Source organism: Entelurus aequoreus, linkage group LG02 (genome assembly GCF_033978785.1).
Source record: "Entelurus aequoreus isolate RoL-2023_Sb linkage group LG02, RoL_Eaeq_v1.1, whole genome shotgun sequence".
NCBI classification, from domain to species: domain Eukaryota; kingdom Metazoa; phylum Chordata; class Actinopteri; order Syngnathiformes; family Syngnathidae; genus Entelurus; species Entelurus aequoreus.
This window is the reverse complement of record NC_084732.1, coordinates 79,248,803-79,392,981: the sequence shown is the minus strand read 5'-3', so window position 1 is coordinate 79,392,981 and position 144,179 is coordinate 79,248,803. Positions and strand designations below refer to the sequence as shown.

General features: G+C 37.7%; 1 protein-coding gene across 1 annotated transcript; it reads right to left on the bottom strand.

The window, feature by feature from the left end:
- Positions 1-68,170: 68,170 nt before the first annotated feature.
- On the bottom strand, positions 68,171-122,479 carry hsd17b12b (hydroxysteroid (17-beta) dehydrogenase 12b). The gene is made up of 11 exons (XM_062069313.1): positions 122,154-122,479; positions 94,794-94,840; positions 94,640-94,715; positions 92,984-93,091; positions 92,753-92,817; positions 87,189-87,233; positions 82,986-83,020; positions 82,775-82,856; positions 76,014-76,079; positions 73,496-73,645; positions 68,171-68,933 (listed from the first exon to the last, which is right to left on the bottom strand). Exons 1-11 carry the CDS (start codon positions 122,329-122,331, stop codon positions 68,826-68,828), a joined length of 960 nt encoding a protein of 319 aa, XP_061925297.1. The 5' UTR covers positions 122,332-122,479; the 3' UTR covers positions 68,171-68,825.
- Positions 122,480-144,179: the final 21,700 nt, after the last annotated feature.

The following is a 144,179-nucleotide window of genomic DNA, read 5'->3' as shown; positions in this document are numbered from 1 at the left end:
CCTTAAATGTTCTCAGAAATCGACGGCGCGCCTAATGTACAGAATAACAAGGTCCACAGTTTCCAAAAACAATTTGGAAATGTGTACTGGTCGGACCACAGAACACTTTTACACTTTGCATCAGTCCATCTTAGATGAGCTCGGGCCCAGCGAAGACGGCAGCGTTTCTGGGTGTTGTTGATAAATGGCTTTCGCTTTGCATAGTAAAGTTTTAACTTGCACTTACAGATGTAGCAAACAACTGTAGTTACTGACAGTGGTTTTCTGAAGTGTTCCTGAGCCCATGTGGTGATATCCTTTACACACTGATGTCACTTTTTGATGCGAGTACCGCCTGAGGGATCGAAGGTCCGTAACACCATTGCTTACGTGCAGTGATTTCTCCAGATTCTCTGAACCTTTTGATGATATTACGGACCGCAGATGGTGAAATCCCTAAATTCCTTGCAGTAGCTCGTTGAGAAATGTTGTTCTTAAACTGTTCGAAAATTTGCTCACGCATTTGTTCACAAAGTAGTGACCCTCGCCCTCCTTTGTGTTTATACCCAGTCATGGCACCCACCTGTTCCCAATTAACCTGTTCACATGTGGGATGTTCCAAATAAGTGTTTGATGAGCATTCCTCAACTTTCTCAGTCTTTTTTTCCACTTGTGCCAGCTTTTTTGAAACATGTTGCAGGCATCAAATTCCAAATGAGCTAATATTTGCAAAAAATAACAAAGTTTTCCAGTTCGAACGTTAAATATCTTGTCTTTGCAGTCTATTTAATTGAATATAAGTTATATATAAGGATTTGCAAATCATTGTAATCTGTTTTTATTTACCATTCACACAATGTGCCAACTTCACCGGTTTTGGGTGTTGTAAATACTACATCAACAATATGATTTACCGGAGTGGCTGAACAGGACAGTTTAAGAATGTTTTATTTGTATTTCTTTAATCCATAAAGAACCGTTACTATTAAGAATCGCGATTCATGCGATAATCTAAGATGGACTGATGCAAAGTGGAAAAGTGTTCTGTGGTCAGACGAGTCCACATTTCATATTGTTTTTGGAAACTGTGGATGTCGTGTCTTCCGGAACAAAGAGAAAAAGAACCATCTGGATTGTTATAGGCGCAAAGATCAAAAGCCAGCATCTGTGATGGTATGGGGGTGTATTAGTGCCCAAGGCATGGATAACTTACACTGAAAGGTACATACAGGTTTTGGAGCAACATATGTTGCCATCCAAGCAACGTTGTAATGGACGCCCCTGCTTATTTCAGCAATACAATGCCAAGCCACGTGTTGCAACAGCGTGGCTTCATAGTAAAAGAGTGTGGGTACTAGACTGGCCTGCCTTTAGTCCATACCTGTCTCCCATTGAAAATGTGTGGCGCATTATGAAGTCTAAAATACCACAATGGAGACCCCCGGACTGTTGAACAACTTAAGCTGTACATCAAGCAAGAATGGGAAAGAATTCCACTTCAAAATTTGGTCTCCTCCGTTCCCAAACGTTCACTGAGTGTTGTTAAAAGGAAAGGCCATGTAACACAGTGGTAAATATGCCCCTGTGCCAACTTTTTTGCAATGTGTTGCTGCCATTAAATTTTAAGTTAATGATTATTATCAAAAAAAAATTAGTTTCTCAGTTCGAACATTAAATATCTTGTCTTTGCAGTCTAGTCAATTAAATATAGGTTGAAAAGGATTTGCAAATCATTGTATTCTGTTTTTATTTACCATTTACACAACGTGCCAACTTCACCGGTTTCAGGTATTGTAAATATGTACGGCAGATATTGGCATCTACATCAAAAATATGATTTATCTGAGTGGCCGAACAGGACCGTTTAAGAATGAGATTTTTTTTAAATATTCTAAAAATAGCAACAATTAAAAAATCCTTTATAAATATATTTATTGAATAATACTTCAACAAAATATGTATGTAAGTTCATAAACTGAACATCAAATCAAGTAGGCTATTCCATTCATTACAATGCAACAATGCAATATTCAGTGTTGACAGCTAGATTTTTTTGTGGACGTGTTCCATAAATATTGATGTTAAAGATTTCTTTTTTTGTGAAGAAATGTTTAGAATTAAGTTCATGAATCCAGATGGATCTCTATTACAATCCCCAAAGAGGGCACTTTAAGTTAGGTAGACCAGGTGTCCGGATTTAGGCCGGACAGTCCGGATTTTTAATGCCCTGTCCGGCGTCCGGCGCAGCATCAAGCCGGACACGTATTTGTCCTCCTTTTTGAGGCACTAGGCTTGAAGAGCGGAGTTTTTTCATCTTTGCTGGGCTGCAGCGCAATAGCCAATCATAGACCGTAAAAAAATGCCCCCAACGCAGTAACATATCAAATGATTGGTTAAAAAGGTAAACAAGGGTCCAACGTTCCCTCTAAGGTGCGCGCCTGCGCAATGGCGCACCGCTCACGCGTCATCTGCGCACAGCAAATTAATGCCGCGCAGGAAATCAAAAATCCCATCTGAACTTTAAACAAAATAAACACATTACAATTTATTCTGTATGATTTTGCAATGCAACTCTGTGAGTGACAGGTGACAACAAGAGTGGCCCCAATGAATAAAACAATCTTTGTCAACACAGTTCAATTATCGTCTGTCGAGACACTTTACGGACAGGAATTCCATCAATCACTTTATTGAGCAAAACTGTTTGTAACCACACCAAAAACATGTGTAAAAAAACTTTTATCTATAAAAACAGGTAATTTTCTGCCATACAAACCAGGCTTAAACCAACGTTGTGATCCGTCGTTTCAACATAAGCCGCTCGCTCTGTCTCACCTGCACCAACACACGCACTCATGGCACTTAGCCAGTGCTGTGTTTATGGCCACACAAAAAGTCGGACAACCCCAACGCCACACAATGTGTAAATGCCAGGTTGTAACACTGACTCCTCAATCAGATGTGTGCTTATTTTACTGCCATTTATTAAGAAATATAAGGATATTATTCATGAAATATTGTCACTAGATTTCATAAATGCTGATAAAAAAGATGTATTTTACAGACAGAAAGTTACAGGAACTAAATGTAATCTCTGAAAGGGGTAACATTTCTTTTGAAGGCAGGACCCGCAGCCAGACATACACTACCGTTCAAAAGTTTGGGGTCACATTGAAATGTCCTTATTTTTGAAGGAAAAGCACTGTACTTTTCAATGAAGATAACTTTAAGCTAGCCTTAATTTTAAAGAAATACACTCTATACATTGCTAATGTGGTAAATGACTATTCTAGCTGCAAATGTCTGGTTTTTGGTGCAATATCTACATAGGTGTATAGAGGCCCATTTCCAGCAACTATCACTCCAGTGTTCTAATGGTACAATGTGTTTGCTCATTGGCTCAGAAGGCTAATTGATGATTAGAAAACACTTGTGCAATCATGTTCACACATCTGAAAACAGTTTAGCTCGTTACAGAAGCTACAAAACCGACCTTCCTTTGAGCAGGTTGAGTTTCTGGAGCATCACATTTGTGGGGTCAATTAAACGCTCAAAATGGCCAGAAAAAGAGAACTTTCATCTGAAACTCGACAGTCTATTCTTGTTCTTAGAAATGAAGGCTATTCCACAAAATTGTTTGGGTGACCCCAAACTTTTGAATGGTAGTGTACAATACTAGCACATAGGTCATGAAAAACATGTTTTTTTGTTATTGTCATTGTAAGAGGGCAAAATCACTTATATCAGAAAATTATTTCAATAAAACATTTAAATTGTTATGATGTCAGGTTTGGGACAGGTGTGACGCTGGTGTGGCCACAGTGTGCACGCCTGATGTCGCTCACATTTTTTTTTAATTATATATGTTACCTGTTAATTGTTGTTTACATTTAAGTCCACACATGTTATGGTTTGTGGCACTCTGCACTTGAAAAGATTCATCTCAGTGGTCACTTTTTGAACACCACAATGTATTGAATAAATACAAATACTGTTAACAAACACTTGACTTTAATATTTTTTCCTATCCAGCCACACAAACATCATCTTTAAACCATTTAAAATTGTACTATAAATAAGAGTATACCAGGGTCCTATGTACACCATAGTAATTTATTGATATGCCGCATATTGTCCTCCTTTTTGGTGTCATATGCCGCAAATTGTCCTCCTTTTTGGTGTAATGGAAATGGTCACCCTACTTTAAGTTGATGATTACTTCTATGTGTAGAAATCTTTATTTATGATTGAATCACTTGTTTATTTTTCAACACGTTTTTAGTTATTCTCATATCTTTTTTTCCAAATAGTTCAAGAAAGACCACTACAAATGAGCAATATTTTGCACTGTTATACAATTTAATACATCAGAAACTGATGACATAGTGCTGTATTTTACTTCTTTATCTCCTTTTTTCAACCAAAAAGGCTCTGCTCTGATTAGGGGGTACTTGAATTAAAAACATTTTCACAGTGGGTACATCACTGAAAAAAGGTTGAGAACCACTGCCTTAGGAAAACATGGAGAGGGAGTTTATTGCGCCCTTTCAGATCTCATTGTGTCAGGGACGCTAACAAACCAAACAAAGCTAACAAAACAAATCATGATTGCCAGGCACACACTGTAACTGTCAGTTAGGGAGCTAATATAAATGGTATCACAGTTTGCGCACTGCATTGATTGATGCTTTTTGTAGGTATTATTATAATCTCTTTGAAACACAAATGTACCCGGCACACAATCCCAGATGAATAGACGACTGTCGTGTAGATACTGTACAAAGAGCTCTGTAGGCTGGAGCTCGTGTAGTGTCGAGCAGCCGCAGCCGCAGCCTTTGCTCATATTTACGCTGTTCAATTTTAAATGAAGGCTAGACAGTTTATACGGCACGGGGCGTGCAAAGAGCTGCGCTGGCTGATAAGGATGAAAAAAGGAAGGAATATGTTGCACAAACACTGGCTTACATAATCGTGCAACTGCCAAATAAAAATAGCAGCTCAGGTTCGGGATCAATCTTACCGGAAATATTGCACGTAACGATGCGAGCCAGCGGAATACACACGTTGGATTAAAAATAGAAACATTTAAAAGCAAGACTAAATCGTAGTTGCTTTCCTAACTGTTACAAATGTGTGCTTTTCACACAGAAAACGAGCTCAATGCATGCGGCTTAGCGCCGACGCCAAACACACAAAGTGGAAAATAGCACATGCAATGTTCTTGCCAAGTGTAGCGCTTGTGAATGTTGTGCGATTCCTATCACGCGGGCTTGAATAGAGTAGCGGGTTTTTATATAATCACCGCACCATGCAGAAGGGGTGAATAAATGTACAGATGACTGCATAATGCTCCACGCATTCACATTACCAGACGGCGTATTCTGCCCCGTCTTGTTCGTTAGGAAGCTGCACGGCTCGATACGGTGATAATAACGCATTCAGATGACGCAACATCTGATACACCTTCGGGAATGAAGCCCTACAATACAATCTCTGTGTTGGATGGGAAGGACCGCGTATGAGAAATGGTTCTCAGCATGGTGCACTTGGGCGTGTTAGGATGTTATTGCAGAAAATGCCTCGACAGTGAAGATGGGAGATGGTCTGTGTGAGGGAATAAAGGAGGTACTAACGCTTCTGCTAATGTCATCGAATTAATATTTAGAACGTTGCAACTAGGGGTGTTCCGATCCGATATTGATATCAGTCCGATATCAGCAAAAAACAAGTACCGTATTTTCCGGACCATAGGGCGCACCGGACTATAAGGCGCACTGCCGATGAGTCAGGTCTATTTTCATACAAAAGGCGCTTATAGGGCGCATTAAAGAAGTCATATTATTTTACTTTTTTTTGTAAATTTTAACCCCTGTCTTGTGGGCTACATCAGTGGTCCCCAACCACCGGTACCGGTCTGTGGATCGATTGGTACCGGGCCACACAAGAAATTTAAAAAAAAAAAATATATATATATATATATATATATATATATATATATATATATATATATATATATATATATATATATATATATATATATATATATATATATATATATATATATATATTTTAATATTTCTGGTTCCTACATTATATATCAATATAGATCAGGGGTCACCAACCTTTTGGAAAACCAAGAGCTACTTCTTGGGTACTGATTAATGCGAAGGGCTACCAGTTTGATACACACTTAAATAAATTGCCAGAAATAGCCAATTTGCTCAATTTACCTTTAACTCTATGTTATTATTAATAATTAATGATATTTACACGTAATTGAATGGTTTAAAAGAGGAGAAAACACGAAATTTTGAAACATAGTTTATCTTCAAATTTGACTCTTTAAAATTCAAAATTCAACCGAAAAAAGGAAGAGAAAAACTAGCTAATTCGAAAATGTTTGAAAAAATTAAAAAAATAATTCATGGAACATCATTAGTAATATTTCCTGATTAAGATTAATTTTAGAATGTTGATGACATGTTTTAAATAGGTTAAAATCCAATCTGCACTTTGTTAGAATATATAACAAATTGGACCAAGCTATATTTCTAACAAAAACAAATCTTTATTTCTTCTAGATTTTCCAGAACAAAAATTTTAAAAGAAATTCAAACGACTTTGAAATAAGATTTAAATTTGATTCTACAGATTTTCTAGAATGGCCAGAATATTTTTTTTGAATTTTAATCATAATAAGTTTGAAGAAATATTTCACAAATATTCTTCGTCGAAAAAACAGAAGCTAAAATGAAGAATTAAATTGAAATGTATCTATTATTCTTTACAATAAAAAAATAAATTTACTTGAACATTGATTTAAATTGTCAGGAAAGAAGAGGAAGGAATTTAAAAGGTAAAAAGGTATATGTGTTTAAAAATGCTAAAATCATTTTTAAGGTTGTATTTTTTCTCTAAAATTGTCTTTCTGAAAGTTATAAGAAGCAAAGTAAAAAAAAATAATGAATGTATTTAAACAAGTGAAGACCAAGTCTTTAAGTGAAGTGAAGTGAAGTGAAGTGAATTACATTTATATAGCGCTTTTTCTCAAGTGACTCAAAGCGCTTTACATAGTGAAACCCAATATCTAAGTTACATTCAAACCAGTGTGGGTGGCACTGGGAGCAGGTGGGTAAAGTGTCTTGCCCAAGGACACAACGGCAGTGACTAGGATGGCGGAAGCGGGGATCGAACCTGCAACCCTCAAGTTGCTGGCACGGCATTTTTAAATAAAAAATATTTTCTTGGATTTTCAAATTCTATTTGAGTTTTGTCTCTCTTAGAATTAAAAATGTCAGGCAAAGCGAGACCAGCTTGCTAGTAAATAAATAACATTTAAAAAATAGAGGCAGCTCACTGGTAAGTGCTGCTATTTGAGCTATTTTTAGAACAGGCCAGCGGGTTGACCCCTGATATAGATCAACACAGTCCGAAGGAATACAGTCCGTAAGCACACATTATTGTATTTTTTATGACAGAAAAAATATATATATATAAATAAATAAAAAATACCAAATCTTTGTGCTACAACGACGTCGGAAATGTGTATCGTGAAAATCCGTCCGACCGGAACTCTCTAATAACTAAAGTTGTTTGGGTGAATAATGTAAACTCACTATACCGGTATGTTTTAGTGCTTTCATGGCGAGTTTATTGACAGATATAAGTAAGAACTTTACACTACTTTGTATTAGAAATGGCAACAGCGGAGGATGAATGTCCCGTTACAAGAAAATAGAGCAAAAAGAAGAAGCTTATCGACTACAAAGGCGGACGCGTGCAATTTTTCAGGACTTATGCAGATCCCAAATACAGATCAGCAGGTACCAGAAGGTAAGAAAAGTTGCTTTTGTATAATATTGCGAAACAAAACGCCAGATAATATGTCTTACCTTATACACACACCATAATAATACTCGTATGTTGAAGCACAGTACAATCCATCAAGTGGTGCGGCTTTATAGCTTACCAAAGTTGTACTGAAACATATTGATAGATTTTTGAGCGCTGTGTGTAATGTTCTATATTTTCAATGGAACATATAACATTTTGGTGTTGTTTACTTGAGTCACATTGGAGTCTACACGTATCTCTTATGTGTGACTGCCATCTACTGGTCACACTTATCATTTCACCATGTATCAAACAAAATAACTTCGAGGTCAGTAAGCACAATTAATATGATTCCGTACATTAGGCGCACCGGGGTTTAAGGCGCACTGTCGAGTTCTGAGAACATTAAAGGATTTTAAGTGCGCCTTATAGTCTGAAAAATCGGTCTCTGATGATATCGGCTTGCGTCTGAAATTTGACCAGCAGATGGTGATAGAGCTACACCTTTGGTTTAATTGTGTTAAACCACATGTGTGAAACTGCGGCCCTCTTCATTGTGTAGTTGAATAGCCCTGCACTAGGTTATGCAGCTAAACAACCAAATGATTATCATTTGTGTTCAATTATTACATGGGGAAAAATCTGTAGTATTAAAAATGTAAGAAAAAAGAGTGAAAACATTACTATGTAATGAGAAAAAGCTTAAATGTTGTAATTAATATTTAATAATAATATACTTAGTCACCTATCATACATAGCTGAAACAATATCTGTTTAAATACTTGTTTCAATAAAAAATACCAATATGGCCCCCACATACTTTGACTTTTCAGTATGCGTCCCTTGGTGGAAAAAGTTTGGACACCCCTGAACTAAAGCATCAAAAGTATCGATATTTTAATTTGAGGATTCATTTTAGAGCACAAAGATCCGGCATCGGCGGTATCGATATTTCAGTATCGATCCGCACATTCCTAATGATAAGAGCTTGGGAGCCAGAGATGTGGACAAGTACGTGGGCGATTATAAGTGGGTGGTAGAAAAAAATAGTCTATGCGCTCCGACTTTACAAGTTGAATGCAGAGTGGCGTACTACAGCCACCAAGGACTTGTTTCTCGTGCTTTTGTGACATATGGTACAGCGTGCATCATCATGCATCGCTAACACGGCTGAAAGTAGAAGGACTCAGACTGACTTACTGTACATGAATTATGTGTGCACGAACAACACGGTGTGTTAAAGTGATGAATAGATTTCCACTCCCAGGCAATTGTCTGGATAACAGCTTACATTTTGGGGACATTCTTCAAAATAAGACGGCACCATTAATACTGGCCACTGTATTTTAAACACACACAGCAGTGTTTGTACGCCCCAATTCACGTATGGTTCTATTTTTCTGCAAACATGTTCACAAAAATATTGCCCTGGTTTTAGGGCTGCAACAACTAATCAATTAAATCGATTATAAAAAAAACAGTTGGCAATTAATTTAGTCAACGATTCGTTGGATATATGCTATTCGCATGCGCAGAGGCTACTTTTTTTTTCTTTTTTTTTTTTTTTAAATAAACCTTTATTTATAAACTGCAACATTTACAAACAGCTGAGAAACAATAATCAAAATAAGTATGGTGCCAGTATGCTGTTTTCTTTCAATAAAATACTGGAAAGGATAGAAATGTAGTTTGTCTCTTTTATCCGATTATTAATCGATTAATGGAAGTAATAATCGACAGATTAATCGATTATCAAATTAGTTGTTAGTTTCAGCCCTACCTGGTTTTTGCATGCGGTCCTGGGTAACACACAGCCGAACATTACACCGAACAAACGAACCCGTAAGTAATTCTCCCTCAGCTCCACCGTGCCTCTATAAAATCATCACTAGTGGACTCGGTAGTTTTTTGCTAGCTAACAGTTAAACCATAAGTCTATGCGCTTTTTGTGATTGAGTACAGACACAAAAAAAGACAGTTGCATGTGACAGCCCTTTGATAAAGAAGGTGAGAAACACTATCGAATTCAAGAAATACCTTGTAGCAATGCTCAAAGGTGCTGTCTGCGAGACTCTGTCCTCCTCCTGCTCTGCTCATCGCCGTCTTCGCCAACAATAGTCTTCAATAAAGGTAAAATTATTTTTTTAGTTTATTTTGCATTATTTTCAACATGCAAACCTACAATTATTTGATATGAATAGAATAGAATAGAATAGAATAGAATAGAATAGAATAGAAAGTAATTGATTGATCATTGGGGGAAATTCAGCACCACAGTTCGCTCACAATAGACAATAAACACTTGGGTATTTTTTACATGTGAATAATATAAATACAGTCTATTATACAGCATTATTCACATGTGAAATAAATAAATACAGTCTATTATACAGCATTATTCACATGTGAATAATATAAATACAGTCTATTTATACAGCATTATTCACATGTGAATAATATAAATACAGTCTATTATACAGCATTATTCACATGTGAATAATATAAATACAGTCTATTATACAGCATTATTCACATGTGAATAATATAAATACAGTCTATTATACAGCATTATTCACATGTGAATAACATAAATACAGTCAATTATACAGTATTATTCACATGTGAATAACATAAATACAGTCTATTATACAGTATTAATTACATGTGAATAATATAAATACAGTCTATTATACAGCATTATTCATACGTGAATAATATAAATACAGTCTATTATACAGCATTATTCACATGTGAATAATATAAATACAGTCTATTATACAGCATTATTCACATGTGAATAACATAAATACAGTCAATTATACAGTATTATTCACATGTGAATAACATAAATACAGTCTATTATACAGTATTAATTACATGTGAATAATATAAATACAGTCTATTATACAGCATTATTCATATGTGAATAATATAAATACAGTCTATTATACAGCATTATTCACATGTAAATATAATAAATACATTATACATTTAAGTACAGTCAAAAAGGAACATATGCATTATACAGTCTGATGGCTGTCGGTATGAAGGACTTCCTGTGTCGTTCCGTGTTGCATTTTGGGAGTCTGAGCCTTCCACTGAACGTGCTCATTCTCTCCGCCAGGTCCGAACACTTATATAGAATACACAATATAGAACACTTTCTGTCATTGTTTTGGGTGTTTGTGTGTGACTTAAGGGTTGTCTAAATATTCCATACTTCCATACCAAGTCGATACTAACACAAAAGAAAAACTGCTTTTTTTTCAGTCTCGCCAGTGTTGAATACTGTACAACACTTTTTTGACAGTGTTGTACAGTATTGCTGTCTTTAAAAAAAATGCGCCAATGTTTCCCATATATTTGGTAATTCCAGTTTGCCTTTGTTCATAAACTGTGGCAGTGTAGCATAACTGTCAATGTAGCATAACATCTCATATGGACCTGGTTTGACAGTAGCAAAAATGATCTATGACACACGTTGTTGCTATATTTAGAGAGTACACGTACATACCGTATTTTCCGGACTATAAGGCGCACTTAAAATCTTTTTTTTTTTTCTCAAAACTCGACAGTGCGCCTTATAACCCGGTGCGCCTAATGTAAGGGATAAGTTTGGTTGAGCTTACCCACCTCAAAGCTATTTTATTTGGTACATAGTGTATTGATAAGTGTGACCAGTAGGTGGCAGTCACACATAAGCGATAAGTGTAGGCAGGCCTGGCCCTAACCAATCTGGCGCCCTAGGCAAGATTTTAGGTGGCGCCCCCCCACATCGGCAGTGAAGTGTATATACTCACAAGAAACCAAATAGCTTTGTCTTTGACCTTTTTTTTTTACTTAAAGAAAGCAAATTAACATATTATATGAGAATGTTGTTCTGATTATCTTTAACCGAATCACAGCAGTGCTCAAATTAAAAAACAGCATTCCCTCTCATGTGATATTGCTTAATTAACATTAATGATGTGCACTTTAACAACTAGGCTTACAACTATACCTAATATATAAAGAGGTGGAAAAGTGACTATTAACTGCAGGGCAAACATTAGCTAACCAGAAGGCAATAACAATGTCAACAAAAAACACCTGCTTAAAAGATCTAATACAAATGTCCCTGAGGAATGTAAGGTGGGAGTACTGTAATTACCTAACGTTACATTATTATTTTCCATAACAATATAGCCCCCTCCACAATATTAACCCGACGTTAAAACAGAACTAGCTATTTATTGATTAGCAATTGCCGAATCATGTAGAATTAGCTTAATGCTAAAAAGCCAGGTTACTATCACATTCTGTAACAGACAAATAATTTCTACCTCTGTCTTTTTCTCGTTTCTCCTCCTCTTCTTTTCTCCCCTGGGCACCTGACAGTTTTGTCCGTTTTGACATCTTGTGTTGATTTTTTGACGTGGTGAGTCCAAAAAGAGTCATGATACGGGAAGAGAGGGGGCGAACCGTGTGGGGCGAGGGGGTGCGGGGGGGCGTAATGTTGTAACAAATAATATTTCTATTAAATAGGCTTTACTTTGCATTTTAATTAAAGTGGGATTATTTTTTGTATTTAGAAATAATAGTACCAACTTTTATTTATTTTATTTTTTTCTCTCCAACATTTGTGGCACTGGCGTGGTGCCCCCTGATGGACAGCGCCCTTAGCATTTGCCTATATGGCCTATCCACGGGCCGGCCCTGAGTGTAGGCTGCATTAGGATGGCAATATGACTCAAGTAAACAACACCCAACATTTTATATGTTCCAATGAAAATATAGAACATTACACACGGCGCTCATAAATCTATCAAAATGTTTTAGTACTACTTTGGTAAGCTATGAAGCCGCACCGCTCGATGCGCTTCAACATACGAGTATTATTATGGTGTGTGTATAAGGTAAGACATATTATCTGGCGTTTTGTTTCGTAATATTGTGCAAAAGCAACTTTTCTTACCTCTTGGTACCTGCTGATCTGTATTTGCGATCTGCATAAATCCTGAAAAATTGCGCGCGTCCGCCGAAGGTGAGCCACGTAAATAAGACCGCCCATAAAACGGTGCATCCTGTCAGAAAGCGGCTTGAAGATGATCTGTAATACATAACCCATGCAACATTTTGACCAAAGAACCACCATTACATGTTATGTAGACCACAAGGAAGTGTTTTCCATTTAGACAAAAATAATAATAATATGACTCCTTAAATGCGCCTTGAATAGGAAAAAAGATCAAAAATAGACTATTAATCGGCAGTGCGCCTTATAATCCGGTGCGCCCTATGATGCGGAAAATACGGTATTAAAAATGAAAGAAAGGCATATCTATGACGTCATGCATTCGGTCATCAAATACAAATGCTCACGCAAGAATTCGTAGCGCAAATGAGAGTGTACATCCGCCACCACAAGCCCAGGGAGTGTGCATTACAACGTGGGATCTTAACTTGTTTTGACTCGGGTGCCCAAGTTTTCCATTCTTAATCGTATTCAATAATTATATGTAACCTACAGTACTGTACTTACAGTTTGCAACTATGCCAAATGATATGATATCACAAATAATAAACACCAGGATCATTATTTATTTAACACATAAACTTTAGACTTAGGTCAGGCAGATTGGAAAAATAAGTACTAACTAAAAAAAGAGTCTCATAAATAACTGATACAAATTAATTCACATCCAGTTATGTGGTGTTAAAAAAATTAACTAAATTAAAAATGAATGTTTCCTAAATAAACTGTCAATAAAATTTAAGAGCAAACTTTAGTCATATATTTTGCGCTTAAGAAACTTCTCTATGACCTTAGCTCCAGACTTATTCTGTTTGTTTGCCACAAGTGGTGGAAAAGTGTATAACAACTGAGTACTGCAGCTGAAAAACTGATAATTTTTGGCAACCCTCTAAGGCGCGCTTTATGGTTAACACTGCATTACAACAATGTTCAGATACTGATAATGCAATTTGAATTCTGTGCAAAAAGATGAAGAACAGCGATGTTTAAATGCTGGATAGTTTGAAACAGTTTTCATTAAAAGTGAAGTACTATAGTATCGAATAAGTATTGAAAATTGTGAAAATGTATAAGTATCGGTATCGACTACTGAAATTCTGGTATTGTGACAACCCGAGTCTGACCTTTTGGAACTGATTACTAATGAAAACAGAGGTGCAACTGTAGTCTTACATTTTGCATGAATACATGCAGGCGATAAACAGTAAATAGAAGTTGCAATATCCTGTTTTCTTGTCTCATGAGTCATAACATATTCAATGAGCATCATTTTCTTTGAGGGCTTGACAGCGTTGATCATCATCTGTGATGTTGCTCTGAAAGATAAGAAGCTAATAAATCTCAATGTCCTATCTCTCACTCTGCAAACACAAATAAGTGGGAAGTAAATATAAAGTGGGCAAACTAGCTAGTTACCATTGCTACCTTTCCAGAAAAACAAATGTTTGCAATTGACAGAAAAACAAGGAGATGTCTCTTATCTCGGCACAAAGCAGCAGAAATGTCTGAATAGGTTTTTTTTGTGGGTATTTGTTCATTAAGGCAGTATGCAAAATGAGTTCTGGGCCAAGTTAATGTGAATATTTGCAATCTAGTGCTCGAATTCCTTTTGGGAAAACAGTCATCACGCTCAAGCCTTACCAATTCTATTAATTCCTCGCTTGTAACTGTTCTCAATTGCAGTAAATTACCTGTCATTTGCTTTAAGATCTCTCAGGAAAGTGGAAATGAGACTGGAATCGAGTAATTTACGTTTCATAGGATGCCATAAACAATTATTGAAATCTGGATGGGTTGTCGGTAGATTTAAAACGGTGTGAAAGGGATGAATAATATGAATTTTACCCAAGTGGGGAGAAGATGGTTGCCATCAAAGACCAAGACTGTTTGTTTCTGAATCCATCCAAAAAATGAAGCACAGGACAACAAAGACGTTACGAAATAATAAGATTTATCACAAGGAATGCAATGTCATTTTATTGTTATTGAAATATTGGGGTAAATATTGTACCATCTATTTGTAAAGGAAGGTTTAAACGGTAGTCTTGCAGATTTCAAGAATAGTTTATGCAGTTTATTCATATAAATGGACAAGAGATCCCGGACAAGCTCCCACATTTTTTCACGCGTCTCCCAGTAAACAAAAAGGTTATCGTGTTTGCCTCCATCCACTGGAAAACACAAGTAATGGCTTAAAAGAGTAAAGACACTAACCACCTACGTTGCTTCGCATGTTTCCAAGTTCTCACACCTGAGAGTGGACCTATACGAGCAACCACATCTACCGTATTTGCCGGATCATAGGGTGCACCGGATTATAAGGCGCACTGCCGATGAATGGTTTATTTTTGATCATTTTTCATATATAAGGCGCACCGGATTATAGGGCGCATTAAATGAGTCATATTATTTTATTTTTTTCTAAATTAAAAACACTTCCCTGTGGTCTACATAACGTGTAATGGTGGTTCTTTGGTCAAAATGTTGCATGGATTATGTTTTACAGATCATCTTCAAGCCGCTTTCTGACAGTCGCTTCCGGATGCGCCGTTTTGGGGGCGGTCTTATTTACGTGGCTCACCTTCGGCAGCATCTTCTCCCTGTCATCTTTGCGGTGTAGCGTGCAAGGACGAGAGTGGAAGAAGTGTCAAAAGATGGAGCTAACTGTTTTAATGACATTCAGACTTTACTTAAATCAATAACTGAGCAGCATCTCCTCATCCAGAAACAACAACAAGTGTTCCATGTTCCAAATGTGTCCCGTGAAAAACCATCCGACCGGAACTCTAATAACTAAAGTTCCTTGGGTGATTAATGTAAACTCATTACACCGGTATGTTTTAGCGCTTTCGTGGCGAGTTTACTGACAGATATAAGTAAGAACTTTACACTACTTTATATTAGAAATGGCAACAGCGGAGGATGAATGTCCCATAACAAGAAGATAGAGAAAAAGAAGAAGCTTATCGACTACGGTGTAGTCACGGACTACAAAGGCTGACGCACGCAATTTTTCAGAATCTATGCAGATCACAAATACAGATCAGCAGGTACCAGAAGGTAAGAAAAGTTGCTTTTGCATAATATTGCAAAACAAAACGCCAATATGTCTTACCTTATACGCACACCATAATAATACTCGTATGTTGAAGCACATCAAACGGTGCAGCTTACACTTATCTCTTATGTTTGACTGCCATCTACTGGTCACATTTATCATTACACCATGTACCAAATAAAATAGCTTCGAGGTGGGTAAGCTCAACCAAACTTATTCCTTACATAGGCACACCGGGTTATAAGACGCGCTGTCGAGTTTTGAGAAGAAAAAAAAGATTTTAGGTGCGCCTTATAGTTCGGAAAATACTGTACTATTAAAAAATGTTCAATATTGGTCCATTTAGGGAAAAAAAAAAACCTTCTGAGTGATATTTCATATTAAACTAAATGATTGCCATCATATCCCGTAACCTTACAGTAGCAAATGACCTCAAATCAAGACTAGACAGACCATCATAGCAGCTTTCTTTTTGTTTCCCCACTTGCAAGTCTAATGTTCTTATTAGATTGCGTGCATCACTCATCTTATCCCAAAAAAAAAAAAAAAAAAAAAAAAGAACGTCTGATTGCTTTGGGGCCAACAAAGTCCCACAAAGTAGCTCAATTATTGACTTTGCCAAATCAACCTTTAAAAACCTTTGACAAATCCCGCTCAGACTCTTGTCCTTGGGGCTGGCACGGGCCCGACTGATGACATGTATTCAGCTCACAGTCCAGCAGACATTAATTCCTCTCAATCTTCACACTCAATTTAATCTTGAATGTTCCTGCCAATATGGCTGAGTCTCGATAATTAGAAGTGGTAAATTATACAAATAACCTCTTAATAGCAAGGCATGTCCGGGTAAAGGGAACCCGCCAACGTTGTAGCGATTTGCGGCGTGGGAAGTGAGATGGAAGTGCAGGTTCAATCTTGCACTCGGTGGTGCTTGATGAGCAGAGTGGGGACGACTAATGAGCACGAGTGCACGCACCTACTGTATGCGTTCACCGCTTTCGTTTCGTTTTAAAGGCCTACTGAAATGAATTTTTTTTATTTAAACGGGGATAGCAGATCCATTCTATGTGTCATACTTGATCATTTTGCGATATTGCCATATTTTTGCTGAGAGGATTTAGTAGAGAACATCGACGATAAAATTTTGGTCGCTAATAAAAAAGCCTTGTCTGTACCGGAAGTAGCGTGACGTCGCAGGTTGAAGGGCTCCTCACATTTCCCCATTTTTTACACCAGCAGCGAGAGCAATTCGGACCGAGAAAGCGACGATTACCCCATTAATTTGAGCGAGGATGAAAGATTTGTGAATGAGGAACGTGAGAGTGAAGGACTAGAGTGCAGTGCAGGACGTATCTTTTTTCGCTCTGACCGTAACTTAGGTACAAGGGCTCATTGGATTCCACACTTTCTCCTTTTTCGATTGTGGATCACCGATTTGTATTTTAAACCACCTCGGATACTATATCCTCTTGAAAATGAGAGTCGAGAACGCGAAATGGACATTCACAGTGACTTTTATCTCCACGGCAATACATCGGCGAAGCACTTGAGCTACGGAGCTAACATGATAGCATCGGGCTTAACTGCAGATAAAAACAAAAGAAACAAGCCCCTGACTGGAAGGATAGACAGAAAATCAACAATACTATTAAACCATGGACCTGTAACTATGCGGTTAATGCTTTCCAGCCTGGCGAAGCTTAACAATGCTGTTGCTAACGACGCCATTGAAGCTAACTTAGCTTTGGGACCTCACAGAGCTATGCTAAACACATTAGCTAGCCACCTACGCCAGCCAGCCCTCATCTGCTCATCAACACCCGTGCTCACCTGCGTTCCAGCGATCGACGGAGCAACGAAGGACTTCATCCGATCATCGATGCGGTCGGCGGCTAGCGTCGGATAGCGCGTCTGCTATCCAAGTCAAAGTCCTCCTGGTTGTGTTGCTGCAGCCAGCCGCTAATACACCGATCCCACCTACAGCTCTCTTCTTTGCAGTCTTCATTGTTCATTAAACAAATTGCAAAAGATTCACCAACACAGATGTCCAGAATACTGTGGAATTTTGCGATGAAAACAGAGCTTTTTGTATTGGATTCAATGGTGTCCGAATACTTCCGTTTCGACCAACGTCATCATACATAGACGTTTTCAACCGGAAGTTTCGCGGGAAATTTAAAATTGCACTTTATAAATTAACCCGGCCTTATTGGCATGTGTTGCAATGTTAAGATTTCATCATTGATATATAAACTATCAGACTGCGTGGTCGGTAGTAGTGGGTTTCAGTAGGCCTTTAAAGCAACAATCAACAAGAACGAGTGATAGTCCCCCGCAACGTTTGTGACCTTTGACGACACCCAAATCGTGGCAGATACCAAACTAAAAATGTTTAATCCTCTCGGAAAAATAAATTGCATATGAATGGTGAGAGATGCTGAGTCCTAATCATTTCCCCTCTGCACACAATATTGCCTTTCATCTTCTTGCAGCAAAACTCCACTACAGTATTTCAAAAGCGTAGAGTGTTTGGGCTGGGAAACGTAATAGCTCTCCCGTCTCAAGTAAGCCGCACATTCTGTTGTCTGATTGATTGGTTTCAAATCTGAGTGCTGCTCTTACATGTGATTAAAAAGTAAAAATCCAAAGAAGAAATAAGTTGATTTCTGATGCACAACATTTGTGTGGATGCTTTCATTCCAAAATGGACCGGACTGTATCTTGTTGCACAACAGGTCTCATGTACACTGTTGTATAGAGTGCCTGTAAGCTCTATTTCAAAAATATCAATATACCAACTGCGATCCCACGTATATTTCAAGATCATGGAGTTATGAGAAACTAAGCTAAAAGCTTTCTGGCTCAGTACAGCAAACTCTGAATTGTTGCACCACACTACAGAATGAATACAAAACCCAAAACCAGTGAAGTTGGCACATTGTGTAAATGGTAAATAAAAACAGAATACAATGATTTGCAAATCCTTTTCAACTTATATCCAATTGAATAGACTGCAAAGACGTTCGAACTGGAGAACTTGCATATATTAGCTCATTTGGAATTTGAAGCCTGCAACATGTTTCAAAAAAGCTGGCACAAGTGGCAATGAAGACTGAGAAAGTTGAGGAATGCTCATCAAACACTTATTTGGAACATCCCACAGGTGAACAGGCTAATTAGGAACAGGTGGGTGCCATGATTGGGTATAAAAGCAGCTTCCGTGTTCACAAACAAGGATGGGGCGAGGGTCACCGCTTTGTGAACAAATGCGTGAGCAAATTGTTTTTAAGAACAACATTTCTCAACCAGCTATTGCAAGGAATTTAAGTATTTCACCATCTACGGTCCGTAATATCATCAAAAGGTTCAGAGAATCTGGAGAAATCACTGCATGTAAGCAGCAAGGCTGAAAACCAACATTGAATGCCCGTGACCTTCGATCCCTCAGGCGGCACTGCATCAAAAAGCGACATCAGTGTGTAAAGGATATCACTATTAGGGCTCAGGAACACTTCAGAAAACCACTGTCAGTAACTACAGTTGGTCACTACTTCCGTAAGTGCAAGTTAAAACTCTACTATGCAAAGTGAAAGCCATTTATCAACAACACCCAGAAACGCTGCCGGCTTCGCTGGGCCCGAGCTCATCTAAGATGGACTGATACAAAGTGGAAAAGTGTTCTGTGGTCTGACGAGTCCACATTTCAAATTGTTTTTGGAAACTGTGGATGTCGTGTCCTACGGAACAAAGAGGAAAAGAACCATCCGGATTGTTAAAGACGCAAAGTTCAAAAGACAGCATCTGTGATGGTATGGGGGTGTATTAGTGCCCAAGGCATGGGTAACTTACACATCTGTGAAGGCGCCATTAATGCTGAAAGGTACATACAGGTTTTGGAGCAACATATGTTGCCATCCAAGCAACGTTATCATGGACGCCCCTGCTTATTTCAGCAAGACCATGCCAAGCCACATGTTACAACAGCGCAGCTTCATAGTAAAAGAGTGCGGGTACTAGACTGGCCTGCCTGTAGTCCAGACCTGTCTCCTATTGAAAATGTGTGGTGCAATACACACCCCGGACTGTTGAACAACTTAAGCTGTACATCAAGCAAGAATGGGAAATATTTCCACTTCCAAAATTGGTCTCCTCAGTTCCCAAAGGTTTACTGAGTGTTGTTAAAAGGAAAGGCCATGTAACACAGTGGTAAAAATGCCCCTGTGCCAACTTGTTTGCAATGTGTTGCTGCCTTTAAATTCTAAGTTAATAATTATTTGCAAAACAAAATGAAGTTTTCCAGTTTGAACATTAAATATCTTGTCTTTGCAGTGTATTCAATTGAACATACGTTGAAAAGGATTTGCAAATCATTGTATTCTGCTTTTATTTACCATTTACACAACGTGCCAACTTCACTGGTTTTGGGGATTTTACATAATAAAGCCAGTGCTCAAATGGCCATAAAAAAGCCTTAGCGACAGTAAAACCTTCATTTACGAACTTAATTGGTCCTTGAACAGGGTTTGTAGATAGAAAAGTTTGTATATTGAAGCACATTTCTCCAAAAGAAACAATGTGAATATGAATAATGGGTTCCAGCCTGGACAAAAATCCATATTTTAGTAAAAGTTTGTACATTTTGAACATAATATGAAGTGCTATACAGGACTGTGTATCAAACAAACATAAAATGGATGATGGATCAACTTTCTCTTTACGAACAATTTACAACAACAACAAGCTGCTGTCCTCCGTATGTGCCGCTCTGCCAACATGCGCGCACACACAGAAGTCTCTTTGGTGCCCTCACAAATGATCAGAAATTATACAAACTGAACTGTTGTTGGAGTTTCGCTTATCGTTCACAAGCAATATGAAAGACATGACGACGTATGTCTTTTTTCATATGATGCATTCTAATTCGTAAATAAACGTAAATTAAAGGTCCGCTTACAGTTCCTCTATTCCGCCCATCAAACCCAATAAAAAAACAATATCCATTTACATTTCGTGACTTCCATATTAACCAAGCATTAGTGATGTTGTTATCACATGCGCCAACACACACAAACTATTTATAGCGGCGCCGTGATTACAAGATGGCGTGCCAATGTTGACATGAACAACTAGTGAGCTACTTAGACCGGGGCTCTTTAGCGCCGCCATAGTGGCTCCCTGGAGGTTTTTAAAAAATGTATGAAAATGGAAAAAGATGAGGGGAAAAAATATTTGTCTTGTTTTAATGTGGTATTTGTAGGAGGACATACATGACACAAACCGTCTTAACTGTTTAATATAAACATGTGTCACTGATGCGTGTATTTGGCGAGCGCCGTTTTGTCCTAATTTCGGTGGTCCTTGAACCCACCGTAGTTGTGTGTCCTGTGACGCAACAGTTTGTTTACATACAACTTTCTAGAACGCTGCCACAGAAAGACATGTTTTATGCCACTCCTCCTTTGTCTCATTTTGTCCACCAAGTGTTTTAGGATGTGCGAGAATGCACAAAGGTGAGCTTTGTTGATGTCATTGACTTGTTGGAGTGCTATTTAGGCTAGCTGTGTGTACATATTGCATCATTATGCCTCGTTTGTAGGCATATTTGAGCTCATTTAATTTCCGTTACTCAGGTCCTGTGTGTATTTAATTTATATTTGTATGTCTCATGACATATCTGTATGTAATATCGGCTGCATTTCTGAGTTCGTTGTGTGTCGTTATGGGGGGGTTCGGATTTTTCCAATGCCATAATCCATTTTGAGGGGCGAGCTAGAAGTAGAGCTACAAGTAATATTTCCAAACTATTAAAGGCCTACTGAAATGAATGTTTTTTATTTAAACAGGGATAGCAGATCCATTCTATGTGTCATACTTGATCATTTCGCGATATTGCCATATTTTTGCTGAAAGGATTTAGTAGAGAACATCGACGATAAAGTTCGCAACTTTTGATCGCTGATAAAAAAAAGCCTTGCCTGTACCGGAAGTAGCGTGACGTCACAGGCTGGAGGGCTCCTCACATTTCCCCATTGTTTACACCAGCTGCGAGAGCGATTTGGACCGAGAAAGCGACGATTACCCCATTAATTTGAGCAAGGATGAAAGTTTGTGGATGAGGAGGTTGAAGGACTAGAGTGCAGTGCAGGACGTATCTTTTTTCGCTCTGACCATAAAGGTTCATTGGATTCCACACTTTCTCCTTTTTCTATTGTGGATCCCGGATTTGTATTTTAAACCACCTCGGATACTATATCCTCTTGAAAATGAGAGTCGAGAACGCGAAATGGACATTCACAGTGACTTTTATCTCCACGACAATACATCGGTGAAGCTCTTTAGCTACGGAGCTAACGTGATAGCATCGTGCTTAAATGCAGATAGAAACAAAAGAAATAAACCCCTGACTGGAAGGATAGACAGAAAAGCAACAATACTATTAAACCATGGACATGTAACTACACGGTTAATGCTTTCCAGCCTGTCGAGGCTTAACAATGCTGTTGCTAACGACGCCATTGAAGCTAACTTAGCTACGGTACCTCGACAGAGCTATGCTAAAAACATTAGCTATCCACCTACGCCAGCCAGCCCTCATCTGCTCATCAACACCCGTGCTCACCTGTGTTCCAGCGATCGACGGAGCGACGAAGGACTTCACCCGATCATAGATGCGGTCGGCGGCCCGGAGACGGAGGAAGTCAAGGTGAGGTCGGCGGTTAGCGCGTCTGCTATCCATCTCAAAGTCCTCTTGGTTGTGTTGCTGTAGTCCGCGCTAATACACCAATACTATAGCTTTCTTCTTTGCAGTCTTCATTGTTCATTAAACAAATTGCAAAAGATTCACCAACACAGATGTCCAGAATACTGTGGAATTATGTGGTGAAAACAGAGCTTTTTGTATTGGATCCAATGGGGTCCGAATACTTCCGTTCACTCCGTGACGTCACGCGCAAACGTCATCATACCGAGACGTTTTCAACCGGAAGTTTCGCGGGAAATTTAAAATTGCACTTTATAAGTTAACCCGGCCGTATTGGCATGTGTTGCAATGTTAAGATTGCATCATTGATATATAAACTATCAGACTGCGTGGTCGGTAGTAGTGGGTTTCAGTAGGCCTTTAAGTGGAAAATAACATTGCCGTGGTATGTGGCGGTATCAAACGAGAACTCCGAGTACTCCCGTCAAGTTCGTCAACGTACCGTATTTTTCGGATTATAAGTCGCACCTGCCGAAAATGCATAATAAAGAAGGAAAAAAACATATATAAGTCGCACTAGAGTATGAGTCGCATTTTTTGGGGAAATGTATTTGATAAAACCCAACACCAAGAATAGACATTTGAAAGGCAATTTAAAATAAATAAAGAATAGTGAACAACAGGCTGAATAAGTGTACGTTATATGACGATTGCTGTTTTCTGCTGCATATTTCACTACTTCCAGCTTGTAACTTGCAGTATATGATTTCCTTTTCGGTGCTATTTTTGTTCAGCCCTTCTCAGTTTTTATAAGTTACCGCCAATGTTGAAATTATCAATTTTCATAGGTACGGAAGTAGTAGCAGGTAGCATCTTTTTTTTCACAATGCACTTCTGCCATGACCCGCCCCCGCCAAATTGTTATTGGTTGACGTGTGTTTGTGACGATTGCTGATATACGCCTAGTCTCTTACGTGAATGAGATAAATAATATTATTTGATATTTTACGGTAACGTGTTAATAATTTCACACATAAGTCGCTCCCGGGCCAAACTATGAAAAAAACTGCGACTTATAATCCGAAAAATACGGTCGTTTTTTGGGGGGGGGTAGGGCTATTAAACCGACTGGTCAGTAAACCTCACGTGTTCCTTTTGCACAGTGCCTGCGAGCGGAACGGAGAACCCCCTGCAAAGTTTAAATCCGAAGTACGGACACATTTTGGTTTTACGATGAAATCAAAAACGATAGAGAAGGGAAAAAAATGATGTCGGAGTCTCTCGTCAATTTGACGAATGAGCAGACAAGCAGTCATTTCCTCTTGCCATGAATCCTCATGCGGGAGCGGCGACATGCAAAATAAATAAACTGCACGCCGCCACGTCTACAACGTGTACGAGTAATAGGTCGCTTGATGAACCGTCACACGGAAAAATATCCTGGATGTGAAACCACGAAGCCAGTGAGGCCGGATGTTAATTTGGCAGGTATTTACATTATTAAAAGTTACATTTGTCAGTTAACCTCCTAAGAATCAGCATTCTTTTAACTGATATAAAAATGTCCACTGCAGAGGACGATGCTTCGCAGGAAAAAGTGAACATTATTTTTTTACACTTGTAAACTGGATGTTGACATTGTCAGTTTAAAGAAACTTAAAACACTTTATGACTCTGCACTATTTTTTGCACGTAAAAATACTCGTTTGTAGTAATAAATATGATTACAGCATTTTAGTGTTTGTTTTGTGTTCAATTACATTAAGTGTGTTTATCCTAAACATTCATTTACACACTTGTCGTCCATAGCGTTTCAACTCGTATCGAAGAACTCCAAGAAACTTTTGTATGTTTTACAATATAACTAAAACTATTCATACTTACTGAACTGTCCCATATGTGATGTCTGTAGGGGTGTTTTCATGCATATTTGTACGCTCTATTGTAAAGTAATCAAGCTAGTGTCGTTAGCATTAGCCAATTTGCTAATAGGTTTTACAAGTGTCTGTGTTAGAATTATTAACTTTTGTATTGTTTCAGTTAGTATATCTGTGTTTGCCCTGTGATGAGGTGGCGACTTATCCAAGGTGTACACTGCCTTCCGCCCAAAAATATTAAAGAATTAAAATCAATGGTGTCCTGCATTATTGATCTTTTATGGCTCTAATTACTAAATATTACATATTTCAGTTTTACTATAAAAAACAAAGTTGTCTTTGACAGAAAAGGCAGAAAACCTTTTTTTTTTTTTTTTTACTTAATATCAAACTCAAGTTGATATAGAGATTCACTGTAAGCATTAAATAACAAATAATAATAATAATTTGGCTTATTTTTAACAGTTTAATGACTGAGAACCTTTATGGTCCCCGGGAGCCCTAAAGGTTAAAAAAAAAAAAAAATCCATATATTTTGTTAAGGTTTGAAAATGAAAAATATCAAAATGGCTTAAATGTTTCCGTGTGCGGCCCTCAGTGGAAAAAGTTTGGACACCCCTGCACTACATAGAAACAGTAGAAATTGCCTTTTTTACAAACAATTCCAGATAAGTGTCGAGAAATGCTTTTATTGCTAAATGCCGCATTTAGCACTTGCTTTTCGCAAGGGGCGAAATGTTTCATTGACGTGGTTGACAGTGAAATTTGTCGGCAAAATGTATTTGCCGATAATAGTCTGCGACGTCATTGCTTGTGTTTTTCCGGTAAAAAAAACAAACACGAAAATATGCATTTGGCCAGCGACAGGAAGGGAAAAATGGCTGTGGCCCCAGCAGGCAACAACAGGCTGGGGGGAAAACAGTGGAAAAGTACGGAAACATTTCACCCGGCGGGGTAATAATAGTCCCGGGTAAAAATAGCCGTGCAATGCAGACGATCAACAGGCTGAAACGTGTGAGTGTACACAAAATGCCCTTACACCGCCATTGCCACGAGCACCGGGAAACAGAAAGACAGAAAAAAAAAGAAAAAAAACCTGAGATTGCCCTTTTTGAAGACGCCGGAAATAATGGCCAGCCTGTGCTAAAGGCCACCTATTGGCTGCAGGAGATGAGACAATCAATTAGGAGAAGAGAGCATCCAGCCATAACTCTTGACCTGCAGGGAGGGGAGAGGAGGATTGTTGGCGTGGAAGCAATTCACTTCAACATCTGGTCTGCAGTCCCTTTCTTTCCGTTAACTTGTCTCAAATTCAGTTAAAAGCTTTAAGCAGCAAGTCATTAGTCTCAGTTTGAACTTAAAATATCTTGTCTTTGCAGTCTATTCAACTGAAAATAAGTTGAATAGGATTTGCAAATCATTGTATTCTGTTTTTATTTACGATTTACAAAACGAGCCAACTTCACTGGTTTTGTACAATGTAATAATATTTAAGATGATAATCATGGATGTATAAATAATCCTTTTATAATCGAGTCGTAACCCTTGAATTATAATTGAATCGTGAGGTGCTCAAAGACCTCTAATAAGTAATACGCAACTATATTTCTTGGTTATATTAACAAATGTGCTGATTTAGACCATTTAGGCCAGGGGTGTCCAAACTTTTTCCACTGAGGGCCGCACACGGAAACATTTAAGCATGCGGGGGCCATTTTGATATTTTTCATTTTCAAACCTTAACAAAATATATGGATTATTTTTTTTTTTCAACCTTTAGAGCTCCCGGGGACCATAAAGTCATTAAACTGTTAAAAATAAGTGAAATTATTATTTTATTTTTTTATTTAACGCTTACAGTAAATCTGTATATCAACTTGAGGTTGCTATAAAGTTTAAAAAAAAAAAGGTTTTATGCCTTTTCTTTCAAAGACAACTTTGTTTTTTATAGTACAACTGAAATATGCAGTATTTAGTGATTAGAGCTCTAAAAGATCAATAATGCAGGACACCATTGATTTTAATTCTTTCATATTTTTGAGTAACCACAGTGAAAAGTTAAATAAAATCCTACTAAATATATTTGGGATCCAAAAGGTCCCCCACTCATAAAGTGATACATTTTTATTTTTATTTTTTTAACTTTTAACACTTAAATTACGAGATCAACTTCAGATATATCTGTCGATTTTACGTTTGAACTATTATTTTGTTTGTATTACGCTCTTTTGTCAAATAAAACTTTGATGGTTTTTTTTGGCAACCACACAATATATGCAATATTTTTTTCACATAACACATTTTAAAGTGATATTTTTTAAGTAATAATTCATTACATCATAGATTTTTAGTCTTTTTTTTTTTTTTAGCAATGGCAAAAAAAAAGAAAAACAAACAAAGACAAAAGAAAAAAAACAGCCTGCATGGCAGCTTTGTGTCAACATTGCAACTTTTTCTTGTTAGATTTCACCTCATTCCACTTTTTTTAAATGTTTTTTTACATTTTTGCAATATTATCAATTTTGCAATTTTTGCAGAATGTGTGGCGGGCCGGTAAACAATTAGCTGCGGGCCGCAAATGACCCACCGGGCCCTACTTTGGACACCCCTGATTTAGGCCATTTAGAAATGCAGCTGTCTGTGGTTTTTATGTTGACATCGGTCTGTGGTTTCTTACCTTATTTACTACTATTATTTATTTTTATTTTTTTCAGTTGTTGGGGGGAAAAAACAGCATTTGATATATTTTGGACTACGTATGTCATTGTGGTAACACTTTAGTATGGGGAACATATTCACCATTAACTACTTGCTTATTAACATGCAAATTAGTAACATATTGGCTCTTAATTGGTCATTATTAAGTACTTATTAATGCCATATTCTGCATGGCCATATTATACAACAACCCTAACCCTAACCAATTGACTCTAAATTAAGTCTTTGTTACTTACAATATGTTCCCCGAGTGTCCAAATAACACTTAATTAAAGGCCTACAGAAACCCACTACTACCGACCACGCAGTCTGATAGTTTATATATCAATGATGAAATCTTAACATTGCAACACATGCCAATACGGCCGGGTTAACTTATAAAGTGCAATTTTAAATTTCCCGCTAAACTTCCGGTTGAAAACGTCTATGTATGATGACGTATGCGCGTGACGTCAATCGTTGAACCGGAAGTATTGGTAACGCATTGAATCCAATACAAAAAAGCTCTGTTTTCATCTCAAAATTCCCCAGTATTCTGGACATCTGTGTTGGTGAATCTTTTGCAATTTGTTTAATGAACAATGAAGACTGCAAAGAAGAAAGTTGTAGGTGGGATCGGTGTATTAGCGGCTGGCTGCAGCAACACAACCAGGAGGACTTTGACTTGGATAGCAGACGCGCTATCCGACGCTAGCCGCCGACCGCACAGATGATCGGGTGAAGTCCTTCGTCGCACCGTCGATCGCTGGAACGCAGTTGAGCACGGGTGTTGATGAGCAGATGAGGGCTGGCTGGCGTAGGTGGATAGCTAATGTTTTTAGCATAGCTCTGTGAGGTTCGGTTGCTAAGATAGCTTCAATGGTGTGGTTAGCAACAGCATTGTTAACCTTCGCCAAGCTGGAAAGCATTAACCGTGTAGTTACATGTCCATGGTTTAATAGTATTGTTGATTTTCTATCCATCCTTCCAGTCAGGGGTTTATTTCTTTTGTTTCTATATGCAGTTAAGCACGATGCTATCACGTTAGCTCCGTAGCTAAAGTGTTTCGCCGATGTATTGTCGTGGAGATAAAAGTCACTGTGAATGTCCATTTCGCGTTCTCGACTCTCATTTTCAAGAGGATATAGTATCCGAGGTGGTTTAAAATACAAATCCGTGATCCACAATAGAAAAAGGAGAGAGTGTGGAATCCAATGAGCCAGCTTGTACCTAAGTTACGGTCAGAGCGAAAAAAGATATGTCTTGCACTGCATTCTAGTCCTTCACTCTAACGTTCCTCATCCACAAATCTTTCATCCTCGCTCAAATTAATGGTGTAATCGTCGCTTTCTCGGTCCGAATCGCTCTAGCTGCATTGAAAACAATGGGGAAATGTGAGGAGCCTTTCAACCGTTGACGTCACGCTACTTCCGGTACAGGCAAGGCTTTTTTTTATCAGCGACCAAAAGTTGCAACTTTATCGTCGATGTTCTCTACTAAATCCTTTCAGCAAAAATATGGCAATATCGCGAAATGATCAAGTATGACACATAGAATGGATCTGCTATCCCCGTTTAAAAAAAAATAATAATCATTTCAGTAGGCCTTTAAGTCTTTCTTACTTAGAATATGTTCCCCATACTAAAGGGTTACCGTCAGTGTATGTGTTTGAAAATCAATAAACAAATATAAAAATAAAAAATAAAGTACAGTCAGACTCTTTTCAAAATGTGCTAACTCGATGCTAATTACATTGGAATTGCCATAAATATGCTACCAAATAGTATTAGCAAATTTACATGGCGATTTCAACAGCTTCAAATTTACAAATAAATGTTCTACAACTTCGAAGCCATCACATCCGGGTGACTAAAAGTGTGAAAATAGCCAAAGGGCTTTAACCTGCAGTGTGAATACGGTCCATTATCTGCTGCTGGCAAAGAAACGACCAAGTGTCTCTGAGCATCAGTGATTTAAGGTAAGCTGACAGTCGGTTCAAGAACTATGAGATCATTGTGACAGAAAGGCATATGGAAGCATTCTGGTCAAGGCTTAAGCGCAAATGTTTCCGCAGGGATGCACGGTGGGTCAAATCTCTCCACTCTCCCTGCAATAATCGAGCAGCATCTTTAATTAGGCGCTCTGATTGAAGAGCCAGTCACACTTCCATCTTTGGAATCCTGGCACGGTGTGAAGGGAAGGCGTCAAACTCTGCATGTGACCTCTGCTACTCATCCGATCTCTCCAGCTGTCCGTGCTGCAGATGCCCTTACAAAAAGCCACGCTGAAAATGGCTGCCAAGCCGGCACCCAAGTTGCCATCGCTTGATAAATTTGCCAGTGAAACCCACAAGAGACATTAAATGAAATATCAAAGAGGTCGCCTCTGGATCGTGTTAGCCACAAGTAGGAGATGAGACACCATCAAAAGATATGGAAATAGATAGGTCATTAACTCGGATAAAGTTATGTCTAAAAATGCTCCAGAGTCCATAGCCTTCAATATCGTGTCTGTCGAAGCTGATTTAGGGTCAGCTAGTCATCTCCGAGGTGTTTCAACTCAGCTGGTGTCCTCTGATGCTGGTGCAGGACTCACAGCAGGTGACAACACAGACTCAAATCGCATTGAAAGGGATTCTCCGTTCTTCCCGAAGTCAATCAGAAGCTTTTCTCAGTTGCTAAGGAAAAACGGATGGCTGATTGATCATTGAGCTCAGGGTTGGCAGTCAGCCTTGATTTTAGTCACGCCAGCCATGTGTACTGTATGTCACCGGTCCGTGCTGACACGAGGTTAAAAATAGACCCTGCGGCGTTGGCGAAGGACCAGGCGACAACCGCAGTTCTCTCGCCAGTCAGACGGGGGCTTTTATTCTCTCAATTTCTTACGACGTATGACAGCGACTCTCCTTAGCAGTCCTGAAGGCGACTGAAGTCAATTTTACAGAAACTATTCAGGAATGGAGGTCGGGTAAACTACAAGTGGGAATCTTTGGGCACCTCACAATTTGATTACGATTCAAGGGCTACAATTTGATTATAAATCGGTTATTAATGCATCGTTAATAAATATAAGATTATAGTGTATATTGGTAATTTATTATATATAATTTTTATATATTAAAAATCAGGGGTAGTCGCTGAAAGATGACTGTATGTAAAGTAACATATATACATATACATATATACATACATATATATATATATATAAACAAATATATAAATACATATACATATATATACATATATCTATATATATATAAATAAATATACAGTATATATATACATATATACATACATACATATACATGATATATATGTACACATATATGTATGCATACATATATATCTGTATATACACACATATACACTACCGTTCAAAAGTTTGGGGTCACATTGAAATGTCCTTATTTTTGAAGGAAAAGCACTGTACTTTTCAATGAAGATAACTTTAAACTAGTCTTAACTTTAAAGAAATACACTCTATACATTGCTAATGTGCTAAATGACTATTCTAGCTGCAAATGTTTGGTTTTTGGTGCAATATCTACATAAGTGTATATAGGCCCATTTCCAGCAACTATCACTCCAGTGTTCTAATGGTACAATGTGTTTGCTCATTGGCTCAGAAGGCTAATTGATGATTAGAAAACCCTTGTGCAATCATGTTCACACATCTGAAAACAGTTTAGCTCGTTACAGAAGCTACAAAACTGACCTTCCTTTGAGCAGATTGAGTTTCTGGAGCATCACATTTGTGGGGTCAATTAAACGCTCAAAATGGCCAGAAAAAGAGAACTTTCATCTGAAACTCGACAGTCTATTCTTGTTCTTAGAAATGAAGACTATTCCACAAAATTGTGTGGGTGACCCCAAACTTTTGAACGGTAGTGTATATATATATATATATATATATATATATATATATATATATATATATATATATATATATATATATATATATATATATATATATATATATATATATATATATAAACATATATATATATATATATATATATATATATATATATATATATATATATATATATATATATATATATATATACATATATATAAACATATATATATATATATATATATATATATATATATATATATATATATATATATATATATATATATATATATATATATATATATATATATATATATATATATATATAAACATAATTGGATATTAAGTATATATGAAAGTGGGACTTCTGTCTTGTTTACTTTTGTGACAACCAAGATAGTGTTTTGCATTTTTCCCATCATGCTTTGTAATGGATATATTTATTTATTTTTATTGTGCATGGGCTTTTTTTTTAATAATATCTACAAATTGTGTTATATTGTGTTATGTGTGACCATGTCTGTTGGCATTTTTGTGTTGGTTAATTTTTTTATTTTTTTTTTGCACCATGACTAGGGAAGGTTGTTTGCATGGGTCATATAAGTAAATGCTGCGTTTTTTTTTCCATTCAAAAGCATCGTAAGTCGTCATAGACATGACTTACTCATGCCAGCTGCAAAATGGTGGCAAACCATCATATAAACAGGCTTTTAAAATAAAACGTAATCTCCCTGTGGCCATGACGTTTTGAAGATCCTGGTGGGCTGCACATGGCCCGCGTGCCCTAGCAACATTGTCCAATGCCTCAAAACTCATGTTTGTTCCTTGAGTAGACCAAACAGGAACAGCAACAAGTAACAATATATCAACTATTTATTGCTCAAGTGGCACAATTGTCGTCCTTCCGCATTGCTCAAATTTACTTCCTGTATACAGCACTTAGCTTTCTTGATAATGTAGTGTATTAACATTCATCAAAACACCAGCATCCTTACTTCCTAATTTACATGTAATTATATATGTATTTAACCTTTATTTATATAAATAAGAAAATAAAACATGCTTTTACTGCCATCTAGAGTCTACTTGTTGGTCTGTGCAGTATAAAACGAGTAAAACATCAATTCTTAGACACATTTTATTGATCTCCAAGGGAAATTGTTTGACACACAGTGGAAATGATAACTAAAACATTTTGAAGGGCACTGGAAAATAGAAATAAATAATTGTTCCAATGTTGGTTACTGGTAAACAAAGCGTCAAATCTTAAGGTTTGTGAATTTTGACTTTTGGGACGTGACATATGCATCCAAAAAAGACAGCCCCAGGAAATTAACGGTTTCCCAGGCATACTCAGAAAGGGGATCAAAAATGGGACTGTGCAGCGAAACGTATGCAAAACTTACACCAAAGCATATCCATTTTATCTCGACCACAAGGAAGTGTGTTAAATGTAGATTAGAATCATCATAGGTGCCATTTAACTACCGTAACTTTTTTTGATGTCACTTCCTGTGACGAAGGACGGAATGAAAAGAGCTCTGCATTGATTCAAAGTTTTTGAACTACTTTGGCACTTTTGACCAAAACCTCATATCTGTTTGGGAGAAACTGACTCCTGGAAAAAGACAAGTTACAACTGCCGACGATTGCTAACCCCTGTGCTCCAGAGCCTTCCACAACATTGGCGGAAAAAAGGTTTCTAGCGCAACGAATGCAGAGAAAGAGGATGTTGACGAGAGGTAATAACATTGTTAAATAATACAAAACCCAAAACCAGTGAAGTTGACACATGTAAATGGTAAATAAAAACAGAATACAATGATTTGCAAATCCTTTTCAACCTATATTCAATTAAATAGACTGTAAAGACAAGATACTTAACGTTCAAACTGGAAAACGTTATTTTTTGCATATACTATCTCATTTGGAATTTGATGCCTGCAACATGTTACAAAAAAGCTGGCACGAGTGGCAAAGAAGACAGAGAAAGTTGAGGAATGGTCATCAAACACTTATTTGGCACAGGTGAACAGACTAATTGGGAACAGGTGGGTGCCATGATTGGGTATAAAAGCAGCTTCCATGAAATGCTCAGTCATTCACAAACAAGAATGGGGCGAGGGTCACCACTTTGTGAAGAAATGCGTGAGCAAATTGGTTAACATTTAAGAACAACATTTCTCAGCAAGCTACTGCAAGGAATTTAAGGATTTCACCATCTGCGGTCCGTAATATCAAAAGGTTCAGAGAATCTGGAGAAATCACTGGACGTAAACGGCAAGGCTTTGACCTTCGATCCCTCAGGCGGTACTGCATCAAAAAGTGGCATCAGTATGTAAAGGATATCACAACCAAACCTAACCCCCCCTCCACACCCCGGATTGTAAATAATTCAATGTGATTATCTTGTGTGATGACTGTATTATGATGATAGTATATCTGATAGTATATATCTGTATCATGAATCAATTTTAGTGCACCCCGACTTAAAAAAGTTGAAAAACTTATTCGGGTGTTACCATTTAGTGGTCAATTGTACAGAATATGTACTTCACTGTGCAACCTACTAATAAAAGTCTCAATCAATCAATCAATCAACCACATGGGCTCAGGAACACTTCAGAAAACCACTGTCAGTAACTACAGTTCGTCATTATATCTGTAAGTGCAAGTTAAAACTCTACTGTGCAAAGCCAAAGCCATTTATCAACAACACCCAGAAACGCCGCCGGCTTAATTGGGCCCGAGCTCATCTACGATGGACTGTTGCAAAGTGGAAAAGTTTTCTGTGGTCTGATGAGTCCACATTCCAGTTTTTGGGGGGAAACTGTGGACGTCATGTCCTCCGGCACAAAGAGGAAAAGAACCATCCGGATTGTTATAGGCACAAAGTTCAAAAGCCAGCATCTATGATGGTATGGGGGTGTATTGGTGCCCAAGGCATGGGTAACTTACACATCTGTGAAGGCACCATTAATGCTGAAAGGTACATACAGGTTTTGGAGCAACATATGTTGCCATCCAAACAACTTCTTTTTCATGGACGCCCCTGCTTATTTCAGCAAGACAATGCCAAGCCACATTCTGCACGTGTTACTACAGCGTGGCTTTGTAGTAAAAGAGTCCGGGTACCAGACTGGCCTGCCTGTAGTCCAGACCTGAAAATGTTGTTGATGGGGCGAGGGTCACCACTTTGTGAACAAATGCGTGAGCAAATTGTCGAACAGTTTAAGAACAACATTTCCTCAACCAGCTATTGCAAGGAATTTAGGGATTTCACCATCTACGGTCCGTAATGTCCTCAAAAGGTTCAGAGAATCTGGAGAAATCACTTAAATCGCTTAATCAAAGTGATTGGACTCGAAGAGAAAGTGAATGTTTAAAAAGAAGCAGAATGATGAAAGGGATCACATTAAAACTTAAATGTGTCAGATCCTGCTCATGCAAGGGTCTTGTAGGTCCGTATGAACAAGGTGACTTATGACTGGGATTCAGGTCACAGGGCAGCTGATAACGGAGGAAGACAAAATGTGGCTGCAATCAAAGAGGGTGAAAGTGGATGTGAACAACATGGACAATCCAAGGTCTAGCACCACACCTGCAATCTTCATCAAGTTCACCGACCACAAAACAAGGTGGCATGGCTGATGCAGAGTCAAACTGTAAGCACAGAGCATCTGACATATTGCGACGCTGACATCGCCAAGAAGGCACCCGAGTTAAGGAAGCTAGGGGACAATGGGTGCACTTTGAACGACATTTGTAAAGTCTACCGGATTTTCTGCACTATAGAGCGCATCCGTATATACACTACCGTTCAAAAATTTGGGGTCACATTGAAATGTCCTTATTTTTAAAGGAAAAGCACTGTACTTTTCAATGAAGATAACTTTAAACTAGTCTTAACTTTAAAGAAATACACTCTATACATTGCTAATGTGGTAAATGACTATTCTAGCTGCAAATGTCTGGTTTTTGGTGCAATATCTACATAGGTGTATAGAGGCCCATTTCCAGCAACAATCACTCCAGTGTTCTAATGGTACAATGTGTTTGCTCATTGGCTCAGAAGGCTAATTGGTGATTAGAAAACCCTTGTGCAATCATGTTCACACATCTGAAAACAGTTTAGCTCGTTACAGAAGCTACAAAACTGACCTTCCTTTGAGTAGATTGAGTTTCTGGAGCATCACATTTGTGGGGTCAATTAAACGCTCAAAATGGCCAGAAAAAGAGAACTTTCATCTGAAACTCGACAGTCTATTCTTGTTCTTAGAAATGAAGGCTATTCCACAAAATTGTTTGGGTGACCCCAAACTTTTGAACGGTAGAGTAGGCTGCACCACTACATTCTTAGAAGAAAAACATATTTCTTCCATATACTAGCCGCACCATACTATAATCTGCAGATATACAGATATAAACTTGTAAAGAATATAATGTCATGGCTGTCTTGAGTTTCCAATCATTTCTACAACTCTTTTTTTTTTTTGTGATAGAGTGATTGGAGCACATACTTGTTGGTCACAAAAAAACTCATTAAGTTTGGTCATACTTGCCAACCTTGAGACCTCCGATACCGGGAGGTGGGGGGTGGGGGGTAGGGGGTGGGGTTGGGGGGGTGTGGTTAAGAGGGGAATATACTTAAGCTAGAATTTACCAACTCAAGTATTTCATATATATATATATATATATGTATGAAATACTTGACTTTCAGTGAATTCTAGCTATATATATATATATATATATATATATATATATATATATATATATATATATATATATATATATATATATATATATATATATATATATATATATATATATTTCATTATACATATAAATAAAATAAATACTTGAATTTCAGTGTTCTGGAGGCTATCCAGTAGATGGCAGTATTGTCCTGTTTAAGAGTGTAACAACATTGCTGTTTACGGCAGACGAACTGCTTTACGGTAGACTAAACGTGACTGCTGTTGTTGTGTGTTGTTACCGCGCTGGGAGGACGTTACTGAAACTGCCTAACAATAAACCCACATAAGAAACCAAGAACTCGCCCTCGATCATTCTACAGTTATGACATCATTGGGCAGGCAAGCTGTTTATATTGTGGGAAAGCGGACGTGAGAACAGGCTGTCCCCACTCAGGTCTGCATTGAGCTGGAGGGAGCGTGGCCTCCAGCTCCGGCTGAATACCAGGAGTTTGACGGGAGAAAATTTCTGCCGAGAGGTTATCGGGAGAGGCGCTGAATACCTGGAGTCTCCCGCTAAAAACGGGAGGGTTGGCAAGTATGAGTTTGGTGCTTTTATGAATTTGACATCACATGGACAAAGATAAGACCTTCTGGAGGAAAGTTCTGTGGTCAGATTAAACAAAAATTGAGCTGTTTGGTCACAATACCCAGCAATATGTTTTGAGGACAAAAGGTGAGGCCTTTAATCCCAGGAACAGCATTCCTACCGTCAAGCATGGTGGTGGTAGTATTATGCTCTGGGCCTGTTTTGCTGCCATAGGAACTGGTGCTTTACAGAGAATAAATGGGAAAAGGAGAATTACCTCCAAATTCTTCAGGACAACCTAAAATCATCAGCTCGGAGGTTGGGCCTTGGGCGCAGTTGGGTGTTCCAACAGGACAATGACCCCAAACACACGTCAAAAGTGGTAAAGGAATGGCTAAATCATGCTAGATTTAAGGTTTTACAATGGCCTTCCCAAAGTCCTGACTTAAACGTGTGGACAATGCTGAAGAAACAAGTCCATGTCAGAAAACCATCACATTTAGCTGAACTGCACCAATTTTGTCAAGAGGAGTGGTCAACAATTCAACCAGAAGCTTCCCAGAAGCTTGTGGATGGCTACCAAAAGCGCCTTATTGCAGTGAAACTTGCCAAGGGACATGTACCGTATTCTCCGCACTATAAGGCGCACCGGATTATAAGGCGCACCTTCAATAAATAGCCTATTTTAAAACTTTGTTCATATATAGGGCGCACCGCATTATAAGGCGCATAGAATAGACGCAACAGTAGAGGCTGGGGTTACGTTATGCATCCCGCAGTTGCGAGACCTGTTGTGGCTCAATATTGGTCCGTATATAAGGCGCACCCGATTATAAGGCGCACTGTCAGCTTTTGAGAAAATTGGAGGTTTTTAGGTGCGCCTTATAGTGCGGAAAATACGGTAACCAAATATTACTTTGACCCAGCAGATTTGGTCACATTTTCAGTAGACCCATAATAAATTCATAAAAGAACCAAACTTCATGAATGTTTTTTGTGACCAACAAGTATGTGCTCCAATCACTCTATCACAAAAAAAAATAAGAATTGTAGAAATTATTGGAAACTAAAGACAGCCATGACATTATGTTCTTTACAAGTGTATGTAAACTTTTGACCACGACTGTATATACGTAGCGAAATTAGTTATTTACACATACATATTTTATAAAGGGTATACCTTAAACCACCATTACATGTTATGTAGACCAGAAAAAAAGCTCCGCTTCTGCTACCGGAGTTTTGTTAAGTCTGAAGATTTTGACCACTGATTTGACCACTGATTTGCGATCACAGCCACAGGAGAGTCACCTGGCATCTTCGATCTGATTTTGGTCAGTTGAGAGGCACTGATACGCTGAAATAAGGCGAGTGGAAGAGCCGTTAGCGGGAGGCGCCTTTGGCTTGAGGCTAACCGTTAGCCTCAAGCCAAAGGCGCCTCCCGCAGTTCAAAGCGGTTACCTAGCAACCAAAAGCTACGGCGAGTTTACAGCTGTTTTAAAGTGATCCCGACGTCGCAGAGTGATATAAGTTGACAGGCTGACACCTCAAATTGATCTCTGAACGGCGCAAGGTACGAAATTGTTGAAAAAACAAGTTAAAAGTGCCGCAAGTCGCTAAAGAAGTAACTGCCCTTAAGACATAAGAGGCACTGACGTCAGTGACTGCCGCGATGCCAAAAGTTAAAGGATTGACTGGAAAGACTGATTTGAAGCTGGGCACAGGACATGATGGGATTCAAGAAGAGATACTACAAAAAATACTCCAGGAATTTAAAGAAGAAATTATAGAAAAATGGGAAGAATTGATGGATGGATGGAAAGAGGATATGAAAGAAATGAAAGAAGAAATTAAAGAAATGAAAAAAGAGAACAACCCCAGAAATAAAGAAGCCACTGAAATGAGCAAACAAATGAAGATCCTTCAAGAAGACAACAACATGCTGAGGAACATCATAGATGAAATGGATCAGGATAAACGAATGAATGATATCATCGTGACAGGGCACCGAATTAAACCAAGATCCTATGCGAAAGCTGTGAATAATGAAGGTGAACCAGATGAAATGGATATGGTCTCAGCAGAACAGCAAGTGGTCAACTTTCTGCAATCAAAAGAAATTGAAATTGACATTAATACCATCGAAACATGCATCCCACTGAACGGAAGAAACAACAACGCCACTCCAGTCGTGCTCGTGAAACTTGTAAACAGAAAATCTAAAATGGCATTGCTGAGACAGGGAAAGAAGCTGAAGGGGACAAATGTGTACATGAATGAGCATCTCACAAAACGTAATGCTGGAATCGCCAAGAAAGCACGCGACTTGAGGAAGCAGGGAAAAATCCAGGGAACTTGGAGCGCCAACTGTAAAATCTACATCAAGCTGAATGGAGGTCCAGAAGCAAGAGTCATTTTTGTCCATGACATCAAGGACCTGGACAATTTTTAAAGTTTACACAGTCTCCACAACAACGATGATAAGGGACTCTGACAGAAAACAATCACCTAAATTCAGCATCGACACTACTATGTTCCAAGGGACGACTAAACAAGAGGACCTACATTCAGGATTGCATCCACCTACACTTATTGAGATTATTGAAACAACATCAAAGATTGTTGAACAAGAAAATATGGAACTAAAAAATTTCTGCAACAAAGATCACAAAAACCAGGATTTGGAAAATGATATAGATCCAGATACACATTTTTTTCTCCCACATCAGTAATAGTTGTTTTTATTATACAGATGATCAATGTAATAGCAACATTGAATATGATAACAAATTGTCAATTATTCATTTTAATAGTAGAAGCTTGTAAGCAAATTACAAAAACATTAAGAACTTTTTGGAACACATCAACGAACCCTTCAAAGTGATTGCTGTCACAGAAACATGGATTGATGATAAAAAAGGAATAGATTTTGATCTGGAGGGATATGAGCTAAACTACATCAACAGAACCAACAAAAATGGAGGAGGAGTAGCTGTGTACGTGATGAAGAACCTGAACTACAAAATGGTAAAAAAAAACATGTCATTTGCTATAGATAATATCTTAGAATGTATAACCATTGAAATATGTCAGGAAAAAAGCAAAAACATATTCATCAGTTGTATATATAGATCACCTAAGTCAAGTATAGAAACATTTGAAGAATGGATCAAGGCAACTTACATGGACAACGGTCAAAGAATAATGTTCTTATGTGGTGACTTTAATATTGACTTATTGAACCCCAACAAGCAAAAGTCTATTGATGACTTCATTGATACAATGTACAGCATCAGTCTCTTTCCTAAAATCACAAAGCCAAGCAGAATCACAGCACACTGTGCCACGCTTATTGATAATATTTTTACCAATGATTTTGATAATAACACTACAAGTGGTCTACTTATAACCGACGTTAGTGATCATCTGCCAGTTTTTACAATATATGATGGAAACTACAAGAAGAACATGGAAGACAAAAGGACATTTCGAAGTCTATGCACAGAGAAGAGGATGACTGCCTTCAAAATTGAGCTACAAAAGCAAGATTGGGACAATGTGTACAATGAAAAAGAGGTTGATGAAGCATATGAACATTTCTTAAACAAGTACATAATACTTTATGACTATCATTGTCCATGGATACAACTCAGTAACAAGCAGAGAAAGAATAATCAACCATGGATGACAAAAGGATTAAAAAATGCTTGTAAGAAGAAGAATACACTATATAGAAAATTTATAGCACAAAGTCCTATAGAGGCAGAAATTAAGTACAAAAAGTATAAAAACAAGTTAACAGACATACTACGATCATGTAGAAAAGAATATTACAGTGAATTATTGGACAGGAACAAAAATAATATGAGAGCAACATGGGGCATCCTCAATAGCATTATTAAAAATGGAACTAAGAGGGACTACCCTCAATACTTCTTAGATGAAAATTAAAAAAAATGACAACATAAAGGAAGTAGTTGAAAGCTTCAATAATTATTTAGTAAATATTGGACCAAAATTGGAAGAAAGGATTCCAGACCCAGTTCCAATTGAGGACTATAATGATACCATAGAGCGAAATCCCAACTCCATGTTCCTCAGTAATGTGACACAAGAGGAAATAGTTACAATTGCAAAAAAATTTAAATCTAAGATTTCAACTGATTGTAACGGAATTGATCTGGAAACGATAAAAAAGGTTATTGAAGAGATATCAGGACCATTAATGTATATTAGTAACCTATCATTTCAAACAGGTACATTTCCAAACAAAATGAAAATAGCTAAAGTTGCACCAATTTATAAGACTGGAGACAAACATCAATTTACAAATTATAGACCTGTTTCTCTACTTCCACAATTTTCTAAAATCATTGAAAAACTGTTCAATAACAGATTAGAAAGTTTCATAAATAAAAATAGAATACTCGAAGAGAACCAATATGGATACAGAGCTAATGTTTCAACTTTAATGGCTTTAATTGAAATTACAGAAGAAATTACCAATGCAATAGATAGTAAAAAATGTGCGGCAGCGGTTTTTATGGATCTAACTAAAGCATTTGACACAATTAGTCACAATATTTTAATCAAAAAACTAGAACGATATGGCATCAGAGGGTTAGTCTTAAACTGGATAAGAAGTTATCTAATGAACAGGAAACAATACGTGAAGCTAGGCGAACACACGTCTACAACGCTAAATATATCCTGTGGTGTACCTCAGGGATCAATACTAGGACCTAAATTATTCAATCTCTATACAAAGGACATTTGTAAAGTTACAAAAGATTTAAAGTTAGTATTATTTGCGGATGATACAACAGCGTTTTGTTCAGGAGAGAACACACAGGAGATAATACAAATAATAACAGAAGAAATTAACAAATTAAAAAGATGGTTTGACAAAAACAGACTATCGTTGAATCTCAGTAAAACTAAGATAATGCTATTTGGTAACAGTAGAAGAGAAAGTCAAACACAAATACAAATAGACGAAATAGAAATTGAAAGAGTAAATGAAACCAAATTTCTAGGTATAATGATTGATGATAAATTGAACTGGAAATCTCACGTAAAAAATATACAACATAAAGTTGCAAGAAACACGTCAATAATGAATAAAGCAAAACATGTTCTAGACCAAAAATCCCTTCATATTCTCTACTGCTCACTAGTGTTACCATATCTGAGCTACTGTGTAGAAATATGGGGAAATAATTACAAAAGTACACTTCATTCATTAACGGTGATACAAAAAAGATCAGTTAGAATAATACATAATGTTGGATATAGAGAACATACAAACCCTTTATTTATTGAATCAAAAATACTGAAATTCCATGACATAGTGAATTTGGAAACAGCTAAAATTATGCACAAAGCAAACTATAACCTGCTACCCAAGAATATACAACAATTCTTCTCAAAAAAAGAGGAGAAATATAATCTTAGAGAAAAACGTAATTTAAAACATTTGTTTGCACGTACAACACTTAAGACCTTCAGTATATCAGTATGTGGAATTAAATTATGGAATGGATTAAGCAAAGCAATCAAACAATGTACTAATATGATACACTTCAAGAAACTCTTCAAACTTAAAGTGTTTACAAAGTACAAAGAAGAAGAACCATGACAAACATTCTCAATTTATTTCATCCATCCATTCATTCATTCTTAAAGTAATCTTACTTATCTCATCATATGAAATATGACTTACTTCACCAATTATTATTATTAAATTCTTACTATTATTTATTTATTTATTTTTATTGTGATTACTTATGGAGTTTATTGTGAAAAAATTGTGAACAGGAAGTGAACAAAAAGTTTTGCAACTGTTATGTAAAGAAAAGGGGTAGGATTAAATCTCTGCTTCTTCCTACTCCTTTTCGAACATGTTGAAAAGAGAAACTGGAAATTGTGATGTATCATGTTGTATGCTTGCATGTTCGAAATAAACTCAAACTCAAACTCAAACTCAATCAAAGGCCTGCTGCAATGAAATTGTTTTATTTAAACGGGGATAGCAGATCCATTCTATGTGTCATACTTGATCATTTTGCGATATTGCCATATTTTTGCTGAAAGGATTTAGTAGAGAACAGCGACGATAAAGTTCGCAACTTTTGGTCGCTGATAAAAAAAAGCCTTGCCTATACCGGAAGTAGCGTAAAATTCCCCGTTGTTTACAATGGAGCGAGAGAGATTCGGACCGAGAAAGCGACGATTACCCCATTAATTTGAGCGAGGATGAAAGATTTGTGGATGAGGAACGTTAGAGTGAAGAACTAGAGAGGCAGTGCAGGGTGTATCTTTTTTCGCTCTGACCGTAACTTAGGTACAAGGTCTCATTGGATTCCACACACTCTCCTTTTTCTATTGTGGATCACGGATTTGTATTTTAAACCACCTCGGATACTATATCCTCTTGAAAATGAGAGTCGAGAACGCGAAATGGACATTCACAGTGACTTTTATCTCCACGACAATACATCAGCGAAGCTCTTTAGCTACTGAGCTAACGTGATAGCATCTGGCTCAAATGCAGATAGAAACAAAATAAATAAATCCCTGACTGGAAGGATAGACAGAAGATCAACAATACTATTAAACCATGGACATGTAACTACACGGTTAATAATTCTCAGCCTGGCAAAGCTTAACAATGCTGTTGCTAACGACGCTGAAGCTAACTTAGCAACTTAGCAACCGGACCTCACAGAGCTATGATAAAAACATTAGCGCTCCACCTACGCCAGCCAGCCCTCATCTGCTCATCAACACCCGTGCTCACCTGCATTCCAGCGATCGACGGCGCGACGAAGGACTTCACCCGATCACAGATGCGGTTGGCGGCTAGCATCGGTTGGCGGCTAGCATCGGCTAGCGCATCTGCTATCCAAGTAAGTACTCCTTGTTGTGTTGCTACAGCCAGCCGCTAATACACCGATCCCACCTACAACTTTCTTCTTTGCAATCTCCATTGTTCATTAAACAAATTGCAAAAGATTCACCAACACAGATGTCCAGAATACTGTGGAATTGTTCGATGAAAACAGAGCAGTTTGTATGGTGACACATTGGGTACGAATACTTCCGTTGCCGTCGTGACGTCACGCGCATACGCATCATACATAGACGTTTCCAACTGGAAGTTTAGCGGGAAATTTAAAATTGCACTTTATAAGTAGACCCGACCGTATTGGCATGTGTTGCAATGTTAAGATTTCATCATTGATATATAAACTATCAGACTGCGTGGTCGGTAGTAGTGGGTTTCAATAGGCCTTTAATTGTTTCCAACAAAACCGGAGTCATCTTCACGGACCCGCTAGCTGCAGAAGCTAGCTCTCAATCAGCTAAACAGACAGGCAAATTCACAAAACTGGAACAATACAAAATGCCACTGTAAGTTAATATTTTTCTAACACAGACACTCGCAAACGAGTCAGCACATTAGCTAATGCTAACGACGTTAGCTTGATTACATTACGACAGCACGCACAAATGTGCATGAAAACACTTTTACAGACATCACACATGGGGAAGGTTTAGTAAGCATGAATAGTTTTAGTTAGATTATAAAACTTGCAAACGTTGCTTGGAGTGAAGATTCCGTACGAATAGAAACGCTGTGGACAACAACTAGAAGACGGAACGGCACTTGAACTTCCGTTTGAAAGCACTAAACAGAAGGAAATTATGTAGCCAATCACCCCACAACGCATAGCAGAAACAATAACACACCTTTTCAGTGTCTGTTGAAAACTATTTGTTGAATTCAAAACATTATGGCCGCTATCAAAGAAAAATCACCAATACATTATTACTTATTGATCAAACATGAAGTGTACAATTGAGTTAACAATTACCCAATCCCAGCTTTAAGAGAGATACATTTACAATTTACATACATTTACCGGTCGATCCACGTCCCCATCCTCACCTATGGTCATGAGCTTTGGGTTATGACCGAAAGGACAGGATCACGGGTACAAGCGGCCAAAATGAGTTTCCTCCGGAAGAGGATTCATATGGCCCCTTTCATCACAGTTTACCTGACACGTGAAACGTTGCAAATTTAGGGAGCGGGTGCACTATTCACTTTAGCCACCAGATGACAATAGTGCTGAATATCTTAAAATGTGTTTTGTAGCAATTCCAACTTTGACCGCAGCAGCAGTTGCTTTCCATAATTTTCAGCAGACTGCATTGCATCCACCTCCCATTAATAGGGCCATATGGATCCCTTCCCTTTCCGTGGATGAGATAAGGATGAATAAAGCATAAACCTGCAGGCACCTCCCTAGTAAGACCGACTATGGCTGTGCTGACAGGACTCAGACCGGCTGTCTGGACTGGCATGTGCAACCAGCTGTGACTCGGGGAATTATGAGTGATAGATAAGCAGTAGACTGTACATCATTGTTGTCACCACTCTGCTAAACATATATTCTGTCCCTCCAGGAATTTGCGACGTTGCGATCACACCAATTCACACAAATTTAACCATTCCCTGTGATTTATGCATGGGCTCGCGACTTTTTCTAATGCCCTTTTTTTCATCAATCAAACTTGTCTCTGAGCAGGGCTCAATCTTGCAAGTCAACCGTCTAATCACGGCACGGGCAGATTACGGCCCTTAAAAGCTTTTCAAACTTTTTCGAATAACCTAAAGTCTTGAATAATAGAGAGTATTCCAATGGTTGGAATCTGCCCTTTTGAGTGATATATTCAAGTTATTACGGTAATCTACATATACACACACACACATATATGTATATATATATACACTACCGTTCAAAAGTTTGGGGTCACATTAAAATGTCCTTATTTTTCAATGAAGATAACTTTAAACTAGTCTTAACTTTAAAGAAATACACTCTATACATTGCTAATGTGGTAAATGACTATTCTAGCTGCAAATGTCTGGTTTTTGGTGCAATATCTACATAGGTGTATAGAGGCCCATTTCCAGCAACTATCACTCCAGTGTTTTAATGCTACAATGTGTTTGCTCATTGGCTCAGAAGGCTAATTGGTGATTAGAAAACCCTTGTGCAATCATGTTCACACATCTGAAAACAGTTTAGCTCGTTACAGAAGCTACAAAACTGACCTTCCTTTGAGCAGATTGAGTTTCTGGAGCATCACATTTGTGGGGTCAATTAAACGCTCAAAATGGCCAGAAAAAGAGAATTATATATATATATATATATATATATATATATATATATATATATATATATATATATATATATATATATATATATATATATATATACATATATATATACATATATATATATATATATATATATATATATATATATATATATGTATATATATATATATATATATATATATATATATATATATATATATACATATATATACATATACATATATATACATATACATATATATATATATATATATATATATATATATATATATATATATATATATATATATATATATATATATATATATACACACTACCGTTCAAAAGTTTGGGGTCACCCAAACAATTTTGTGGAATAGCCTTCATTTCTAAGAACAAGAATAGAATGTGGAGTTTCAGATGAAAGTTCTCTTTTTCTGGCCATTTTCAGCGTTTAATTGACCCCACAAATGTGATGCTCCAGAAACTCAATCTGCTCAAAGGAAGGTCAGTTTTGTAGCTTCTGTAATGAGCTAAATTGTTTTCAGATGTGTGAACAAGATTGCACAAGGGTTTTCTAATCATCAATTAGCCTTCTGAGCCAATGAGCAAACACATTGTACCATTAGAACACTGGAGTGATAGTTGCTGGAAATGGGCCTCTATACACCTATGTAGATATTGCACCAAAAACCAGACGTTTGCAGCTAGAATAGTCATTTACCACATTAGCAATGTACAGAGTGTATTTATTTAAAGTTAAGACCAGTTTAAAGTTATCTTCATTGAAAATAAGGACATTTCAATGTGACCCCAAACTTTTGAACGGTAGTGTATATATGTGTGTGTATATATGTGTGTATGTATGTTATGTTGACCTTCCAATTAGCCCACGTACAGTACGCAGAGAGCTTCATGGACTGGGTTTCCATGGCCGGGCAGCTGCATCTAAGCCATACATCACCAAGTCCAATGCAAAGCGTGGGATGCAGTGGTGTAAAGCACGTCGCCACTGGACTCTAGAGCAGTGGAGACGCCTTCTCCGAAGTGATGAATCACACTTTTCCATCTGGCAATCTGATGGACCAGTTTGGGTTTGGAGGTTGCCAGGAGAACGCTACATTTCGGACTGCATTGTGCCGAGTGTCAAATTTGGTGGAGGAGGAATTATGGTGTGGGGTTGGTTTGACAGGAGTTGGGCTTGGCCCCTTAGTTCCAGTGAGAGGAACTTTGAATGCTCCGGGATACCAAAACATGTCGGACAATTCCATGGGATGTCACTTCAAGGTGGCCAAATACTTTTGGCAATATACTGTGGCAGGCCCATCAAAATTTCCACGGGAATTTTCTAGTTAGTAATTGCTATGCAGTGGGAAAGAGGGGTTAGGATTAAATAAGATGTGCTTCTTCCTACTCCTTTTCGGACACGGTGTAATTAGAAATGTCAAAATGCGATGCATCATATTGTGACTGAATGCATGTTCGATATCAACAACAACATGACTCAACGTGATTGATATCATGTCAGCCTCATTTCAGCGCGCTGCAGGATCAATATAATCCAATATGTGATTACATTTTGTCACAACACCAATATTACAACAATTGCACCAGCATTGCAAAGTATGCTTTTTTTTTTTTTTTTCTTTCTGTAAGTGATTTGGTTAGGATTGATACTTTCTCGTGCGTTTCATAAGATTGCAGTTTCTCCACGGCCAACACAAATGATTGATGGCATATTTTAGCGTAAACAAAAAGTTGCCATATTTGTATCGGTCACTGTCTGGGCAGTGGAGATGACAGCTGTCGTAAAATCCATGGCGGTTAAATCAGGCTGCAGAATCGAGCTCGGACGGGTTCATACTGTACATGTTTCCTGCCTTGTGACCTCAACATTAAAACATGTTCATCTTCTTTTTCTTTCTTTTTTTCCCGAATTGAGGGCAAAAAGAATAAATATCATGAGGAAATAGCAGGCCTCATTCATCAAATGTAGGTATTCATGTGCAGCCCAGCCTGACGGGGAGGAGGAAAGTGTGGTGATGATGTGTGCTTTTGCTCAGAAGTGCATCAATAGCGCCACCACATGGAAAACATGTTGATGGCTTCCTGCAAGTCCACAGCTTTTAATCACACAGAAATTCCACGTTTGTGTTTCGATGAGACATGAGTGTGGGGTTTGTGTGTATTTACAGTGGCGATCAAAAGTTGACATACGCTTTTAAAGAACATATTGTCGTGGCTGTCATGAAGTTTGGTTCTTTTAGGAATTTATTATGGGTCTACTGAAAATGTGACCAAATCTGCTGGGTCAAAGTAATATTTGGTTACATGTCCCTTGGCAAGTTTTGGTAGCCATCCACAAGCTTCTCGTTGAATTTTTGACCACTCCTCTTGACAAAATTGGTGCAGTTCAGCTACATTTGTTGGTTTTCTGACCTAATTCTAGCCTGATTTAGCCATTCCTTTACCACTTTTGACGTGTGTTTGGGGTCATTGTCCTGTTGGAACACCCAACTGCGCCCACGACCCAACTTTCGGAGTAATAATAATAATAATAATAGATTTTATTTGTAAAAAGCACTTTACATTGAGTAAACAACCTCAAAGTGCTACAGTGTATTAAAAAAAAAAAAAAAAAAAAAGATAATAAAAATAAATAAAAATAAAAACTAGAATAGCCTAATAGCTAAATCTAGTATGCATATATCTAAAAAAAAAAATTAAAAAAAAGGCTTTTTTAAAAGAAGGGTTTTTAAGTCTGTGGTGCCCTCAGGTGGTCAGGGAGAACATTCCATAGACTGGGAGCGGCGGAGCAGAAAGCCCAATCTCCCATTGTCCGTAGCTTTGTCCTCGGTGGTTGGAGGAGGTTAGCCTGTCCGGTGCGGAGGTGTCGTGTGGAGGATTTGGGGGTGAGTAGTTCTTTGAGGTAAAGGGGGGCATTTCCATGGAGGCACTGGTGGGTTAGTATGGAGACTTTGTATTCAATCCTGAGTGGAACAGGAAGCCAGTGAAGGGATTTGAGAATTGGTGTGATATGGTCATATTTCCGTTTTCTCATCAGGATCCTAGCAGCACTATTTTGTATGTATTGTAGCTTCTGGATGTTCTTGCTGGGGATCCCGACAAGGAGTGCGTTGCAGCAGACTGATGATTTTAGGTTGTCCTGAATAATTTGGAGGTAATTCTCCTTTTTCATTATCCCATTTAAAGCACCAGTTCCATTGGCAGCAAAACAGGCCCAGAGCATAATATTACCACCACCATGCTTGACGGTAGGAGTGGTGTTCCTGGGATTAAAGGCCTCACCAAACATATTGCTGGGTATTGTGGCCAAACAGCTCATTTTTTGTTTCATCTGACCACAGAACTTTCCTCCAGAAGGTCTTATCTTTGTCCATGTGATGTCAGATGAAAAACATTGAGGTGTTTGGCCACAATACCCAGCAATATGTTTGGAGGAGAAAAGGTGAGGGCTTTAATACCAGGAACACCATGCCCACCGTCAAGCATGGTGGTGGTAGTATTATGATCTGGGCCTGTTTTGCTGCCAATGGAACTGGTGCTTTAAATGAGACAATGAAAAAGGAGGATTACCTCCAAATTATTCAGGACAACCTAAAATCATCAGCCCGGAGGTTGGGTCTTGGGCGCAATTGGGTGTTCCAACAGAACAATGACCCCAAACACACGTCAAAAGTGGTAAAGGAATGGCTAAATCAGGCTAGAATTAAGGTTTTAGAATGGCCTTCCCAAAGTCCTGACTTGAACGTGTGGACAATGCTGAAGAAACAAGTCCATGTCGGAAAACCAACACATTTAGCTGAACTGCACCAATTGTGTCAAGAGGAGTGGTCAAAAACTCAACCAGAAGCTTGTGGATGGCTACCAAAAGCGCCTTATTGCAGTGAAACTTGCCAAGGGACATGTACCGTATTTTCCGCACTATAAGGCGCACCGGATTATAAGGCGCACCTTCAATAAATAGCCTATTTTAAAACTTTGTTCATATATAAGGCGCACCGCATTATAAGGCGCATAGAATAGACGCTACAGTAGAGGCTGGGGTTACGTTATGCAACCCGTAGTTGCGAGACCTGTTGTGGCTCAATATTGGTCCATATTTAAGGCGCACCGGATTATAAGGCCATGTAACCAAATATTAACATTGCTGTATGTATACGGCTTTGGTCACATTTTCAGTAGACCCATAATAAATTCATAAAAGAACCAAACTTCATGAATGTTTTTCGTGACCAACAAGTATGTGCTCCAATCACTCAATCACAAAGAGTCATAGAAATGATTGGAAACTCAAGACAGCCATGACATTATGTTCTTTACAAGTGTATGTCAACTTTTGACCGCGACTCATTGAGCGAGACCAAACGCCATCCGATTGATGCATCTGTTGTGTTTATTAATGCAGTAACACAAAGTATCTACTAATAATTTCCATTATTGTAGAAGAAACAATTGAAGAGCAGAAGTAAATACAAAGCAAATCAGGAATAAATACATGAAAAAGTTATTTTCTGCTGCCATCTCAGTTCATTCGTAGGCGTATTTTTGCGGCGTCCGCCAACCGCCATCGGCTGTACGATCAGAACAGTCCGATTCCGAAAGTGTTTGCAGGGAAGATGTCATCGACTTTGTGACCAGAGATCCTCATCTGGTGCTCCTCCTCAGGCTCTCCAAGGACTGCAGGAACGAGCGCTGGGCCTGGTCCTCCTCCTGCGCCGAGCAGTCCTCCGCCTCCCGCTCCTCCTCTTCTTCTTGGATGACGCCGCACTCTCGGCAGCGGAGGCGAGGTTCACGCCGTCCGGCCCTGCAGACGCAAGTGGTGGCCAGAGACTGGGGGAACTCCTCCATCACTAGAGGCAGCAGATGGGCAGGGATGGCGTCCATGCCGGTCGCCATGGTGATCTCGGAAAATACGAGCTGGTAGGCCGCGCTTGGAAACGGTGGCGGGTCTCTGAAAGCTCTGCTGGGAATCCTCGCAGGAAGTCTTATGTGAGCACCGCCGAGCTCCTCTTTATATACGTCTCCCCGTTTCTTCCTTTGGGCATCCCTCCACATGCCTCCTACACCCGTCGGTGATGACACATTTCCGGCAGTTGCCATACCGGCGCACCGGAATCATCTCCCAGAAACTGTTGGCATGGGAACCAGGCGGTGATGTTTGAGAGGCAAAGTAAGGGATTTGCATGGACCGTGGAAATGACATGGTGATGATAGGATTTCAGAACAATGAGAATGAATGCAACTAGGACAGGGGTTGTCCAAAGTGCGGCCCGGGGGCCATTTGCGGCCCGCAGGTCATTATTTAAAGGCCCCACGGCACATTTAAAAAATACGATTGAAAAAAATGAAAAACATGAAAAGTGGTATAAAAGAGCAAACAGGTTAAATGTAACAAGAAAATGTAGCAATGTTTACTCTAATAACACAAAGCTGCCATGCAGGCTGTTTCTTTCTTTAAAAAATAATAATGAATCAAAACCAATGTCATTATGAACTATTGACCTATTTAAGGCTCCAATTACGTCACATTAAATATTCCACTTTGAGATATTTTTTTGGGGGAAAATGTTGCATATTTTGTGTTTGCCAAATAAAAAACGGAGCTGTTTTTTTTTTTTTTTTAAAGAAGGGCCTAAAAACGAACAAACAAAAAACATAAACAACAATAAAAGTTATAACTGACGGATAAATCTGATGTTGATCTCGAGATTATTGTGTTAAAAGCAAACGGTAAAAAAAGGTATAATTAATTTTTTTAACACTTTAATGAGTAGGACCCTTTTGGATCCCCAATAATTTTGGTGTGATTGGTTTTTAAGTGTCATTGCTCAACAAAAAAAAAAATTAAATCAATGGTGTTATGAGTTATTGTGAAGTGAAGTGAAGTATATTTATATAGCGCTTTTCTCTAGTGACTCAAAGCGCTTTTACATAGTGAAACCCAAAATCTCAGTTACATTTAAACCAGTGTGGGTGGCACTGGGAGCATGTGGGTGGCACTGGGAGCATGTGGGTAAAGTGTCTTGCCCAAAGACACAACAGCAGTGACTAGGATGGCGGAAGCGGGGATCGAACCTGGAACCCTCAAGTTGCTGGCACGGCCACTCTACCAACCGAGCTATACCGCCCCATATTGACCTTTTTAAGGCTCCAATTATTATATAATCTCAAATATTCCACTTCAAAATTTTATTGGGTGAGATATTGAAGAGGAGAGCGCATTCCGGGATGTTGTCAGATCAACTTGGGCTACGCATTCGTATGTGTTGTTCGAGGCTGGTCTCTATTCTCAAATATTTGACAATAAATTACAAAATACCTATCCTGTGCTTGGTGGTACATTTGAGTTCAGTTTATATGTCATCTAAGGAACTTGGGACTGACCAGCGTTTTACATCCCACTTGGAGGAACATCTGGTCAAACGCAACAACCTTTAACTCTATGTTATTATTAATAATTAATTATATTTACACTTAATTGAACGGTTTAAAAGAGGAGAAAACACGAAAAAAATGACAATTAAATTTTGAAACATAATTTATCTTCAATTTCGACTCTTAAAATTCAAAATTCAAAATTCAACCGAAAAAAAGAAGAGAAAAACTAGCTAATTCGAATCCTTTTGAAAAAAATTAAAAAATAATTTATGGAACATCATTAATAATTTTTCCTGATTAAGATTAATTTTAGAATTTTGATGACATGTTTTAAATAGGTTAAAATCTAATCTGCACTTTGTTAGAATATATAACAAATTGGACCAAGCTATATTTCTAACAAAGACAAATCATTATTTCTTCTAGATTTTCCAGAACAAAATTTTTTAAAGAAATTCAAAATACTTTGCAATAAGATTTAAATTTGATTCTACAGATTTTCTAGATTTGCCAGAATAATTTTTTTGAATTTTAATCATAATAAGTTTGAAGAAATATTTCACAAATATTCTTCGTCGAAAAAACAGAAGCTAAAATGAAGAATTAAATTAAAATTTATTTATTATTCTTTACAATAAAAAAAATAAATTTACTTGAACATTGATTTAAATTGTCAGGAAAGAAGAGGAAGGAATTCAAAAGGTAAAAAGGTATATGTGTTTAAAAATCCTAAAATCATTTTTAAGGTTGTATTTTTTCTCTAAAATTGTCTTTCTGAAAGTTATAAGAAGCAAAGTAAAAAAAAATAATGAATTTATTTAAACAAGTGAAGACCAAGTCTTTAAAATATTTTCTTGGATTTTCAAATTCTATTTGAGTTTTGTCTCTCTTAGAATTAAAAATGTCGGGCAAAGCGAGACCAGATTGCTAGTAAATAAATACAATTTAAAAAATAGAGGCAGCTCACTGGTAAGTGCTGCTATTTGAGCTATTTTTAGAACAGGCCAGCGGGCTACTCATCTGGTCCTTACGGGCTACCTGGTGCCCGTGGGCACCGCGTTGGTGACCCCTAATCTAAAGATTCAAAACTTGAATAACCAAATAGAAATAATGATACTGAATAATGACACATTTTTAATATTCTTTTGACCAAAATCCTTTGGGGTCCCCGGGATCAAGCCTGAGTGGAGGCCTAAATGTATATTTTTTATACATATATTGTATTGGTTTTTAAAATATATCAAAATGGTCCCCGCTTGCTTTGATTTTTCAGTGTGCGGCCCTCGGTGGAAAAAGTTTGGACACCCCTGAACTAGGATAACACGGTCAAAAAAAAACATAAAACCTAAAAGAGCAATGGTTATTAATATTTGTGTTAATGGCCAACCACTCGGCAAACATTACTGTACAAGGTCTCTGGTGTTTTGTTGTAATTCCATGCACTGGAGAGGCTCTGTTGTGTGGGTTTGTAGAGAAGTAGGGCAGACGTCAAGTTGGAGTGTGATGGAAATAGGTCGCACATTACCGCAAAACACAACACAGGAATTATTTATTTTTTTCTCCTGAAAGCTGACATTTAATTAATGTAAAGTCCCACATCGCTTTTATTTAAAAAACTGCATGGCAAGTCCCTGCAGGGTCCGCCTGAATTTGCGGCATCTTGGGATGTGTTGAGGCTTCGATTTTTGTCAATAACATTGAATCTTGTGAAGTGAAGTGCATTGTATTTACCGTATTTTTCGGACTATAAGTCGCAGTTTTTTTTCATAGTTTGGGTGCGACTTATACTCAGGAGCGACTTATGTGTGAAATTATTAACACATTACCGTAAAATATGAAGTTACAAAAATATTGAAAATGTAAGTTTTTTTAAAAAAAACGTATTATTTTTTTAATAAGAATCAATATTTAAAAAGACATGCAATCATAAGGAGCTTCACCGACCTGTAACCTTTTTTGAAAAAGTTTCATTATACACTATATTGCCAAAAGTATTTGGCCACCCATCCAAATGATGAGAACCAGGTGCCCTAATCCAGTGGTTCTTAACCTGGGTTCGATCGAACCCTAGGGGTTCGGTGGGTCGGCCTCAGGGGTTCGGCGGAGGTCAAAACACACCCGACTCATCGTGTAAATACAAACTTCTCCCTATCGGCGTGTTACGGAAAAGGCTACATTTAACGGATTTGCAGGTGTGTAATTTTTTGTGAGTTTATGCACTGTGTTGGTTTTGTTGTTTGAACAAGGTGATGTTCATGCACGGTTCATTTTGTGCACCAGTAAAAAAAACATGGTAACACTTTAGTATGGGGAACATATTCACCATTAATTAGTTTCTTATTAACATGCAAATTAGTAACATATTGGCTCTTAACTAGTCATTATTAAGTACTTATTAATGCCTTATTCGGCATGGCCTTATTATAACCCTAACCCTCTAACCCTGACCCGAACCCTAACCAAATAACTCTAAATTAAGTCTTTGTTATTTAGAATATGTTCCCCATACTAAAGTGTTACCAAAAACATATAACTTTGTCTTGAATTTGAAAAAAAAAACCATTTTATTTGTCACTAAAGAAGGGTTCGGTGAATGCGCATATGAAACTGGTGGGGTTCGATACCTCCAACAAGGTTAAGAACCACTGCCCTAATCACTTGGTGTATAAAACCAAGCACTTAGGCATGGAGACTGTTTCTACAGACATATGTGAAGGAATGGGCCACTCTTACTGTCATAGTGTGCAACAAGTCCAGTCGTGAAATTTCCTCACTTCCAAATATTCCAAAGTCAACTTTATCATAAGAGAGTGAAGAGTTTGGGAACAACAGCAACTCAGCCACCAAGTGGTAGGCCCTGTAAACTGACAGAGAGGGGTCAACGGATGCTGAAGCGCATAGTGCAAAGACTTTCTGCAAAGTCAGTTACTACAGAGCTCCAAACTTCATGTGACCTTCCAATTAGCCCACGTACAGTACGCAGAGAGCTTCATGGAATGGGTGTCCATGGCCGAGCAGCTGCATCTAAGCCATGCATCACCAAGTCCAATGCAGAGCGTGGGATGCAGTGGTGTAAAGCACGTCGCCACTGGACTCTAGAGTAATGGAGACGCCTTCTCTGGACTGATGAAACACACTTTTCCATCTGGCAATCTGACGGACGATTCTGGGTTTGGAGGTTGCCAGGAGAACGCTACATTTCGGACTGCATTGTGCCGAGTGTCAAATTTCGTGGAGGAGGAATTATGGTGTGGGGTTGTTTTTCAGGAGTTGGGCTTTTTTGGACAATTCCATGGGATGGCACTTCAAGTTCATATGTGAGTAAAGGCAGGTGGCCAAACACTTTTGGCAATATAGTGTAATTATATTACCAAATAATACATTGCGAGAATCGGTTTGCATGGAGAATCACGTTGACTCGAGAATCAATTCCTGAATCGAATCGGGACCCTGGGAATGGGAATCGAAGCGGATCGTTAGCCGCCCAAAGATCCACACATTGATGGTCAAATGGTGCCGTGTTCGAGGTGGTGGTTGACCGCACCTTCTTTGTATGAACAGGTAACAGAACAGTTGCCTGACAGAGCTGACTGATGGCCATCTATTATTGGAGCTTGCCATGTATGTCAGGTATTTGTATGACCTACATGTGACGTGTGCAGTGCTGCCACATTACATTTGCCAAGCGGTTTGTTGCTAGGCAGGGTTCTTTGACTTTAAGCATAAGTGCCCCATTTACACCCACTAGACTGTTTGAGCTATAAACTAGGTGCTTATTTTGCCGTGTCTACGGTCAGAACGCTAACAGGGAAAAACTAAGACAGATGCACGCATACTCCTCTACCTCAACCGTGGATGGTTACGTGGAAGGCGTCGTACGTCGTTATAGGGTCAGTGATCAGGTCAATGCACACGCCAGTGCAAATATGAGTGCGGAGACTCCGTCTGGCGTGCTCACTTCTGTACACACCGTACGTCAGTTGAAACACTTTGCAAGTTGTAATCAAACACATGAAGTGCGGTTAATTAAAACAGTAAAAAAAACATCCCTGAAGGACATTCTGACAATAAAATGTAATTTGTGTCAAAGTATTGGGGTCTTTTTTTTTTAGTTAATTCAAATGCAAGCAAGTAATTAACTATGATTAACCTAGATTATTCAAATATCACAAGTGTGAATAATCTGATTAAAAAAATAAACATTTGACCATCATTGATCTAAATAAAAGCATAAAAAAGTAATAAGATTAGACTAAGAAGTGTGGGGTTTATTTGATAGTATTAATAGATCATTGGCCAAGTTGCGCATTTGAATATTTATTTTTTGTGCAGCTATTTGTTTAAAAAAAAAAAATATATATATATATATATATATATATATATATATATATATATATATATATATATATATATATATATATATAGATTCACAAACACATTATATATAATATATATATTTACACACACATATATATATATATATATATATATATATATATATATATATATATATATATATATATATATATATATATATATATATATATATATATATATATATATATATATATATAGATTCACAAACACATTATATATATAATATATATATTTACACACACACACATATATATATATATATATATATATATATATATATATTCACAAACACATTATATATATATAATATATATATTTACACACACATATATATATATATACATATATATATATATATATACACACACTACCGTTCAAAAGTTTGGGGTCACCCAAACAATTTTGTGGAATAGCCTTAATTTCTAAGAACAAGAATAGACTGTCGAGTTTCAGATGAAAGTTCTCTTTTTCTGGCCATTATACACATACATATATATATATATAAATATATATATATATATATATATATATATATATATATATATATATATATATATATATATATATATATATATATATATATATATATATATATATATATATACACACTACCGTTCAAAAGTTTAGGGTCACCCAAACAATTTTGTGGAATAGCCTTCATTTCTAAGAACAAGAATAGACTGTCGAGTTTCAGATGAAAGTTCTCTTTTTCTGGCCATTTTGAGCGTTTAATTGACCCCACAAATGTGATGCTCCAGAAACTCAATCTGCTCAAAGGAAGGTCAGTTTTGTAGCTTCTGTAACGAGCTAAACTGTTTTCAGATGTGTGAACATGATTGCACAAGGGTTTTCTAATCATCAATTAGCCTTCTGAGCCAATGAGCAAACACATTGTACCATTAGAACACTGGAGTGATACCTGCTGGAAATGGGCCTCTATACACCTATGTAGATATTGCACCAAAAACCAAACATTTGCAGCTAGAATAGTCATTTACCACATTAGCAATGTAAAGAGTGTATTTCTTTAAAGTTAAGACTAGTTTAAAGTTATCTTCATTGAAAAGTACAGTGCTTTCCCTTCAAAAATAAGGACATTTCAATGTGACCCCAAACTTTTGAACGGTAGTGTATATATATACACATATATGTATATATATTTGCCAATTGTTATTAGCCAAAATAGCTGACTGAAGATAAGCTAAAAAAAAACAACCTAGCATGCTAAGAAGTATTATGTGTCAAGTACCAAAATATATGACTGAGGTGTACACCTGCAACATTTGCCAAAAAAAGTCAGGCCTGCTGACGTCAGTGTGCTCACATGTTAATGTTAGCATGCGTCAAGTGTCAAAATAGCGAACTCTCGGGATGGAAGAGTATGAACATTTCATATCACAGTTATCATTGTGATCACATTATTGTTGAATGTGCTCAAAATATATTCACTTGTAGCCAAGTTTTATTTAAAAAAGAAAAAAATCAAATACAATAAATGAATAGCCACACAATATACTTGCTTGGCAGAAATAAATATGTTCTATAATAATATATTATTACTATATTATTTTTATTTGAATGTTTAAAATATATTTATCTTCTTCCGTGTTAATTTGAAAAAGTTTCAGTATTTTTTAATTCACTTCCTGTTGTCATATTCCTTCCATGTATGGATGGATTGCTCTGTGCTAAGTGACACAGCCTGTAGGTTTAATGTGCGCCATTATAGAAAGTCATGTGTTTGTATAAGATTATCTTGTAGAATGTTGTTTTTTTTAATGAGGAATGAGGTCAATGTCTCTTTAATTTGTGATAGCAAAAATAGCTTGTTTCTCCGGGAAATAAGCAGCGTCACCTGTCCTTGAGTTCATCAAAGTGCAGTTAGCGCTTACGGTTTTACGATATTTTTTACTTAAAGTGGTAATAGTAACCCATTTATCATTATATTGCTTAACGTTACATTCCTAACTGACTATGATGTGTTTACCAGCGCAATTAGCTAGAAGAAAAAAAAAGATAGCATGCTAACAATTAGCATTTTTCAAGTACAAAACCCAAAACCTGTGAAGTTGGCACGTTGTGTAAATGGTAAATAAAAACAGAATACAATGATTTGCAAATCCTTTTCAACTTATATTCAATTGAATAGACTACAAAGACAAGATATTTAACGTTCGGACTGGAAAACTTTGTTATTTTTTGCAAATATTACCTCATTTGGAATTTGATGCCTGCAACATGTTTCAAAAAAGCTGACACAATTGGCAAAAAAAACGGAGAAAGTTGAGGAATGCTCGTCAAACACTTACTTGGAACATCCCACAGGTGAACAGGCTAATTGGGAACAGGTGGGTGCCATGATTGGGTATAAAAGCAGCTTCCATGAAATGCTCAATCATTCACAAACAAGGATGGGGCGAGGGTCACCACTTTGTGAACAAATGGTCGAACAGTTTAAGAACATTTCTCAACGAGCTATTGCAAGGAATTTAGGGATTTCACCATCTACGGTCCGTAATATCATCAAAAGGTTCCGAGAATCTGGAGAAATCCCTGCACGTAAGCGATTATATTACGGACCTTGGATCCCTCAGGCGGTACTGCATCAGAAAGCGACATCAGCGTGTAAAGGATATCACCACATGGGCTCAGGAACACTTCAGAAAACCACTGTCTGTAAATACAGTTTGCCGCTACATCTGTAAGTGCAAGTTAAAACTCTACTTTGCAAAGCCAAAGCCATTTATCAACAACACCCAGACACGCCGCCGGCTTCGCTGGGCCCGAGCTCATCTAAGATGGACTGATGCAAAGTGGAAAAGTTTTCTGCGGTCTGACGAGTCCACATTTTAAAATGTTTTTGGAAACTGTGGACGTGGTGTCCTCCGGAACAAAGAGGAAAAGAACCATCAAGATTGTTATTGGCGCAAAGTTGAAAAGCCAGCATCTGTGATGGTATGGGGGTGTATTAGTGCCCAAGGCATGGGTAACTTACACATCTGTGAAGGCACCATTAATGCTGAAAGGTACATACAGGTTTTGGAGCAACATATGTTGCCATCCAAACAACGTTATCATGGACGCCCCTGCTTATTTCAGCAAGACAATGCCAAGCCACGTGTTACAACAGCATGGCTTCGTAGTAAAAGAGTGCGGGTACTAGACTGGCCTGCCTGTAGTCCAGACCTGTCTCCCATTGAAAATGTGTGGCGCAATATGAAGCCTAAAATACCACAACGGAGACCGTTGAACAATTTAAGCTGTACATCAAGCAAGAATGGGAAAGAATTCCACCTGAGAAGCTTCAAATGTGTCTCCTCAGTTCCCAAACAAGTGTTGTTAGAAGGAAAGGCCATGTAACACAGTGGTGAACATGCCCTTTCCCAACTACTTTTGCACGTGTTGCAGCCATGAAATTCTAAGTTAATTATTATTTGCAAAAAAAAAAATTAAAGTTGATCTTGTCTTTGTAGTGCATTCATTTGAATATGGGTTGAAAAGGATTTGCAAATCATTGTATTCCGTTTAAATTTACATCCAACACAATTTCCCAACTCATATGGAAACGGGGTTTGTATACTGCAGCCTCATTGCACTCCATCTTTTTATGACGGAGTAAACACTTTTTACCACTCCTGTATTGTCTCAATTCCTAGAACCAGGTTGACATTTAAAAGGTCACATTGCCTTTTTTTGGAGCAGGTACTTTCAACTGCTTTCTGCTCGGAGAAAAATAACATTCACGGTTGTTATTTTCAAGCAAACAAAAGCCATCATATGGTGTCATATTAGTCCTGCCAGCTGGAGCCAAATCCAGCGATGCCTTTATTCCAAGTGGTCAAATCCCACAGCAACAAAGCAGAGGCACATGGAAAACCTGGCATGTTTTACTGATACAACATTAAAAAAACGAGAAAAAAAAACAGGAAGCTTGTCTTATTTTAGGGACTAAATTGACTTAAAAGGGAAAATGGCTCATTTATACAACTCACTGTGGATTTTAACGCAATCTATCATGAACCCAAAAATGGGGCAAATAGTTAGTTTTATTTAAATAGGCTTAAACTGACTGAACACTGATTATATTTTAAGTATGAAATAGTTTATTTTATAAAATAACTAGGTTGTATTTTACGAGGAACTTCATTTCAGCACTTTGTGTCTTTATAATCGATATAAAGTAGTTAATAGTTGGTAAAAATGACCAATATCATCTTTTAAAGCCATGGAATACTTACAGAAGCGTTGTGAAAATGTCATTATGTTGTGTTTCCGTAAACTGACAGAACTTTGATCGGCCGCCATGTTTTAGAAGGTTTGGTAGGTGCCGTTTCGTTGGCCTTATTTTTATGTAGCCCTCAACTCTGTTTTATAGGCGTGCCGTTCGAGTCAGGCGCGCCATTTCGCCACCTTTTTAAATGATGTAGCCCTCAACTCTGTCTTATAGGCAAGCCGTTTGAGTCAGGCGCGCCATTTTGCCCTTTTTTTTATTTGATGTAGCCCTCAACTCTGTCTTATAGGCAAGCCGTTCAAGTCAGGTGCGCCATTTCGCCACCTTTTTATGTTAAATAGCCCTCAACTCTGTCTTATAGCAGTATAGCTCGGTTGGTAGAGCGGCCGTGCCAGCAACTTGAGGGTTGCAGGTTCGATCCCCGCTTCCGCCATCCTAGTCACTGCTGTTGTGTCCTTGGGCAAGACACTTTACCCACCTGCTCCCAGTGCCACCCACTCTGGTTTAAATGTAACTTAGATATTGGGTTTCACTATGTAAAGCGCTTTGAGTCACTAGAGAAAAGCGCTATATAAATATAACTCACTTCACTTCACTTCACTTTATAGGCAAGCCGTTCAAGTCAGGCGCGCCATTTCGCCACCTTTTTATGTTATGAAGCCCTCAACTCTGTCTTACAGGCATGCCGGTCGAGTCAGGCGCACCATTTTGCCACCTTTTTAAATGATGTAGCCCTCAACCCTGTCTTATAGGCAAACCGTTCGAGTCAGGCGTGCCATTTCGCCACCTTTTTATGATAGGTAGCCCTCAACTCTGTCTTATAGGAAAGCCGTTCAAGTCAGGCGCACCATTTCGCCACCTTTTTATGTTAAATAGCCCTCAACTCTGTCTTATAGGCAAGCCGTTCAAGTCAGGCGCGCCATTTCGCCACCTTTTTATGTTATGAAGCCCTCAACTCTGTCTTATAGGCATGCCGTTCGAGTCAGGCGCACCATTTTGCCACCTTTTTAAATGATGTAGCCCTCAACCCTGTCTTATAGGCAAGCCGTTCGAGTCAGGCGCGCCATTTTGCCCTTTTTTTATTTGTGTTAGCCCTCAACTCTGTCTTATAGGCAAGCCGTTCAAGTCAGGCGTGCCATTTCGCCAGAGGTGGGACCAAGTCATTGCTTTGCAAGTCACAAGTAAGTCTCAAGTCTTTGCCCTCAAGTCTCGAGTCAAGTCCCGAGTCAAGACAGGCAAGTCCCGAGTCAAGTCCAAAGTCAAGACTGGAAAGTCTCAAGTCAAGTCCCAAGTCCTGCATTTTGAGTTTCGAGTCCTTTCAAGTCCTTTTAACCACAGACTAATATATTTACACAGATTGTGTATGCTTTTAAAACGCTGTATTTATTTATTATAACAAGTGCATTTGAAATTGCAGGAACAAAAATAGTGCTGACATTGCACTTCATAATAGCACTATTAAACAGTAATTTTTGTTCCTTTACAGAACACATTTAAAAAAACAAGTGCAACTGTACTTATTTGTACAAAAGTGTTAACATTGTATTTCCATGGCATATTGCATTGTAACTAGTTCCACAGCAGTTTCTATTCTGTTCTTACCTTATCTCATACTGTATGTGTGTTGATGTGTGCGTACACATGAAAAACATTAATACATGAACATAACAATGAACAGAGTTGTACTTTTTAGATGTCAGGGCCCTATGCAATATGTACACATATTCTTAATATAGTATACATTTTAACTGACCTTTATTTGACTATGTTTGTTTTTTTGTAGGTGGCTAAAATACACGGTGCTGCTGACCGCCGTCTAACGTTACGTTACTGTGTGTGATACATTGACTAACATAACGTTAAGTCTAGGTACCTCATGCAACCCTGCTTAAAAAAAATCGCATGACAAAAAGTATGAATAAGGTAGCGAACTGCAGTAGACGCAACAGATTGCCGTGTTTGCAATGACGTTATAACTATAGACATCTTATAAGTAGACGCATCATTGGCAATTTGGCCGCCATCTTGAAGTGGTGATGAGGAGTCGGCGAGCAGCCTAAACTGACAGTTGACAGGTAGAAAACAAAGATGCCTGACTGGTGTTCAGCGTTTTCCTACTCAAATGAGCGGACTGTTGAAAATAGGAATCGGGGGATTACTTTTCACAAGTAAGATTTAACATTAACGTACTATTGGTTGTATTTTGTGAAAATAATATTACCACAGAGTTGAGAAGGAGCAAAGATCTTCAATATTTGTATGTGAAAATCACAAATAAATCTTCTGGGGGAGGATGACGCCCCTACAGGGGTTTGGTTTACAAACTTTCAGCCCCACCTAAAACAAAATTCACCATCCGCCACTGATTATGATGCATTCTCATTTTTGGCAAAGTATAAGACAATACTTTCTTAACAGTATAATTGTAACCAGGAATAAGTCTTCAAGTAACAATATTCAAATACTAACATTGTTGGGTAAGACAGAATTTGGTTTTATTCTGAATCCAGTGAAACAGATCGGTGGTTTTAGCTGATATAAAGACTGTAAGGTGTTTATATATGTTTAAGTATTTGGCAGACGCTTTTATCCAAAGCGACATACATCAAAAATACATATATAACAATCAGTGTAAACATTATCATTTAAGGGAAGAATGTAATACAAAATATCAATACAAAGTGTCAAGACAGAATAAACTCTCTGCTGCTGCAGCAACAGAGATACAGTCTATAAGATATATAGATATCTAATGTATTCATATATTGTTTATGTAGGATATACGCATGTATATATAACCTAATCATATTGTTTCTTCAATTTAAAAATAGCTGACCATTTTTTCCCCCCTTCTCTGGGATTATATTCCCAGTTTTGATCTCGGATGTCTGGTCACTTATAGCGTATAAGAATATTATATTACTGTTAAGCAAACTATGAATAATAAAACATGCCAAAACATGTGTCCGTTATCATAGCTACACGTATGACAAAAAAGCGCGTGGAAATCAGTGGTATTCAGTGAGGTAAGATGAATTAAATGCGCTGACAGTTCATTGCTCCTGCCAAATGAATTGCACTGAGTGGAGTGGATCACCACTCCAAGATGGCGGCCCCGCGTCTCGTCTGCGCCAGTAGGCAGTAGCGCTCCATGCTGAGTCTACTTATAAGATGTCTATGATTATAACGTTAGCAGTGAGTTTACAGCCTCACTGATTTAACTACACAGCAAATAAAAGTTAAGTTACTTAGCCAATAAACGTTAGCTTACATTCAAAACTTACCCTTCTTTGTGCAACTTCAAATGTCGAACGAAGTTGGAAGTTGTTGCGTCTTCGTCTGTAATATTCGAACTGCGTGATTTGCATACGGCAATTCGTTTTTTGTTGACCAAGTCGTAGTTTTTATACCCGAACGAAACCAACTTTGGCACAATTTTTTCTCACTAGCGCGTTGTTTGACAACTCGTCTCATTGGTTCTCCTGCAATTTGATTGGATGAATGCTGTGTGATGAAAACAACGTAGATCTAATTTGATTGGCTGTTGTACTGACAGCACACCAGCTGACAGGAACAACACGCTGATAGACACAGACGAAGGAAATGAAAAATACGGAGCGCTCCCAAATAACTTTTTAAGCTTTGGGTTTTGGGGAAAGTAGCAAGTCATGTCAAGTCAAAAGGCTCAAGTCCAAGTGAAGTCACAAGTCATTGATGTTAAAGTCTAAGTCGAGTTGCAAGTCTCTTTACATTTTGTCAAGTCGAGTCTAAAGTCATCAAATTCATGACTCGAGTCTGACTCGAGTCCAAGTCATGTGACTCGAGTCCACACCTATGCATTTCGCCACCTTTTTATGTTAAATAGCCCTCAACTCTGTCTTATAGGCAAGCCATTGGGAGTCAGGCGCGCCATTTCGCCACCTTTTTATGTTATGTAGCCCTCAACTCTGTCTTATAGGCAAACCGTTCGAGTCAGGCGTGCCATTTCGCCACCTTTTTATGATAGGTAGCCCTCAACTCTGTCTTATAGGCAAGCCGTTCGAGTCAGGCGTGCCATTTTGCCCTTTTTTTTATTTGATGTAGCCCTCAACTCTGTTTTATAGGCATGCCGTTCGAGTCAGGCGCGCCATTTCGCCACCTTTTTAAATGATGTAGCCCTCAACTCTGTCTTATAGGCAAGCCGTTTGAGTCAGGCGCGCCATTTTGCCCTTTTTTTTATTTGATGTAGCCCTCAACTCTGTCTTATAGGCAGGGCCGTTCAAGTCAGGTGCGCCATTTCGCCACCTTTTTATGTTAAATAGCCCTCAACTCTGTCTTATAGGAAAGCCATTCAAGTCAGGCGCACCATTTCGCCACCTTTTTATGTTAAATAGCCCTCAACTCTGTCTTATAGGCAAGCCGTTCAAGTCAGGCGCGCCATTTCGCCACCTTTTTATGTTATGAAGCCCTCAACTCTGTCTTATAGGCATGCCGTTCGAGTCAGGCGCACCATTTTGCCACCTTTTTAAATGATGTAGCCCTCAACCCTGTCTTATAGGCAAGCCGTTCGAGTCAGGCGCGCCATTTTGCCCTTTTTTTATTTGTGTTAGCCCTCAACTCTGTCTTATAGGCAAGCCGTTCAAGTCAGGCGTGCCATTTCGCCACCTTTTTATGTTAAATAGCCCTCAACTCTGTCTTATAGGCAAGCCATTGGGAGTCAGGCGCGCCATTTCGCCACCTTTTTATGTTATGTAGCCCTCAACTCTGTCTTATAGGCAAACCGTTCGAGTCAGGCGTGCCATTTCGCCACCTTTTTATGATAGGTAGCCCTCAACTCTGTCTTATAGGCAAACCGTTCGAGTCAGGCGTGCCATTTCGCCACCTTTATATGATAGGTAGCCCTCAACTCTGTCTTATAGGCAAGCCGTTCGAGTCAGGCGTGCCATTTTGCCCTTTTTTTATTTGATGTAGCCCTCAACTCTGTCTCATAGGCAAGCCGCTCGAGTCAGGCGTGGCATGTGGCCACCTTTTTATGTTATGTAGCCCTCAACTCTGTCTTATAGGCAAGCCGTTCGAGTCAGGCGCGCCGTTTCGCCACCTTTTTATTTGATGTAGCCCTCAACTCTGTCTTATAGGCAAGCGGTTCGAGTCAGGCGCGCCATTTCGCGACCATTTACGGTAAGCCTCAACTCTGTCTTGTAGGCAAGACAATCAAATGTATTCAAGTGATATTTGACAACACACACACATTAACCAAGTAGGTAAACATGATATATTTTGCAAAGTTGTGGATGAATAATTAAAATGAGCTATTTTAGTGACGTGTTTACACTGGGAAATGTATGTTAAAGGTAAAAATATTTTGTGATAATTATCTAAAGGGCTTGACATTTAAAGATTTGTCCTCTGTGTGTAATTTGTTACATGTTTAAGTCCTGGCGTGTAGCAGATTGGTTGCTTGGTTTTGATTGATTGATTGCAACTTGTATTAGTAGATTGCACAGTACAGTACATATTCCGTACAATTGACCACTAAAAGGTAACACCCGAATAAGTATTTCAACTTGTTTAAGTCGGGGTCCACGTAAATCCATTCATGGTTACAGTATAACACAATAGTACTGGTAATAGCCCTGTGTCAGCGATGGCGTAAATATATGGCGTTGATCAGGGCTATTCAAGTGGTGGCCCCGCGGCCAAATTCGGCCCCCGAGTTCAGTTCAAAACTTTGGGAAACAAACATTTTTTGCAGCGAATTCCTAAAACTGGACCACTGTAAACACATTGTCAGGTTCTTGCATTGACAGTAGAACATTGCAAATGAAGTGAATTATTTGACTCATGTTATGTTCAACATATGGTGAATGTGTATATTCAACTTGGGGAAAGCGAACCACCAGGTTTAAGTAAATAATGGTTGAGTCCATAATAAATGAAGGAGCCTTAGTTGGACATTCGCATGTGGACTGGGTAAACTCTCTCACAAGAGGCAATACATTCAGACTCTGGAATGCAAAAGTGATAGCTCTATCCTGGAGGAGAGACTCCATGTCTATCTTCACGTCCACATTTAAGTTACAACTTATAGAGCTTGTTTTCCGGTCTCCTTACATGGTCAGGTTGTACTCTCCTGAATGAACACACACCCAGACAGAGACAGACGGAATATAAGACGGTGGTTCGGCTTCTCCAATTTAGGAGTGCCTCATTATTTTTTACTTGGCCTCTTCCAGGTACTGCAGTCCTGTATAAGGACGCTCGCTTGTAATAAAGCAACTTTTTGTTCAGCACAGTCTCTTTTGATCCAGCCGCACTGCCCAGGAGAAGGTGACAAGACTTCTTTACCTCAACTTTTTTAGTTATACTAGGTCCTTCCTCTTCATTTGGGCTATTCAACTGCGAGCCCAGTTCAAAACCTTGTGAGACTCATATGTCAGCAAATTCCTTCAAAACACGAGAGTGCTGTAATAGAGACGATCTTTGACTAGCTAGGGCTCCTGTAATTCTGACAAAATAAGACCAAAATCAATTGTCTACTGTAGAGGACATTGGTTCTCATGAATATACAAGATAAGAGTGAAGAACAAAAAATAAATAAACCTGTTTAGTAGCCTAGTGGTTACAGTGTCCGCTTGAGATCGGTAGGTTGTGAGTTCAAACCGCATACCAAAGACTATAAAAATGGGACCCATTACTTCCCAGCATTAAGGGTTGGAATTGGGGGTTAAATCACCAAAACGATTCCCAAGTCCGGCCACTGATGCTGCTCACTGCTCCCCTCACCTCCCAGGGGGTGGAACAAGGGGATGGGTCAAACGCAGAGAGTAATTTCACCACACCTAGTGTGTGTGTGACCATACTTGCCAACCCTCCCGAATTTTCTGGGAGACTCCCGAATTTCAGAGCCTCTCCCGAAAATCTCCCGAGACTAACCATTCTCCCGAATTTCTCCAGATTTCCAGCCGGACTTAAGGCACGCCCCCTCCAGGTCCGTGCGGACCTGAGTGAGGACAGCCTGTAGTCACGTCCGCTTTTTCTTCATATAAACAGCGTGCCGGCCCAGTCACGTTATAACATCTACGGCTTTTGGCGAGTGCACAACTGCACACACAACAAGTAGGAGACGAAGCAGAAGAACGAAGAAGAGACAGTCATGGCGACGGCGAGTGACAGAGAATAGAACGAGGATGGACAATTCAACTCTAAACTCACTCCTTTCCTGCAAATTAAATTTCACAGATGCTGCTCATACTTATGCTCCTTCAAAGGCTGTGCTACTGGCTGCAAAGCATTGCACTTTCAAATACAACAATGAGTAAAGGAGTGTTATGTGTGTGTGTATATGTGTAAATAAATGAACACTAGAATTCAAGTATTTATTTTATTTATAAATATATATATATATATATATCGCTAGAATTCACTGAAAGTCAAGTATTTATTTTATTTATATATATATATATAAGAAATACTTGAATTTCAGTGAATTCTAGCTATAAATATATTCCTCCCCCTTAAGCCCCCCCAAAATCTCCCGAATTCGGAGGTCCCAAGGTTGGCAAGTATGTGTGTGACTATCAGTGGTACTTTAACTTTAAAGGCAGAAGTCCGGTCTGTAGCTTTCTACAATTGTGGGCCCCCAAGACAAATTTAATTGAATACCCTGGTGTAGACTCTGTATTTTTTGTTTATTCCAGGACCCGTAACACAAATATAAACAATTCAAATGGGTTTTAATAGTTTTAAAGCAACTTTTTGCAGTTGACACCACACAATTACACAAGTGTTCTCATCGATGCATTCAGAGACATGGCTGGTATGTTAAGCGTTAGTGCAGAGAGGAGACTAACAAACTGGAATTGGGCATTGGTTACGACTTACTTCGCACTCCCAAACTGCAGGGTAACCTAACATTGGAATTACTTGCAAGGCGTATGCACAGACGCTAACGAGCCGCATCTAGCTGAGACCTAGTTTCAAAACACTTGTCACATGATTGACATGTTTTCATTGGTACATCTTAGCTGTAAATTAAAAAAAATAAACAGGTCCCTTTTACTGCTTTACATATAAGATTGCAGTATACAAAAAACATGACGCCCACATTAACCCTGAAAACATAGTCAAGTGTTTTGTTAGGATTTAGCCGAGAAAATGTAAATCTGCAATTAGTTGATTAAAGTGGATGATTAATGCCCATCACAGATTGAGGCCAGAAGCTGCCTCGCATCATCCATGACTTGCTGTTTCTAAATGGGAGGGAAACTGATTTGGGGTTTTTTTTCTCTCCTTGGTCCGCGCCGATGATGCTGATGACGCTAGTCAGACGAAGGCGCGAGCGCAGCTGGTGGCGCTCTGCCTCCGCTGAGCCCTAGCCCTGCTTCTGCTTCTTGAGGTAACGAGCACGCTGGGACAGGCCCATTCCCATCACGTGTCTGCTGAGGAGGTTGGCAGGGAGCAGAGCAGTACTCACCCAGCCCTGCAGAGGGGAAATTACACGGTCAGCTGGTGGCATTTACAAATAACAGATTAGTATTCATTAGGCGTTTGCAACCTACGAGAGGAACGACAGAAGCAAAAGGTGTTTTTTTTTCTGTCGAGAAACCTGGCTCATTATCAGACTTAACCAACGCAGGCCCTTTGTAAACGCTTCAAAAAGTTGGTGTTTAAAATTGCACTTGCAGATCAACTGAATTAAAGGCCTACAGAAATGACATTTGTTTATTCAAACGGGGATAGCAGATCCATTCTATGTGTCATACTTGATCATTTCGCAATATTGCCATATTTTTGCTGAAAGGATTTAGTAGAGAACATCGACGATAAAGTTCGCAACTTTTGGTCGCTGATAAAAAAAAATCCTTGCCTGTACCGGAAGTAGCGTGACGTCGCAGGTTGAAGAGCTCCTCACATTTTCCTATTGTTTACACCAGCAGCGAGAGCGATTCGGACCGAGAAAGCGACGATTACCCCATTAATTTGAACAGATGAAAGATGTGTGGATGAGGAACGTGAGAGTGAAGGACCTATCTTTTTTCGCTCTGACCGTAACTTAGGTACAAGGGCTCATTGGATTCCACACTTTCTCCTTTTTCTATTGTGGATCCCGGATTTGTATTTTAAACCACCTCGGATACTATATCCTCTTGAAAATGAGAGTCGAGAACGCGAAATGGACATTCACAGTGACTTATCTCCACGACAATACATCGGCGAAGCTCTTTAGCTGCGGAGCTAACGTAATAGCATCGTGCTTAAATGCAGATAGAAACAAAAGAAATAAGCCCCTGACTGGAAGGATAGACAGAAGATCAACAATACTACTATCAGGAGACACCGAACCAAACACTGGACCTGTAACTACACGGTTAATGCTGTGCCGCCTGTCGAAGCCTAGCAATGCTGTTGCTAACGACGCCATTGAAGCTAACTTAGCTACGGGACCTCGTCAGAGCTATGATAAAAATATTAGCGCTCCACCTACGCCAGCCCTCATCTGCTCATCAACACCCGTGCTCACCTGCGTTCCAGCGATCGACGGCGCGACGAAGGACTTCACCCAATCATCGATGCGGTCGGCGGCTAGCGTCGGATAGCGCGTCTGCTATCCAGCTCAAAGTCCTCCTGGTTGTGTTGCTGCAGCCAGCCGCTAATACACCGATCCCACCAACAGCTTTCTTCTTTGCAGTCTCCATTGTTCATTAAACAAATTGCTAAAGATTCACCAACACAGATGTCCAGAATACTGTGGAATTTTGCGATGAAAACAGAGCTGTTTGTATTGGGATACAATGTGTCCCAATACTTCCGTTTCAACCATTGACGTCACGCGCAAACGTCATCATACATAGACGTTTTCAACCGGAAGTTTAGCGGGAAATTTAAAATTACACTTTATAAGTTAACCCGGCCGTATTGGCATGTGTTGCAATGTTAAGATTTCATCATTGATATATAAACTATCAGACTGCGTGGTCGGTAGTAGTGGGTTTCAGTAGGCCTTTAAAGGCCTACTGAAACCCACTACTACCGACCACGCAGTCTGATAGTTTATATATCAATGATGAAATCTTAACATTATAACACATGCCAATACGGCCGGGTTAACTTATAAAGTGACATTTTAAATTTGCCGCTAAACTTCCGGTTCGAAACGCCTCTGCGGATGACGTATGCGCGTGACGTAGCCCGGCGAACACGGGTATGCCTTCCACATTGAAGCCGATACGAAAAAGCTCTGTTTTCATTTCATAATTCCACAGTATTCTGGACATCTGTGTTCGTGAATCTGTTTCAATCATGTTCATTGCATTATGGAGAAGGAAGCCAAGCAAGCAAAGAAGAAAGTTGTCGGTGCGAAATGGACGTATTTTTCGAACGTAGTCAGCCACAACAGTACACAGCCGGCGCTTCTTTGTTTACATTCCCGAAAGATGCAGTCAAGATGGAAGAACTCGGATAACAGAGACTCTAACCAGGAGGACTTTTGATTTGGATACACAGACGCCTGTAGAGAACTGGGACAACACAGACTCTTACCAGGATTACTTTGATTTGGATGACAAAGACGCAGACGTGCTACTGTGAGTATGCAGCTTTGGCTTTTTTTTGCGTATGTACGTAACTTTTTTTAAATATATAAGCTTTATGAACCTTGGGTTAGGTGAACGGTCTTTTGGGCTGAGTGATTGTGTGTGTTGATCATGTGTTTGAATTGTATTGGCGTGTTCTATGGAGCTAGGAGCTAGCAGAGGAGCTAGGAGCTAGCATAACACGTACCGTACCGTACGTGCGCGTCACGTACGTAACTTTTTAAAAATATATAAGCTTTATGAACCTTGGGTTAGGTGAACGGTCTTTTGGGCTGAGTGATTGTGTGTGTTGATCAGGTGTTTGAATTGTATTGGCGTGTTCTATGGAGCTAGGAGCTAGCAGAGGAGCTAGGAGCTAGCATAACAAACACGCAGGTGTTATTATGCAGGATTAATTTGTGGCATATTAAATATAAGCCTGGTTGTGTTGTGGCTAATAGAGTATATATATGTCTTGTGTTTATTTACTGTTGTAGTCATTCCCAGCTGAATATCAGGTACCGTGAGTATGCAGCCTTGGCTGCTAAACATTCGATAACTTGACCGTATGTGCGCGTCACGTACGTAACTTTTTAAAAATATATAAGCTTTATGAACCTTGGGTTAGGTAAACTGTCTTTTGGGCTGAGTGATTGTGTGTGTTGATCAGGTGTTTGAATTGTATTGGCGTGTTCTATGGAGCTAGGAGCTAGCAGAGGAGCTAGGAGCTAGCATAACAAACACGCAGGTGTTTTTATGCAGGATTAATTTGTGGCATATTAAATATAAGCCTGGTTGTGTTGTGGCTAATAGAGTATATATATGTCTTGTGTTTATTTACTGTTGTAGTCATTCCCAGCTGAATATCAGGTCACCCTCGGGTCTCACAGCATCTTCCCTATCTGAATAGCTTCAACTCCCCACTAGTCCTTCACTTGCACTTTACTCATCCACAAATCTTTCATCCTCGCTCAAATTAATGGGGAAATTGTCGCTTTCTCGGTCCGAATCTCTCTCACTTCATGCGGCCATCATTGTAAACAATAGGGAACTTTGCATATATGTTCAACTGACTACGTCACGCTACTTCCGGTAGGTGCAAGCCTTTTTTTTATCAGATACCAAAAGTTGCAATCTTTATCGTCGTTGTTCTATACTAAATCCTTTCAGCAAAAATATGGCAATATCGCGAAATGATCAAGTATGACACATAGAATAGATCTGCTATCCCCGTTTAAATAAAAAAAATTCATTTCAGTAGGCCTTTAAGATTAGTCCAAGTTGGATGCTCGCTAGTATAATGGCACCGGTGTAAACTAAATAATGCATATAGGTAATAAGTGCATGCAAATGAGCGGGAAGAAAGAGCACGTCTACTAGAAGTTTGGGATGTCACCATAGTTGGTACTTTTTGTCCCAGCGCTAATCAATAATCACTAAACTCAATAAAATAAAACAAAGTAAGGGATGATTTGTACGTTGAGGTAACCATGCACAGTAGGCCAATAAAACGGAATCCGCAGTTGAATGAATCCCGGGGACCCCAACAAGTCATAAAAATGAGGTCCCACAGTAAATTTTTGGGGTCCCACATTTTTTGTAGCCGTTTTGAAAACAAATGATATATGAGAATGCCTGCGTGATCGGGTTTACACAGCGGTTTTTACACACGCAATCGCAATGATTTAATTAATTTCATGCCAAATTGAAGAGGGAAGTTTGCCAAACATGTCAAATCACAGTATAACCTGCTATAAAGCCATGTTTTTTAGGGCAATCCCCAATAAGACGTCATATGGATGCGCACGCACACAGACACGCACAAAAAATACACACATAATGATGCTTTTTTTCGCCACACAACAAAGCGTTAATTGTGACAATCATTTGTACAAAAAAACGTAGGATTTAAATGATTAGGAAATTATCAGAGACAGAGCTTTTGCTAACAGACTGAACAACAAACAACACATAACTGCTATTAACAAACTCTCCACATCAGACCCTGACGAAATTACTTTTAAAAAGTAATTATAGTTAACAATTATTGAATTACTAACAGAATTACTCATTAATAAATGTAATCAATTTTTAGGGATGTGTATGTGTTGTTTACTTGAGACACATCATAGTGCAGTCTACATGTATCTCTAATGTTTGACTGCCATCTACTGGTCACACTTATCATTTCACCATGTACCAAATAAAATAGCTTTGAGGTGGGTATGCTCAACCAAAATTATTCCGTACATTAGGCGCACCGGGTTATAAGGCGCACTGTCGAGTTTTGAGGGAAAAAAAGGATTTCAAGTGCGCCTTATAGTCCGGAAAATACAGTACATGCCAATTTAATATTCAACTTTTAGCTAGACTTTTCAATCAGCGACTGATTAATAAAAAGTGAAACGTTATCAGGGGTCCATTGGTGACGCTACTTGTAATTTATGCATTTGAAAGGCACTCCACGTACCATGATGGCATGAGGCAGGTAGCCGTTGGTTTGGGTCTGGAGGCCCACGGTGTTGAGCTCTGCGGCGACGTAGCGCTCTGGACTTGGCTTGTCCAACGTGGCCCTTCGGATCTTACTCAGTTTCGTTGCAACAAAAAATGGCAGAACACTCTGGAGAAAGATGCGGGGGATACAATTCCAGTCAGTAGTGGACACACACTCGGTGAGAATGATTGTCATGTCATACCCTTAATGATGTAGTTGAACTGTTGATTATAAACATGATGATTTTTTTTTTTTAAGATTTTTAAAAAGATGCTTGAATTTTCTGTAATTCATACAATTGTACATGCAAGTTCAAATACTGTATAGACATACACGACAACAGTCTTCTGGCAAGTTATTTGGCCACTCTTTCTGACTGTTCATTTAATTTGGTTGTAAAATGTTCTGCTGGGTTGAGGTCAGGGCTTTGGGAAAGGAATTTCAGAAGCTTAATTTTAGCTTTTTTTCCATTACAACACCAGTTTTAATGTGTGTTCAGGATCGTGTTTTAAGAGCCAATTGTGTCCAAGTTGTTAGCATTGCATTATTGTTAAAAATGATTGTATTAACAACAAATCAAAATGAAGGAAGTACAATTACAATTCCAACTGATAATTTTGGTTTAAACTTCTCCGGAGCCAAAATGCTCCACAGTTAACATGTTAGCCCATTATGTAGCTATTAAACTCTACGGCCCTGAAACACCACATGGAATTTTTTTGCCCTCAAGTGACACAGATCTGCTTTATTTTGCCAGTCTAAACGCTCCGAAGTGCTTCAAATCTGATTTTTTTCGCAACAGATTCAGGCCCCATCAGGAGGTAGTTCAAATCCAATTGGAATCTGGTATTTTCAAATGTGACTTCATTTCTAAAACGCAATGTATGTGACTTTTTCGTCATCTTTAGGCGAGCTATGTCACTTGTGTGCGCCGGGAAAGACGCAGTTGCCAGCACAAATGGTCATTTCATCACAACACCCAGTTTTGGTGAGCAAAGTATATTTAGGACGACCAAAGTATTAGCACGTTAGCATTTTAACTCATTTTAAAGCTATAAAACTCAGTCGTTGTTACATAGTGATATTCTACAGACATTTAAACAAATTTAATAGCTATAAAACTAAAATTCATGGATATTGTTATTAGCGCTGTCTTGCATGAATGATAAGTATTAAAATATTAACATTTAAACTAATTTAATAGCTATAAAACTAAACTGTTACTTATTGTTATCATGCTTACATGGTAAGCGTCAACATGTTAACCAATTTTGTAACTATAAAACAAATTCATGGATATTATTACTTGACGCATTCTAACATACACTTTTTAGCATCTAAACTAATTTTCTAGCTATAAAACTAAAAGTCAGGGATATCATTGTTAGAGCTATCTTGCATCAATTATAATTATTAGCATATTAACATTTAAACTAATTGTATAGCTATGACTACGTCTCCCGGGTGGCCTGGGAACGCCTCGGGATCCCCCGGGAAGAGCTGGACGAAGTGGTTGGGGAGAGGGAAGTCTGGGCTTCCCTGCTTAGGCTGCTGCCCCCGCGACCCGACCTCGGATAAGTGGAAGAAGATGGATGGATGGATGGATGGATGTATAGCTATAAAACTAAAAGCCATAAATATTTTTATTTAGTGTTATAATGCTTACAAGATAAGTGTTAACATGTTAGCCAATTTTGTAGCTATAAAACTTTAAGTCACTTATTGTTACTAGGAGCTATCGCGCATACACTTTTTAGCATTTAAACAAATTTTATAGCTATAAAACTAAAATGAATGGATATTGTTATTAGCGCTAAGTATTTGCATTTTAACTAATTGTATAGCTATTAAACTAAAAATGATGGATATTGTTAGTGTTATCATGCTTACATGCTAAGTTTTAATTTGGTAGCTATAAAACTATTGTAACTTGCCGCCATCTCGCATACACTTTATAGCATTTTAACTAATTTTTAGCCATAAAAGTAAAAGTCATGGAGATTGTGACTTAAATCTGTTTTGTATACATACTAAGTGTTAGCCAGTTAGCTAATTTGGTTCCGATAAAACTAAAAGTCATGGATCGTGTTAGTAGTATTTTAGTCAATTTTAAAGCTATAAAACGAAAAATAATAAATATTGTTACAGTTCTTTCGACTTTTGGTGGAAAAGTACTTTGTTTCCAAATGTATTTACTAAATCCAAGTATTGAATATGGAGGAGAGATTTGTTTAATATAATTGTTACATGGCTCGAAGGAATTTCTCTGAATTGTAAATAATGTATTTCAAATTCAACATCCTGTGGGATGGAGCAGATTCCATTGAAATTCGTCAAATGAAGTAACATTCCAAATTTGCACAACCCAGATTGAAACTTGTGAAGAGGGTGAAACAACTTCTGACTGTATTGTTTAGTTTTTAGTAACACATTTCTAATCTTATGTCCTGCAATGGGGCTTCTCCTTTGGCTTGTCTAGAGCAGGTGTGTCTACCTGGATGATGATCCCCTTGCTCTTGTATTCAGCTTGCAGTCCTCGAGAGAAGAAGTCCACAAACGCCTAAAGAATACATGAGAAGAAAAAAAAACATGACAGAACATAATTCAGCATATTTTTTCAACATATTCCTACAATTGTTGAAGAATGTGCACAAAAAAAATGAATCACATCCGAATGACGATTCTTATTCATCCAGATTTTAAATCGATTTCCAAAAAAAAAAAAAAAAATTGGGTTACTAAGATTTTCAGGCCATCCCAATGCAAACACAAGGCACTTTTTTTCTTACAATTTGTGTTTTACCTGCTGCATGGCTTATCTGTGTACTTTTATCCATAGTTTTGTTTTTAGTAGTTACTAATCATTGTATTTTTCTTAAAGCACAGACCAGGAGGGGAAACCATAAATCATGATTTCATCATTGATATATAAACTATCAGACTGCGTGGTTGGTAGTAGTGGGTTTCAGTAGGCCTTTAATATAATGCCAATAAAACTTTTTATTGTATTCTAACCTAATCCTTGATTATGGCAGACTATATGTAAAATGGAAAACTGTAAATTGTTCTTTGAGTGCAATCAGAAAAGCCCAATGCGTTTAATGCCTTTTAATTTTTAACCATCTAAAATTGTTATTTGAATGCAATAGGAAACATATGTTTAATGTATTGTAAGATTTTCTGTTGAAATAAAGCCAACGTTTTTTGTAGTTCACTTTATTTTGAGAAGTATCAAAGTATCAATGTACACTTTGGTACCGGTACCAAATTATTGGTATCGGGACAACCCTAATGCATACTTGCCAACCCTCCCGTTTTTAGCGGGAGAATCCCAGTATTCAGCGCCTCTCCCGACAACCTCCCGGCAGAGATTTTCTCCCGACAAACTCCCGGTATTCAGCCGGAGCTGGAGGCCACGCCCCCTCAAGCTCAATGCGGACCTGAGACTGAGTGGGGACAGCCTGTTCTCACGTCCGCTTTCCCACAATATAAACAGCTTGCCTGCCCAATGACATCATAACATCTAGGGCTTTTAGAGAGTAGAGTGCACAACTGCGCGCACAACAAGGAGACGAAAGCAGAAGAACGAGGAAATTACAGACATGGCGACGCCGTCGACGAGCTAGATGAAGAAATACGCTTGCAAGTTCCAAAACGAATGGAAACAAGAATTTCAGTTCATCCAGGACAGTTCGAAGGGGAAGGTGTATGTTGCCTGTAAATATGTAGAACAGACTTCTCCATTGAACACGGTGGCCGAAATGATATACTCATCATGAACGGAGAAGTTAAACAGGACAATATATATATATATATATATATATATATATATATATATATATATAGCTAGAATTCACTGAAAGTCAAGTATTTCATACATATATACATATATATACATATATATACATATACATATATATACATATACATATACATATATATATATGAAATACTCAAGTTGGTGAATTCTAGCTGTAAATAACCACGCCCCCCGCCCCCACCCCCTACCCCCCACCTCCCGATATTGGAGGTCTCAAGGTTGGCAAGTATGCCCTAATGTGAGAGTCCAGTCCATTGGGAAGCCAACAGTCTTATTCCATGTAGACAAGGTTCTTGCTGAATTTATTCCACATACTGTGTTGGTATGCATAGAATAACTACATTAAATAGAGACGGTAGTACTTTGCAGAGATAGTATTGTGTTCTTAATAAAGTGTTCCTGTGTTGCCAAAAGCTGATGTTCCTGCCTTACTGAAAGAAGCAATAAACATAACACACAAATTGTCTCGCACAAAAGTGCGTTATTTCACCGCAAGGACTTGTCGGTGACGTCATTGCTGATGTCTGGCTCAGCCAAACCTGCTCTGCATGCAGCTGGTGAGTGAGAACAATACACTTGGTGGAATTTAGGGTTAAGACTCCATCTATCAACATCATGCATCAGCAAATTTTGATATCGGTGGTCACTATACAGAGTAGAAAAAAAAACTATTCCAGGATGCAATATAAGCGTTCGCGTGAAACAGGTAGCCACTATAGACAAGGTTTATAATAGGCATATGTCGATAACACATTTTGCTGGACGAAATATTGTACGACAAACTGTTGCCGATAAACAGAATTATTGTCAGCATTATTTTAAGACTAATTTAAGTATGAATAGTAATATGTAATCATAATTGTATAACAATAAAAATGCAAATAATCATTTCAAACTCAATAAATGTATTTCTCATAGGAATATTTTACCATTGTAATTGGAAGGTTATCTGAAATAAATAAAATAAAATAGAATAGAATATCTGTCAGCACGGTGGAACAGGGGTAGTGCATGTGCCTCACAATACAAAGGTCCTGAGAAGTCCTGAGTTCAATCCCGGGCTTGGGATTTTTCTGTGTGGAGTTTGCATGTTCTCCCCGTGACTGCGTGGGTTCCCTCCGGGTACTCCGGCTTCCACCCACCGCCAAAAAAAACATGCACCTGGGGATAGGTTGATTGGCAACACTAAATTGGCCCTAGTGTGTGAATGTTGTTTGTCTATCTGTGTTGGCCCTGTGATGAGGTGGCGACTTGTCCAGGGTGTACCCCGCCTTCCGCCCGATTGTAGCTGAGATAGGCTCCAGCACCCCCCGCGACCCCAAAAGGGACAAGCGGTAGAAAATGGATGGATCTCTGTCAGCAAAAATCACACTTAACAGGGAACTACACTTTTTTGGAATGTTGCCTGTTATTCACAATCCCTATGTAAGACAAGAACACATAGGTCTTTCTTTTTTTATGCATTTTAATTCGCAATAGACGGCAACTACTAGGTGGCTAACAATGCAACTAATGGGAGTACTCTATTGCACCCATAAAGCCTTCTAAAAACATTGAAAACTGCTAATAGTACTCTTTTTACATCTTGTGACCTGAATATTAACTAAGTATTAGCAATATTGTTGTTAGAAGCACTAATGTTAAGGAACTACTTTTAATGGCGCCATGATCACAGAGCGCTAACTAGCATGCAGCTACAGAATTTACATACATAGCTAGGCCTTGTAAATGATAAATATAATAAATGGGTTGTACTTGTATAGCGCTTTTCTACCTTCAAGGTACTCAAAGCGCTTTGACAGTATTTCCACATTTACCCATTCACACACACATTCACACACTGATGGCGGGAGCTGCCATGCAAGGCGTTAACCAGCAGCCATCAGAGGCAAAGGGTGAAGTGTCTTGCCCAAGGACACAACGGTTGTGTCTAGGAAGGTAGGTGGGACTCGCTAGAAAGATGTCCAGGCATCGAGAACTTGTCTCTGGCCCCCTGCCTGCGAGAGGCAATGATGAGAGATATAGCAGATTAGTCTCGCTTAACAAGTAGCTGGCTAGTTTTTGTAGACAACAGGGACTAATGTTTACTGATAATTGGCCCTCTTTCTGAGGCAAACCGGGCCTGTTGATTAGAAACGGCCTTCACCCTAACCAGGAAGGCGCCATCATCCTGTCTAGGAACATAGATTTTGTTTGAGTCACACTTGACTAACTACACTAGAGCAAGCCCAGTCACAGGCAATTACAGAGTCTGTTTGTCCGGGTGAGGAGTCAATTAAGCTGGAACTAACCAGCGCCATGCTGGAAAATGATTGCACACATAGTATTTCTCCTAGAATAATACACAACTCACATAATGTTTTTTTCTGCAGTGACTGTGCCAGAGGTGGACATGGGATCTGAACCGAGGATGTCGTTGTGGCTTGTGCAGCCTTTTGAGACACTCATGATTTAGGACTATATAAGTAAACATTGATTGATTGACATATTGCTGCTGCATCACCTCTGAGTTGGTGAAAGTTAATTCTAAATGATAAATCATGCCCCTCATTTGTATAGTAGAAGGCTGTGGCCATGCAACTTAGACCCGGCGAGAAGGACACGAAAATCAGCTCGTTTAAATCACTTTTTTGTTTTGTTTACCAGCCAGGATAAACATCCCGTCAGCATCCCAGAGAGAGCAGACGTTGTACAGTAAGTGATTGTGTTATTATGTTGGTAGTTTGTAATTCTTGTTTCGTAATTAGCAATACTGCGACTTGCTGGAGCTGCTTATCACTCAGTTTCTAAAACCTGTAGCTCATCCTCCTTATGTTCCTGGCTCAAAAATATAAGGTTCAGGATCATCATTTGTCCCAAAGTAGTCGTTTTTGGCTCTCATGAAATGTGTAATGATTAGTAGTATTGTTGTTGATGAAGGGAAAAGCAAACGTTGTGATAATCCTTAAAATGAGCAAAATTTGTAAATATTACATGTTATGAGTGTGCCTGTTACTACAGCACATACAGTATATACTTACAGCATGTTCATAAAACATTGTTGAAAGTTTTTGGATGCTTTTTAAAGCGATTTGTAGGCAGAAAAGAAAGACTCCTCATAGCTCTATTTTTATCTGACTTTTGCTAACGTTTATTTAGCGTGCATAAAAAAAAAAAAGTGCAGTTTTTCTTTAAATATCGAACATCTTGAGGTGCCATTTTTCCCCGGTTGGAAAACTGGGAAGGGGGCTTGTTTTTTTTGCCTGTGTCAGCCACCGTAAATTTGGCAAACTTTCTACTTTCATACTCGTTCGCCTGTGTTGACAGGCTAATCTTGCTCATTCGGTTTGAGGCCAAAATATTCCCAAAACAGCGCAATAATTTTTTTTCCTCTTAATTTGTTCTTACCTCGCGGTACTTCTCACCTGCGACAAGTAACACTCTAAAACTGCCCTTGTGTGCTGCAAATGCTAGCAGTCCTACCTCCACTCACAGAGACAAAGATGTTGTATAACTGACAACAAGGTTCACTTCATTCACTTAATTCTGCTATTGAATGAACACACAGGTGCTAAGAGCGATGAACAAAATGAACCCTCTTAGGAAGCAATGTTGGCAATGTATTAATGCCGGCAGAGTTATTGAGTTCATCTTCATTTATCGCTCGATTAATTGATTCATTATCAGCCCAGGCCTAGATTCGTGGCAGCTGTCGGCGAGTGGTCATCATAAACTGATGGCTGCAAACACAGGTCTGACCGTCAATTAGGGCTGCACAATAATAAAAAAAAATTTAAAAAAACAAATTGTGATTGTTATCTTCCCTAGACCGCGTGCAGCAGGGATAGCAAGCGATAGAAAATGGATGTATGGATGGATTTTTATCTCCAAAATTGCGATTGGTTTGCGTTTTTTATATTTTATACATATAAATGCAAAAAACTGAAAACGATTGAAGGAAGGCATCTTACTTTTAGAATGTCAATCAACATATTCTTCTCTCGAGGCGCCACACCATGAATTGATTTACGTGGACCCAGACTTAAACAAGTTGAAAAACTTATTCGGGTGTTACCATTTATTGGTCAATTGTACGGAATATGTATTGTACTGTGCAATCTACTAATAAAAGTTTAAATCAATCAATCAAAACACTTTAGAACAATATGCAATAATTTACTTTAAAAATGTTTACTTTATGCAGACCGACTCAGACCTTTTGTCTACATCATGCTCTTAAACTCAATAACTGATAAAAACTATACAATGTTTGTAATGTTATGTATTCATAATCCATAATAATAGAGCAAGTAACTATTTAAAATAATAACTTTTATTTCTCATTATTGTTTACCATTGTTCTGTAAATGGAAGATAAATAACGTTGTTATCCTAAATAAATAAACAAAATAATGAAATGGACTCATTTCTGTAAGCAAAAATTTACTTAAATTAATATTGAACATCTTAAAATAACTGATAAAAACTATACAATGTTCATAATGTTATGTATTCATAATCCATAATAGGGCAAGTAAATATTTAAAATAATATTAACTTTTGTTTCTCATTATTGTTCACCATTGTTTTGTAATTGGAAGATATATACATTTGTTATCCTAAATAAACAAAAAAATTAAATGGACTCATTTCTGTAAGCAAAAATTTAACTTAAATTAATATTGAACATCTTAAAAGTGCACTTTTTTCCCCAGCTTTGTTGCCATCACGTTATCACCGCATTCTCGCTCGTTCTCCATTGAAGCTGAAATATTACCACAACAAGACATTTGGCTTTGCAATCATGTTTTCCTACGAATGTTTGTTACTTCATGAAACTTCTCACTAGTGAGTTGCGAGGCTCTCAGTTCAAGCTTCCTTTGTGTGTAAAGCTGGCGGTCTCGCTCTCCGCCATCCGAGGCAAAGATTGGGCCGACTGCAAAGAGGACTCACTGCATTCAGTTAATTCTACTGTAAATAAACCCGCTGAGGTGTTCAGACAATGCACAGAGTGAGATCCCTTTCTCCCTGTTCGAAGCGAGAGACAAAGAAGCGCTAAACTCAACAGTTCTAATTGTTGAACATGTCACTCAAATGCCGGTGTGGTGCAGTTACGTTATTGTACTAATCAAAACCTCGATGTCGATTCATTTTGCAGCCCTACTGTCAATTGAACAAAAATGTTTGTGTGTATGCAGGGTCAACAGCTGTGAACTCCAACCAAGATTAATTGGAATTGACCCAGGTTGTGTATTTGATAGCATTGATTTTGCATGTGGCAAATCGTTAAGCCTTGGCACCGGTCTGCGCCGCCCTTTTATTTGAGAAATATTTATGTCCCTACAGACATAACCTCTTTGACGATGATGCAGTGGTCTGACATGTCCTCATTAATCACAATGTGGTATTATGATACATGTATGATCAACATTTGGATTTGAAGGCAATCTTTTCACCTTGGATGCAGAATAGACCGTAAGCAGAGGAACAGGATACATTCCACTGGCAGAAGAGATGTTGAGGATGGCGCCCTTCCTCCTAAAAAAACACACAACAGGCAACTCAACGTTAGCTCATGTTGTTTAATCTTTAACCACCTAAAACAAAACAATACATGAAGCCTACACAGGGTGAGGGACTTTCGGACAAAAGGGAGTCAAAACTCACCTTTCAGCCATTTGAGGCAGAACAAGGCGTGTCATCTGGGAACAAACAAACACATTAAAATGAGTAGGCTCTGGACATATTTGTGTCCATTTGCAATTGTGTGGGCTGTGTGCGGTAAGAGAAAAAATTATAGCTGAGAGCAGTTTGAAGATTCACTGAATGACATACAGTACATTTGGAGAGAACATATTGAGAGTGGGCAGATTGTTGCTCAGGGAACAACCAAACATGGAGTAGAGGAACAGGAAGTGACTTGGTGATTTGAGTGTTTGTTTGTGTTTACTATTAAGTCTGATTTACTTAATGCACACACCGTCAGTTATTACAAAAATAAAAATCTTTGCACATATTAGCCAAATCGAACAGAGGAGAGGGAAGCAGAGAAGGCCCTAGGGCCTTGGATTTTACAAACGATAAATCCAATCCAAACAGAAATAATTGATTTATGGAATTCATTTTATTATCGCCGGCTGATAATTATCAACTGATAATGGCAAGCATCACATCAATGGTTCCGGTAATAAATAAATCAAGCGATAAAAGGAGACGGTAATAATAAAGGCTGGGTTTGTGTTTATCGTTTGTCTCTTTGTTGTGGTTTATGCTGCTGCCTGGCTCCTTCTACCCTACGGTATGGTTGCAAATTGGTGATGTCATCATGCTGCGCGTGAGGCCTGTTATGTACAAAGAAAAGTATCATGGCGCAGCAGTCACCAGTGTGGGCTTTCTTTTACATGTCCGAAGAAGACATTTGACTCTTAGTTAAAGGCCTACTGAAATGAATTTTTTTTATTTAAACGGGGATAGCAGATCTATTCTATGTGTCATACTTGATCATTTCGCGATATTGCCATATTTTTGCTGAAAGGATTTAGTATAGAACAACGACGATAAAGATTGCAACTTTTGGTATCTGATAAAAAAAAGGCTTGCCCCTACCGGAAGTAGCGTGACGTAGTCAGTTGAACATATACGCAAAGTTCCCTATTGTTTACAATGATGGCCGCATGAAGTGAGAGAGATTCGGACCGAGAAAGCGACAATTTCCCCATTAATTTGAGCGAGGATGAAAGATTTGTGGATGAGTAAAGTGCAAGTGAAGGACTAGTGGGGAGTTGAAGCTATTCAGATAGGGAAGATGCTGTGAGAGCCGGGGGTGACCTGATATTCAGCTGGGAATGACTACAACAGTAAATAAACACAAGACATATATATACTCTATTAGCCACAACACAACCAGGCTTATATTTAATATGCCACAAATTAATCCGGCATAAAAACACCTGCGTGTTTGTTATGCTAGCTCCTAGCTCCTCTGCTAGCTCCTAGCTCCATAGAACACGCCAATACAATACAAACACCTGATCAACACACACAATCACTCAGCCCAAAAGACCGTTTACCTAACCCAAGGTTCATAAAGCTTATATATTTTTAAAAAGTTACGTACGTGACGCGCACATACGGTCAAGTTATCGAATGTTTAGCAGCCAAGGCTGCATACTCACGGTACCTGATATTCAGCTGGGAATGACTACAACAGTAAATAAACACAAGACATATATATACTCTATTAGCCACAACACAACCAGGCTTATATTTAATATGCCACAAATTAATCCTGCATAAAAACACCTGCGTGTTTGTTATGCTAGCTCCTAGCTCCTCTGCTAGCTCCTAGCTCCATAGAACACGCCAATACAATACAAACACCTGATCAACACACACAATCACTCAGCCCAAAAGACCGTTTACCTAACCCAAGGTTCATAAAGCTTATATATTTTTAAAAAGTTACGTACGTGACGCGCACATACGGTCAAGTTATCGAATGTTTAGCAGCCAAGGCTGCATACTCACGGTACCTGATATTCAGCTGGGAATGACTACAACAGTAAATAAACACAAGACATATATATACTCTATTAGCCACAACACAACCAGGCTTATATTTAATATGCCACAAATTAATCCTGCATAATAACACCTGCGTGTTTGTTATGCTAGCTCCTAGCTCCTCTGCTAGCTCCTAGCTCCATAGAACACGCCAATACAATTCAAACACATGATCAACACACACAATCACTCAGCCCAAAAGACCGTTCACCTAACCCAAGGTTCATAAAGCTTATATATTTTAAAAAAGTTACGTACATACGCAAAAAAAAGCCAAAGCTGCATACTCACAGTAGCACGTCTGCGTCTTTGTCATCCAAATCAAAGTAATCCTGGTAAGAGTCTGTGTTGTCCCAGTTCCCTACAGGCGTCTGTGTATCCAAATCAAAAGTCCTCCTGGTTAGAGTCTCTGTTATCCGAGTTCTTCCATCTTGACTGCATCTTTCGGGAATGTAAACAAAGAAGCGCCGGCTGTGTACTGTTGTGGCTGACTACGTTCGAAAAATACGTCCATTTCGCACCGACAACTTTCTTCTTTGCTTGCTTGGCTTCCTTCTCCATAATGCAATGAACATGATTGAAACAGATTCACGAACACAGATGTCCAGAATACTGTGGAATTATGAAATGAAAACAGAGCTTTTTCATATCGGCTTCAATGTGGAAGGCATACCCGTGTTCGCCGGGCTACGTCACACGCATACGTCATCCTCAGAGGCGTTTCGAACCGGAAGTTTAGCGGCAAATTTAAAATGTCACTTTATAAGTTAACCCGGCCGTATTGGCATGTGTTATAATGTTAAGATTTCATCATTGATATATAAACTATCAGACTGCGTGGTCGGTAGTAGTGGGTTTCAGTAGGCCTTTAACAAAACGTGTTCTGCGGAGACGAGCATCAACACATTTAGTCTAATAGGTCACCTTATAAATTCACTAACGTGAAGATTTATGGAAGCAGTACGAAGGTGCATGTGCTGTCAAGCCGAGACTTAATGCTAATAGCGGCGACCGCAGCAAAAGTAAAGCCAAAGGACAGATGTGGAAGTGTTTGATAAGAGGCAGCTGTTTGAAGGAAAATATAGTTGGATAAAGGAATTGGACAACAAAATGAGTAATTATTTATGTATAACTTTCATGGTTCATCTGGAGGCGCAAGAAAATTTGTCAGTTAATTTTTATGATTTCTTAGTGGAAAAAAATGCACTTTATCATTGTAAACCTGAATTCTTTATGTTCAACAATTGAATGTTACCTTTCTAAAAAGCATGCACAGATCACACTATTTATTATTTTAATACTGTCAGAGAAAACTATAATTTCATTGTTGTCAATCAACAAGAGATAAAACTTCACTTGTTTCGGTGTTGTTGCTACCGACAATGCAGAATCTTATTGGCCTCATTTATATACCGTATCTTGTGTTGAACACATTTTTTTTCTAATTTGATGAAACCATATTCACAATGTTTTGAGTTGCTTTGTTTTTGAGTTGCTTGTCTGTCATAATTGAAAAGTTGACATCAACAAATTCCAACAGTTGTTTACTCTACGCAATTATTCTAATTGTTTGCATGGGTGAGAATTATAGTATAAAGTGTATTTGTACTGTATTTATAGTTGAGTTTTAAAAAAAAACATAATTTGAAATTATCCTAGATTTGTATATTTTTTTTTTTTTACAGTGTATACAATTTGGGCAAAAGTGTGAGCTGATTATATATATATATATGTATATATATATATATATATATATATATATATATATATATATATATATATATATATATATATATATATATATATATATACACATGTATAGAGGTTATTGTTATCAATTGTAAAGGTCTGTAAATGATCAGTATCTGTTCAAATTTATATTATCGTGTATCACTATTTTATTTATTAGGGAATAATACAAAAACTTGAGCATGACTGCCATTGGTTATTGCTAATAAAAGTAAGTGGCTAGATTTACAACAGTTTTAAAGGATCTACGATCTATTTTCGATCATTACTCAGTTGCCCTTTTTAGTTAACGACTTCTAAGATTCCCACAAAACTTAGAGGTCGGAAGAATCTAGAAAATGTTGCTGTGTGCGGGTTCAAAGTTTGGACTGGGGCATTTATTTTTATTTTTGGCATAAGCATTAATAAAACATGCCAAATTAAAATTTCAAAATAAAGGCACAATACACATTGTTGACATCCATCTCATAGTGGCTGTGACAAAAAAATGATGACACATTAAATATGTGTGTTAATAGTTAAGCATTGAGTTAGTTCCATTTGTTTTACTTTACTCACCTGACACACTGACGTTATGTTGACATTCACCATAGTGTCAATGAACTAAAACAAGGACAAAAGCATGTCATTAAATGTAAATACATGTACATTCTTGTCAATATGTTGATTTGAACTCATGCTCACCACACAATTTTACATTGGAAACAGAAAGTTATTATTCTGTATTAAGGGTGTAATGGTATGATAAATACCGCATCTATGAATGTTATCATTCATCCAGGTCATTGTAATCTCAGGGCATTCAATCGATCGTAACTGGACTGTTTGGTTTTTCTTAGAAGACATTTCGTCGCTCATCCAAGTAGGCTTCATCAGTTCATGCTCATTGACTTACATTGGTCAGATCTCGTCCCAGACTGAAATTGGTCAAATCTAGTCTAGTCTGTGGATCGGCTATTACCATGAATTGATTAACGTGGACCCCGACTTAAACAAGTTGAAAAACGTATTCGGGTGTTACCATTTAGTGGTCAATTGTACGGAATATGTACTGTACTGTGCAATCTACTAATAAAAGTTTCAATCAATCAATCAAAAACCAGTCCGAAATAGTCGGAATCCCCAACATGGGCATTCCATTCTGTTGTAAACAAATGGCACAAATGGTATTCTGGTCACCTTCTGTGAAAAAAAATGTCCTCAAAGGAGTGCCGGCACGTTTCTCCCTGAGGTGCAGGTAGGTGCAGGTGGTCTAAAGAGTTTTCCTGTCTATGCTGTGCCATGTGTCGGCTTAGTGGCTGTTTTGTTTCCCCAGTATATGTATCAGTGAATTCATCATTACACTGGATAGCATACACCAGATTGTTTTTATGGATGTGGGTTGTCTGGTCTTTGGGATGCACTAGTCTCGGTCTCAGGGTGTTGCCTGGTGTGAAGTGTACTGGGATGTTTTGTTGGTTAAAAATTCTTCTGAGTTTCTCAGATAGACCTGATACATATTTTTTTCATCAGTCACATTTTTCCTCCTCATCCACTCCGTTCTTGTTATTTCTGAAACTGGATGCACTTTTCACAAACGACCACCTGTGGTAACCACAGGTTTTGAGGGCTTCTCTCAAATGCCTATGCTCTTTCTCATTGGCCTGTGGGCTTGTAGGAACATTATCAGCTCTGTGTGAGAATGCCCAGTTTGTGTTCCTGTGGGTTATGTTAGTCAAAAAGTAGGTATTGATCTGTATGTGTGGGTTTTCGGTAAACCCCGACATGGAGGACACTGTTTTCTCCAATGTGGACATCACATTTAAAAAAAGGCAACTTACTGTCTTTGACATATTCACGTGTGAACTTGATGTTTTTGTCCAGTGAGTTAATGTGCTCGGTGAAGGCTTGCACTTCTAGGTTTCTGATTTTCACCCATGTGTCATCCACATATCTGTACCAATGACTTGGTGCTAGGGCTGGGCGATATGGACGAAAAAGTATATCTCGATATATTTTTTGGTGAAATTATACATATAAAGATACTCATTTTTGAGCGATATTCAGTGAAATTGAAGTGAATGACTCCTGTACTGTAAACGGTCAGTGGCACTTTTATTAACCCAGTTAGTCAAGATGGGTATTAACAGTGCAGAAAATAAACTGTGTAAGTAGTACAGAAGTACATAACATAAATAAAATAGACTATTATTTCTTTGTAAAATAAATAACATAGCTGTGCAAATACCGTATTTTCCACACTATAAGGCGCACCTAAAAACCTCCAATTTTGTCAAAAGCTGACAGTGCGCCTTATAATCCGGTGCGCCTTGTATATGGACCAATATTGAGCCTCCAACAGGTAAAAGTTTCAATCAATCAATCAATCGCAACTACGGTAAGCAGCCGCCGACTTCATTTTCCCCTGTAGAAGAAGAACAAGCGCGCGGTGCATGCTGGGATATATGACTGTGCGAGTCGTGCCGTTTCATTTCCATTTGTTTATGTAAAGACCCCAAAATGGCTCCTATTAAGAGACACGCTTACGACGCAGAGTTTAAACTTAAGACGATCAGTCACGCAGTAGAACACGGGAATAGAGCAGCAGCGACACTGACTCGATTAATGACGACTTCGACGAGAGGGCATGTTGGATGCCGTATTCGCCCAACTGTTTAATTCGGACACTGAAGAAGAAGAATTTGAGGGATTCGTGGATGAGGAATAACTTCATAAAGTGAGCTTTACATGTTTATTTTGTGTATTGTGTTGTGTGACATTAACGTTTGAGCAACGTTGAGTTATTGATATATTGTTATTGCTCTGCACTATTTCGAGTGTTACTATATTGTGATTGCACTAACGTTTGATTTACCGTAACAGTTTCACTGTTTTTTACGTGTTTATTGAATCAGGGAAAAGTTCCCCTCCACTATGTGATATAAATGTTGCACTACATGTTATACCTTGCTGTTGTTAAAAGATAAACAAAACACCACGTCACTGACTTTACCTCGGGGAAAATAATAAAACAGCTGTTTATTCATTTTGGGAGTGAACAGAGTTGTCAGAACGCTGGTTTGTAATCTATTAATAAAGTTTGACTGACCTATCTGACTGTTTTGTTGACATTCCCTTTAGCGCAGCTCCATCTAATGGATGCATAACGTAACCCCAGCCTATACTGTAGCGTCAATTCTATGCGCCTTATAATGCGGTGCACCTTATAATGCGGTGCGCCTTATAATGCGGTGCGCCTTATATATGAACACAGTTTTAAAATATGCCATTCATTGAAGGTGCGCCTTATAATCCGGTGCGCCTTATAGTGTGGAAAATACGGTAATACAAAAAGTATCAAACTCATATAAAAAAAATACATTTACAGGCAGGCACTTTGTGATTTCCCTTCCTGGTTCGATGACCCGGCCTATCTTGCCTCTGATTGGCCTGTCCCTAACTAATCGTGACTCATCATAGTAAACAACCAACCAATCATGGATGTTCTTATAGTGCAAGCACGTCTTGGAAGGAGGAAGGGGAGGGGTTTAGTAGCCCATGGAGGGGGAGAAAAAGAAACACAACAAATAAGCGGCGTTTGGTCATTTTAACGTGAAATAAATTATATCAATACTACAATATTTTCTCAATCCATATCTTGTTTAAATATATATCGATATATCTTACAAACTCGATATATCGCCCAGCCCTACTTGGTGCTGTTCCCTGAAAAAAGCTCAGAGCTTTCTTTTCCATGTCCTCTATGTAAAGGTTTGCTACTATTGGGGATACAAGTGATCTTATGGCACAACCATGTTTTAGTTGTTAAACGTTCCATGAATTGAAAGTATGTAGTGTTAAGGCAAATTTGTTCTGGGTTTAGTGTGGCTCTATCCTGTTAGGTGTGATTACCTAGTGGATGTTGCCTCACGCCAGTGTTTGTTTGCGGTATTTCGATATCAAAATCATCCCAATAATACTGTGACGTGTGACAGTATAACTTGGTCAGTGTAGTTTTGTGCTGGCACTTTTAAATTGACCTGTCTGGAAGTAAACTACATCCCCCAAAATTCCGTGTGGCGCAAGTGTGCGATGTCCGTGTGAGAGGTTGTAAAGGAAAGAGAAAGGATTGTTTTTTCTGACTTTTCCTGAGGTTTTAATTCAAATCTATCTATAACTTTTTAAGTAATGCTGCTAACAGACAGACAAAAACAAACCCTGGCGAAAACACAACTTCTTTGGTCTGCATACTGCAAGGCAAAGTCGCTGCCTTTGTCTGGAGTGTTAACCCACATTTTTTAAATAACATTTAAACAAATTGTGGTTTTAATGGATTTGTTATCCATGTTTTAAGTATCGAATACCGCAGGCAGCAGCGCGGACCAAAAAAAAAAGTTTGGTGACACCGCACTTGAACACAAGTAATATGAGAAGCTACTAAATAAACCACCACCCGCAAAATATATTTGATGCAGAGGAGGCCAAGCAATAATTTGTGAGGTATTTACATTATTAAATGTTAAATTGTCAGTTAACTTTATTGAGAATTGGCATTTTCCAAAGTGATAAAAGATGTCCACTACAGAAGACACGGTTTCTCTGAAGTTAAAAGTTCACTGGATGTTTATATATTGTTGGTTTAAAGACACTTAACTGAAAGAGGGTATATGTGTGTATATATATATATATATATATATATATACACATTTATGCTGCTTTAACATCTGCTGACTGAAGCCTTGCTTTTGAAGAATCCTCCATCAAGTCTTTTATTGGGCGCCAAACAATCATCCATGCCACACCCACTTCAAGTCCACATTATATATATATATATATATATATATATATATATATATATATATATATATATATATATATATATATATATATATACACATATATGTATATATATATATATATATATATATATATATATATATTTATATATATATATATATACACATACATACATACATACATACATACATAAACTTGTTTATTGTAAATAATATGATTAGAACATTTGAGCATTAAGTTTGTGTTCAATTACAACACGTGTGTTTATTCTAAACATTCTTGCCACTTCATTTTACACAAACATTTTTAAGACTTTTTTTTGGACATATACCACAATAATATCGTACTGTGGGCTTAATACCATGATATCATACCGTGACATTATCATCCCAGTGTTTCCCACACATTTATTTATTTGTGGCGGCCCGCCACGAAAGAATTAAGGCCGCCACAAATAGATTTTTCGGGTTTTTTTTTTTTTTTGGTTTTTTTTTGTCCTGTCCAGCTTCTCAGGCAAATCATATAGTTGATGTAGATGCCCATATCGGCTGTTCAGATTTACTTTACAAAAGAGAAGTGTAGGATCAAGATTTTTGGAGCTCTTTGTTCAGTGGATCAGATGTTTGATGAAGCTTTGTGTCTATCTACCACCACTACTGTTCTGTTTATTTGTTACTGACTATGGCAGGACACCTCTGCCTCTGTTTCACTTTATGTTGCTGGTAAATAATATGGTTGTAGTAGTAGGCTAAAGTTAAATGATTTAGTATGCACTAATTAAAGGGGCAGAGCTTTAAGAGACATTTTAGCTTTTATATTTTTATAAGAACCAAAATTAATACATATATTTCAGTGAATAACTTATTGTTCAAATCTGTATATAAATATGTACATAAAGTGTTGTAATTATATTGTAAAATGGATGGATGGATGGGTGGATGGATGTTTAAAACAAAACTGTTATTAATTAGTAAGTATACATTTTTTGTGACTTTTTAGAGAAAATCATATCATTGTAGTAAATTATGCAAATTAGTCGATGTCATGGTGACCACGCCCATAGGCACGCCCCCGCCGCCACAGGTATCTTGGCAGTTTATGGGAAACACTGCATCCCTATTCTGTGTGCTACCAAAAAGCATCTGCCATGTGATGAATATGCCTTTATAACTATATCTATTATATGTGCAGTGAATCTCTGTTTTGAACGCATCCTTTTGAACATGTATTTATCTGATGAAATGTGAACATGTGCAAGTTACTTCTTAGTGTGCACAGAGCTTATAATATACCTGCATGAATCATTACAAAGCTACTAAAAAAAAATCAATGAGACTTGAACTTACATTATCAAGATCTGGGACGTTGAGGAAGAATTCTGGGTATGAGTAGGATATCCCGACATTGTTCACTGTTGACATGAAAAATAAGAGACAAGTTATTCTTTGCTATAACCTAAAGAGGGCAGCAAAGGGCTACAAAACAAGTAGCACAAGTTTGCTTGGAAATATATTTATTATTTATGTTTTCATGTGTGCATATATTCAAAACCAGCAAAGGTGTAACTGAGCTCATACCTAATACTCCAATTTCCAGTCCTTCAAGTCCATCTGCAATCTTGGCGTAAATATCTGTTGCACTAAAGTCTGCTGCAATGGTTTTTGTCTTCACACCGCATTTGCTTTCTGTAGGAAAAATACAAATATCTATGAATATGCAGTTGTACATGTGAACATCAGAAACACAATAGCAGGAACCCTCAGGAACTTAACTGCTCATTAAGCGAGGATATTTTATTATTTGTCAGGGAGATCACAGGTGCATTTCGAAGAATCTGAATCTTTTTGAAAGCCAATTTATATCAGTAGTTCCATGCAAAACATAAAACATTATTTAGCTATAGATATACTATACATAGTACACAGACAGGAATACATATAAGAATGTATTTCAAAATGTCTCAATATTTTAATTAGGGATCATCCTATCCCGATCTGATTTTGAGTCCCGATCCTTTGACAATGGATTTTAGAACTGAACATGTCTTATAGCAAGTAAGTAACTTTTCTATAAAGCTTATCTTATTACATTTAGAGTTTGCTACTATTGATGTAAATCAAAAACTACTGTAGACTCATATTTAAATCATTTAGGTTTTGCCCTCAAAGCCTTCCTGTATAAAAAAGACTTACACCCTGAGGTTGTAATAAATAACCAAAACCACCAAAACAATGATTTTGTAATAATAAGAACAGGAAAAAGAAAAGTAGATTTAATCACTTTAGGATTTTTTAAATTCTGATACTACACTAGTTATCGATAGTATCGACATCTTAACATTAATCAAATCTAAATTAAATAATTAAAGCTTTAGCTTTTTGTGTCATCCTGCTTGGTGTGTACTGTATGTGTGTAGTATGCTTAGCAATTCATTTTCCTCTATTCCTATAGTGATAGTGGTGCTTGGGAGAAACTTATTTTTTTCCCCACCGTGGTGGTGAGGAATAGTATCTTAGGAGCGGCTTTGCACTGTGGATAGACTACGTTTTAGTTGCAGCTTGCTCTCATAACCAGTGTTCTGGCAAGACATGCACCCTCCTGGAATTCCTGCAAGTCCTTTTGTGTAACAAAGAATATAGAAATTGTGTTTCCCTGAGCGTGCATCCCTTTTGAAGAAATAATATAATGCGAGTACAATATTTAGCAATGTAAACAATGGGACACAGCTGTGGTACAGATCAGCTGAGCTCAGCATCTCAGCAGCCGATTAGGTAAAAAAGGCAAATATCGGCCTCTGGTCTGAGTTCATGATTGGGATATCTCTAATTTTAATGATTATATTCTACTGTAAAATATATTAAAAAAATGAATTTGATCTATTAAAAAATCTAACTGCAAAAACATCCTGAACCTTTGAGTGGTCTCTTGGTTTGAATTGAGCTTCTGAAATCAAAAACAATTTGCAACATATTCTAAAATTACTGATATACATTCAACCTTAACCAAAAAGCACAAATGTTTTTCTGCATTATATTCCCTTCTATAAATAGTCAGTACTGTAATAAATACGTAATCTATGCAATTCATCATTGGCCTTAATTGGAGTGTAGCACCAAGGCTACATTTAAGACTCAGGATAAATTAGTTGCAGTTCTACTTCTGAAGTTAACACTTACTGACCACTTGATGAGGCAGACTTTATTACCTTTGAAACGTTGGGCATGTGTACTTACCAATCGCTTTAGATACTTCATCCAGCTTCTCTTGAGAGCGACTAATCAGCACTATGGCGAAGCCCCTGCGTGCCAGCTATAAAAAGGTACAATGGCAGAATAATTAGCTCAAGTCACAGTTTGGAAATAAAAACACTGCAAGTAGCCCTTGTACCTCTTCAGCATAAGCTTTGCCGATTCCATCCGTCGCTCCTGTCACAACTAAAAGACAAAATAAAAGAACTCAGGTGAATAAAATGACACCGTTTATGCACATTTATTGTCAGATACCTGTCTATAAATGTATTAACATTGTGAATGAAAAACTGTGAAAAGTGAGAAAGCAAAAATGTACATGTCATGGTGCATGTGATCTATCATATTAATGAATCAGATGCGCTACAAAGTATGATCAAATCGACTCTGGTTTGTACGTACCGTATGAGGTGTGTTACGACTAGGGCTGGGCCTCATATATCACGACATAAGTGTTTTGTATCGGTCGATAGATAATTCGATATTTTTTAGGATCTATCGACAAAAAGGACCAAGAAAAAAATTAAATGTAAATATTGTTATTTAAAATGTAACCTTCCTCTGATTATCATCCCCTCAGCTATCAAGGCAGAAAGGAAAGGAAATGACAACACAACCATGTAAAACACTCAATGTAAACACATTTCTCAAATCACAAACACTTAATAACCATTAAAAATTAGGTGCAAAAAAGTAACAAAATATTGCAGTGTGAAAATGTAAACAGAAACCTGGGAAGAACTATTTATCGGGTGAGCGCGGCTAGGGTGGTGTGGTATTACTGATTACAAGCAACTTAGACTGACAACGGTCCGTTTGAAAAAAAAACCCGAATAACTGCCATACTGTCGAGGTGACTTCTCCTGTTTCATCGACAATTTATTCACCCTCTGCAGCACTCATTGTTAGTTTCCCTTCTCACTCCTTGCAAAGAATCAACCGTTAGACAACAAGATGGCGCAGACAAACATGACAGTTGATACTGTTATCTGATTGGCTGTTAGCGTGTCACTCCCACTAATCAGTGATCACTTCTTGCGTTGCTTCATTACCAGAGAGCGAGTGCCTTTGTTCATGAAACCAACCTTGCTTTGCAACTCCACCACAGAAAAAAATATATAGAACATTGATTTCCAGCGTGGAACTGTCATAGGATGCCACCTGTGCAACAAATCCAGTCGTGAAATTTCCTCGCTCCTAAATATTCCAAAGTCAACTGTCGGCTTTATTATAAGAAAATGGAAGAGTTTGAGTACAACAGCAACTCAGCCACAAAGTGGTAGGCCACGTAAACTGACAGAGAGGGGTCAGCGGATGCTGAAGCGCATAGTGCAAAGAGGTCGCAGACTTTCTGCACAGTCAGTTACTACAGAGCTCCAAACTTCATGTGACCTTCCAATTAGCCCACGTACAGTACGCAGAGAGCTTCATGGAATGGGTTTCCTCGGCCGAGCAGCTGCATCTAAGCCATACATCACCAAGGTGTAAAGCACGTCGCCACTGGACTCTAGAGCAGTGGAAACACGTTCCCTGGAGTGATGAATCACGCTTTTCCATTTGGCAATCTGATGGACGAGTCTGGGTTTGGAGGTTGCCAGGAGAACTGTACATTTCGGACTGCATTGTGCCGAGTGTGAAATTTGGTGGAGGAAGAATTATGGTGTGGGGTTGTTTTTCCAGGAGTTGGGCTTAGCCCCTTAGTTCCAGTGAAAGGAACTTTGAATGCTCCAGGATACCAAAACATTTTGGACAATTTCATGCTCCCAACCTTGTGGGAACAGTTTGGAGAGGGCCCCTTCCTCTTCCAACATGACTGTGCACCAGTGCACAAAGCAAGATCCATAAAGACATGGGTGACAGAGTCTGACGTAGATGAACTTGACTGGCCTGCACAGAGTCCTGACCTGAACCCGATAGAACACCTTTGGGATGACTTAGAACGGAAACTGAGAGCCAGGCCTTCTCGACCAACATCCGTGTGTGACCTCACGAATGCGCTTTTGGAAGAATGGTCGAAAATTCCTATAAACACACTCTGCAACCTTGTGGACAGCCTTCCCAGAAGAGTTGAAGCTGTAATAGCTGCAAAAGGTGGACCGACATCATATTGAACCCTACGGGTTAGGAATGGGATGACACTTCAAGTTCATATGTGAGTCAAGGTAGGTGGCCAAATACTTGTGGCAATATAGTGTATATTGATATCGTTTTATTGTCCAGCCCTGGTTATGATGCCATCTACTGTACAGATGTTGAACAATAAGCATCACAGACAGTCCCGCTAAAATGTGTTTGCGAGTGACGGCCAATACGCCAAGTCTGAAAAAATAAATAGTTCATGGGGCGATGCAAATGAAACTGTTTCAGGCCGCCCCATATATTGTAGGAATGCAACGATTTGACGATGATAAAATTTGTCGACATAGTCGTGATGTCATTAATCGTGTTTTTCCGGAGGAACGCGAGTCAGCACCGCCACTCGCATCAACTTCGCGGGTGAAAACATGTGAAAAGTGAGAATATTTCCTCCTATTCTTGCGGAAAACATGGATCTCTTAGTTGCTCATTCTGCAAAGCAGATCTTGTTTTTATGACACTTTATCTCTGATATAGAAGCAATTCAAGCGGGGGAATGTTGGACATATGGAGGATAAGATAGTTTGTAGCTTGTGTGAGACGAAGTTGTGTGAACAATTGATTTAACTATCATTTTAACCAAAGTCCGCCAGCTAAACTTTGTTTAAATTAATTCAAGTACTTTTTAAAGCAGCGTCAATTTGTTACGCAACGAAGAAAGGCACAATAAACGCAGGTAAATACGCCGGTATCGTATGATTAAACATACGATTAGATAGCTAAAATGTTAAAAAATAATCAATGAGACAGATTAATTATATGCACAGTGTCCATTACAGTACTAAAAATGCCAGGAGATAATCAATAATAATATTTCAGTGTGCAACTTTTTAAACACATTCTCACAAAATGCTTGTTTCTTTTTGAGCAAGTTGTTGTTTTGTTTGTTGTTATAGCTTCAATCATAACTGTCCTGTTTTTTTACATTAAAAAAATACACTTTGTTTATTTTGCACTTTTCCTGTCCTTACTTTTAAATGGACAAACGTTTAAGAGTTATTTACATGTTGTAAGAGCCTAATGAACCACATAGTTACAGTATAAATACATATTTATGAACGAATTAGTCATATTAGTTTTATAGGTAGTGGGTAGTGGCCAAGTGGTCTTGGCAACTACTTCAGGGCGTGACGACCCTGCCTGACACGAGTCCCGGGCTCAGCTGGCTCCGGCTGACAGTACCCGGTATGGGCCCCTGTCCAGGGTTACGGATAACGGAGTGGAGCCCCGCAGGCGGTCTGGTGTTCGATACGACACTTTTCCGGCAGCTCCTGCAGCCAAACTGATGCCAAACGTATTGCTATGCTTTCCTTTGGACTACGTTGGTAAGGCCGAGAGGGGGATTCTGACGAATGGGCTACCCAGGATCTCCATACCTCTAGCCCAGGCTTGCGCCAAAAAACTGGAGAGGCTACTTCAGTGCCACTGTCAAAAGTAGCAGAAACAACACGGGAGATAGCAGTTACGAGTTATAAGCTGTTTTCGATTGGCGTAGGATATCAGCGCTACGGGTTATCTCCGTCGGTGGGAGGGACCATTGCGTCCTACTGGTCAGTTACCGCCCACCTTAAGCTGGGCAGCCCCCGGTTAATAAGGTACTGACCCGCCACAGGCCGCCTGCTTCATCGGGTGCTTGGAGCTTAAAGGACTGACTTGACAAGCGGACTGTAAATACTGCACCAGGCAAACAACGAAAACAGAAAAAACTGCCAGTCTTGCGTTTAGCAAGCTGGAACGTCAGGACCATGAGTCCTGGCTTCTCGGAAGATCTATCCACGGTTGACGACAATCGGAAGACGGCCATCATCAACCGCGAGCTCAAGAGGCTCAACATCGATATTGCTGCCCTGCAGGAGACGAGACTCCCCTCAGACGGCTATATCAGAGAAGAAGACTACACCATATTTTGGCAGTGAAGAGAGCCACAGGAACAACGTCTGCATGGCGTCGGACTTGCAGTGAGGAACTCCTTACTCTCCTCAACTGAACCACCAAATAGAGGCACAGAACGCATACTTTCTCTTCGCTTGTCAAGTGCTTCAGGTCCAGTAAACATCCTGAGCATTTATGCTCCTACTCTTTGCAGCTCTGCAGAGGCAAAGGATCAGTTCTACAATCATCTGGACTCTATCATCACTGACATTCCTGCCACTGAGCACCTGTTCTTACTAGGAGACTTCAATGCTCGAGTGGGATCAGACCATGACTCCTGGCCCAAATGCATAGGACACTTTGGCATAGGCAAACTAAACGAGAATGGACAGAGACTACTAGAACTTTGTTCTTACCACCACCTTTGTATTACCAACACATTCTTCTCGACAAAGCCACATCACAGGGTTTCCTGGAGGCATCCCAGATCAAAAAGTTGGCATCAACTAGATCTAATCATCACGAGAAAATCGTCAATGAACTGCGTTCAAATCACCCGCAGCTATCACAGCGCTGACTGTGACACGGACCATTCACTGATTGGCAGCAGGGTGCGTCTTCAGCCCAGACGGATTCACCGTACAAAGCAGAAAGGTCGCCCACGCCTAGATACTGCCAAAATGCATGCCCCCAACCTACGTGAATGCTTCGCAGAGTCCATCGAAAATGCACTCCAGGACTGTCCTGCTGGTAATGCTGATGAACGATGGAACTACATCCGCGATGCTGTTCACAGCACAGCCATGGCCATCTATGGTAAGAGAGAAAAGAAGAACCCAGACTGGTTTGTCGCTGGGCTTGCAGAGATGGAGCCCATCATCGAAGCCAAGAGAACAGCCCTAATGAGTTATAAGAACGATCCATCTGCAAAGACACTTGATGCTCTCAGGAAGACAACAAATAATGCCAAATGCATTGCAAGGAAATGTGCTAACAGCTACTGGCTCGGCCTCTGCGAGAGTATCCAACTGGCTGCAGATAACGGTGGTATGAAGAGAGCTTTCGGACCAACCACCAAGAAGGTAGTGCCACTGAAATCCTCCACTGGAGAAGTCATCACAGACCGTGGGCTCCAGATGGAAAGATGGGTCGAGCACTATCAGGAACTCTACTCCCGGGATATTGCAGTCAATGACATTACAATCAAAAGCATCGAGAACCTACCTGTCATGTATGATCTCGACAAGCTCCCAACCTTAGCGGAGCTCAAGAAGGCAGTCAACTCCCTTACCTGTGGCAAAGCTCCGGGGAACGATGGCATTCCCACTGAGATCATCAAGAACAGTAAGGACACTGTTCTTCTAGACCATCTTCATGAGCTTCTATGTCAATGCTGGGATGAAGGAACAATTCCTCAGGATATGCGTGACTCAAACATCATCGCACTGTACAAAAATAAAGGAGATTGCAGCGACTGCAACAATTACCGTGGAATATCCCTCCTAAGCACTGTCGGGAAGACCTTCGCTAGAGTGTTACTCAACAGACTGCAATTGCTCGCGGCTCGTGTATATCCAGAATCGCAATGTGGATTCAGGTCGGGGAGATCGACCATCGACATATTTTCTATCAGACAATTACAAGAGAAATGCCGTGAGCAGAGACAACCATTGTATATCGCCTTCATCGACCTTACAAAGGCCTTCAATTTAGTTAGCAGGAAGGCTCTCTTCAAGCTTTTGCACAAGATAGGCTGCCCACCAAAGCTGCTAAAGCTGATAACATCATTCCATGAAGATATGCAAGGAACTATCCAGTATGACGGCTCCGCATCAGCCCCATTCCCAATTGAGAATGGAGTGAAGCAAGGATGCGTGCTTGCTCCTACGCTCTTCGGAATCTTCTTCTCGTTGCTATTGTCAGAAGCATTCAAATCATCTGACGATGGTGTTTACCTTCACACAAGGAGCGACGGGAAACTGTTCAACCTCGCACGTCTCCGGGCAAAGACTAGTGTGCGTAAAGTCCTCATCAGAGAGATGCTCTTCGCAGATGATGCTGCTCTGGCCTCACCATCAGAGGAAGCACTACAGAGGCTGATTAACAGCTTTTCTGATGCATGCAAAGACTTTGGCTTAATTATAAGCCTCAAGAAGACAAACATTATGGGACAAGATATGCGCAACATTCCAAGGATCTCCATTGGAAACCACACCCTGCAAGTTGTTGAGAACTTCACCTATCTTGGCTCAACCATATCCAGCAATCTCTCTCTCGATGCCGAGATCAACATCCGCAACGGCAAAGCATCTACAACGATGGCTAGACTCTCCAAGCTTGCTTGGGAGAACAGACTGCTAACCATCAACACGAAAAATAAGATCTATCAAGCCTGTGTTCTTAGCACTCTACTTTATGGCAGTGAGTCATGGACCTCGTATGCACGCCAAGAGCGCCGTTTGAACTCCTTCCATCTTCGGTGCCTAAGGCGGATTCTGGGAATTAAATGGCAGGATCGCATCCCGAATAAGGATATCCTCGAGAAAACCGGAATGAAGACAATCTTCGCTCTCCTTACACAACGACGTCTGAGATGGCTTGGCCATGTAAGTCGAATGGATGACACTCGCATTCCAAAAGACATCCTGTACGGAGAACTGGCCTCTGGAACAAGGGCTGTGGGAAGACCTGTCCTTCGATTTAAAGATGTGTGTAAGCGTGATATGAAGGCCAGTGACATCAACCCATTAAACTGGGAAGCTTCTTCAGCTGAACGTGGGAAATGGAGGAAGTTAGTGGAGGAGGGCGTACATCAGAGTGACTTAAGAAGAGTAAGACAATGGGAGGAGAAGCGTGAACGTAGAAAGCGAACAGTCACACCCCCACTGAATCAACCAACAATACAATATGTGTGCAGGAACTGCAACAAAGCATGTCTGTCAAGAATTGGCTTATATAGTCACAACAGGCGTTGCACAGGAATTGACATTTGAGCGCAAAACTCTATTGTCTCTCGAGACAAACAGATGCCAAGAGTCATATTTGATGTTAGTATGCACATGCCTAAAAATATCTCAAGCTAGATAGGCTCCAGCGCCCCCCGCGACCCCGAAGGGAAATGGATGGATGGATGGATGACTTTAAAAATTGATGGCTAATTTAGAGCCACTGATTATGAGTACGCTTTATAATCCGACTTGTCGACTAATCGTTAAGACAGTAAATGAATGCATGGGAAATACTGAACTGTCTTTTTAATGGGCCCCTTATGTCCTTCAATTTAAAAAAGTCAGACAAAAATGAATTGTTCGAGCTGTCTGCGTGCCATTTCACGTTCATATTTATAATGTGAACACATACTATGATTATATGGTACAAAAAGATGAAACACAAAATAAAAATGACAGCATTTAAAGACAGGCGGTATTCGTAAAGAAAAAACGAAATGCCAGGGAAAGGAGTAGACTAAACTAGTAGACTATGATTAGAAGAGCGCAGAGCTAAAATTAGCGATTGAACAAGAGGAAAATGCAAACGAGTCTTTCGACTCTGTGACCCTGCTCATTAAAAACATTTTAATAATGAGCAATAGTAATCATGTGTTGCCTGTGTCGTCAATTCTACCTGCAAAGGTTCCAACAATAAGTGAGCTCGGACACAAATAGCAAAACGACCTCTCGGGGGCGCTAGAGAGCTGTTCAGCACATAACAAAGCACTGACGTGAGGCCACAATATTGCAGACAATAGAATAGTTCCTTTTTTAAAGACCACAATTTGCATTATAGATTGGCAATTTAGATTATGACATGTAAAGAAACCCTTAGACCTAGCGTGAATATTTTTATTCACATGTACATTTCCCACTCCCAAGCCGTGTCAAACATCATTTCAAGTCTAGATGTTGCCGCAGACAAAATACGGCATTGTGTTATTCATGCAGCATCGCCTTTTAATCGTCACGTAGCCTCGGCTCTACCCAATCTCCCCGCCTGTGTGGTCTTTGAGAGTACAGATGGTGCTGAGGTGCCAAGCATCCTCCTGGGCTGCAGCACGACCAAACATAAGCGAGCGAGGGGGGGAGCGTGAGAGAGAGAAAATGACAAACATCAACACGGGGGATCCTAGGGGCAGCTAAAAATAGCACAGAGGAGAGGAGTGGGAGAGAGTCTGCAGGCACAACGAGGAGGGAAACATCAGATGGGTTATTTTAAGGTGTTCTGAGAATGAACTGTTCTGTGCAGCGATAAGAAGGGGGCGGGGGACATTTTCCAGCTGAATGCATGTTCCCTCTCCACTCAAATAAAACATGTCTTTTTTGGAGAGGACATCTTGCCCAAATTAACTAAAGGTTATGCTGGCAAATATTTCAGATTACTAACAAAAGAAAGGTGGGAATGACATTTTATTTTAGAAACATGTGCATCTAAAAAAAGGATATTGTGGATTTTACATCACCACACATGCTGTCGAAGCAACATCACCACAAAGTATTGCAAAATAAAATAATTGGTCTTAGCTGCAAAGGGAATTGTAAATACTAAGAATGTGGCGATCAGTATTGACCAAAAAAAAGTATTTGGTCGCCATTGCAGTTTAATGCCAATCATAAACACCGACACCCTACGGCTCACACTATTTTAAGTCCCCCGGCTGACAAGCGGCTAGCAGCTAATTATATGTCTCCATACGCAGTGTGAAGAAATACTATTCAACTCCATTACTGCAAATAAACAGTTTTTCTCGGTGTCTTAAGTACCATTATCACTGCAGAACGAGGCTAAACGTGTTATACATCAAACAAGCATCTAACCACTAAGATAGCTTTCAACGACACAAGAATTAAGTGCTCAGTAAACTTTAAGAAGTCTTGATGGAACAGCAGAAAGTAAAAGTTAAAGTTAAAGTACCAATGATTGTCACACACACACACGAGGTGGTGAAATTTGTCCTCTGCATTTGACCCATCCCCTTGTTCACCCCCTGGGAGGTGAGGGGAGCAGTGGGCAGCAGCGGAGGCCGCGCCCGGGAATCATTTTTGGTGATTCCAATTCCAAACCTTTGATGCTGAGTGCCAAGCAGGGAGGTAATGTGTCCCATTTTTATAGTCTTTGGTATGACTCGGCCGGGGTTTGAACTCACAAACTTCCGATCTCAGGGCGGACACTCTAACCACTAGGCATCTGAGTAGGTAAGCAAGTATTATCAGGAAATGAACGAATAGATTGATAGGAGTCTAAAGCAGGGCTATTTAACTACATAACGAAGAGGGCCGCAGTTTCATGAGCCCAAGGGCTCAGGGGCCGGACATCGAAAAGTGGATGTTTCGTCAGAAAATGCCTCCGCAGGTTATAGTCCTTTGAGACTGCGTTTACTTAATTACAAAGTAAACATCGGCTTTCACACTGCACTGTCAATAAATTCATTATTCTGCCCTTGCTACTCGTTTCCAGCGTGTGCAGATAGTTAACAGCATGAAGTTTTGTCGTGGATTGATGTTCCTTCTTTTGAATTATTTTCCTTCCTTGGTTTTATTTCTTTATACGTTTTCCTTCATTTAGGCTTGTAAGACTGAAAATAAAAACATAAATAAACATGAATAAGTATAACATCTATAGTGTATTTTACATGAATAATGTCCATTGTATATTGTACATACATAAAAGAAAGTGTTACTACATTCACACATCAAACTACAGATGTTTACGCTCATAGAAACTAAACAACATCCACATCAAACATTGCACTCAATGCATGTGTCTTATCACAATTAAACCTAAAATGTAGCTGTATCACCCTCGAATGGTCAAATTTAGCGATCAACAAGCTTGGATCGCCAAAGTTGCTTTCAGACAAAACAAACACGACCACGTATACAAAAGACGTCACAAAGTCAGCAATTTCAATACAAAACAAACAAAGTATATTTATGCACAATATCTACTTACAAAGATTTTACCAAGTTTTGTCGTGAAGCTTACACATGTGGATTTTCTTGTCTACAACACCGAACACTTGATTGATTGATTGATTGATTGAAACTTGTATTAGTAGATTGCACAGTGCAGTACATATTCCGTACAATTGACCACTAAATGGTAACACCCAAATAAGTTTTTCAACTTGTTTAAGTCGGGGTCCACTCGGAATATAATATTGATTCATGATACAGATATATACTATCATCATAATACAGTCATCACACAAGATAATCATCAGAGTATATACACTGAATTATTTACATTATTTACAATCCGGGGTGTGGGATGTGGAGGAGTGGGGGGGTTAGGTTAGTTAGCATCATCAGAGAAATGGACATCGGAACAGTGTAGGACTGACTTGGTAGGATATGTACAGCACGTAGTGGACATATAGAGAGAGATCAGAAAGCATAAGAATGAGTATCTACATTTGATTATGTACAATCCGGGGAGGTAAGATGTGGAAGGGAGGGTGTTAGTTTAGGGTTGAAGAAGGTCCGACAGGAAACAATGACTCGAGCACTTGCTCGGGGCATAAATATTCATACTTTGTTTTCGAGTCGTTGTTAAAAGTCTAATTTTCGCAATTTATTTAGATTTTTTTTTAGGGTTGAATAAGTAGTCTTCTTGCTTTAAAGTGACACATATGCCTCGCTGTTGCCCTCTGTGGGGTGGCAGGAGTACTGCATAAATGAGCAACCTTAGTTGGAATGGTTTCATAAAGCCTATTTGGGTGATGTTCTGCGGGTCAAATTAAAAGCTTTGGCGGGCCGGATGTGGCCCATGGGCCACGATTTCAATAGGGTTGGTCAAGAGAGAGAATAATTTAACAACTGCTGGTGGCTGAGTAGTCCTGAGTTCAATCCCGGGCTCGGGATCTTTCTGTGTGGAGTTTGCACGTTCTCCCCGTGACTGCGTGGGTTCTCTCCGGGTACTCCGGCTTCCTCCCACCTCCAAAGACATGCACCTGGGGATACGTTGAGTGGCAACACTAAATTGGCCCCAAAGGGGGGAATGTGAGTGTGAATGTTGTCTGTCTATCTGTGTTGGCCCTGCGATGAGGTGGCGACTTGTCCAGGGTGTATTCCGCCTTCCGCCCGAATGCAGCTGAGATAGGCTCCAGCACCCCCCGCGACCCCAAAAGGGACAGGCGGTAGAAAAATGGATGGTGTGTCAGCATTGTCACAGTCAGTGCACGACAAATAAGAGGGGGGCGGATCAATCCATAATTTGGTGGTGTCGACAGCAAGGGTAATATAAGTATATGATCAATACTAGAGTGATTATATTTTTTTTTTTTTCTCAAAATCTTTTGTTTTACTTTGTTAATGTTTACACATTCAAATAATTCATAGGACACAAGAGGACCTTGAGGGCAAAAATCAAAAGGATTAAATGAGCAGTATAAGTATTTTTTTAATTTTGTTAAGTTATTGTGTACTATTAAATTTGTTTTGATCAAACAATTGTATGTAATAAAATAAAGAGCTAGTTTACATATTGTCTTGATATTGTTTAACTGTCAATAACCCTCTGTAGAGTTAAATTGAAAAAAGTTAATCCATGTAACCAGTATCGGTCAGTATTGGCATCCGCTGATCTCACTCATTGATGATCAGTATCAGCATACAATCCTGATCGGAACATCTCTAGTCAGTACTCTTGTACATTCTTTAAAACCTGCAGCAAAACAATTCAGGACAAATCATGTAGTTATTATCTTAAAACAATCAATGTGACAAAGATTTAGTAAAAAAACAAGCATTGTATTGTACTGCTCTTTTCCAAAGACAAACGCAGCACTGTGACTACACAAGCTCTGCGCCCATGCACAAATGACACCATCCCAAACAATGACGAGGCCTGTCGCACAACATACCACAACTACAGCAGATATGTTGTACAAAACAAAATTAAGCAACACAAGTTTGACCAGCTAAAATGTTACTGTGTCAAAAGATGCTAAATGTTTACTTGTGTTGAGCAGCAGTGCTATTTCAAATTGTCTTTACAGAAATGGGAGGTGCGTATGTCCTGGTCCACAGGTGAAAGCACCTTGTGGACTCTTGTTATTGGGTGTGTCAGTGTGGCAAAGGTAACTCGCACTCCAGTGATAAATGATGACAGAAAATATGCATGTTTTAGTACAAGTCATGATGTTCCGCCCGATTGTAGCTGAGATAGGCTCCAGCGCCCCCCGCGACCCTGAAGGGAATAAGCGGTAGAAGATGGATGGATGGATGATGTAGTCTTAGATCAAGGGTGTCCAAAGTGCAGCCCGCAATTACCGTATTTTTCGGACCAAAGGGCACACCGGATTATAAGGCGCAATGCCGATGAGCGTGTCTACTCAGGTCCTTTCTCATACAAAAGGCGCACCGGATTATAAGGCGCATTAAAGGCCTACTAAAATGATTTTTTTTTATTTAAACGGGGATAGCAGATCTATTCTATGTGTCATACTTGATCATTTCGCGATATTGCCATATTTTTGCTGAAAGGATTTAGTATAGAACAACGACGATAAAGATTGCAACTTTTGGTATCTGATAAAAAAAAGGCTTGCCCCTACCGGCAGTAGCGTGACGTAGTCAGTTGAACATATACGCAAAGTTCCCTATTGTTTACAATGATGGCCGCATGAAGTGAGAGAGATTAGGACCGAGAAAGCGACAATTTCCCCATTAATTTGAGCGAGGATGAAAGATTTGTGGATGAGTAAAGTGCAAGTGAAGGACTAGTGGGGAGTTGAAGCTATTCAGATAGGGAAGATGCTGTGAGAGCCGGGGGTGACCTGATATTCAGCTGGGAATGACTACAACAGTAAATAAACACAAGACATATATATACTCTATTAGCCACAACACAACCAGGCTTATATTTAACATGCCACAAATTAATCCTGCATAAAAACACCCGCGTGTTTGTTATGCTAGCTCCTAGCTCCTCTGCTAGCTCCTAGCTCCATAGAACACGCCAATACAATTCAAACACCTGATCAACACACACAATCACTCAGCCCAAAAGACCGTTCACCTAACCCCAGGTTCATAAAGCTTATATATTTTTAAAAAGTTACGTACGTGACGCGCACGTACGGTACGGTACGTGTTATGCTAGCTCCTATGCTAGCTCCTAGCTCCATAGAACACGCCAATACAATTCAAACACCTGATCAACACACACAATCACTCAGCCCAAAAGACCGTTCACCTAACCCAAGGTTCATAAAGCTTATATATTTTTAAAAAGTTACGTACGTGACGCGCACGTACGGTACGGTACGTGTTATGCTAGCTCCTATGCTAGCTCCTAGCTCCAGAGAACACGCCAATACAATTCAAACACCTGATCAACACACACAATCACTCAGCCCAAAAGACCGTTCACCTAACCCAAGGTTCATAAAGCTTATATATTTTTAAAAAGTTACGTACGTGACGCGCACGTACGGTACGGTACGTGTTATGCTAGCTCCTAGCTCCTATGCTAGCTCCTAGATCCATAGAACACGCCAATACAATTCAAACACCTGATCAACACACACAATCACTCAGCCCAAAAGACCGTTCACCTAACCCAAGGTTCATAAAGCTTATATATTTTAAAAAAGTTACGTACATACGCAAAAAAAAGTTGCGCACATACGGTCAAGCTATCAAATGTTTAGAAGCCAAAGCTGCATACTCACAGTAGCACGTCTGCGTCTTTGTCATCCAAATCAAAGTAATCCTGGTAAGAGTCTGTGTTGTCCCAGTTCTCTACAGGCGTCTGTGTATCGAAGTCAAAAGTCCTCCTGGTTAGAGTCTCTGTTATCCGAGTTCTTCCATCTTGACTGCATCTTTCGGGAATGTAAACAAAGAAGCGCCGGCTGTGTACTGTTGTGGCTGACTACGTTCGAAAAATACGTCCATTTCGCACCGACAACTTTCTTCTTTGCTTGCTCAGCTTCCTTCTTCATAATGCAATGAACATGATTGAAACAGATTCACGAACACAGATGTCCAGAATACTGTGGAATTATGAAATGAAAACAGAGCTTTTTCGTATTGGCTTCAATGTGGAAGGCATACCCGTGTTCGCCGGTCTACGTCACGCGCATACGTCATCCTCAGAGGCGTTTCGAACCGGAAGTTTAGCTGCAAATTTAAAATGTCACTTTATAAGTTAACCCGGCCGTATTGGCATGTGTTATAATGTTAAGATTTCATCATTGATGTATAAACTATCAGACTGCGTGGTCGGTAGTAGTGGGTTTCAGTAGGCCTTTAAAGGGGTCATATTATGACTTTTTTCTAAATTTAAAACACTATCTTGTGGTCCACATAACATGTAATGGTGGTTCCTTGGTGAAAGTGTTGCATAGATTATGTTTTAGAGACCATTTTCAAGTAACTTTCGGAGCGTCTCATCAGGATGTGCCGCTTTGTGGGCGGTCTTATTTACGTGGCTCACCTTCGACAGCGTCATCTCCCCGTCATCTTTGTTGTAGCGGTGTAGCGTGCAAGGACGGGAGTGGAAGAAGTGTCAAACAATGGAGCTAACTTTTTTAATGATATTCAGACTTTACTTAAATCAATAACGGAGCAGCATCTCCTCATCCGTGGCTCAATAAAGCAACATCAACGCCTAATAACTAAAGTTCCGTGGGTGAATAATGTAAACCCATTACAGTTTTTAGTCCTTTGATAGCTAGTCTACTGACAGATATAAGTAAGAACTTAACGCTACTTTATATTAGAAATGGCAACAGCGGAAGATGAATGCCACATAAGAAAGTAGAGAAAAAGAAGCTTATGACTATGGTGTCCGCAGGGACTACAATTGCGGACGCGTGGACATTTTCAGGACTTGTGCAAATCCCTAATACACATCAGCAGGTACCAGAAGGTAAGAAAAGTTGGTTTGCAATAATATTGCAAAACAAAACGGCAGGTAATATGTCTGCTAATAGGTGCCATTGTGCGGCCCATAATAATACTCGTATGTTTAATGCGCCAACAACCCATCAAGCGGTGCGGCTACGTAGCTTACTGAAGTCATACTAAAAACATTTTGACATATTTTTGATGTTCTATATTCTCAATGGAACATTTAAAGTTTTGGTGTTGTTTACTGCAGTCTACACGTATCTCTTATGTATAACTACCATCTACTGGTCACACTTATCATTACACCATGTAACAAATAAAATTGCTTTGAGGTAAGCACAACCAGAATTATGCCGTACATTCGGCGCACCGGGTTATAAGACGAACTGTCGATTTTTGAGAAAATGAAAGGATTTTAAGTGCGCCTTATAGTCCGAAAAATACGGTAGTTTTTTATAGACCCACGGCACATTTTAAAAATACAATTAAACAAAAAAAACTGCAAAATAAGTCAAAACTTGAGGATAAAGTCATAATATTATAAAAAATTAATAAATAAAAAGTGATAATCCTACAAAAAAATGTATTTTACAAGAATAAAGTAGTATGAGGACAAAATATTTAGAATTATATAGTTTACCTAGTAAAAATATCTTTAAGCTGTCATATAATGAGAAACAAAACTAAGAATAAAGTTGAAACTTTTTAGGAAATGTTCATACCACAGCTATTGTGACCAAAATTATTACGTTACTATCATCACAGTATTGTTGAATCTGCCTGTAACGTACTTATACACACTGAAATCTTTTGACCAAGTTTTATTTAAAAAATTAACAAAAAACTATAATAAATTGAAACATTATACAGGGAACATTAAATATTGTTCACGATTCTTAAGGGCCATATTTTTATTTGAGTGTCTAAATGTTTATTTTTTTCCATTTTAATTTGTACAAGTTTTAGAATGCTTTTTTTTAAATAAAAGGTAAATTAAGTGTTTCTTTTGCTTTACGTCTGGTTTATGTGACACCACGCGAGTTCACATTATGTTGTCGAAAGCTTCATGTTTTTTTAATAACGTTATTTATACAAGTTTAGTTTGTGGTATGTCGTTTCTTAATGTTGATAGACGTTAAAGTGTTTTGTATTATTGTTAGCCTTTAAACAAGCTAGCGAGCTAGTGCTAGTTGTCCAAGAGTTTATCCAAGTGCCGTTTTTCCAATAATATTAATTTAAAATAGTAATACGAATCTTCAGAGGGTTTACCGCGGTTATCAATAATACTGTTTATCATTACATCCATATTTAATGATTACAACAATTTTGTCAAGATATTTTGGGAATAAAGTCATAATATTATGATAAAAAAAAGACTCACGTTATAAAGTTTACATGTTTGTACATTTAAAATAAAACAATTAAAAAAAACACAAAAATAACAAATTAAATAAAAAAAGTAAAATACCCTTTTATAATATCACAGAACGTTATAATTATTAATAAATCTTGGCCTTGATAAGTTGACGTCACGTTAGTATCATTCAATATAACACAACGTCCATGGAGTTATACTGTCACAACCACTCTTATACACACAGAAAATAGTTAAAGCGGTGAACCAGAACCCCAAGGATCCGGTGCCTCATTTATGAATGGCTCAAGTCCTGTTACATAATGAGGCTGTCCGCTCAATCACATCCACTTGAGTCAGGCAAAGTTTGTGAATGAGAGAAGCGAACGAGGCTAACGGGCTCCTTTGCTTCACTGCGTATCCTGAATTGCCCTGCATGCGTAATCAGAAATGTTCAAAAAAAGATCTGATGCGTTTCTATTTTTAGCCGAGCACAAAAAGATGAAAGGAGACTTCAGCTCACACTCTCAAACGCATCGGCTTCTCCAGCAGACTAATGTGACTGCTCCAAATAGATGAGTGATTACATTAAACTCACTCTTATTGCTTCGCCAAGAGGTGGTGTTTTGATCACACTTTGGCGGTTTGTTAGCATGTTTGCGGTAGTACACAAAAGCACAGTGAGAAATGTCAACACCACTGGAGAGGGGTGCCACATGGCCCTGTGCATTTCAGTCTGATTCATGTTGTTGCTGTTACAGTCAGCTTGCATTGGGTCCAAGTGGGGCATTTGCCCACCCAACGGGAGTACCGTATTTTCTGGACCATAGGGCGCACTGCAGATGAGCGGGTCTATTCGAACTGTTAGCATGGGCGGGTCTTTACTTAAATCAACGACGGAGCAGCATCTTCTCATCCGTGGCTCACTAGTGCAACAACGCCAGAAATGTGTCCCGTGAAAAACCGTCTGACCGGAACGCTCTAATAAATAAAGTTCCGTGGGTGAAAAATGTAAACCCACTACTACTGGTAGTTTTTAGCGCTTCCATAGCGAGATATAAGTTAGAACTTTATGCTACTTTATATTAGAAATGGCATGAATGTCCCATAACAACAAAATAGTGAAAAGAAGTAGCTCATCGACTACAGTATCGGCACGGACTACAGTGGCAGACTTGCGCAAATTTTTGGGACTTACGCAGATCCCAAATACACATCAGCAGGTACCAGAAGGTAAGAAAAGTTGGTTTTGCATAATATTGTGAAACAAAACGCCAGATAATGTCTGTTAATGGGTGCCATTTTGCGGTCCTTATACACACGCTGTAGTAATACTTGTATCTCTGACTACGGTAGCCGTAATGGGCCGACAATCCATCAAGCGGTGCGGCTTAAAAGTCATACTAAAACAGTTTGACAGATTTTTGAGTGCTGTGTGCAATATTCTTTATTTTCAATGGAACATTTAAGGTTTTGGTGTTGTTAACTGGCATCAAATTGCATTCTACACATATCTCTTATGTGTGACTACCATCTACTGATCACACTTATTACACCATGTACCAAATAAAATTGCTTCGAGGTCGGTAAGCACAACTAGAATTATTCCGTACATTAGGCGCACCGGGTTATAAGGCGGACCGTCAATTTTTGAGAAAATGAAAGGATTTTAAGTGCGCTTTGTAGTCCGAAAAATACAGTAGATTGAACTACAGTATGCGGGTGTTGAAATTGTGTTTTTGTGGTGTTTTGTTGTTTGTCTACACATGGCGCAATCGTATGTGTATGTATTTATCATTGCTCATACTCTTAGTGTCTTTTATGAAGGTTAACGTGTGTCTTTATTATGAAAGCTTTTTTTTGACACTGAATTAATGTAACTTGAATTTTTTGCTTTTGAACTTTGTGAACTGATTTTTTATTTTTTTTTTACAGAAAATTATGCTACAATTTCTTTGAAAAAAAATGTGTTAGCAATATGCGTGTGTTCAAAAATTCAGTGTGTAAAAATTCAGTTGTGAAAATTTTAGTGTTGAAAAATTCAGTTTTGAAAAATCTAGGGTATATATATTCAGTGTATAAAAATTTAGTGTTTAAAAAAGTGTTTAAAATATGTCACGGTATAAACATTTCTGTTTCAGTTATGATTGTTATCGTGGTATTTCTAAATGTGCTCAAAATTTTCAAAAAGTACTTAAACTGAAAACTTTTAACCAAGTCGAATTAGGAAAAAATTAATCCAAAATGATTTTATTTGTAGAAGAAACATTGTAAAAAAAAAAAAAAAACAGTATAAATTGAATGTGCACATGAAAGCAACACAAGCATTATAAACAAAGTAATATGGCAGAAAAATCCCGGTAACATGAATAAATAAAATAAATGCAAAAATTGTGCAAGATAGCACTTTATGGACGCTAGTGTGCATGCGCCAGCGCTGCTGTGACTCCGTTTCCAGAAAGTGAGCATTGTTGCCTCAAACATTATTAAATGACAGTTTTTCTTTTATTAAAAACTTAAACGGTATTACTAACAGTCGAGAATTTTACCGTGGTTTAACATTATACCGTTTACCATTACATCCTGAGATTGAAAATTCAGTGTTTAAAAATTCAGTGCTGAAAAACTTTACTTCGAACTTGACAGCTCATTACCTGGTTCTGAGATAGAATCGATTGCTTTAGTCTTAATTGACTAGAGCAGTCAATTTTTCTACACTAAATTTTTCAGCACTGAATTTTTTTACACTGAATTTTTAAACACTGAATTTTTTTTACAATGAATTTTTTAACACATTTTTCTAACATATTTTTAATGAAAATGTCAGCATTATTTGATGTAAAAAAAAAAGTTTTTAAAATTCAAATGCAAAACATTTAGTTATATCAATTTAGTGTCAAAAAAAGCTTTCATAATAAAGACCAATTAACCTCCATAGTCTTAAATGTCCTTTGTGTTCTTTGATGTTTCCCTCTTTCTTTCATGTGTTTTTTACCTTATTTGGTGTGGACTTTTTGTATCTGCACTGCAACCACATAATTTCCCCATTGTGGGATAAATAAAGTATATCCTATCCTCAATACCTTTCCGTATGTGGATAATATTTTTTTCCACTCGTGTAAATTAGAAGGACGGGATTCTGGATTTGTTTGCGTTTATTGGTGGAACTTTGGACTCTTATTGCGTGTGCTTCAACATCCAATTTTCCCCATGTCTGATGTTTGACAGCACCAGAGGTCACTCAAACCACCATACACGTACACTTGGCAGATGGGTAGCATTCAATCTGAGTTTATAATCTCCTCCCCCCGTCCCCGAGTCTATAATCCAATCACAAGGTTTACTACAGTTTACACTCAAAAAAAAAAAGGCTGGCAATACTCAGCCATTTTTTGTCTGCGTTTACTGTTGAAAAAAATGTAGCAGACACATTGTGCTTGAGTAACCCCAACTATGACAAGGGTGCATTATGTAAGAGGGACATTGCAAGCTCTTAATCTTTCAAGTAAATAGTATTTGATGGTAATACACAATGTCATATAACTCGCATCGAAATGCACAAAGGGCCTGATCTACTAAGATCCATATAACATGCGTGCAAACTTTAAAATTGCGTGTGATCTACTAAGTCTACGTGTAAATGGTCTGAATGTACATAGTACTTTACTATACAGTGAAAAGTGGTGTAGACAGTCTTATTTAAATTAGGTTTTTGCGTGTACTAATAATGAATTCGATTTATATAGCACTTTTCTATCAACTAGATCATACCTGGAAAAATTAAGGCCCAGGTTCCGCATGCGGCCCGTTAAGCTTTGCAATCTGGCCTGCCGGACATTCCTAAATATTTTTTTTTAAGATTTTTAAGATGGAAACTGTAGCTGCAATTATGATGTGCAGTGATGTTTTTAAATGACCGTAAGTCTTGAACTACCGTAAGTATTTCAATGGTTGTAATCAGCGATTTTGCATGATATACTAGTTACTATGGTAATCTACGTCACAGCAGCTCAGACGAGGCACCAAACAGTGTGGGTGGGGGGCGTTTCCACAGAGTGTTTCCAGAGAGGCCAGCCTGAAATGCGAGTGTCAGGGACAGACGCGGAAGGAGATTTTTACAACAAAGTTCTAAAGTTTAGTGATATATATCGGATAGTAGGGTTGTTGTTTTTTTACCCTTCTCGTTCATATTTCGCTGTTTGTTGCATTGTTGTTGCGTTTCACTTGATTGTAAAATATGTCGATCGAGAGGGGGTGTGACGTTTAATATGTTGTCAATATTCAGTGTTTTATCGTTCATAGTTAATATTGTAAATCCCACATTCTTTATTTTCATGTACATTCTGGGTGTCTCATTCAGTAAAAACATTTAAAATTCCATCCCGTTTTTTAAGGCGGTCTGTCATAACGTTTTTAGCATTCAATTAGACATTATTGTGAGGTTTTGTATTAGTGTTCTTAAAAATCAGATATACAGGCCCCCAGACACATTTTTTTCTTTAAATTTGGCCCCCCCAGAGTCAAAATAATTGCCCAGCGCTCACATTCACACTTCGGTGCTGGTAAGCTACATTTGTAGCCACAGCTGCCCTGGGGTAGACTGACGGAAGCGTGGCTGCCAATTTGTGCCTAGGGTCCCTCCAACCACCGGCTATCATTCATTCGACAGTGTGAGCGACACTGGGGGCTAGGGTGAAGTGTCTTGACCAACGACACAACGGCAGTGATTTGGATGGCAAGAGGCGGGGAGCGAACCCTCAAGTTTCTGGCACGGCTGCTCTACCCGCCACGCCACGCCGTCCCCACGACTACAAGTACTGACGGAGGCCATGGAAACACTCATTATCCACATTCATGTTATTTGCCCTCTAATGAGTGTGCAATGTTGTTGAACTAGCAGCACACATCTAGCTCCCTGTGCGTTACAGAATCAACTTTAAACTCCTTTTATTTGTTTTTAAATGTCTAAACAACCTCGCGCCAACATATCTCTCCGACCTCCTTCAGCCTTACTGCCCCACCCAATCCCTAAGATCAGCTGCTACTGACTGTCCGTGACACAAGGCTGAAGCTTAGAGGTGACAGAGCTTTCGCCGCTGCTGCTCCCTAGCTCTGGAACCAGGGGTGCAAACTAACTTTTTGACCAACTCGCCAAGTGGCTAGTAGGTGAAAAAACATACTCGCCAACCATATTTTTTACTCGCCAAATGCCAAAACAAACTATTTCCTTTACCATTGTATTCCGCCATGTAGAAGTGTTCACGTCACATTAAAACCAATTCTACAACCAACCAGGGGCCACAGTATAGTATATAGAGTATATAGATTCTTTTTTTTACTATCCTATGAAACTAGAAGCAGGACGCATGATGCAGTGCAGATAAGATTTTAAAAGATCTGTATTCAATAAAATTTAAGTAATATACAAGTTTTACAGTGCATTGATTGCTACAAAGAATAAAGAAATAGTTAAATATTTTTCAACATTGTCTGGATATTTACATTAATTTTTTTACATTTAAACATTAAAAAATATCTGCATTCAATAAAATAAAAGTAATATGCAAGTCTGATTGACCGTGAACTGCTTGCTACAAAAAATATAGGAAAAAAATATTAAATCTGTTGCCAACATTGTCTGGATATAAATAATGAAAGAACATTAATGAAAGAACATCAGATTAACATATATAGAAAAAATTAACGTCTCAGAACTTCACCGCCCCTCCCCGTGTGTGTGTGTGTGAGAGAAAGAGCTTTGTGTGTGTGACATTGTGAGTGAGTGAGTGAGTGAGTGAGTAAGTGAGAGAGAGCTAAGTGTGTGTCGGTGTGTGAGAGCTGTAGCCTAGGTGGGTGTCTGTAAATATACAGACAGATAGTGAGTGAGTGAGTGACTGAGTGTGCGGGTTCTGTGTGGGTTCAGTCATCGTCAGAGTCACTGTCAGATAGTTCCACTACATCAGGCCTGATGTAGTCTTCTCCAGCTTCTGAGGTAGAGTCAGAGTCACTAATGTCAGTCACAGACAGGTCAACAGACTTTTTTTGTCCTTTCCAAAAGTTGTGCACACAGTGCAAAACATGATGTTGTTCTTGACAGTCAGCCAGTCGCGTTTTTTCCCTGCATCGTCGTATAGCCACTTCGTCTGAAACTTTCTCCCCCCAGTTCCAGCGCTGGTCGGTTTGGGTTTCGCAGCATTCGCATCGCGACCCCCCTCCTCCTCCTCCTCCTCCTCCTCCTCCTCCGTCCGTGCCTTTTTAGCTATGGGTTTCAGGAAGCGCCACATAACGATAAGATTTATAGGCTTAAGGCTAGGAAGAATGATTGTTAGCTATTAAGACTCGAGTAACGTTACCGGTACACTCTGTGACTGTCGCCTGAGAGATATCCCTGTAGTGCGCGCTCTAAGCTAACTACTAGGCTAGCTAACTGCCGTCTCTTAGCAACTAGTCTACGGAACGTCGAACGTGACATCACAACAAATATGTGCTTGGTAAAATAATGATCTCCGTGTTGCTTTAGGTACCGGTAAGCGCTGCATTATTGCTGTTGTGAACCTCACTTTTTCAACTCGCCAGCGTGGCAAGTTAGGCAAATATTTTACTCGCCAAAGCTAAAAATAGCTCGCAAATGGCGACTGGCGAGTGTTAATTTGCACCCCTGTCTGGAACGCCTTACCTCTGAGTGTTAGACAAACCTCCTCTCTTCCTGTTTTTAAATCTCTCTTAAAAACGTACTTTTATTCCATGGCTTTTAACACAGTGATATCCATCCTGCAATGGCGCCCCATAATACACCTGCTGTGAACCTGTTTTTTATGTTTTATTTATTTTATTTATTAATTTTTTATCGTGTTCTGTTTGTGTTGTGTTGTGTTTGCTCGGTACTCGTATTATCTTTTAACCTGCCCATTGTACAGCACTTTGGCTACCCCTGTGGTAAATTTTAAATGTGCTTTATAAATAAAGTTGATTTGATAATAAGTACCACCTTTGCTCTGCAGCGAGGCGGTGGACCATCACAACACCGCAGCACATTCATGTGTTTTGGGATGATCCCAACAGAAGAAAATGCATGTTGATGTATTTTTCCATTTAGGATATACTGTATATTATAATAACGTTAGGTGCGTGAATCTTTGGGAACCTCATGATTTGATCCGATTCCGATTACTGGAGTGATGTTTCGGTCGACACGATTCTCGATTTAAACCGATTATCGCAATGTATTATTTGGTATAATAATAACAATGAGCCTTTTTCAAAACAGGTAACAGGTTCGAAAAGCTCCTTCTGGTCGCATGGTGATGGCCTAAAAACGTATTTTTAAAAATAGATTGATAAAAAATACAAATACATTCAAAAACTTTTTTTTCAGACACAAACATATTCTTAAAAATAGTTAATCTATTTAGAATCAGGATGAAAAAGAATCGCGATTCGGATGTCTTTAGATTTTTTTGTGTGCAACCCTAAGTAACATATTTCCTAAATGAAAAATTAAACCGCATTAAAAATATGACATCAAAAGGCATCAAATTAATTAGTTTTAATCAGCAACTAAAAATCATAATAACATTGATGATTTATTGATTCATTTCTAACAGTTCAAATATATTGACACACACGTAGGACGAAGGATTCTCTGTCCAATAGGGGTGCAACGGTTCAAAAAACTCACAGTTCGGATCGTTTCTCGGATCAGAATCACGGATCGGATCATTTTTCGGATCAGCAAAAAAAGAAAAAAGAGAAGACATAAACAGAGGTTTTGTCTTTTTGTTCATCAACATTTTTAAATTATTAAATTAAAATATATAAAATCAACTTAAAGTATCCAAGGCATAATATCTTCTTTTTAACATGTTTCATAGACATGAAAAATGTGGCAATAACATTTAATGAAAGCCATTATTACTGGAAAAACTAATTTATTTAGATTTAAATTTATAATTATTAAATAATATTATTTTTATTTACCTCATCACAGTCTTCAGTGCCCTGACTGCTCACAATCTCAGTGGTGAGGTCACTGTAAGTCCTCTGGTTTAGGGCAGGGTCCATGTGAGACAGGCACTTGAACCTGGGATCCAGGGCAGTAGCTCTGTGAAGGTAGTCCTGTAGAGTAGGGGGTGAAGTGTATCTGGGATTCAGGTCCTCTCTCATGGCAGTCTTGACATCTTGAATGATGGTGCTGTCTTCCACACTTCAGTGGCAGGATCATCGCCACAGATGGTGAAGTTTCAGTGCTCAGCAGAGATGTAACAGTTTTGAGGAGTTTAAGCACCTGGAGGACCTCCTCTGCCACTCTCACATCATCATCAGGCAAGGTGATGATGTCTTTTACATTTTTCTTCAGGGTCTTGTGGGTCAATGCAGAGTATATAACTGCCTGCTGCTCCAACATATAAGTGGAGTTCCCTCTTGCTGGGACATCATGTATGAGCTTATGAGTAGTCATCTTAAGCATTTCTTGCTTTGTCTTAAGCACATGAGCAGCTGTTGTGCTTGGGTGGAAGTAGGAAACCACCTTCCCGATCCTCCCAAGGAGGCGCTCCATCCTATTGACTGAGATTCCCTTCTGTGATGCCAAATTCACTACATGTGCAAAGCACCCTACCTGTGGTCCCAGTCCTGCCTCATTCACTGCATTTATTTGATTTTTGGCATTATCAGTTGTGACTGGGATATTAGTATCTTTATCTTCCATTCCTCCACTGCTTGTGTCAGTACCTGCGCGAGGTAACTCTCGTAGAGGGGGCGTGTCTTCTCATCTCCCAGTCTGCTGTGATAAAGTGAGCGCTTATCGTCACATAGTTCCCCTGGACGTCCACCCGTCTGTCATGAGCGCAACAGATGATGCTCGGGATAGTTCATCCACAACTTTTTTCTTCTCCTGCTCATAAAGATCTGGCACAATCTTATCGCTGAAGTGGGTGCGCGACGGGATGTCGTAACGTGGCTCAAGCACTTTCAGCATGTGTTTAAAGTCCTTGTTTTACACGAGCGAATATGGCCTCATGTCTGCAGCTATAAACACACCGATAGCGTTTGTGATGGCTTTAGCCCGGTCTGATTGTGCAACAAGGGGCTGCTTAAATGGCGCAGCCTTCGCTTTCACTCCTGTCAGTGAAACACCGGGGTGATGTCGCTCCAAGTGCGTGGCCATGCTAGATTACACACAGTCACGGTTTTATCCGCTAACCTCTTTCCTTCATCATTGTATTTGACAGGGAAGCCAAAATGCTCCCATACATGGGATTTAAATGGCGTGGGGCGTTCAAGCTCCTCCGTTACTCCGCTCTCCATGACCACGCTGTTTGTGGACTGAACATGCGCAAACTTTTTTTTTTTTTTTTTTTTTTTCATAAATCAAACCGCGGATCACGTGTGTGCCGATCCGAAGGTACTGATCCGAACGGATCACGGATCAATGTTGATACGTTGCACCACTACTGTCCGTCTTTTTTCGTCTCCTTTCTAAACGCTTTCAAAATGCTTTTGTAATAAAGATACAAATTAATCTACATAGTAGTACATGTTATAGTATTGCTTTTATACAGTATTTTTATTTTTTTTAATTTGTTTTGCGCTTTAACCCTTGTTGTTACTCAGCCAGCGTTTGTGGGTCTGATTGTGAGGCATTAAAAGCCACAAAATGCAACGGGTCCATCAGACCCACAAATGCTGGCTGAGTAACAACAATATGAACGTTGCACGGAAAATGTATCTGCCAGTTTCTGCATCACACAGGGATTCTTCTTTTGTGTTTCTGCACCTGCGGTTCCCACACAAGGTTGCAACATTGTTTGTCAACACGATATGCTCTCATTTTCTCGCACATTTGACCCTCTGATGTTCTGTGTACCTACACTATGTCCTCTTCCTGGCCTGGTGTGTGTGCGTGTGTGTGTGTGTGACTGTGTGGTACACAGGACATCTTATATGTAATAGAAATGTGTAGGAAGGAGGGGGGGGGGGGGGGGTATGGTGTGTGGTCATTAAATATGTATTATGATATATGTTCTTCACAGAAAATGAGCCAAAGTCAGTGAGTCTCAGTTTGAAAAATTTATTAATTGTATATTTTTTCTTTTAATAAAAAATGAAAACGGGTCCCACAGACCCGAACACCACACAAGGGTTAAAAGTAGAGATGTCTGATAATGGCTTTTTTGCCGATATCCGATATTCCGATACTGTCCAACTCTTAATTACAGATTCCGATATCAACCGATACCAATATATACAGTCGTGGAATTAACACATTATTATGCCTAATTTTGTTGTGATGCCCCGCTGGATGCATTAAACAATGTAACAAGGTTTTCCAAAATAAATCAACTCAAGTTATGGAAAAAAAATGCCAACATGGCACTGCCGTATTTATTATTGAAGTCACAAAGTGCATTATTTTTTTTAACATGCCTCAAAACAGCAGCTTGGAATTTGGGACATGCTCTCCTTGAGAGAGCATGAGGAGGTTAAGGTGGGCAGGGTTGGGTTGAGGTGGGGGGGTAGGAGGTAGCGGTGGGTGTATATTGTAACGTCCTGGAAGAGTTAGTGCTGCAAGGGGTTCTGGGTATTTGTTCTGTTGTGTTCATGTTGTGTTACGGTGCGGATGTTCTCCCGAAATGTGTTGGTCGTTCTTGTTTGGTGTGGGTTCACAGTGTGGCGCATATTTGTAACAGTGTTAAAGTTGTTTATACGGCAACCCTCAGTGTGACCTGCATGGCTGTTGACCAAGTATGCCTTGCATTCGCATGTGTGTGTGAAAAGCTGTAGATATTATGTGACTGGGCCGGCACGCAAAGGCAGTGACTTTAAAGTTTATTGGCGCTCTGTACTTCTCCCTACGTCCGTGTACACAGCAGCGTTTTAAAAAGTCATGAATTTTACTTTTTGAAACCGATACCGATAATTATGAAACCGATACCGATAATTTCCGATATTACATTTTAAAGCATTTATCGACCGATTATATCGGCAGTCCGAAATTATCGGACATCTCTAGTTAAAAGACATGTTATTTGTTAAAATTGTGCTATTTTGGGAGGTAAGGGGGCAAGCACCATATGAATATATTTCAAAATAATTTCAATGGAAGACGTTTGATTTGAGATACGAGTGTTGATGTCACAGAACCAATTAAGCTCGTAAATGGAGGTACTACTTTGTTGTGCAGTTCTATCAGGTGAAATGTCGAAGTTCTTCTCGGATCTTATATGTTTTGCCCAAACATTTATATCATAACCAAATAATAATAAATTAAATAAATAACGACACTCACCTGCCCACTTGCCCAGTTTGGCGGGTGACACTAGCCGCCCGTTGCCCAGCACCCACACCTTGATCCCGGCTAGTAGCCGGTACACGGAGCACACTGACAGCCAGGCCGCTGTCAGAGCGCCAAGCCAGAAGAGTGGCGTCTCCACGGCCCGAAGCACTACTTCTCCACCGGACGACATGGCCGCCACGTACACAGTTTAATTAGTGTATTCTGACAATGACACAACTTCTATCTTAAACCTGAACAAAGTACAGACACAGGCGCCTGGATTTAGGCCGTCACTTCCGCGTCGATTGTCGTCACATTCCACAGAGCTTGGCTGTGATTGGCTCAATTTTCTTCTTCTGTCATTTAAAAAAACAAAAACATTACAGGTTAGGCAATCTAAACATGACTGCCACCCAGTGTTCATGGTGGTCACTACATCCGATCAGTGTCGTATTGCTGATGAGAAATTGTATTTCTAATTCATTGAAATGTTGTTTATCATGTAATACATTATGTTTATTACACTCTAATCCCAGACTTTATTTATCTCACGTTGGGGAAAGTCAAGTAGAAATACACTTTTTTTCTTTTTTTTTTGCATTACGTTCAAAATTTAGTAACTATTATTCATCATAAATATATTTTGGCCAAGATTATTAAATTATGACTACAAAGAAATTGAATTTCCCATTAAAGTGTAACCATTTTTAAATTTTAAATTGCTAAAAACCTGTAATTCTGCATTTTTTTTCCACTGCATAATTTTAAAGTACTTTTGTTATAATAACTATTTAGAATTCTATGAGTTTCAAACGGAATTTTAAAGTTTAGTTTGGATTCAAATAATGAATATTCTGATCAATACTGGCGAATACTCTAAAGAATCATTTAAAAAATGCTTCTCACATAAAAGAACAAAATATAACCATTTTGAAAAGTTAAAACAACTGAAAACCTGTATTTCATAATTTCTTTGCAATTTTTAAGAACATATTTTATAATAATAATTATTTGAAATTATGTCAGCTACAAACTGAATTTTGAAGTTTAATTTGGATTCAAGTAATAAATATTCTGATCAATACTGGCAAATACTATTAATATAAACAATGTATTGTGTTTTTTTTTTAAAAATATATTCTCATACTGTTATTAGTCCCAATGAGTACAATTGTATTGGTTATTCATCATAATTATATTCTGGCTAAAAGTAGTACATTGTGATTACGAAGAAATGTAATCTCCCATAAAAGTCTAACCATTTTTAAAAGTAAAAATTGCTAAAAACCTGTAATTCTGCATTTTTTTCCCTGCATGATTTTAAAGTATTTTTGTTGTAATAGTTATTTAAAATTCTATAAGTTTTAAAGTTTAGTTTGGATTCAAATAATAAATATTCTGATCAATACTGGCGAATACTATAAAGAATAATTTTTAAAAAATGCTTCTCACATAAAAGAACAAAATATAACCATTTTGAAAAGTTAAAATAGCTGAAAACCTGTATTTCATAATTTATTTGCATTTTTTTAAGAACATCTTTTATAATAATAATTATTTGAAATTATGTCAGCTACAAATTGAATTTTGAAGTTTAATTTGGATTTGAATAATAAATATTCTGATCAATACTGGCAAATACTATTAATATAAACAATGTATTATGTTATGTTTTTTATACTCTCATACTGTTATTAGTCCAAATAATTACAATTTTATTGGTTATTCATCATAATTATATTCTGGCTAAAAGTAGTAAATTGTGATTCCATAGAAATGTAATCTCGCATAAAAGTCTAACCAGTTTTAAAAGTTTGAATTGCTAAAAACCTGTAATTCTGCATTTTTTTCCCCTGCACGATTTTAAAGTATTGTGTTATAATAATTATTTAAAATTATATAAGTTTCAAACGGAATTTTAAAGTTTAGTTTGGATTCAAATAATAAATATTCTGATCAATACTGGCGAATACCATAAAGAATTATTTAAAAAATACTTCTCACATAAAAGAACAAAATATAACCATTTTGAAAAGTTAAAATAGCTCAAAACCTGTATTTCATAATTTCTTTGCATTTTTTAAGAACATATTTTATAATAATAATTATTTGAAATACTGTCAGCTACAAACTGAATTTTGAAGTTTAATTTGGATTCAAGTAATAAATATTCTGTACAATACTGGCAAATACTATTCATATAAACAATGTATTATGTTTTTGTTTTTGTTATACTCTCAAACTGTTATTTGTCCAAATGAGTACAATTGTATTGGTTATTCATCATAATTATATTCTGGCTAAAAGTAATAAATTGTGATTACAAAGAAATGTAATCTCCCATAAAAGTCTAACCATTTTTAAAACTTTAAATTGATAAAAACCTGTAATTCTGCATTTTTTTCTTCCCCTGCATGATTTTAAAGTACTTTTGTTATAATAATTATTTATTCTATGAGTTTCAAACGGAATTTTGAATTTTAGTTTGGAGTCAAATAATGAATATTCTGATCAATACTGGCGAATACCATAAAGAATCATTTTAAAAAATGCTTCTCACATAAAAGAACAAAATCTAACCATTTTGAAAAGTAAAAATAGCTGAAAACCTGTATTTCATTATTTAATTGCATTTTTTAAGATCGTTTGTAATAATAATTTTTGGAATTATTTCGGTTACAAACTGAATTTTGAATTTTAGTTTGGATTAAAGTATGAAATATTCTCATCAATACTGGCAAATACTATTAATATAAACAATGTATTATGTTTTTTTTATATACTCTCAATCTGTTATTAGTACAAATGAGTACAATTTGTATTGGTTATTCATCATAATTATATTCTGGCTAAAAGTAGTAAATTGTGATTACAAAGAAATGTAATCTCCCATAAAAGTCTAACCATTTTTAAAAGTTTAAATTGCTAAAAACCTGTAATTCTGCATTTTTTTCCCCTGCATGATTTTAAAGTATTTTTGTTATAAAAACTATTTAAAATTCTATGAGTTTTAAACTGAATTTTAAAGTTTAGTTTGGATTCAAATAATAAATATTCTGATCAATACTGGTGAATACTATGAGTATAAAGAATCATTTAAAAATGCTTCTCACATGAAAGAACAAAAAATAACCATTTTGAAAAGTTAAAACAGCTGAACACCTGTATTTCATAATTTCTTTGCATTTTTTAAGAACATATTTTATAATAATAATTATTTGAAATTATGTCAGCTACAAATTGAATTTTGAAGTTTGATTTGGAATCGAATAATAAATATGCTGATCAATACTGGCAAATACTATTAATATAAACAATGTATTATGTTGTTGTTTTTATACTCTCAAACTGTTATTAGTACAAATGAGTACAATTTTATTGGTAATTCATCATAATTATATTATGGCTAAAAGTAATAAATTGTGATTACAAAGAAATGTAATCTCCCATGAAAGTCTAACCATTTTTAAAAGTTTAAATTGCTAAAAACCTGTAATTCTGATTTTTTTCCCCCTGTATTTTTGTTTTAATAATGATTTAAAATTGTATAAGTTCCAAACGGAATTTTGAAGTTTAATTTGGATTCAAATAATAAATATTCTGATCAATACTGCCGAATATTATAAAGAATCATTTAAAAAAAAAAAGCTTTTCACATAAAAGAACAAAAAATAACCATTCTGAAAAGTAAAAATAGCTGAAAACCTGTAGTTCATAATTTATTTGCATTTTTTAAGAAGATATTTTGTAATAATAATCATTAGAAATTATTTCTGTTACAAACTGAATTTTGAAGTTTAATTTGGATTTAAGTAATACATATTCTGATCAATACTGGCAAATACTATTAATATAAACAATGTATTATATATTTTTTTATATATTCTCATACTGTTATTAGTCCAAATGAGTACAATTTTATTGGTTATTCATCATAATTATATTCTGGCTAAAAGTAATAAATTGCGATTACAAAAAAATGTAATCTTCCATAAAAGTCTAACCATTTTTAAAAGTAAAAATTGCTAAAAACCTGTAATTCTGCATTTTTTCCCCCTCTGCATGATTTTAAAGTAATTTTGTTATAATAACTATTTTAAATTCTATGAGTTTCAAACAGTATTTTAAAGTTTAGTTTGAATTCAAATAATAAATGTTCTGATCAATACTGGCAATTACTATGAGTATAAAGAATTATTTAAAAAATGCGTCTCACATAAAAGAACAAAAAATAAACATTTTGAAAAGTTAAAATAGCTGAAAACGTGTATTTGATAATTTCTTTGCATTTTTTAAGAACATCTTTTATAATGATAATCATTTGTAATTATTTCAGTTACAAACTGAAGTTTGAAGTTTGATTTGGATTCAAGTAATAAATATTCTGATCAATACTGGCAAATACTATTAATATAAACAATGTATTGTGTTGTTGTTGTTTTTTATATTCTCATACTGTTATTAGTCTAAATGAGTACAAATGTATTGGTTATTCATCATAATTACATTCTGGTTAGAGGCCTACTGAAACGAAATTCTCTTATTTAAACGGGGATAGCAGATCCATTCTATGTGTCATACTTGATCATTTCGCGATATAGCCATATTTTTGCTGAAAGGATTTAGTAGAGAACATCGACGATAAAGTTTTGGTCGCTGATAAAAAAGCCTTGCCTGTACCGGAAGTAGCGTGATGTCACAGGTTGAAGGGCTCATCACATTTGCACATTGTTTACACCAGCAGCGAGAGAGATTCGGACCGAGAAAGCGACGATTACCCCATTAATTTGAGCCAGGATGAAAGATTCGTAGATGAGGAACGTGAGAGTGAAGGATTAGAGTGCAGTGCAGGACGTATCTTTTTTCGCTCTGACCGTAACTTAGGTACAAGGGCTCATTGGATTCCACACTCTCTCCTTTTTCTATTGTGGATCACGGATTTGTATTTTAAACCACCTCGAATACTATATCCTCTTGAAAATGAGAGTCGAGAACGCGAAATGGACATTCACAGTGACTTTTATCTCCACGACAATGCATCGGCAAAGCACTTTAGCTACGGAGCTAACGTGATAGTATAGTGCTTAAATGCAGATAGAAACAAAATAAATAAGCCCCTGACTGGAAGGATAGACAGAAGATCAACAATACTACCAAACTCTGGACCTTTAACCACACGGTTAATGCTGTACCGCCTGGCGAAGCTTAGCAATGCTGTTGCTAACGACGCCATTGAAGCTAACTTAGCTACGGGACCTCGACAGAGCTATGCTAAAAACATTAGCTCTCCACCTACGCCAGCTCTCATCTGCTCATCACGCCCCGTGCTCACCGGCGCGGCCGAGGGCGTTGTAGCTTTCGACGACACCCCGGCCGCCATCAGAGTCGGCAAGAAACATATATTTCCCCAAAGTTACGTACGTGACATGCACATAACGCCACGCACGTACGGGCAAGCGATCAAATGTTTGGAAGCCAAAGCTGTACTCACGGTAGCGCGTCTGCTATCCAACTCAAAGTCCTCCTGGTTGTGTTGCTGCAGCCAGCCGCTAATACACCGATCCCACCTACAGCTTTCTTCTTTGCAGTCTCCATTGTTAATTGAACAAATTGCAAAAGATTCACCAACACAGATGTCCAGAATACTGTGGAATTTTGCGATGAAAACACAGCTGTTTGTATTGGGATACAATGTTGTCCCAATACTTCCGCTTCAACCCTCGACGTCACGCACAAACGTCGTCATACATAGACGTTTTCAGCCGGAAGTTTCCCGGGAATTTAAAATTGCACTTTATAAGTTAACCCGGCTGTATTGGCATGTGTTGCAATGTTAAGATTTCATCATTGATATATAAACTATCAAACTGCGTGGTCGGTAGTAGTGGGTTTCAGTAGGCCTTTAAAAGTAGTAAATTGTGATTACAAAGTATCATTTAAAAATTTATTTCCTATAAAAAAAACAAAGTCTAACCATTTAAAAAAAATTAAAAAGCTGAAAACCTGTAGTTCTGTTTTTTTTGGGTTTTTTTGCATGTTTTTAAAATAAATTCTAATAGTAATTATTTTAAATCCTTTTTTGAAGTTTAATTTGGATCCAAATGATAAATATTCTTATCAACACTGAAAAATACTAGGAATATAAGGAATGTATTGTGTCTATTTCAAATGTTTGCATACTACAATTAGTACAATCTTATTGTTTACTTTATGTATTTGAATACATTGGTCACTTTTGACACGATTCATATATTTACTGAAAAAAATACATCCATAAAAATCTGTTTTTTTACCTTATCATTTAATTTCTCACAATATATTTTGAACAAATATGGCAACACAATTTCTTGTCGTCGTCCACCTGTGTTGCTTGAATGATGAGGCTAGTGTTTATCTTAATGAAAGGGATTATTAATAAAGCCATGTCTTGCAGGCATGAGATTATTGTGTGGAAAAATAATTTGCAGTATTATCAGTTGTAGTGTGACCGACCCTCATATAACAGACAATGTATTCATTATGTCAATGAAATTAGCAGAAAATTATATGGGATGTGTTACACAATGCTTCAGTAGATTATGTATTTTGATGATCCGACACTAATATTGTTGTTGATGTATAACATGGTGATATATTGCAGGTGTAATTTCAGAAATTCTGTTTTTTGGATTTGCTATAAATGCATGTAGAAAAATACAAACACTGGGATTTCAAACAATTGTTTATTTGATGTATTGTTCTTTACGTGTGCTATTTTCTACTGACTGACTTTGATGGCTGCTAAAACGCGTGAAGTGTGAGTCCGCGCAGACACACACAGCACACAATGCATGCCAAGTAGAGCAGACAGCAGTGGTCCATAATGTGAGTGCGAGCGTTATATAAGAGCACGGCTTCTAAAAATAGAAATGCAGCAATGGTAAACAAGAGTCTAAACGGTTTGCCTCTGAGCTTTCAAAGGAAACCTGAATGAAATTGAAATTCAAGTCTCAGCTGTAAACACAACAACTGCTGATTGTGAACACATAAGTTCCTTCAAGCATTTTTTTTAACTATGAATTTCCAATTACATTGAGAGATTAGGCAAAATGTGTCAATTATGAAGTGTGGGCCGCAATAACATTTTTGAAAGTGTGTGCAAAATGTTTGTGTTTAGACACATGATTTGAAAAAAGTTGCTTCATTCATTAAAGACAAATAAACACAGCAAACAATGTATGAATAGTTCTGGTAATCATTTATTTACATTAGGATGTTTGATACATGATCATTTTACAGCTGCATAATGACGTTAAAAAAAGTGCTATGAGGTGTGTTTTGTCCTAAAAAAGTTGATTTATTGATGAAAAAAGTGTAAATAAAAGACAAATAAACACAGCAAACAATGTATGAGTAGTTCCTGTAATAATTTATTTGCATTAGGATTTTGATATATGATTATTTTGCAGCTGCATAATGATGTAAATGTGCTACGAGATGGGTTTAAAAAAAAAAAAAGTTGTTTTATTCATTAAAAAGTTGTAAATTAAATACAACTAAACAAATCAAACAATGTATGAATAGTTCCTGTAATAATTTATTTGCATTAGTATTTTTGATACATGGTCATTTTACAGCTGCATAATGACGTAAAAAAGTGCTATGAGGTGTGTTGTGTCCTAAAAAAGTTGTTTTATTCATTTTAAAAAAGTGTACATTAAAGACGAATAAACACAGCAATCAATGTAGGAATAGTTTCTGAAATCACTTATTTACGTATTTACTTATTTATGGGTTTTGACCAAAATAAGTGTATTTATTTATTTTTTAAAAGTGTTAATAGTAAGTAATTGTTTGCATTAGGATTTTTTAAAGATTTTTAAACATGGAGAGATTTAGCACAATATGTCAACTTTGAAGTGTGGACCTCAATAACATTTTTGAAAGTGTGTGCAAAATATTTGTGTTTGGACGCATGATTTGAAAAAAGTAGATTTAAAAAATAAAATAAAAAAAACGTGTAAATAAAAGGCAAATAAACACAGCAAACAATGTATGAATAGTTCCTGTAATCATTTATTTGCATTAGGATTTTTGATACATGATCATTTTACAGCTGCATAATGACGTAAAAAAGTGCCATAAGGTGTGCTTTGTCCTAAAAAAAAAAGTAGATTTATTGATGAAAAAGTGTAAATAAAAGACCAATAAACACAGCACAAAATGTTTGAATAGTCCTGAAATTATTTATTTGTATTAGGATTTTTGATACATGATCATTTTACAGCTGCAAATTGGCGTAAAAAAGGGCTATAAGGTGTGTTTTGTGGGGGGAAAAAAGTTGTATCCATTAAAAAAATTTAAATAAAAGATAAATAAATGCAGCACACATTGTATGAATCGTTCCTAAAATCAAAGTATAAATAACGCACAAATAAACACAGCAAACAATGTATGAATAGTTCCTGTAACCATTTATGTGCATTAGGATTTTTGAGACATGATCATTTTACAGCTGCATTATGACGTAAAAAATTGCCATAAGGTGTGTTTTGTACTAAAAAAGTTGGTTTATTGATTAAAAAAGTGTAAATAAAAGATAAATCAACACAGCACACAATGTATGAGTAGTTCCTGTAATCATTTATTTGCATTTGGATTTTTGATACGTGATCATTTTGCAGCTGCATAATGATGTAAATGTGCTATGAGATGGGTTTTGTAAAAAAAAAAGTTGTTTTATTAATTAAAAAAAGTCTAAATAAAAGACGAATAAACACAGCAAACAATGTATGAATAGTTCCTGTAATCATTTATTTGTATTAGGATTTTTGATACATGATCATTTTACAGCTACATAATGACGTAAAAAAGTGCCACAAGGTGTGTTTTATTTTATTTTATTTTATAAAGTTGATTTATTGATGAAAAAAAGTGTAAATAAAAGAGACAAAGAAACACAGCAAACAATGTATGAATAGTTCCTGTAATCATTTATTTGCATTAGGATTTTTTTATACATGATCATTTTACAGCTGCATAATGACGTAAAAAAAAAAAAGTGCTATAAAGTGTGTTTTGTCCTAAAAAAGTTGATTTATTGATGAGAAAAGTGTAAATAAAAGACAAATAAACACAGCACACAATGTTTGAATAGTCCTGAAATTATTTAATTGCATTAGGATTTTTGATAAATTATCATTTTACAGCTGCAAAATGATGTAAACGTCCATTGAGGTGGGTTTTGTAAAAAAAAAAAAAAAAGTTGTTTTATTCATAAAAATAAAAAAAAAGTAAATAAAAGACAAATGAACACAGCAAACAATGTACAAATAGTTCCTGTAATCATTTATTTGCATTAGGATTTTTTGATACATGATCATTTTAAAGCTGCATAAGGACGTGAAAAAATGCCACCATGTGTGTTGTCCTAAAAAAGTTGATTTTTTTGATGAAAAAAGTGTAACTAAAAGACAAATAAACACAGCAAACAATGTATGAATAGTTCCTGTAATCATTTATTTGCATTAGGATTTTTGATACATGATCATTTTACAGCTGTATAATGACGTAAAAAAGTGCCATAAGGTGTGTTTTGTCCAAAAAAAAAGATGATTTATTGATGAAAAAGTGTAACTAAAAGACAAATAAACACAGCAAACAATGTTTGCATAGTCCTGAAATTATTTATTTGCATTAGGATTTTTGATACATGATAATTTTACAGCTGCATATTGACGTAAAAAAGGGCTATAAGGTGTGTTTTGTGGGGAAAAAAAAGTTTTATTCATAAAAAAATCAAATAAAAGATAAATAAATGCAGCACACATTGTATGAATCGTTCCTGAAATCAAAGTGTAAATAACACACAAATAAGCACAGCAAACAATGTATGAATAGTTCCTGTAATCATTTATTTGCATTAGGATTTTTGATACATGATCATTTTACAGCTGCATAATGATGTAAAAAAAAAGTGCTATAATGTGTGTTTTGTACTTAAAAAAAAATTGATTTATTGATTAAAAAAGTGTAAATAAAATATAAATAAACTCTTCACACAATGTATGAATAGTTCCTGAAATTATTTATTTGTATTACTGTAAGAACTTTGATACATGACCATTTTACGGTTACATAGTGACGTAAAACTGCAAAAGGGTGTTTTTTGTCAAAATAAATTTGCTTTATTCTTTAGAAAAAAAACATTATAAATAAAAGATAAACAAACACAGCACACAATGTATGAATAGTTCCTAAAATCATTTATGTGCATTAGGATTTTTGATACATGATCATTTTACAGCTGCATAATAACGTAAAAGTGCTATAAGGTGTGCTTTGTCAAAAAAAAAAAGTTGCTTTATTCATAAACAAACTTGTAAATAAAAGACAGATAAACACAGCAAACAGCAGATATAGATAGTCCTGAAATTAATTGTTTGCATTAGGATTTTTAAACATGATCATTTTACAGCTGCACAATGATGTAAATAAATGCTATAACGTGTGTTTTGTCTTCAAAAAATGATTTATTCTTTAAAAAGTGTAAATAAAAGACAAATAAACACAGCACAAAATGTAGGAATAGTCCTGAAATTATTTATTTGCATTAGGATTTTTGATACAAGATTATATTACAACTGCATAATGATGTAAAAAAAAAATTTTTATGAGGTGTGTTTTGTAAAAAAAAAAGTTGATGTATTCCTTTTTTTTTTTTTTAAGTGTAAATAAAAGACAAATAAAAACAGCACACAATGTATAAATACTCATGACATTTTTTGATCATTTTACAGCTGCATAATGATGTAAAAATGCTATGAGGTGTGTTTGGTCCCAAAAAAATAAAACAAAATAAAAAGTTGATTTATTCATAAACAAACAAACTTGTAAATAAAAGACAAATAAACACAGCACACAATGTGTGAACACTCATGAATTGTTTTATTTGCATTACGATTTTTGATCATTTTACAGCTGCATAATGATGTAAAAGTGCTATGAGGTGTGTTTTGTACCCAAAAAATTAAATTAAATAAAAAGTAGATTTATTCATAAACAAACAAACTTGTAAATAAAAGACAAATAAACACAGCACACAATGTATGAATAGTTCCTGAAATAATTTATTTGCATAAGGATTTTTGATACATGATCATTTTACAGCTGCACAATGACGTAAAAAAGTGCTATGAGGTGTGTTTTGTTCAAAAAAAAAAGTTGATTTATTCATAAACAAACAAACTTGCAAATAAAATATAAATAAACACAGCACACAATATATGAATAGTTCCTGAAATTATTTATTTGCATTACTGTAAGAACTTTGATGCATGATCATTTCACGGTTACATAGTGACGTAAAAGTGCAAAAAGGTGTGTTTTGTCAAAATAAATGTGCTTTATTCTTAAAAAAAACAAACATTATAAATAAAATATAAACAAACACAGCACACAGTGTATGAATAGTTCCTGAAATCTTTGTGGATTTCTGACGCATGATCATTTTACAGATTCATAATGACATTGTTTAATCAGAATAAAATAAAGAAATTTTCCACAAAAAAGCAACTTTTGAATACATCACAATTGTACCACATCATACGTGTATAAGAATCTTAAGGAAAAAATATTTTTTGAAATACACTCTTCATTTTCTTGGTATTTAAACAAAGTATCTTTGATCATACATCCTGTATATGTTTATGTTTTATGGAACATAAAACTCCTGTAATAATTCCTATTACTGACATGGCTACTGACAAAACTGTATTATTACACGTAGTAGTTCACTTTTACTTTGCAGCAATAAAGATGAACTGCAATCTACGGAGTTATGGAAGTTATGGTGTTCATGGAACAAAACAATGTTGAAAAGAATGAACAAATGAAAAAATCATGATGATGCAAAGATGGGACTTTGAATAAGCTGATGTTTTTGTTTATGAAATACAAACCCCGTTTCCATATGAGTTGGGCAATTGTGTTAGATATATAAACGAAATACAATGATTTGCAAATCATTGTATTCATTAATGACAAAAATATGTTGTGCTCTTATTCTTATAATCTATCAACAGGAAGAAGTGAAACGTGCAAAGTTAAAAACAAATTAATCACCACAATATATACAGTGTTAATTATTTTTAAAAATGCAGATTAATCGTGCAGTTTATTGACGAAAAATAATCAGCCCCATCAAATATGGACAATAAGCTTGTTGTGATTATAATGTGACTGTTTTCATGACTATTATTAATGTCGAGTTTAGTTTTTATTTGTACATTTTAGTGTTAACCATGAAAATAACAATAAAGGGATTCCATTGTCTTCTACTAAAATGGGTTAAAGAAGAGCAAATGCAGACATGAAAGCACACTAAGTTTTTTTTATGGAGGATCAGCACCTTGTCGTTGTGGCTTGTGCAGCCCTTTGAGACACTTGTGATTAAGGGCTATATAAATAAACTTTGATTGATTGATTGACGTTATGTGCACTTCATAATATAAGTACTTTTAGTTGGACTTTATTGCAGTGGTGCCGCAAAATTCTACAACATCTTGCCGCTTCCTTTTTTAATTAAAAAATAATAATAATTAAACAATAATTGCAGTGAATGTCGTAGAGTAAAAAAGAATAAGTAAAGAAGAAAAATATAAATCATACCATTTTTAAAAACTATATACTCTCATACGTGCATATACAGAAAGTAATTCTCATTATTTCATAATTTACATTTATTTTAAACATTTGTGTATGACATTCTGACAAAAATAACGGCATTTGTCAAAAAAGTGGGGCCTTTTTTTTAAAGCTGTTTTAATTTCAATGATCAAACAACTAATTAACCAGTGATTAATCACACTCATAATTTAATAGCAGTGTGTGCCCTACAGGACAAAACATGTCCTCAGCCATTATTTAACTATTTATTTATTTTGTTGTACTTTTTTAGCCTAACTCTCTAAATAAAAATAGCAAACATGTCATGTTTTTTAAAATTATTATTATTTTGAACCTATGAATGCCCATTTGAACTATTTAAAGTAATTTAAATTAATGTAATTTCTGCATACAATTAGTTATCCTCGTTAAAGGGGTTAAAGTTGAGGCCTGGATATACACTAAATGAAAGCGTGGCATTAGAAAGTGCATGATTATATTAATGATTGTAAAAAATTGTAATCATAATGGTAGAGAAAGGATTACTTTTTTGTCCCATGATACTAAACTGCTGTTAGCTTTGGAATGAAAAACATGAGAATGCATCAATGTTTTATTTTTCAAAATAAATATAAGATAGAATAAATAAAAAATAAAACAAACTGCAATTAAAGGGTTGACATATAAAAAATAAATACATAGAAAACATTGTATATTTGCTATTATAATTAGGAAAAAAGTAGAAAGTAAATATGAATAAATAAATAAAAAATGCCTTTAGTCCTGGCAGGGCTTAACTGAGCTAAAATTATTTCCAAGTGTATCACTGATGTATTAAATTAATTGAAATAAAAATATTAGAAATGAAGATTAGAAATAGGACGAAAACATTCTATTTGGAGTAACATAACCAAAGTTATGGCCATAAATAGAAAGGACAGCAAAGTCTTCATTACACTTTGAGGGTTAATCAAAATATCAAAGTGTGAGTAATTTGATTTAAAGAATTAATCGTTTGACAAAGAAAATGCTTCAAAAATGTTTTAAAAATGTGTTCGTGCCTTACATCTTTCTTCTCCTTTGATACAAAAATAAACAAAAAAGTACGCTTTAACAAAATGCATATTTGAAATGTGTGGAATTAGGCTATATTCCCAATATTCCACTAAATATGAATAGTTGTGTTACCCAAAAGTAGTAAAACTAGTAGTAAAATAGTAAAACTCAGCTTTGCATTATTGATAATAATAATAATAATAATGATAATAATAATAATAATAATAATAATAATAATAATAATAATAATAATAGTAATAAAAATAATACTAATAAAAAATAATTAAATGTTTTAATGTATGTCTGATTGGCTGTGTTGTTTCATATTCAGATTTGATATTTAAGAAATCCAAAAATGTAGGACACATTCGTTTTGGAGAAAAAAAACTAAACATAAAAATCTGTTCGACCCACTCCAAAGTTTCCCTTACGTTCCTTTTTGCTGCACCTCCCGTTCATTCTGGGCTCCTTCCTGTGCTGCCGTCTGCTCCACAAGTGTGTGGGATGGCCTGTGTTTTTGACAGAAAATTGGAAAAAATTACACACACAAAAACATCTTACACACCAAATTGTTGTACTTTTTCAAGACACACAAGTATGTGTGTGTGTGTGTGTGTGTGTGTGTGTGTGTGTGTGTGTGTGTGTGTGTGTGTGTGTGTGTGTGTGTGTGTGTGTGTGTGTGTGTGTGTGTGTGTGTGTGTGTGTGTGTGTGAACAAGTTAGGACATAAATCATGGTCCCAATACGGAAAACCATTGCATCTCATTTGCACCCCTGGTGGTGAAATCTATCAAAATGAGGGTGGTCCCAAAAAGGAGGGATTTTTCAAATTGACAATGTGTCGGTTTTAAAAGTGCTCCCCCTCTGGCCAACATATGAAATAACAAGTGTGTGTAAAAAACTTTAAGTGCTCCCCCTCTGGTCAACATATGTAATAACATATGTAATAACAAGTGTGTGTAAGAAGATGAAATGCGACCCGTTTGGCCAAAATAAAAAATTTAATAATTAAAATATGTACATTGAGACATACTGTAATAACTTGAAGTGAATAATGAAGATTAAAAACCAATTACAAAAAGTAAAAAATAAAAATAACTAAAAGATTACCTTTTTTATATTTGCATAGTATGTATATATTATGAATGTTGTAAATACAAATCTTTATATATCTAGAAAGGGTGGTCCTAAAGGGGCAGGCATTTTTTGTAGGTCTCAAGAAGGTAACAAATACAAGAATGTGTGTGAGTGTGTGTTCTTGTATTTTTACCCTTCCTGAGACATCAGCATGGAAAAGTACCTTCCATATGAGGACCGGTGAATAAATAGGGACCGAAATCATGGTCTCGAGAAGGTAAGAAATACAAGAATGTGTGTGTGCGTGCAAACTATGAACAAAAACTGCTTTAAAAGCTTGTGTTAAAAGATGTGTGCATCCAAACGTAGATAATGTAGATATTAGACATCTTTTTATTTAAATGTTTTTCTTACATTTGAGCGAGCAGATAGTCCTCACTTTGCATACTTAATCAAAGTGTGTGGTGTGAAATTGATGCCGATATGGAAAAAAAAAAATCCCCCAAAAATCATCATGTTTTGTTGTTCTTCCTGTTGTGTCACAACACGTGTGTTACACAAATTAAGAGCGCAACAAAAAATAGTGTGCTTTATTCGGTACGTCGTGGGCGTGTGACACGCGCACACACACACACACACACACACACACACACACACACACACACACACACACACACACACACACACACACAATCAACATACAAAACAAAGTCAATACAATCCCATGTTTTGTTCAAAAAGAAGACAGCATTTTTTATTTATTTATCTTTTTTTTTTATGTTTGGTCTGTCTTAAAATATTTCAAAAATAAACAGAGTGCAAATAGATGATCATATTACATAATATTTACTGTTATTAACGACCATTATTTTGGGTGTATGTGTGTAGGTGTAGATATACATGTGCACATTTGTGCTTGTGTAATATGTATATTTATTTATCTGTAATTTTTATTTATTTATATGTTTTTTTTTTATTTATATGTAAATTGTTTTATATGTACATTCAAATATAGATTGTCTTTTTTATTTATTTTTTTATTGCTTCAAGGAATTGAAGGTTCCAGTAGCAGCAACACCATATACAGCGCACAAGACAACAGCACAGAGTAAACAAGCACAAATAAAATGAACAATAAAGAAGCTTAACTTCTTTATCACAACTGGTTGAATACAACTGAAGAACAATCAGAAAGTTATATGTATTTAAATACTCTATGCATGCCGCTTGTGTGTTAAGCGTGTGATGTGTGTGTGTTTACACTATGGTGCACTAGAAGTGTCCAAAGGGGGGCCAAGGGGCCAATTAGTGGCCCTCGGAACGTTCTAAAAATACTATTTTGAAAAAAAATGAAGTGGAAAAGGGAGCAAAAATGTATAATGTAAAGAAACATCAACACGTGTAAGATAGATGTGTGTTTACACTATGATGCACTAAAAGTGTCCCAATAGGGGCCATTTTGTGGCCCTCAGTACATTCTAAAAATACAATAAAGAAAATCCCACACCAAAAGGTGGAAAACGGAGCAAAAATGTATAATGTAAGGAGAACAGTAACAAGTGTCGGATTTGTAGATGTGTGTGTTTACTAGAAGTGTCCAAAGGGGGGCCAAGGGGCTATTTTGTGGCCCTCGGCACATTCTAAAAATACAATTTAAAAAAAGGAAGTGGAAATAGGAGCAAACATGTATAATGTAAAGAAACATCACCACGTGTAAGATAGATGTGTGTGTTTACACTATGATGCACTAGAAGTGTCCAAAGGGGGGCCAAGGGGCCAATTAGTGGCCCTTGGCACATTCTAAAAATACTATTTTGAAAAAAATGAAGTGGAAAAAGGAGCAAAAATGTATAATGTAAGGAGAACAGTAACAAGTGTCGGATTTGTAGATGTGTGTGTTTACTAGAAGTGTCCAAAGGGGGGCCAAGGGGCCATTTTGTGGCCCTCGGCACATTCTAAAAATACTATTTGGAAAAAAATGAAGTGGAAAAAGGAGCAAAAATGTATAATGTAAAGAAACATCAACACGTGTAAGATAGATGTGTGTTTACACTATGATGCACTAAAAGTGTCCCAATAGGGGCCATTTTGTGGCCCTCAGCACATTCTAAAAATACAATAAATAAAATCCCACACCAAAAGGTGGAAAACGGAGCAAAAATGTATAATGTAAGGAGAACAGTAACAAGTGTCGGATTTGTAGATGTGTGTGTTTACTAGAAGTGTCCAAAGGGGGGCCAAGGGGCCATTTTGTGGCCCTCGGCACATTCTAAAAATACTATTTGGAAAAAAATGAAGTGGAAAAAGGAGCAAAAATGTATAATGTAAAGAAACATCAACACGTGTAAGATAGATGTGTGTTTACACTATGATGCACTAAAAGTGTCCCAATAGGGGCCATTTTGTGGCCCTCAGTACATTCTAAAAATACAATAAAGAAAATCCCACACCAAAAGGTGGAAAACGGAGCAAAAATGTATAATGTAAGGAGAACAGTAACAAGTGTCGGATTTGTAGATGTGTGTGTTTACTAGAAGTGTCCAAAGGGGGGGCTAAGGGGCCATTGTGTGGCCCTCTGCACATTTTAAAAATACAATTAAAAAAAAATGAAGTGGAAAAAGGAGCAAACATGTATAATGTAAAGAAACATCAACATGTGTAAGATAGATGTGTGTGTTTACACTATGATGCACTAGAAGTGTCCAAAGGGGGGCCAAGGGGCCATTTAGTGGCCCTCGGCACGTTCTAAAAATACTATTTTGAAAAAAATGAAGTGAAAAAGGGAGCAAAAATGTATAATGTAAAGAAACATCAACACGTGTAAGATAGATGTGTGTTTACACTATGATGCACTAAAAGTGTCCCAATAGGGGCCATTTTGTGGCCCTCAGCACATTCTAAAAATACAATAAAGAAAAACCCACACCAAAAGGTGGAAAACGGAGCCAAAATGTATAATGTAAGGAGAACAGTAACAAGTGTCGGATTTGTAGATGTGTGTGTTTACTAGAAGTGTCCAAAGGGGGGCCAAGGGGCCATTTTGTGGCCCTCGGCACATTCTAAAAATACAATTAAAAAAAATGAAGTGGAAACAGGAGCAAACATGTATAATGTAAAGAAACATCAACATGTGTAAGATAGATGTGTGTGTTTACACTATGATGCACTAGAAGTGTCCAAAGGGGGGCCAAGGGGCCATTTAGTGGCCCTCGGCACGTTCTAAAAATACTATTTTGAAAAAAATGAAGTGGAAAAGGGAGCAAAAATGTATAATGTAAAGAAACATCAACACGTGTAAGATAGATGTGTGTTTACACTATGATGCACTAAAAGTGTCCCAATAGGGGCCATTTTGTGGCCCTCAGCACATTCTAAAAATACAATAAAGAAAAACCCACACCAAAAGGTGGAAAACGGAGCAAAAATGTATAATGTAAGGAGAACAGTAACAAGTGTCGGATTTGTAGATGTGTGTGTTTAATTGAAGTGTCCAAAGGGGGGCCAAGGGGCCATTTTGTGGCCCTCTGCACATTCTAAAAATACAATTTAGAAAAATGAAGTGGAAATAGGAGCAAACATGTATAATGTAAAGAAACATCAACACGTGTAAGATAGATGTGTGTGTTTACACTATGATGCACTAGAAGTGTCCAAAGAGGGGCCAAGGGGCCATTTAGTGGCCCTCGGCACGTTCTAAAAATACTATTTTGAAAAAAATGAAGTGGAAAAAGGAGCAAAAATGTATAATGTAAAGAAACATCAACACGTGTAAAATACTATTTTGCAAAATATAAAGTGGAGAAAGGAGCAAAAATGTATAATGTAAAGAAACAGCAACACTATGATGCACTAAAAGTGTCCCAATAGGGGCCATTTTGTGGCCCTCAGTACATTCTAAAAATACAATAAAGAAAAACCCACACCAAAAGGTGGAAAACAGAGCAAAAATGTATAATGTAAGGAGAACAGTAACAAGTGTCGGATTTGTAGATGTGTGTGTTTACTAGAAATGTCCAAAGGGGGGCCAAGGGGCTATTTTGTGGCCCTCGCACATTCTAAAAATACAATTTAAAAAAATTAAGTGGAAAAAGGAGCAAAAATGTATAACGTAAAGAAACATCAACATGTGTAAGATAGATGTGTGTGTTTACACTATGATGCACTAAAAGTGTCCAAAGGGGGGCCAAGGGGCCAATTAGTGGCCCTCGGCACATTCTAAAAATACTATTTTGAAAAAAATGAAGTGGAAAAAGGAGCAAAAATGTATAATGTAAAGAAACATCAACACGTGTAAGATAGATGTGTGTTTACACTATGATGCACTAAAAGTGTCCAAATAGGGGCCATTTTGTGGCCCTCAGCACATTCTAAAAATACAATAAAGAAAAACCCACACCAAAAGGTGGAAAACGGAGCAAAAATGTATAATGTATGGAGAACAGTAACAAGTGTCGGATTTGTAGATGTGTGTGTTTACTAGGAGTGTCCAAAGGGGGAACAAGGGGCCATTTTGTGGCCCTCTGCACATTTTAAAAACACAATTAAAAAAAATGAAGTGGAAAAAGAAGCAAACATGTATAATGTAAAGAAACATCAACCAACATGTGTAAGATAGATGTGTGTGTTAACACTTTGATACACTAGAAGTGTCCAAAGGGGGGCCAAGGGGCCAATTAGTGGCCCTCTGCACATTCTAAAAATACTATTTTGAAAAAACTGAAGTGGAAAAAGGAGCAAAAATGTATAATGTAAAGAAACATCAACACGTGTAAGATGGATGTGTGTGTTTATACTATGATGCACTAAACGTGTCCAAATAGGGGGCATATTGTGGCCCTCAGCACATTCTAAAAATACAATAAAGAAAAACCCACACCAAAAGGTGGAAAACGGAGCAAAAATGTATAATGTAAGGAGAACAGTAAGAAGTGTCGGATTTGTAGATGTGTGTGTTTACTAGAAGTGTCCAAAGGGGGCCAAGGGGCTATTTTGTGGCCCTCGGCACATTCTAAAAACACAATTAAAAAAAATTAAGTGGAAAAAGAAGCAAACATGTATAATGTAAAGAAACATCAACCAACATGTGTAAGATAGATGTGTGTGTTAACACTTTGATACACTAGAAGTGTCCAAAGGGGGGCCAAGGGGCCAATTAGTGGCCCTCTGCACATTCTAAAAATACTATTTTGAAAAAAATGAAGTGGAAAAAGGAGCAAAAATGTATAATGTAAAGAAACATCAACACGTGTAAGATAGATGTGTGTGTTTATACTATGATGCACTAGAAGTGTCCAAAGGGGGGCCAAGGGGCCAATTAGTGGCCCTCGGCACATTCTAAAAATACTATTTTGAAAAATAAGAAGTGGAGAAAGGAGCAAAAATGTATAATGTAAAGAAACATCAACACGTGTAAGATAGATGTGTGTTTACACTATGATGCACTAAAAGTGTCCCAATAGGGGCCATTTTGTGGCCCTCAGTACATTCTAAAAATACAATAAAGAAAAACCCACACCAAAAAGTAGAAAACGGAGCAAAAATGTATAATGTAAGAAGAACAGTAACAAGTGTAAGATTTGTAGATGTGTGTGTTTACTAGAAGTGTCCAAAGAGGGACCAAGGGGCCATTTTTTGGCCCTCAGCACATTTTAAAAATACAATTTAAAAAAAATGATGTGGAAAAAAAGAGCAAAGATGTATAATGTAAAGAAACATCAACACGGGTAAGATATATGTGTGTGTTAACATTATGATGCACTAAAAGTGTCCAAAGGGGGGCCAAGGAGCCAATTAGTGGCCCTCAACACATCCTATAAATTCAATTTAAAGAAAAAAAAAAAGTTGAACATTAAGCAAAATGTGTAAGGTAAGGAGAAGATCAACAATTGTAAAATTCATAGATGTGTGTGTTTACACTATGATGCACTAGAAGTGTCCAAAGGGGGGCCACGGGGCCATTTTGTGGCCCTCGGCACATCCTAAAAATGTAATTTGAAGAAAAAAAAAGTAGAAAATTAAGCAAAATGTGTAAGGTAAGGAAAACATGAACAATTGTAAAATTCATAGGTGTGTGTGTTTACACTATTATGCACTAGAAGTGTCCAAATAGGGGCCATTGTGTGGCCCTCAGCACAGTCTAAAAATACTATTAAAAAAACCCCACACCAAAAGGTAGAAAACGCAGCAAAAATGTATAATGTAAGGAGAACAGTAACAAGTGTAAAATTCGTAGATGTGTGTGTTTACGCTATGATGAACTAGGAGTGTCCAAAGGGGGACCAATGGACAATTTTGTGGTCCTCGGCATATTCTAAAAATACAATAAAGAAAAACCCACACCAAAAGGTGGAAAATGGAACGAAAATGTATAATGTAAGGAGGACATGAACACGTGTAAGGTTGATGTGTGTGTTTGTGCTGTGATTAAGATTAAGATTAAAGATTAAAGTACCAATGATTGTCACACACACACGAGATGCGGTGAAATTTGTCCTCTGCATTTGACCCATCCCCTTGGGGAGCAGTGGGCAGCAGCGGTGCCGCGCCCGGGAATCATTTTGCACTGGAAGTGTTAGAATGGGGGCCAAGGGACCCTCGGCACATTCTAAAAATATATTAAATTTAAAAAAGTGGAAAATGGAGCAAACATGTACAAGGTAAGGAGAACATGAACACGTTCAAGGTTGATGTGTGTGTTTACGCTATAATGCAATAGAGGTGTTCAAAAAGGGGTCAAAGGGGCATTATGTGGCCCTCAGCACATTCTAAAATGCAACAATAAAAAAATTAAAAAAGGAAGAAAACACATCAAAATGGGGAAAACGGGGCAAAAAGGTATAAAGTAAGAACATTAACAAGTGTAAGATTCTGAAATGTGTGTGTGTGTGTGTGTGTGTGTGTGTGTGTGTGTGTGTGTGTGTGTGTGTGTGTGTGTGTGTGTGTGTGTGTGTGTGTGTGTGTGTGTGTGTGTGTGTGTGTGTGTGTGTGTGTGTGTGTGTGCACTATGACACGCTATAAGTGTCCGAATGGGGGCCTAGGCGCCATTTTGTGGCCCTCGGTACATACTAAAATGCTAAAAATAAAATAAAAAAAGAAGAAGAAAATACACTAAAATGGGGGAAAACAGGGCAAAAGGTATTATGCAAGAAGAACATTAACACTTGTAAGATTCTTAAATGTGTGTGTGTGTGCACTATGTCACACTATAATTGTTCGAAATGGGGCCAAGGGGCAATTTTGTGGCCCTCGGCACATTCTAAAA

What these genes read in the sequence shown, in the direction of transcription:
- hsd17b12b (XM_062069313.1), bottom strand. Translation starts at nt 122,331, where the DNA reads ATGTCGTCCGGTGGAGAAGTAGTGCTTCGGGCCGTGGAGACGCCACTC. An exon ending in ACATAACGTCAGTGTGTCAG is followed by an intron (nt 83,021 to 87,188) that starts GTGAGTAAAGTA and finishes GTTTGTTCCCAG; the next exon opens with ATGACACGCCTTGTTCTGCC. An exon ending in CTGCCTCAAATGGCTGAAAG is followed by an intron (nt 82,857 to 82,985) that starts GTGAGTTTTGAC and finishes GTGTTTTTTTAG; the next exon opens with GAGGAAGGGCGCCATCCTCA.